The following is a 144,179-nucleotide window of genomic DNA, read 5'->3' on the forward strand; positions in this document are numbered from 1 at the left end:
AAAGAAAATGTAAATAAAATAAAATGCAGGGTTTCGCAAAATACTTTAAAGAGACGAATGAGCAAACCGGGATGACGCATGTTGTTTGAAGCAAAGCATGTAGAAACGGTTAATCGCCTAGGTGCATTGCATCCTCTATGTGTTATGATCAAATCTGTTAAGCTCTAACACTAACAAAGTTTGTTGTTGTCTGGTACAAGAAGTTAGTTGTTAAAGAATTCTGGCAACACATTCATACCAAACCAGATCCAAGGGACCGATAGCATCAAGCATGACTACTTCGGAGAATAGCAATGAAGAAGAAAGGCCGATGAGCCAGTTGTTAAAAGAAGCGATGGAAAAGATTGAAAGGATGGGACTAGAAATGAATGCAATGCAACTAGCCCTAGCCAAAACACAAAAGAGTCCTGAAACACTGGGACACATGCCGGAGTACCCTCACTCTGGCCCTTCCACAAGCCGCCCAAATCCCCTCTATCATCAAGAAAGAAGCCCTCATGATTCACAAGCTCCACCACCCCATCAACCTCTCCCAACACCCAATATTCCCATTTTTGTGGGACCAACCTCCGCCCCTTTGCAAGAGAACGACCAGTGAGCCGTTGTTTCAGGCTCACGATACCCAATACTATCCCCCTGAGCCTACATTCCATGCACCCGAACCACAGGCTTACAATCCCCATTTGGAAGTACCGGCAGAGGTTGAGAAGCCGGTTAAGGCCCCTGAACAGGATGAAGTGTTGAGAAAGTTCAAAAGCCTGGAGCAATCCTTCAGGAACTTGCACGGGCTGGGCAATCAAGTCAGCGTGGCATACAAAGATCTGTGCCCTTTCCCAGATGTCCAACTCCCGGCTGGGTTCAAGATGCCCAAGTTTGATTTATATGAAGGGCACGGTGATCCCATGGCACATTTGCGGGGATTCTGTAGCAAAATGAGAGGGGCAGGAGGCAAGGATGAGCTTTTGATAGCTTATTTCGGCCAAAGTCTGAGTGGATCTGCACTGGAATGGTATACCAGGCAAGATTTCAGCAGGTGGTACACGTGGGATGATCTGGCGCAGGCTTTTGCAGGTCATTTCCAGTACAATCTGGAGATAGTCCCTGACCGTCTCACGTTATTGAGAACTGGGAAGAAACCCGGGGAAAGTTTTCGCGAGTTCGGGTTCCGCTGGAGAGAACAAGCAGCTAGAGTCGATCCTCCCATGAGAGAGGGAGAGATGGTGGACTATTTTTTGCAGACATTGGATCCAACCTACTTTGGTCACTTGGTGACAACGGTTGGAAAATCTTTCAACGAGGTGGTCAAAATAGGGGTCATGATAGAAGAAGGTTTGAGGTCGGACAAGATCTTAAACTATTCGGCACTTAAGGCCACAACCCAGGCTATTCAAAGCGGCACGGGAGGTGCGCTAAGAAGAAAGAAAGAAGAGGTTGCCACGATCGAGGCAGGCAGTTGGTCCAGGGCTGGCAGGCCGCACTACAACCAACCCAGGCCTCACAGGTCAAACTACCCATACAACCCACCACAAAATTTCTATCCACCTCGAGAACCACATTGTTCCGTACACCAAGCCCAGGTATACACTCAGCCTCCGGTTCGCCCACAATGGCGCGCACCGGCTCCCCAGAACATATATGCACCACCACAAAACACCTACCCTCCACCAAGGGCATATAGAAACCCTTCAGGGGCAGGTTTCCGGGGAAATCCAGATGCTAGGAATGACAGGTTGCGGAAGCAAAGAACCTTCACCGAACTGGGAGAAACCTACACCGCTGTGTTCCACAAGCTGCGGCAATTGGGTTTGGTTAGTCCTGTCCATACTCGGGAACCAAATCCCCCGCCTCAGAATTTGGATCGTTCAATCAGTTGTGAATACTGTTCAGGGATGCTCGGGCACGATACCGAGAAGTGCTGGAAGTTAAGGCATGCCATACAGGATCTTATTGACACCAATAAGATCGAGGTCCAGACACCGGAGGCTCCTAACATCAACCAAAACCCACTGCCAGCGCACCACGAAACTCACATGATTGAGTTGGTGTGTGAGGGAGGAGAATTAAGAAAACCCTCACAAACAGTGATGATGATCCAAGCCGCCCCGAGAGAAGTCTTAACCAGTGGAGGAACGAGTATACAGCCGCAGGGTGAAGGCGTCAAGCCGGTAGTGATATTGGGGAAGAGCCCGTCCATCATAGCAAGCAAACCCGAGCCAAGCAAGTTGGTAATACCAGGGATCCTGCCCACACCGGCAGTCATGTTGAAAGGGGTATGTAGAGAACGGGTGACCATAAAGCCGGTGGTCCAACTGCCGATGATTGACAGCAGGGCTGTGCCCTGGAAATATGAAAAGGCAGTGGTGACGTACCAAGGAAAACAGGTGGAAGAAGTCAGTTGTGAAGCGCAAGGGCTGACTCGATCAGGTCGATGTTTTGCTCCGGTGGAGTTAAGAAAAACCAACCCAGTGGCAACCAAGAAGCCAGTGTCAGAAGAAGAGGCTGAAGAATTCCTGAGGAAGATGAAAGTACAAGACTATTCTGTGGTTGAGCAGCTGAGAAAAACACCTGCCCAGATCTCACTATTGTCATTACTCCTCCATTCCGAGGAACATCGTCGGGCCCTGTTAAAGATATTGAACGAGGCTCATGTACCCAGTGAGATTTCTGTAAACCACCTGGAAACCATTGCCAGCAAGATTTTCGAGGTGAACAGAGTGACATTCTCAGATGATGACCTGCCGGTGGAAGGAACGGAGCACAATAAAGCTCTATACCTAGCTGTCAAATGTGAAGACTCGGTGGTAACCCGAGTATTGGTGGATAACGGCTCAAGCGCCAATATTTGTCCATTATCCACCCTGGACCAGTTAAAGATTGACCGTGGAAGAATCCGGGAGAATAGCATCTGTGTCCGGGGGTTTGACGGAAACGGAACAGCCACTATGGGGGATGTTGTACTTGAACTGACCATTGGTCCGGTCCTGTTTACCATGGAATTCCAGGTGTTGGACGCCACGGTATCTTACAATTTGCTGTTAGGACGACCCTGGATTCATGCAGCTAAAGCGGTGCCTTCCACCCTACATCAGACAGTGAAGTTCGAGTGGGAAAGACAAGAGGTCGTGTTGCACGGCGAGGATACAACATGCACCATGGGCGGAACCATTGTGCCTTTCATAGAGACCACTGATGACAAAGGTCCTTGGGTCTACCAGATTCTCGATACAGGGTCGGCCAACAAAATTTCTGAAGGAGAAATCATCCCGCACCCTAGGGTAGCTGCCGCAACAGTCATGATGGTATCAGAAATGCTGGGTAATGGATTTGTGCCGGGAAAAGGCCTGGGAGTTGAACTTCAAGGGATAGTCCAACCTGTTTCCCTTCCTAAGAATCTGGAAACCTTCGGGTTGGGGTTCAAACCAACCGCAGCAGACAGGAAGGAGGCGCGAAGAATGAAGAAGAGGGTCTGGTTTCTGCCTAAACCAGTGCCACGCCTCTCAAGGTCTTTTGTTAAAGCAAGTGCCAAGGGGTCAGCGATCCCAAAGATTCGAGGACCTTTGATCGGTATAAATGAAGACCTGAATCAGAGTTTTGAGAGGCTATTCGCGGATGTCAGTATGGTGGAAGCTGGAGAAGGTTCCAGCAGAGCAGAGATACAATTTGTGGGGCCTGAGGCCAAGACCAACAATTGGACGGTTACTCCTCTTCCTGTCCGAGGGGAGTCTTGGTAGTAGGCTTTGATTAATGTTTTGTTTGTTTGTTTGTTTGATCGGATTATTCAAGGGTGTAATCCAAATTTTACTTTCGTTTTTGTAAAAGTGTGAACCCTTTTATCCCGCAAATTTAATAAAGTTCTCTTCTTTTGTCTCATTTTAATTTTTGTCTTGTTCTTTTTCTTTCTGAACAGTTCTCTTTTTACTGGTTCTAATGACATGGCATGCACAGCGGATCTTCGACCTAGTCTAATAAATCAATCTGAAACCGACTCAATGATGCAAAAGGTCGTTTGTGACGATGAATCTGAATGTGACGAAGGTGAAGCCTTCGAAGAAATAAACAGAGAACTGTGCCAATTTGAAGAGAAACCCAAGCCTAACCTAAATGACACCGAGGCTGTGAATCTAGGAGACGCTGATAACGTCCAAGAGACCAAAATTAGCATCCACATTGAGCCGAATGTCAGAGCAGAATTGATCAAAACTCTCAGGGAATTCAAAGATGTTTTTGCCTGGTCATATGATGATATGCCTGGATTAAGCACCAATTTAGTGGTTCACAAATTACCCACTGACCCGGCATACCCTCCGGTCAAGCAAAAACTAAGGAAATTTAAAACAGAAATGAGTGTAAAGATCAAAGAAGAAGTGATTAAGCAGTTGCAATCGAAGGTCATTCGGGTCACTCGATATCCCGAGTGGTTGGCCAATGTGGTACCAGTCCCAAAGAAGGATGGAAAAATCAGGGTGTGCGTTGACTACCGCAACCTCAACAAAGCAAGTCCCAAGGACAATTTTCCGCTGCCCAACATTCATATCTTAATCGACAATTGCGCAGGGCGCGAGATTAGATCCTTTGTGGATTGCTATGCAGGTTATCATCAGATCCTAATGGATGAGGAGGATGCTGAGAAAACAGCGTTTATTACGCCATGGGGAACCTAGTGCTATCGGGTAATGCCGTTCGGGTTAAAGAACGCCGGGGCAACGTACATGCGAGCAATGACTGCGGTGTTTCATGACATGATACACAAGGAAATTGAGGTGTACGTCGATGATGTGATCATCAAATCTTGGCGTCAGGAGGACCATGTAGCAGACCTAAGGAGATTTTTCCAAAGACTCCGGAGGTATGATATCAAGCTTAACCCGGCCAAATGCGCATTCGGGGTTCCATCAGGAAAGTTGCTAGGATTCATCGTCAGTCGACGGGGGATTGAGTTAGACCCATCCAAAATTGAATCCATCCGAGATTTGCCACCACCAAGGAACAAAACAGAGGTAATGAGTTTGCTGGGTAGACTCAATTATATCAGCAGGTTCATCGCTCAACTCACAGCAACTTGTGAGCCCATATTTCGGCTGCTGAGAAAGGATGCTGCGGTAGGTTGGACAGCAGAGTGTCAGGAGGCTTTCGACCAAATCAAAGGGTATCTGTCTAATCCACCCGTATTGGTCCCGCCTAAGCCCGGGAAACCCCTAATCCTTTACCTGACGGTCTTGGAAAATTCATTTGGTTGTGTACTGGGGCAACATGATGACACAGGGAGGAAGGAGCAGGCCATCTACTATCTTAGCAAGAAATTCACAGTGCATGAGGTCAAGTACACTCAACTCGAGAAAACATGCTGCGCCCTAACTTGGGTAGCTCAGAAGTTGAAACACTACCTGTCTTCATATACTACTTATCTCATATCCCGCTTGGACCCATTGAAGTATATCTTTCAGAAACCTATGCCCACGGGGAGGTTGGCAAAATGGCAAATTCTGCTCACAGAGTTTGATATCATCTACGTAACAAGGACGGCCATGAAAGCCCAGGCACTGGCAGACCATTTGGCAGAGAATCCCGTTGATGAAAAATACGAGCCCTTAAGAACGTATTTTCCTGACGAAGAGGTGATGCATACGAATGAGTTGGAATTACCTGAGGAACCGGGTTGGAAGCTTTTCTTCGATGGAGCTGCAAACGCAAAAGGGGTTGGAATAGGAGCAGTACTCATTTCTGAAACAGGACGGCATTATCCTGTTACGGCTCAACTACGCTTCTATTGCACCAACAATATGGCCGAATATGAGGCTTGCATTCTGGGTCTGCGCTTGGCTGCTGACATGGATGTCCAAGACGTCTTGGTCTTGGGAGACTCGGACCTCTTGGTACATCAAATTCAGGGTGAATGGGAAACACGAGATCTAAAGCTCATACCATACCGACAATGCTTGCATGATCTGAGCAAGCAATTTCGATCGGTGAAGTTCAAACACATCCCGAGAGTTCACAATGAGGTTGCGGATGCCTTGGCCACCTTAGCATCAATGCTGCACCACCCTGACAAAATGTATGTTGATCCTCTACACATCCAGGTCCGTGATCAGCACGCCTACTGCAATGCCATAGAAGAAGAAGCAGATGGCGAACCCTGGTTTCATGATATCAAGGAATACCTCAGGATGGGGATATATCCAGAACATGCCTCTGGAGACCAAAAAAGAGCCCTTCGGCGTTTGTCGAATGGTTTCTTCCTCAGTGGGGGAATATTGTACAAAAGAACCCCGGATCTGGGATTGTTGAGATGCATAGATGCCAGGCAGGCAACGACGGTTATGGCAGAAGTACATGCTGGAGTTTGTGGGCCACACATGAGCGGATATGTATTGGCAAGAAAAATCCTTCGAACAGGGTGTTATTGGCTCACCATGGAACACGACTGTATCACTTTCGTGAGGAAATGCCATCAGTGCCAGATACATGGAGACTTGATTCATTCTCCGCCAACAGAATTACATACAATGTCAGCACCCTGGCCGTTTGTGGCATGGGGCATGGATGTCATTGGGCCCATCGAGCCAGCAGCATCCAACGGTCATAGGTTCATTCTAGTGACCATTGATTACTTCACCAAATGGGTTGAGGCTAAAACCTTCAAATCAGTAACCAAGAAGGCAGTGGTGGACTTTGTTCACTCCCATATCATCTGCAGATTTGGGATCCCAAAAGTGATCATCACGGATAACGGTGCGAATCTTAATAGCAGCTTGATGAGAGAGGTATGCCAACAATTCAAGATTACACACCGCAATTCCACCCCATATCGTCCCAAGGCGAATGGAGCAGTCGAAGCAGCCAATAAGAATATCAAGAAGATACTGCGAAAAATGGTGGAAGGGTCCAGACAATGGCACGAGAGATTACCCTTTGCTTTGTTGGGTTACCGCACTACGGTCCGAACTTCCATAGGCACAACTCCTTATTTGTTGGTGTACGGAACTGAGGCCGTAATACCAGCGGAAGTCGAAATTCCGTCCCTCCGAATTGTCGCTGAAGCCGGGATTGATGATGATGAATGGGTCAAAGCTCGATTGGAACAGTTGAGCCTGATAGATGAGAAAAGATTGGCAGCAGTGTGCCATGGTCAGCTGTACCAGAAGAGAATGGCGAGAACATATAATAAGAAGGTGCGCCCCAGGAAGTTTGAGGTAGGGCAGCAGGTATTGAAGAAGATCCTCCCACATCAGGTCGAGGCAAAAGGCAAATTCGCCCCAAATTGGCAAGGGCCTTATATCGTGACCAGAGTATTGTCCAACGGTGCTTTGTGTTTGACAGATGTCGAGGGTAGATGTGTCGACATGGCTATCAATTCAGATGCAGTCAAGAGATATTAAGCGTAATTTCTTTATTTATGGCAATTTTTGGTTTATTTGTTTGTATTTGGCATTTGTTGAATAATGAGATGACGGAGGCAATTCTTTCTTCTATCCAAACACTTTTAACCCTTGCTTCCCCCTTTGAGCCTAAGTAATTCTTTCATACCCCTCTTTTGGAATCACTAATGGAAAAGACATGGAAAAAAAAGAGAAAAAGAAAAGAGAAAGAAAATGAAAAGAAGGAAAAGAAAAAAAAGAGAAGAAGATAAAATCATATGAAATACAAAACCGTGGGAACTACGTTTGACCTGATTCCTCGAAGAGGATACGTAGGCGCCTCACGGCTCGGTCATAGTGTGCATCATAGCGAATATAGGATGCATAATGTACATAGTGTGCATAATAGGACCATGTGCGTAACGCACATAGCGCAACATAAGTGTAAAAGATAAATTCCCCAAGTAAGAAAACTGGGGCAGAGGTTATGTTTTAAGTTCCAACAAAGGCTTGATTCCAAAGGTTGTAGCACATCACCCATCAAATTATTTTCATTTTTATAGCCCTTCTTTAACTCCACACCAAAACCAACATCAACGTCCAAAAGACCTCCCGATCAATGTTCAAGAGATGCCAAGTCCGGCAAATAAGGCCGAGAATAATACACTGATCCCCAGCAAAGGAGAGGATCGTAAGACTGGGAATGAATTGATGGTCAAGGGAATCTCCAGAAAAGAGGGTCGTATCTACAACACCCCGATTCCCCGAAAGAAATAAAATGAGAGAGTCTTATCGGTGAAAACCTTCTCACAGGCACCGAGAGGCGATGTAAGATGAGGGACATGAAATGAGAGAGTCTTATTGGTGAAAACCTTCACAGGCACCATAAGGCGCCGGGAGATGAGAGAAAAGAGAGAGTCTCATTAGTGAAAACCCCTCGAAGGGCACTATGAGGCGACAAGACAGATCAACAAAAGCTACAACATTCGAAATGGACACTCCTTTATCAGCCCCAGCAAATCAAACCATCGGGCAAATCGATTGATACAAATAGACTGGGTCAGGAATCGGTGGTGCACGTCATGATCACGGGGACCAGTCATGTCCTCCAGATAAGTTCTTTTGAGTTTCTTCTCCCACCAAAATATTGGTTCAGAAAGATTTTCTCCTTTTTCTATCTTTTATTTCTGTTCCTAAAATGTGTCTTGAAAGGATTTTTCAAAGCTTACTACCAGAAACCGGAGGGGAATTCATCCAATGCAGGATAATACAAACAGTCTTAAAGGCCGATCCCAGGCAATGCAGTGATCGTGCCCGGCAATTTTGGAGGAAGTAAGCTCATAAAGGGAGTGGTTTCGGGAATTAAAAGCAGACTCCCACAGCATGTGCTTAAAGAGAAAGCAGAAAAGGGGATTAATTGAAAGCCAATCCCCAGCAGGCTAGAGACCCCCAGCAGGCAACTCTGCCCACTAATCAATTATGGGGACATAAAGCAAGAAAAAGAGAAGAAAGGAAAAATCATCCGCCCGAAAGGCACCCTCTACCACCACGATGAAAACTAATTAAATCCTTTTGTCTGCTGCAGGAAAACAAAGGATTGATGATGGCGGCAAGATACAACGCCAGGGAAATCACCAAAACCGGGGCAGAAAATTTTAATGCGGGAATACATTTAAGTTCTAGGTCGCCCACCAGTATAATGCGGGAATACGTTTAAGTTCTAGGTCGCCCACCAGTATAATGCGGGAATACTTTTAAGTTCTAGGTCGCCCACCAGTATAATGCGGGAATACTTTTAAGTTCTAGGTCGCCCACCAGTATAATGCGGGAATACTTTTAAGTTCTAGGTCGCCCACTAGTATAATGCGGGAATACTTTTAAGTTCTAGGTCGCCCACCAGTATAATACGGGAATACTTTTAAGTTCTAGGTCGCCCACCAGTATAATGCGGGAATACGTTTAAGTTCTAGGTCGCCCACCAGTATAATGCGGGAATACTTTTAAGTTCTAGGTCGCCCACCAGTATAATGCGGGAATACTTTTAAGTTCTAGGTCGCCCACCAGTATAATGCGGGAATACGTTTAAGTTCTAGGTCGCCCACCAGTATAATGCGGGAATACTTTTAAGTTCTAGGTCGCCCACCAGTATAATGCGGGAATACTTTTAAGTTCTAGGTCGCCCACCAGTATAATGCGGGAATACTTTTAAGTTCTAGGTCGCCCACCAGTATAATGCGGGAATACATTTAAGTTCTAGGTCGCCCACCAGTATAATGCGGGAATACATTTAAGTTCTAGGTCGCCCACCAGTATAATGCGGGAATACATTTAAGTTCTAGGTCGCCCACCAGTATAATGCGGGAATACATTTAAGTTCTAGGTCGCCCACCAGTATAATGCGGGAATACATTTAAGTTCTAGGTCGCCCACTAGTATAATGCGGGAATACATTTAAGTTCTAGGTCGCCCACCAGTATAATGCGGGAATACATTTAAGTTCTAGGTTGCCCACCAGTATAATGCGGGAATACATTTCAGTTCTAGGTCGCCCACCAGTATAATGCGGGAATACTTTTAAGTTCTAGGTCACCCACCAGTATAATGCGGGAATACGTTTAAGTTCTAGGTCGCCCACCAGTATAATGCGGGAATACTTTTAAGTTCTAGGTCGCCCACCAGTATAATGCGGGAATACTTTTAAGTTCTAGGTCGCCCACCAGTATAATGCGGGAATACTTTTAAGTTCTAGGTCGCCCACCAGTATAATGCGGGAATACATTTAAGTTCTAGGTCGCCCACCAGTATAATGCGGGAATACATTTAAGTTCTAGGTCGCCCACCAGTATAATGCGGGAATACATTTAAGTTCTAGGTTGCCCACCAGTATAATGCGGGAATACATTTAAGTTCTAGGTCGCCCACCAGTATAATGCGGGAATACATTTAAGTTCTAGGTCGCCCACCAGTATAATGCGGGAATACATTTAAGTTCTAGGTCGCCCACCAGTATAATGCGGGAATACATTTAAGTTCTAGGTCGCCCACCAGTATAATGCGGGAATACATTTAAGTTCTAGGTTGCCCACCAGTATAATGCGGGAATACATTTCAGTTCTAGGTCGCCCACCAGTATAATGCGGGAATACATTTTGTCCGTTCATTCCATATTCTTGGTCGCCCACCAGTATAATGCGGGAATACATTTCAGTTCTAGGTCGCCCACCAGTATAATACGGGAATAAATTTTGTCCGTTCATTCCATATTCCAGGTCGCCCACCAGTATAATGCGGGAATACATTTCAGTTCTAGGTCGCCCACCAGTATAATGCGTGAATACATTTTGTCCGTTCATTCCATATTCTAGGTCGCCCACCAGTATAATGCGGGAATACATTTTGTCCGTTCATTCCATATTCCAGGTCGCCCACAAGTATAAATGCAGGCATGTCATCACCATAGGAGACGCACTTCCTCAGTTTAGTTTCACCATAGGAGATGCACTTCCTAAGTTTAATCTTACCAATAGGAGACCCGCCTGTAGAACGGAGTTTGTTGTAGGACAAAGAAAAATAGAAATCAGGCGTCCACCTGGAGAACAAGGACAAAAAAGGAAGAAATCAGACGTCCACCTGGAGAACAAGGACAAAGAAGAGAAGAAATCAGGCGTCCACCTGGAGAATAAGGACAAAGGAAGGAAGAAATCAGGCGTCCACCTGGAGAACAAGGACAAAGAAAATAGAAATCAGGCGTCCACCTGGAGAATAAGGACAAAGGAAGGAAGAAATCAGGCACCCACCTGGAGAATAAGGGAATACAATTGAAGCATTGAAGTCAAAAGCCCGCTCATATGAGAAAGGAGCACACTTAGAATCAATGAAGCAAAGGAATACAACAGGAACCTCCAGCAGGAAGCAATAAAATCCCCAGCATTCACAAAAGGCTGGTCAAGAAAGACAATAAGAAAACAAGAGGGGAAAAGAACCCAAGGTACGGAAGTAGAGAACAGATGTGGTCCGCTCAAAGAACTAGCACCTACAACTAGCTGTATCAAGGTTCAAACCTGAAGTCTGTATGAAGCACCATTCAAGACTCAAGACCAAGTTTCAGAAGACTTACAGATAGGAATCCTTGTAACTAGTAGCTGATAGGCTTAGTTAGTCTTTTTTCTTTCAGTTTTTGTTGTAACGACAGGACCGCGGACCGGAACCTCAACGGAACGGCACCTCGATCGGCTCTTCACCTCGGTACACTTCACTATCTCTCTCATTTCCGAACTACACGTGGCCTGATTCCTGTATAACCAAGGATATGTAGGCAGCTCAGATACCAGGGCTCGGTCACATTCCCTCCCTTTCCTTAAGTGTAGTCCGTCCAAGTAATGGTCGGGTCAAAAACACGTCTAGTCGTTCTTTGTCGGAAAACTCTTCGTGTTTCCAGTCAAAGAGGGGCAGCTGTAAGCACGTGATTTTTGACCCTCCCCGGGAATTTTTACGTTCTTAAGCTTAAATATCTAATTTAGGATTAGTATAGCTATTTTAACTATTTTTACTTTATTTCGTTGCAAAAAAAAGAAAATCACAAAAAATATATATATAATTTTAGTTTATGTATCTCTCATAAACTTGAAAAATACAAAAAAAATTGTACTTTATTTTGGTACTTTATATAAATTCGAAAATTATAAAAAATATATAGTTCTATTAATGTTTGCAGTCATTATAATTTTGAAAAGTACAAAAAATATTACTTCATATTTTTGTCTTTATTAAAAAACGAAAATTACAAAAAAAATAGTTTTATTAATATTCTATAGTCGTTTTAATTTTGGAAAAATACAAAAATATTACTTTATATTCTATCTTTATATAAAAAACGAAAATTACAAAAAATAGTTTTATTAATATTTTGTAGTTATTTTAAATCTTGAAAAAATATTAAGAAAATAATATAGTTTTGTTTTAAATAATTAGTCTTATTTTAGTAGCTATTTTGCTTACATAGGACTATTTAAGAAACGTGTTCCTATTTCTCGGGTCCGGGCAAAAAATAATATTCGGGTTCAAACTACCCGGTTTTTAGGCCTAATTTCGGACCTAACCCATAATAAACCGTGTCCAGGACACATGGGGGACCCCACCACGCGTGGGGGACATAAACCTTGAACCGCACAACGCGTGGGACTCATTTTTCTGGGCAAAACCCAGTACAAAACACGGACAAAGGCCAAAAGCAAAGGGGAACGAAAAAAGACTTTGGAAATTTTTGAAATAAGTATTGTACATCTTCCTCTCAAGGAAAAAGAAGCAAAAAACCCTACAGGGGACTACTGCTCATTTTCCGTCTTCTTCAGAAAACCCTACCAAAACCCACGAAAAAACCCTACTGTCCCCCCCAACGTCGAACTCCTCCTCCTCCTGTCCAAACAACTACCTCCTCGACCCGTCACCTTCCCCGGCAGCCCCACCGTCGTCCAACCACCCCCCGTCGGTAAACCACCATTAACGACCCCTACTGTCGCAGCGAGGACCAACTCCTCCATCGCCTGAAGCCTCACGTCGCCACTGTCCCTCAGCTCTAGCATCACCCAAACGAACGCCATAACCACCACCCCCCACGTCCAAACACCTACTGAAACCAGTCGCACCCCCACTCACCCGCCATTGCTCGTCGTCAACCTCCAGCTCCAGTCCGTCGACCTACCTCCAACCTGAATCACTGCCCAACACGACCTTCCCGATAGCCTGTCGCAACCCAACTCCCACCTTCGTCGACCACCGGCAGAATCGACAAAGCCCACGACCGCTCCTTCTCCTCCAATCTCCATCGACACCGTACAAACACCACTGCTTCAGCTGTACTGTCCAAACACGACAACCAATCAGCCATGTTATCGTCGTTCTTTCACTGTCGTCGTGCAGTCCGTTGAGGTCGTCTTTGGTTCGTCGAGGTCCGGTACGTCGAGGCGCTGTCCGAGGTTCCGTCGTTGTTCTTCGTTCAGAGAGGTCCGGCTTGAGTTTCGTCGGGGTCGTGTTTGTCGTCCTGAGTTTGCCGAGGTTCAAAGGTTAGTAAACTTCAAGCATTAGATAAGGAAATGTCACGTTGAACATTCGAAAAATGCAATATATAAATTGATACGATAATGTTCTGCTTATGTTTTCACCATATGCGTTTTTTTTATTTTTGGTGTTACATATTTTTGTTTATTTGATATCATTTAATTAAGTAGGGTTAGTTGTTCCATGACACAGTTTAACGTTAATTTGTTCGTCTTTTCTCTTGCTTAAGTTCATTCGGACAAAACTAGCATTACTTGTTGTTATTACTTCCAAAACACTCATTTTGCTAGATTCCTTTTATTAAAATTGTAACGGGTTATGAGATTTCAGTTGTAAATAGGCTATAAGGTTTAGTACTGTTAAAAGGCATAAAAATGGCATCCCTTTAAAAATAAAAATAAATAAAAATAAATAATAATTAAAAAAAATAATAAGTAAAATGAGACGAGCCTCGCCAAATAAAAGGGACAAATTGCGGGGCCCTCTAAGTGTATATATTAAATACTTAGATTCAGGGACGGGTCGTTTAGCAAATTTCACGGCCCTCCCCAAAAATAATAATGCGCTAGTTGCTTTAGGCGCGCCTTTAATAATTTAATTTTCTTAAACTCGGGTGCGCATTTCATGCGACCCAAATCCAAATTCTAAAACATCAAATAAAATATGTTTCGGATTGTGGGTGCATTTCATGTGACACAGTCCAAAGATATGTTTTAAGCGATGTTCACATTTCTTAATAATAATAATTAATAAAGCGGTTAAAAGATAAAATTTGCACATGGTTCATAATTGTATTAAAAATCAGATAATCAAGCCGAATATAACAGTTGAGCGACCGTGCTAGAACCACGGAACTCGGGAATGCCTAACACCTTCTCCCGGGTTAACAGAATTCCTTATCCGGATTTCTGGTACGCATACTATAATATAGAGTCATTATTTTCCTCGATTCGGGATTAAAATTGGTGACTTGGGACACCCTAAATCTCCCAAGTGGCGACTCTGAAATAATTAAACCAATCCCGTTTCGATTGTCCTTTAATTGTAAAAAACTCCCCTGCGCCCCTCGGGCGCGGAAAAAGGAGGTGTGACAAGTGTATTTTTACTTAAAAACCTCATCACCACTTATCTAGGGTTATTCAAGTAACTTACTGAGTACGCGGGTGAGTTGTACTCATACTATACTTCTGCCCTTTATGTGCAGATTTTGGAGCTGAGCTGCCGTGGATGACAAAGGTAGGCAATGATGTTGTAGCTGCATTCCAAATTCAAGCTAGCATTTATTTTTGGTAGTTTAGGACTTCATTTTTATTTATGTAAATTTCAAACAAATATTGTATTTTTTTGTTTATCAGACTTGTAGATCTAAATCAAAGTGGGCCATGACTTTTACTACCAGTCCTTGGGATAGTTGATTGTATTCATTTGCTCTTCTCTTCATTGTTGTTTTCTCAATATAGTAGTGACTTATGTTGTTTGTCTTACCTAGCGGGTTGGTTAAGGCAGCATCATAGTTTGGTGGAAGTTTGGATTTTGACAAGTTGGTATCGAAGCTCTACATTTGTAGGTTATATGAGTCATTAGCAAGTGTCTAGTAGAGTCTTGTAGATCATTATGATGACGTCCATACTTATCTTCGAGAGGCTACATTCCATCTAAGAAGTGGTGTACCCTATGTCGGTATAACATGCAACTAGGGAGTGGTGTACCGTATATTGGAAAATGAAATTGGGGGTGGTGTACACTGTATCAAAATGCAACTAGAGAGTTGTATACCCTATTTCAAAATAAATACAACTATGGAATGGTGTACCCTATGTTGGAAAAGAAAATCAGAGGGTGGTGTACCTTGTATCAAGATGAGACTAAGGAGTGGTATACCCTATGTCGAAATAATATACAACTAGGGAGGTGTACCCTATGTGGTAAACGAAATTTAGGGAGTAGTGTACCCTATAAAAATTACATATAGGAAGTGGCGTACCCTATGTAGGAAAAGATATAATAGGGGTAAGCATATCCTATATTAGAATGTGACTAGGGAGTAGTGCAACCTATGTCAAATGGAAACACATCTAGGAATTGGTGTACCTTATGTTAAGAAATGTTGTGTAATGACTCGATCGGTCGTTTTGAGTATTAGAGTCATGTTCCTCGATTTCATGCTTCCCATCGTTTCTTTAGGTATTTTGTGACTTGCAGGGATAGTTGGTTCTATTTTGGGAAGGCTTGGGAGTTGGAACACTTAGTTCCATTTTGGAAACTTTAGTTATAAGAGTTGATCAAGATATCACTTTTGAGTAAAGAACCTTGGGTTAGTATTTCGATTGTTCTTATAGGTTTGTATGTTAATTTTGGACTTGGGTGAGGTTAGAAAGCTTGGAAGTCAAGGAATGGATTTTGATCTTTGATTCTTAGTTTTTGTATTATTGTCTTAAATTTCAAACCTTCAAAATTTGCCGAACGTGTCCGCATCCTACCAAATCAATTCGGAATGAAACCAAACATTGCACATTAAGTTCATAATGATAAAACAGATATATTCCAAGTCTAGGAATAAAAATCCAAATAGGATAACCTCAAGGTCAACTCACGGTCAACTCACGGTCAAACTTATGAAATCTTTAAATCTTAAAATTTCCAACTTAGACAAATAGTACAAAATCCATCTACGCACATCCAAATGCAGTTTCGAACATACGCTCAAGTAAAAGATACCATGTGAATCTATTGGAACCAACAAAATATGAATCTGACGTCGTTTACTCTAAAGTAAAATATTGGTCAACTCTTCTAACTTAAAGCGTCCAAATTGAGAATAACGCTATCAAAGGAATCCAAAAAAACTTCAAAATCTAAACCAACCTTGCACGCAAGTCAAAATACATCAGATGAAGCTGCTCGAAATCTAAAATCACATAATGTGATGCTAGAACTCAAAACAATCGCTCAGGTCATTACATTCTCCCCCACATAAATATATGCTCGTCCTCGAATGTGCCAAGAATCCTTCCAAAGTCATCCACTATATAAGCTCGTCACACACATGCCCATGGGTGACCTGACATCACCACACTCTATATAAGCCTATTAGCACTATCACGAATGAATATTTTCTTCTTCAACACTAACCTATAAACTTTACAACCAAATTCCAACTTTTGAAATTCCTTATGAGATCCAATTCTCGCATATAAACACCATAAAAATATAAAAAATGCTGCATCAAGACATTACCATATTCTCAAGATTCAACCACATGATGTACCATATAACTCCTACAACCATATTGATATGTACAAACAGTAATGGCTGCTCATTAACAAATCTGGTACCGGCAACATACCTCGTATAAAATAAAATATTTTTCCAATACTTCACAACACCTCTACTAATATAAAGAACATGTGGAAACTCATAACCACTCACCAAATCTACAAGTCGTGGAGATACCTCTCCCAGCATGAACCATCGAAAAATTCTAAGTTGAATAATGAGATTATTCTTCCAAACATACCTTATCCAGATGCGATTACTATAACTCCAGGCCCAATAGCCTCATCTCACCCGGTACAAGCTATTCGATCAACATAACACACCAAAAAAGACACCTAGATCCAGATATGATGCAATCTATGCACCCAACAAGCGACAACTCGAATATAACCAAATATGGAAGGGGAACTTAATAAAAGAACTATCTAACAAATCCTACAAGTACAACCCCAACAACACTATGCTACGAATCCATTCCCCAAAGTAGAAGCAAAATGCATGAAATAACCAGAAAAATCATATCCTAACATGCCCCTACTGCGGCATGAGCCCGATCCAAACATACCGATCCACATAGAATACCCATCGAGCCATAACGCTCACAATCAACAACCACATATGTATCAAAAGAACACGTGATGTGCATAACTATGGCCGTGGAGAAACGGATATAACAATATAACATAGAAGGAAAAAATGTGGCTAAGGCGAAATAAGCAATTCAACACCCTATGAGCCATCGCGCTTGAATCTCGCCACAAGGCCCAATAGAACCACATCATGTATGTGAATCGTCAAATAGTATCACAACATATTGTAGCATGAGAGGTAACATATGGAACACATCAAGACATGAGTAAGGTCAACTCTAGTTGTTGACACTCCCCAACAATAGTCATGCTGAGTAAACCAACCTGATCCGAAGCAGAATACACATTCCCACTAGGCCTACCAACAGATCCCCAAATTAATTCCTATTATCCCATAATAAGCAAATAGAATTTCAAAGTTCAACAATAACGTACCCATAACATATACATTCAGCTGTCTAATCCATAGCATACCTTCATGGTCTGCAACTAAGGAATAATCCGCCGTTGAGAACATCTAGCCTTTAAATCTCAAGAATACAAGAATTTTCCTATTTGATCTCCAACTTTCCCGCTCAAATGACTGATACATAACTCATACACAATCACCTCATGATAAATACTCCCATAAGCCTTTTGCACCATGTAGCAAAACCTAAACATCAATAGTCACCAACCATGTGATTTCTAAAATACTAGCCAAACACCCACAAATCTATACACAATGTGTCTTTTACAACATATATCCTTCCCAAGCGATACAAGATAGTGGAAGCATCCTCTAAAACACTTGAAATCTACCATGCTAACTATAACTCATGACCTTTCATTCTTAGCTAAATCGCAAATTGCCCATGCAATCTCGATCCCACACAATGCAACGCATCCATCAAGATAACATATGAAAATAAAAAAAATCTCATAATCAACTCTAAATCTCAAGTTGGATAGACACTCCATAAACTAAGGACCTTCAACTTAACCTAATCCAAGAGAACATTACAATACGCAAAAACCTTTCTATACTCATAGAAGACATCAACCTCAAACCGTGGTCAAAACTATAATGGACTCTTCGAATCCTGTTAGCACATAGTCAAGACATAAGAGTTCGGTCTATTCAAGTCAATCATGTCACACAAAATGCCAAACCCAAAAGTAATACCAACTAATATGCTCGCTTAAAATAGAAATCATGTGAATCCAAAGTTGTTTCTTACCTCTCTCTAATACAACCAAGTAGAGTCAATAATAATATAGATGTACCGCAACACAATCCATACAGATCTCAAGTCCTAGACATACATAAATCAAAAATTCCTTAAATACCACAAATAAATCTTGAACTAATCAGAACCTTCTCGATAGCCATCCACTCTACTCCAGTATTTCATGCACAACCAATACGCACCAACAACTTATGCTCCACCAACACATGAACATCCAAAAGAAGCAACCCAGATATTCCTCTTCCCTGCACACTACATCCCCAACGAATATCAAACTTGAATCTTTCCAAGATTTTCATTTACCCACAAAGTATAATATATCATGCATCCAACAAATCCCTTGCTTAAATCATCCTCGAAGTCATCCTTGTCAAGTTGTAACTAATCCATAAGCGTCCCTTAGTCCAGAAATTGATATGACACATGACCGTGTGACTCGATTGTCGATAGTAGACTCCCATACTTGAATCGAACCATAGAATTCAACGTCTGTAGCTCACAATACCTTTTCTTTGTAGCTACCGTGATCTCTTACTCTTAGTCAGCTGAATACATCATAAACTCATGTAACACTAGTCATAAGCACTCAAAATCACTTGCCAAGTACACCCTCATACTCATGATAGTAAAGCCGACTTCCTTAAGCGATTTTAACTTCAGTAGTAGCACATATATCCCACTAGGTAGAAGGAAAAACTCTCCATAGAAACATCATAGGGGTCACACAACCAGACACCTTCTCGCAGGAGATAACCCATATGATCAACCTCTAACCGACATCTCTCTATCAACCCACCACGGTCACAACAAATATAAAATCAATTAATCCACCCTTAGTTCGTGCTCATCAACTAGATATAAGAATATGCTTCATCTCAAAAATGAATAGCTATAAGATCTATCAACATATCTGCATCATCACAAGCCATCAGTGTATATCTAGCTCTGAGTACTCAACATTGCACGACAAATCAAAGGGAAAGAGACTGGAGATTTAGGCTTCAAGTTGAGAAAAAGTCGAATAAGGAAAGAAAGAAAACAAAATCCTAGATGCCATGTAGCCTCTCGAATGTAAATATGGATGCCGTCATACTGATCCACAAGACTCTACTAGACACTTGCTCATGACTCGAGGAGCCTATGAACCTAGAGCTCTGATACCAACTTGTCACGACTAAAAACCCCACCAATTCGTGATGAACCTAACCACCCCACTAGGTAAGCCAAACTTTATATCTTACTACCATAGTGAGAAATCATCAATATAATTAATAAAACTACGAAAGAAATTAATAACCATTCCAAGGACTGATAGTAAAGTTATGAGCCATTAATAATAAATACAACATATGTTTGATGTTTACATAAATAGAAATGATGTGTTAAACTACCTTGGAGAAAAGGTATCGTGAATCTCGTACGCTGGTATGTCTCCAATGCAAGGCTTTGTCTTCCATAGCTACTCAACTCTAGAATCTGCACGCAAGGTGTAGAACTGTTGCATGAGTATAACCAATCTCATATACTCAGTAAGTATCGTTACTAATCTCATAGAAGTAGTGACAAGGTTTTTAACTCAAAAGCTACTTATTTTGAAGAACATGTGCTGGTATAGTAACAGCAATATAAGAGATATGAAATACAAAATACGAAATACGAAATAGATGGCTGGTATAGTAAAACTAGCAGGTAAAGCCCTGCATCAATAGACGACCAATGACATTCTTAGTCTAACTCCTAACTAGCTAGTCTCACTCTATTGTGCTGTAGAAATATTCACAACTTTCCCCTAACCTACAACCTTAATGCTCGACCTCCATAATTCCCTGTCAAGGGCCATGTCCTCAGTAATCCTAAGTCGCGCCATGTCCTGTCTGATCACCTCTCCCCAATACTTCTTAGGTCGCCCTCTACCTCTCCGCGTGCCCACTACAGCCAGTCGCTCACACCTCCTCACCGGTGCATCAGTGCTCCTCCTCTGAATGTGCCCGAACCATCTGAGTCTTACTTCCCGCATCTTGTCCTCCATGGGGGCCACACCCACCTTCTCTCGAATATCTTCATTCCTAATCTTATCCATCCTTGTATGCCCGCACATCCACCTCAACATCCTCATCTCTGCTACTTTCATCTTCTGGGTGTGTGAGTTCTTTACCGGCCAACATTCAGTTCCATACAACATTGACTTTTTAGGTTGACTTTATGCTTTTGGTTAAGACCTTAGCTTTGTTGTGTTTTATTATTTCCTATGGCTCTTATCGATGATATTATGTTGTTTTGGACTAGATTTGAGTCGCTTGAGGGCCGATTCGTGTGGGAAGGGCTTTTTGGAGTTTTGAGTTCCACATTTTGAGGTAAGTAACATATATATACTTTAAAGTGAGGGCAATTATCCCTATGATATGTTATATTAGTTGTTTTGTGGTGACTCACATGCTAGGTGACATGTGTGCACCAAAGTATTCATGATCTAAGTGGACTTTGGACTATTACCGGACTTGTATTGTTATCTGTATATGGCTAATATCGGAGAGTCCGATTTTATGGTAGTTATGACACTTTGTAAATCGCTCCCAGAAGGATCGAGGCTCAGCTCAAGGTTCGACCCCAAGGGTTCTCAATGATTGACCTCGAGGCAGTGCAAATCGATGGCTATGATGGATAAACGGGAAGTTCCCAAGGCATGAGGTTAAAGCTGACCAAGTCTATTAGTCTAGTTCAAGCCCATACTGTGGCATTAAATGGGTGCACTAGCTTCATATCCTTGTAATAAATGTGTCAGTACTATGTTGGGATTCCCCCTCATATATAAAGGGGGCCCATATTATTTTGTAACAGACACAACATTCAATACAAGAACATTATCTTCTCTCTAACTTAAATACATTCTCCCTTGATTCTATTACTTACATTTATTGCTTATATTTATTGTGTTTCATTAATTGTTCTTCATTTATTAGTCATTATTGATCATAAAGATCTCTTATCAAAGATCTTAGAATTGTTAGTCCTTCATCGGCCGTTCACAGCCTAACGCTTAGCTCGACCTCGAGGCCCCATATAGGCCAGCTCGAGGCTCAAACTCTGAGCCACTCGGTTTGCTTAACATACTACCTTAAAGCTCTTATCTTATTTTCTAGTCTCACACTTAGCATCTACTACCTAACAACTAGCATAAAAATAAATAACATATTTTTAGAACCACAAAATCAAATATAATTGTAATTACCATTTTTAAGGTAAACTGTTTGGCGCCCACCGCGGGGCTAAAAATAATAGTGATTGTTTTCTTGCTGGTTAACTACATAATGCAGGTTATCTTTCACACTTTTTCTTATCCAAAAATCTTTGATTTTAGGTCAAAATGTCTAATTCAGTAAATGCACATGAAAACAACAAACTTGAGGTTCATGGAGAGAATGGTGTAACTGTTCCAGGTATTAGTGTACCACCACGAAACCCTGAGGATGCACCAGAACCAATTCCCGTGGACGTGGTCTCGCACAACGCCCAACACATTGACATAAGCTCCCACACCAACAGGAGTATATGTCAAGAAGACCAACAAGAAGCCCAAATTATCTCCGCTCGGGAGGAACAAGAGGTTAGACTTCACGTCATCTTCGAGATTTTACAGGCATAGAAGCTGGCAATTGTTCAACTGTAAAGCCACCAAAAAACTCCAAGCACAGCGTTACCGGAAGTAGTTCCTCAAGCCGAACAGGTACCAGAAAGGTCAAGAAACAACGGGTCAACAGCCAACTCTGCCATCATAAAGATGCCCTAGGACCTCACAAAGAGGATCGAATCGGGTGAAAAGAAGATAAAAGCCAACGACAAAAAGGTGGAGACCTACAATTAAAGGGTCGATCAGATTCCGGGCGCACCCCCGTTCCTGAAGGGTGTACATTCAAAAAAGTTCGTGCAAAATCCATTCCCACAAAATGACGCTCCAAAGACCATTCCGAAGAAGTTCAAAATGCCCGATATTCCTAAGTACAACGGAACCTCAGACCCCAATGAGCACGTCACTGCTTACACTTGTGCGGTAAAGGGCAACGACGTGAAGGACAATAAGATCGAATTTGTCCTGCTAAAAAAGTTTGGAGAAACACTTTTGAAAGGGGCCATGATGTAGTATCACAACCTAGACCCGAATACGATAGACTCAGCGCCATGCTAGAAGATTCTTTCATAAAGGCACATGTTGGTGCCATCAAGGAGGCTACAAGGAAATCTGATATCTTAAAAATCAAACAAAGAGAAAATGAGATGCTGCGAGAATTCATATCTCACTTCCAAATGGAGCAAATCGAATTACCACCAGCCTCTGATAACTGGGTAGTGTAGGCCTTCACCCAGGGTTTGAACAAGCGAAGCTCAGTGGCTTCAAAGCAGCTAAAGCAGAATTTGGTTGAATATCCCGCCGTGACATGGTCGGATGTCTACAACCGATATCAGTCAAATATTAGGGTCGAGGACGACCAACTAGGAGCCCCCTCAGGCTTAGTATATCCTAGAAGGCTTCTAGCCAAGGAACCAAGGACAAAATAGGAAAGGTACCAGCCATACATCGAAGATAGAAGAAACGCCCCAAGGCGTAACATACCCTGAAATAACTAAAGGACAGATCGAGGTTAGAATCCTCGGGGACTCGTGAGCAGAGCCGAATTCGAAAAACACACAGGACCAATGGAGGAACATTGCTTGTCGGAATACAACTTCAACATCGACGTTTCAGACATCGTATCCGCCATCGGTAAAATAAGAGACACCAGGTGGCCAAGACCTGTACTATCGGATCTGTCGCAAAGGAACTCTAACTTGGTGTGAGAATTTCACGGCACACATGGTCATACGATCGAAGACTGTCGACAACTCTGAGAAGAAGTATCCCGAATACTCAACAAAGGACACCTACGAGAGTTCCTCAGCGACTGAGCCAAAACTCAGATTTGGGAAAGAGAGGCGAATAGGAAAAACAAAATGGATGAGCTACAACATGTCATCCACATGATCATTGGAAGAATTGACACCCCGCAGGAACCCATTATCAAAAGAACAAACATATCCATCACCAGGGAGAAACGGAATCGAGGTTACATACCTGAGGATGCCCACTCATTCAGCGACGAGGACATCGAGGCCCTGTCGTAGCCTCATAACGATGCATTGGAAATTTTTGTTCTTGTGAATACATTTTAAATTAAGCGTGTGCTTGTGGATCTAGGTAGCTCGGCCAACATTATCAGGTCGAGGGTGGTAGAGAAGCTCGGACTGCTTGACCAGGTCGTGCCCGCCTCTCGAGTCGTCAATGGATTCAACATGGCAAACGAGACAATGAAAGGCGAAATCACCCTCCCAGTCAACGTGGTCGGCCCGACCCAAAATGTCAAATTTCATGTCATCGAAGGAGACATGAGGTACGACGCCTTGCTCAGAAGGCCATGGATACACTGCATGAGCGCAGTACCATCAACCTTTCATCAAATGATGAAGTTTCCAATGAAGGACGAAATAAAACAAATTGTGTATGGGGAACAATGCAGCGAGGGAGATGTTCGCGGTGCACGATGTGGCACCGACATCGACGCCTTCAATATCAAAGGAGACAAAGGACAAGCAAATAGTGAAGTAGTAATCACGAGACACATTCTCGGCTACACCCGAATAAAACAAGCAAAGGATCGTGCCACATCCCCGGAGCAAATGTTTAAAGCATATAGAGGCTCAAAGCGCTATCACCACTAAGGTATAACAGTCTCCATTTTTTATTTTACCCTAACCTATGTGCGGGTGTCTGATCAGAATAGTCAAAGCGTTGCCCACCTTGAAGACCATAGGTTTCAAAGCATACGTTGCACTCTTTTCCTTCGATAGGATTTTATCCCAAGAAGGGTTTTACTGACAAGGTTTTTAATGAGGCAACATTTATATTCTACCTAAGGAGAACTTAACAATTATTCAAGCCGTCTCTTCAATCAACCTCAAACACTGAGGGGCATCCCCCTCCGGAAGATCACCTTCTCGAAGAAGTCAAGACGAGCCAAAAAGGGTCTCGATAGGAAAATGAAGTAGTGGTCCAAACGGTCGAATGAACCATGCCCGCATAGAATAATTGATCCCTTGACAACCAAAACATGTATACTTGTTCCAAGTTGTCAAAGAATATTTTTCCTCCATCAAAACGCTTTGCGCTTCAAAGAAGTCTGCTATTTTTGTAAGAAATGGCTCCAGAGACAAAAATTCCCCGGACACTCGGGGACTGACATCAAAAACTCGAAGCCATATAACCTTCGGGTTAGAAACTTTGAACTCGTAAGCCCTCAATGAGGCAACACCAAGTTTACAAAGAATGGCCCTAGAGCCAAAAAACTTTCGATATCTCGGGGACTGTTGCTAACTGTCATTCCATCGATTTATCGAAGGCTTGAGGCTATAAGACCCCATGCGGGCAACCTCGAGCTCATGAGACCTTCATATGGTAATAACAAATCTGTAAGACCTCAAGCAAGACATGAGTTTCACTTGTACCAAGTAACCAAATCTTTAAGACCTCGAGCAAGGCATGAGTTACACTTGTACAAAGTAAACAAATCTGTAAGACCTCAAGCAAGGCATGAGTTATACTTGTACCAAGTAACCAAATATGTAAGACCTCAAGCAAGGCATGAGTTATACTTGTACCAAATAACCAAAATTGTAAGACCTTGCAAAAGGTGTAATCTCGATCTTAAAGTTAAGGCTATATATTCGAACTTATAAGACCCCTAAAAAGGCACACACTTGATATAAGCACTGAAACTACTTCACTCAAGGACTGAAAGGCTACGGCCAAAACACAATGACCATGGTCACAAGGCTCCGACCAAACTTACGCGACTTGGGGACACCCGACCGTCGCTATAAAATCACAGGCCTTCAAATTATGTCGAAAGTACTTTGAAAAGAACCGATTAATTAGGATACCCTCGGCATAAGCAAAAGAGCTTTGATCATGTTAGCTCCAAACAACAGGCTTTAAAACAATTCAGCCATTGAGTGAAACCTCTCGAGGTTCTCATTTATTGCTTTATAATGGCTCACAATCGAGGTTCTTATCGAAACGTCGAAGAGTCAGGCGAATAAAACAATTTGAAAAAGTCTTTAGCGAGGGAAAAATAAAGCCTACATAAGAGGTCGTACCGACCCAATACGTAAGAGTCGAGATGCCAGCCTATATTAAGGGGTCATACCAACCCAATGCGCAAGAGCCAATATGCCAGCCTATATTAAGAAGTCGTACTGAACCACGCATAAGAGCCTAAGCGCCAGCCTATATTAAGAGGTCATACCGACCCAACATGTAAGAGCCTAAGCGCCAGCCTATATTAGAGGTCGCACCGATCCAACGCGTAAGAGCCTAAACGCCAGCCTATATTAAGAGGTCGTACCGCCCCAACACATAAGATCCTAAGTGTCAGCCTATATTAGAGGTCATACCGACCCAACGTGTAAGAGCCTAAGAGCCAGCTTAAAATTAAAAAACTTAAGGGTCAATGAGCTCGAGTCGAAATCCAACTCGAAGACTAAGCCCGAAACAGCTGACTAAAAACACCTAATGGAAAATGCGTAAGACCCTAAGAGCTAGCCCAACAAGCCTCAGGGTCGATTTGCAAACCTAAGGGTTTTACCTCAAAGTCCAGTTCACCTGGCCAACCATTGACGAATGTATAAATTCAAAAAAAACATACGCAAGCATAGAGAAATTCATGAAAGGGTAAAACAAAAAGACCTCGTTTCATATGTATATGTGAAAAAATACAAAGCTTTATTTATAAATGTTCTCTAAGAGCATTATACGCAAAATCAAAAAACAAAGGCCTAGTCTACATTCCCCTCGGGGACTGTGGCCTGTAGGCCTTTTCCTCTTTATCTTCGGCATCGGACAAGAGGAACTTGGCATCATATTCATTCACCTTTGACCGCTTTATCTCTTATGAGAGATCGAAACCCCTAGTGTGGATCTCCTCGAGGGTTACCCTCTAAGATTTGCACCAGGCATATTTATTTCTTCTTCTCTTTCAATCGGAAGCCCCTCTCAGCTTAGCTCGAGCGTCAGCAGTGTCTTTTAAATAAATGGACACTTTTTTATCCACCTTAGCTCGAATCTCTTCAGCTTCAGCACGGGCGTTCACAACCTCAGCCTTCATCTTCAAATGCTCAGGCTCGAGCCTTGCAATCATGCTCGTTTGGACCGAACTATTTTCACAGGCATTCTGGAGTTGCACCTCGAGGGAAGAAGCCTTGTCCAAAGCATTTTTCATGGCCACAACTTGGGAATCAACCTGAGCCTTTAGCTCATTGCACTCACACTTGGCATGACCAGCTTCTCCCCAAAGGCGTTCCAGGTCCTCCGTCTTTCTCTGTAACTGAAGTGTCAAAATATTAATCTCAGAAGATAGAAGAAGAAACATGCACCCCCTCGAAATAAGAGGACCACCTGTCCCTCGAGGTAGCTTTCGTAGTTCCGGCTCCGACTCGCCTCGTAACACAGGTATACCAACTCCTTTCCCTTTTTGTCACAAAGAAGCCTAAGATATTTCTCCCCATCCACGGCTCTTTGCAACCTAGCTTCACGGCGAAGCAGCTCGGACTTTAGCTTGTCAAAGGCCTACAAAAAGGGAGCTCAATAAGAAAATGAATGTGCAAAACTAAAAAACCAACACAATCGGCCAAAACTCACCACAGAACAGAGTCGTTGAGCCTCCTCAAAAGTCGAGCGCACACCTACCGGCCTGGTCTCATGGGCCCTAGTAGAACCACTCCCAATAGGATTGTGATCATTACAGACCTTGATTGAGTCAGGTGCCTCTGGCCTAAAAAATCCCTCGAAGTACCTTTGACCGAAAAAGAAGACGACGGCATAAAATCCTTGTCCCTCGAAGTATCTTCAATGGGAAAAGAAGATGGCGGCAAAGTAGGAACCAATTTTCTAAGGCTAGAAGCCTCGGGTGCCATAGGTTCAGCCGAATCATCTTCTCTTGGACTCCGGGCAAGACTTGTCTCGCTATGAGCACCTTCGCCTTGTGAGGGTTCCTTCCGTTTATTATTATTCCTCGGTCCCGAAGCCGACGATCCTTCCTCCTCTTCGAGGGGGCACAGTCTCATCTCAGAAAATTCTCCAATGCCTGCGATGATGGAGTTAGTACACATAAAAGAAAGTAACTTTCAAAGAAAGCAAACCACACAGCATGTACCGTGGTGTTTTGCCTCCCATATACCCTTGGACAGATCTTGCCACTTACACTCATCATAGGTCGAGTGGGCTGCCAGCTTCCAAGCCCAGTCCGTCAGGTAGGGGACCTCATATGGCATCCACAGGACTACTGCAAAAAAGAAAAGGAAAGCATCTTTACAGAATCCGCCTCCACCGTGAGCAAAAACGATAAAAACACAAGTGTACCACTTACATGTGACATCCACCCTCAGTCCCCGTCTTCTTCATCAGACAACAAAGGGCCTGATGGATCAACATCACAAAGTTATCAGTCCTCGGTGGTGAAAAGGCTGATACAGCCTAATGATATGGCTAAGGGTGAACTCAAGCCCAGCTTCCTCTGCAAAAAACTTCATCATCAATACTAGCCTCCAAAATGACGGGTCAACCTGTGCCAGGGTAGCCTGATTTCTTCGACAAAAGTTGAGCACAATTCTATCGAGAGGGCCCAACGTAAAAGGGTACGTGTATACGTTCAGAAACCCCTCTACCTGAGCCATGATGCTTTCTTCCAGGAAAGGTACCTGCAATACCAACTTTTCTCCCCATCTGCATCTCTCCTTACTGCCTTGAGGTGTCCCTCTCCTATTGATGAAATGAACCTCGATGCATATTCCCAATGGCCCTGAACATTGGGAGGTTTCTCTAACGTAAAGTCACTCCTCAAGACAAAATCTCTTGGGGTTAGCTCACCAGATGTCGGTGGCGTACCACCAACCGAGTGGGAAGCGAAGGCAGAACTCTCCTCTTCTGGGTGAATAGGTTTGGGCATGGCAGCCATAACTGCGGTGGAACAAGAGAAGGGAAATGAGAACTTAGGCGAATCCTTCGAATTAAAGTGGTGAAAGAGCTGAAACAAGGAAGAAGAACTCTATGAAAAAGGATAGCTACTCTAAGTTGTGGTATCCTCAAATAAAAAGGAAACAAACTCATAGATAGAGCAAGCGGCGACTGTCCGCCTATTATAAAGGCCAATTAATTCCCACTAGGACATTATACCTTTCAGGGATGTGTACTTGCGGGATCACCTCGATCATTTCATGGATATTCCATACGATCGATGTTGTCGTACAACATTCAAGGGATCAAACCCCCGTATCAACCTAGCCTCGAGATGGTACCCGATCTCGAGGATATCTGTTTCTATAACAATGGGCTCTACGAAGCTACCCGTATAAACATAGCCTCGAGATGGTGCCCAATCTCGAAGATCTTTGTTAGTCTGAGTCAGTTCCCACTCGAGGGTTATTAAGAAATCCTTAGGGCTATTTTGGCCTTCAGATCAATTTAAACGCTCTCTCGGTTACTTTAGCCCAGGGACCATCCGAGTTTGAGTGTATACTTATTCAGGGTCTATCTATGACACCTTAGGGCTATCTTCATTTTTCAAAGCATGTTTTCGAGGCCGCCCGAGTTCGGTAAACTCTCACTCGGGGACTATTTGAAAAGTCCTACTTTCAGGTGACTAAGAAAATCCATCTCTCTAGGACTCTCAACGGGGCCTAAAAGAGAAACGTTTTGTTCTAAAATTTGAGGCCCCACTCATACTCAATTCGAAGTCAGAAGTTCCAGCAGCCTAAGTTTTTGTCAAGTCAATCTTGACTTAGTCTGAGGAATGGAAAAGGGTTTCAGGGAATATCATATTAACCAATCAAGAACCTAGGGAATACCTAGATTCTTGACAAACATCGACAAAGGGAAACCAAGCACAAATCAAAGACAAATGGAAGAAATACTTTTTAATTAATAAACGCTGGTTACAAAATCCCATAAGGGGTCCTTACACAGAAACAAAGAGGCAAAAAATAACAGCTTAAAGTCTAATCTACACTCGGAGGTACATCCTCCGGAGCGATATCTGCAAGAACCATTTCATCGAGGATCCCATTTCGATCTTCGGAATAATGTCTTCGAGAATCTCCCCCAAAGCAGCAATAGTTGAGGAAGAGACTATAGCCTATCAAAGTGCAAAAGCTTTTAAAGCTAGGAAATTTGTGGCTTGGTGAAAAATTTGGCTAGTATAGTTCTCGTTAGTACTACTATTATGAAGCCACTTCTTGAGATGTTGCACTGGTGTAGGATGCAACGGTTAGTAGATAACTCCACCTCACTCCTGGGAAAGCAAAGGGAGTGAAGTGCCACACCAGGTTGAAGTTAAGAGAGATGAGCAGCAGTTCACGGTCCACATATCCTCTGATACGGGAACAATTTGAAGCCTCTATCACATTATTTTGGGCCAACAACAACAACAATAGCAACAAACCAGTACAATCCCGCTCAGTAGGGAAAATCTCTAAAAAAGAGCCATCGCATAACTGGCAAAATCGCTGCCTTGTGATCTTACGGTCACGGGCTTGAAACATAGAAAATAAAGTTTCGATGAGGATGAAGAGAAGAAACGGGTTAAAGGCTGTTGAAGAATGACTAGATGAAGTTTTGGTTCAAGAAAAATCCTATTCATAGAAAGGCGGTATCGTAACCGATGGCAATCAGTGCCTTTGGGAAACGTATCGACAGGCGCAATCAATGTTTTTTGTGAAATTGATCAGCGGTGATATCACCACCTTTGGGAGAATAAACCGACAGTGTATTGAATGCTTCTGGGAAGATGGGCTGATGGGACGTTTTCAGTCGCTTGGAGCACTGACGTCACGAGCATTACGTCATCGCAAGATGTTCAAGAAAGTTAAGGTCATGACCGTTTCTTATCATTTCCACTTTAAGAAACGCAAGAAGTATCTGTATACAGATAAAATTGGAGAGTCCGATTTTATGGTCTTTATGGCACTTCATAAGATCGCCCCTAGAAGGCTCGAGGCTTAGCTCGAGGTTCTACCTCGAGGATCCTCAATGATCGACCTCGAGGCAGTGCAAATCGATGGCTATGATGGATAAACGGGAAGTTCCCAAGGCATGTGGTTAAAGCTGACTAAATCTATTAGGCTAGTTAAAGCCCGTACCGTGGCATTAAATGGTTGCACCAGCCTCATATCCTTGTAATAAATGCATCTGTAATATGTTGGTATTCTCCCTCATATATAAAGGGGACCCATATCATTTTGTAACAGATCAAACATTCAATACAAGAACATTCTCTGCTCTCTAACTTAAACAGATTCTCCCTTGATTATATTACTTACATTTATTGCTTACATTTATTGTGTTTCATTAATGGTTCTTCATTTATTACTCATTATTGATCATAAAGAGATCTTATCAAAGCTCTTAGAATTGTTAGTCCTTCATCGGTCGTTCACAACCTAATGCTTAGCTCGACCTTGAGGCCCCGTATAGACCAGCTTGAGGCCCTGACTCTTAGCCACTCGGTTTTCTTAACATACTGCCTTCAAGCTCTTATATTATTTTCTAGTCCGACACTTAGCATCTACTACCTAACAACTAGCATAGAAATAAATCACGTATTTTTAGAACCACAAAATCAAATCTAATTGTAATTACCATTTTCAAGGTAAACATTATCATTCCTTGTTATATTTGTGTTTTCTCTACTCGTTTGATTATTTGAGCTATCATTCATGTTAAAAATAATGTCTAGGTTATATGCTTATTTAATTTAGACATAATGAGGCTATTCATGTCGTTTCGAGATGTTTGTCTTAACTATAGTTGTATACTAAGACATGATTCTTCATACGGATGTCATATATGAATCTTTGTAAATTATTTGTTTATTTCATCACATGCTATTAGTGTTTTCCATATGTAATATTGTTTTGAATGATTTCTATGACTTTGAGCCCTTGAGATTTGAGAGTTTGATGACTGATGCACGCCATAGGGCCATGTTGTGAATTCTATTTGGATCAGGTTGCACGCTGTAATGGAGTGATATTGGATCGAGTTGCACGCCGTAACATAGTGATATTTGAATCAGGTTGCATGTTGCAATAGATTTTTATTTGGATCGGGTTGCACACCACAACATGTCATATTGACAATTGATTAGCGCTTGGGCCAAGTGTTGATACCAATTTCTCTCTATATATTTTCAATATACAAAATAACTTCAAAATAGTATATAAATATATATATATACATATATAAGCATGTCCAAGTGTTTTATTATTTTTCCCATAATTTTAAAGGTTTAAATTGATTTATTTTCTCCCTTTTTATCCATAAAATCCTCAATAATTATTTCCAAAACTATTGTTTTGATAGTATATCTATGGTATTTCTATCTTTATGTCAAAATATGGATAAATTAATTTTTACATATTGTTACAATTATATTTAGTATTTTAAAGCTAAATTGCACATAATTGCAATATAAGCCATTTTAAGGTTTAATTGTGTTTTATACGCATAAAATAGGATCCTACATTTTAGGTATTATAAATCACATTAGTACTTTTAATTTATTTTTCAGAAACTATTTACTATTTTTTATAAATTAAAAAGAAAAAACTGACTATTTAAATAACAGCACATTTGTATTTCAATTATAGCCTAAATCAAACCCCAATTCCCAATCCAATTAAACCAACTGGACCAAGCCCAAACCCAATTTTATAACCCGACCCACCTACCCCATACAATCTGGACCATTGATCATTTAGATTAACGATCCCCATTTCGCCTTCCTGAAATAAACCCAAACGACGCCCTAACCCAATTCATTTCCTACTAACCCGCCGCCCTTGAATCCCATTTCCTCTCGAATTCTCTCTGAAACCTAACTTAAACCCTAGCCGCCGCCACCCAAATTAACCCTAATCCACTCAATCCATGGACTCCCATGGCAGTTTAAGACGTATACCTATCTCCTTCGTCTTCTTGTTGCCTGTTTTCATAATTTCATGGAAATATCTCGAAGAGATCTAGTCCATACCTTGCTCAACTTCTATCCATGGTCTTCTTCCGGCCATCCATGGTCGTTCGAGTCAGATCTATGGTTTTTCCGGCTAAAATCGGTAATGATCTAATGTTCTCTCATCCGTCTTTGGGTTCTCTGAAACCATAGCTCTTGAGACTTGTTACTTTAGATATATCTTCGATCTAGGTGTATCCATGGGATTTAACGGACTTTTTTCTTCGTCTCTGCTATTTTCTGAAAAAACATAGTTATAAATCTTCCGATCTTCTTTAGATCAGTGATGGATCTATGGGTTTCTTAAGGTTTTCACTTGTTTTCCTCAAATGTTTCTCTGATTTCAGACAGTTTCTTTATTTTTCAAACTAGGGTTTCAAAACGCTTTTGCAAAAAACAATTTCTTTTCTGATTACTGTGATTTTTAGCATGTTTAAACATTACCTGAGTCATTCCTTTTGGCTCGATTCATTTTTACCAAGAAACCCTAATACTTCTGGGTTCGATTAGAAGTTTAAATTTGTTTGCGGTGTGTTTGCATGAATATTATTAACTTTCTGGACTCTATGTGTGTTTTATATGCTCTTGTGCTACCTGTTTTGATTTGTCCTTAAGATTTCTTTGATTTTGTCCAAACCTGTGTCATTTATGGGTCCGACCACTTGTTTTACTGATTGTTCACACAATTTATGGTGATTCTGTGTAATCTCCTTAAACTTACAGCTTTGATTTTGTGTATTTTCCTTGTAACTCTGTACTGGTTTTTAGAAATTGCTTCCTTGCTTTTGTAATACTTTCCTTGGTTAGTACTTATTCCCTGTGATTTTCATTCTCATCCGTGATACGTTGAACAATTTTTTTTAGAATCAAATCATACTCTACCTTGTTTATGTGTTGTTAATTAATGTGTACTTTCCTTATGTTGAAACTATTTTGTACCTAGTCCTTATTGCATGCTACATGCTTTACTATTCCTATTATAGTAAAATCAGTCTCACAAGCAATTATTTTCATTATTTGATACAACTTGTACCCGTTTGAACTATGACACCCTAATTGAAGGGAGTCCAGGTCTTTAATTGATTCTAATTTGCATTATTTCTATAATTATGATAAGTCAGTACTTGTTACCTTATTTTCTTGCTTGTTTTCAAAGCTATAAATACTCTACCCTCTCTTCTTTAAACACACGACCAATTAGTTCATAACACACACATATACACGTAAACTCTCTCCTCTTTCTCTAATACTCGTGCTACTGCTTTGTCTAGCTGGCTAAAAGCCAAGCTAGATTGTGGAACTCAGATTGCTTTAGTTTTTCTGCACTTTGCTTCTTTAACTAGTAAGTTCCTAGTTTAAATTATGAAACTCAACTCTATGTGTTCCCTTGTTTGTCAATCCCTGTCTCTTTCTGTACTGACTTAATGGCTCATGCTGTTAAATCGCACTTCTTGTTTATTGTTGTACTCATCATGCATAAAATTTTGCCCTCATTTGTTCAAATGTAATCAGCATGTGTTACTTGCTCCTGTTCATGTCCCTCAATTAGCATGTCTATAATGCACTTGATAAACATTAATTCATAACTAATTATGTGTTTCTGATTTGGGTCATCTATGTCCCCAACCCCTACTTCCCTGTTTGTAACTATTGAAGTTGTACTGCTCTTTGAACTTGTTCTGTATGTGTTGTTGTTGCTCCCATCCCCTTTCCCATTCAAAAACCTTTCCACTAAGCAACTCTTCTATTGTTTTACAAACTTATTTCAAACATCCTATTTTCAAAACTGTTTTCCAAATCAACTCTTTTAAGTCCATGTCAAGCACTCTCACACATACTCTTATACTACTAGGTTCTGCCCCTTTTGTGAGCCTTGCCTTAGTAACCTAGAGTTACCCCTGAACTTGGACACATAAGAGTTGGCCCTTTCACACCGCACTCACTCTATTTGGTTATGCAATCTGGGTATGAGCACTGCCCGAGATCCCTTAAGGTCCTTAGGGAACTCTAACACACCCAGATATGAGAAAGGCTATGGAACAATATTGACATTTGAGGTGGTTTATTACATAACATAGAGAGGAAGTCAAAATCAGGCTTTCTATAGTTGTAACTTCTTATTTTGCATTTCTCATGTAGTTCAATCACATGGTCTGTAATAATTTGTAAACAAGTATTGGGGTGGCTAGTGTAAAGGGATAGGGTAAATATGCATGTCATAATTTGTTAAGGGTAGAAAACATGTTATTAGGTTTATATTCCTAATTACGTAATAGAAACTATGCTTAGGATTCATACAATGCATTAGAAATCATGTTCTTAGGACCTATGTTTCTTGCTTCAGCACCTTATTCATTGATCCATGCTGTATGTCTATGCACTTAGAAATCCTGCTCTAAGGAAAATTTTGCAATCCTGCCATGTGCATTTAGAAATTCTGCTCTTAAGAAATTCTGCAATCCTACCTTATGCATTTATAAATCCTGCTCTTAGGAATTCTGCGTCATGAGTTTTATATATAAACCTTAGACACCATGTTCTAGGATCTTATTTTCACTTGCATTCACACTTCGTGTAAATTATTGATTATAAAAGAAGTAAAAACAGCTTCACACTTGATTCTCCCTTTTAAAATAACTGGTAATAATCTCTGCATTCGTACTAACTAGAAAAACATGTTTTAGGTAACAAAAATAAGCTCCAAACCGCCTTTTCATAATTCTAAATAACCACTGCATCTTGCTTTATGCCTAGGCAATCCTTAGGTAATAACTTAAATAAAACTGGAACTGCCTTTGTTTAATTATCAACTATTAAAATAACTAGGCAAACCTAATTCGGGCTTCTTTTCTGAGTCATGTAATAAATCCGGTTCTGATGTTATCACTTAAACACCCTACTTTAGGATTATGAATTCAGACCTTAATTGTGTATGAGTCATGCTGTCTACGTTCATTATTTGTGGAGGCATATCTAAGCCTTCTGCTTGTTTTCTATGTTTTCCCCTTTTTAAATGCAGTCCTACTTGTTTTGTATGTCGCCTTAGTATTTTGCCTTTGAACCTGAGGGTCTGCCTAGAACCTCCTTATAGGATAGGAGTCCTAAATTCCTCCGGGACTAATAGGAAGGGATGGGCAACAACATGCAATAAGAGTCGAGACCAACCTTTGCTTAATTACCTTTATGGGGCGGGAAAGGGTAGGTAAGGATATGATGACCGGTGCGCTAATGACGAGTGTAGACCCTCTTTTAAGAAGTGTCATATCAGGTATTGCATTGATGTGATCCATATTACAAACAAACCTAGGACACTCCTTTATATTCATAAGCATGCTTTATTAACTCTTTTCAAAATTTCGCCTTTCAATAATTGTTTTCAAACGCTTGTGCATTTAAACTTAAATCCCCTATTATTTGAGCCTTACTTGTTTATTTGCTAATTTTACAAATTCACAAAAACTGTCGAGCCGAGAACCACACTAGTTGATCCTGAGGGGCGCCTAACACCTTCCCCTTGGAATAATTTCAAGCCCTTACCCTGTCTCTGGTTATCAAACATGGTTAGAAATGAACCCTGTAGGTGCCCTAGTGCACCTTAAAATCGTTAGGTGGTGACTCTTCAAAATTGCAAAACCCCTTCCCAAAAGTAAAGAGTTGTCGCATACCAAAATGCCAAAAAGCCGATTTCCGCGGAAGGAAAAGGGGGCGCGATAGCATGCCGACTCTGCTAGGGATTTTTAGGCTTTTACCATTTTAGATTGTTCTTGTGAATTTGTACCTCCTTATGTGCAATTACTTGTTTAAATTCTTTAAGCATTTAATTTCTTCTTCAAAAGCAAAACTGACATATCTTTTCTTGTTTGCTTCCTTTATAACTGATTTAAATTTATGAAATTGCTGTATTTATCGCTTTCTTAACATGCAAATACATGTCAACATGCTTTTAATTATTGCATAATCATGCTCAACATCATACTCCACTCGTGCCAAATAAATACTATAGCAACAGTTGATGAGTGGTTGCGCTCTTCCTATATCATTACCCCCTAAATTCGGAAAGGCATATTTGCGGTAAAACTAGTTGATCAGCGGTGCAGTTGATAGTTCCGTGCCTTCCCCCTTGAGTTGCCCGCTCAATGGTACTAGTGTAAAACCCCATAGAAACCCTTACTCTGTTTAAATTGCACATGCATCATGGTCAAACCTAGCCGGGTCAGTTATGTTGTCCACATAATGATCCTTTAAGATAGCCTTGTCCTGAAGTCCGCGGGATTTCCCTAATCCCAAACGGACGTCATCACGTTCTGTGCATTTATTTGGAGAACTAAATGCTTCATGCTAATTGTTGATATTAATAGTCGAGTCTGGTGGGGGTAAGGGCCTAACCTTATTTGTCTTGTAGAAACATGAGTCACAAAGTCCCCAGATTCGGCATAGTCACCAACATCCACCCAAGATTGCTAAGCTGGTGGAGAGATTTACACTCTAGTGACCAAACCCTCGCAAGAAAATATCTGGGCAATCTACCATCCCTCCTGGAGGTCCAACCTAAGAACATGATAATAGAAGACGCTACTTTATTTTGGGATTATGAAAGGGCCGTGTTCCGCTTCGGGGACGTTGAAATTACACCTTTGTTAGAAGAGATAGGAGGATTGGCCGGTCTAGTGTGACAAACTCCGGGTTTGGTGATGCCTGAGAACCGAAAAGGCAAGGATTTCCTTAAACTGATGGGTTTGAAGAAGAATGCATAATTGGTATGCCTGAAGGAATCATACATCCCTTTTGACTACTTGTATGAAAGGTACGGTCACAGCAAATCATATCGTACCTACCCTGAGGAGTTTTCCATCACGTCCTTGGGACACATCCATCATAGGGTTTTTGTCTTCATGTTTTTGCTTCCTAAGTCTGATCGTGTTTCTGATGAAGAAAGGGAGGATCCGTACTAGGCTGGCTATGGTAACCAAGACCCTAATGGAGGGGATTGGTGGGCAGGCATTCAGCATTATGCCCATGATCATCGCAAATATATACCGAGCCTTAGAGAAGTATCAACGAGGAGCAAAACACTTCAAAGGCTGCAATCTACTACTTCAGCTTTGGCTCATGGAACATCTCCAAAAGGCGAATATTGACAAGAGATTTAGCGGAGGGACTGGGATGATCAAATCGCTTTCCACCACCCAAAGCGAATGAATTACATCCCCGACATGTTTGCTCTGCTTGAGACTGCCAAAGGATGGGTTGAGCTCTTTGATAATTTGACTGAAGAACAGGTTCAATGGATGTTTGAGTGCTTTCCGACAAAGGAATTCATAACCTTATCCAGAGATGCACCTTTCCTGATACTGATTGATCTAAGAGGAACATACCTTACGTCCCTCTTCGAGTTATAAGGCAAGCAGGTAGGAAGCAAGTCATACCTAGGGTCGACAAGGTGAGCCATTTCTAAGCTGACTTCGAAAATGACGACAGTCCTTACAAGTTCCAAGCCCAACACATGTGGCATTGCAAGATCGTAATGGGGAGAGACACTATCGAGCCAGACCGATATCACGCTGGTTGCACTCCTTTCTATTCAGGTTGGTTGGAAGACAATCATGATGGTCTGGGCGGGGTTCATTCGAGGTCACAGAATTATAGATGAAAAGTCAGAGGCACAAGTCAAGTACAACAAGCTGCGCAAAATGATTCGTGATTGCGAGAGCGAATGCCACGAGATACAATTTTCCAATCAGAAACTGATTGAGAAATGGAAGGATATGGCTATCAGTGCCAACAAAAGGCTAGGATACTTGGAGTGAGGCATAGTAGAACTGGAGAGAAAATTTCTCAAAAGGGTTGAAGATTGTCAAAAGGCTGAAGGGACCGAAGGCGGACATCTAGCCAGATCATACCTGTTGCTGGGACTTCACGAATTGGGGAAGCTGTTCGATGGAGGAAGGGATGCCGAGTCTGGGAAAGGTCCTTCTCGGATCAAATAGATAGGAGTTTATCTTTTTCGCTTTATGAATGTAATAAGGCCAATGGCCATTATTGACTTTTATTTCTTGCTTATTTAGTGTCGTTTTGGGATTCGTCTATATCTATCAATAAAATGAGGCATTTAGCATTCTAAGTTCTCCAAATCAATCTCTCGCTAGGCCTACCTCGGGCACAAAGAGGTTCCCAAATTAGGACACACTTTACATTCCCGGACTATGTGTTCCAATATTGCAATACATTTTATAATACTCACTGACTTGATTACCTTTTGTTTTTATTTTGTTTTCTTTTATTATTCCCCTCCCCAAAGGTTAGTTCGTGCACTCTGGCATCATCGTCTTATTTCATAAGATCTAGGGGCCCTCCACCCACTCATCCTCTTAGTCCCTATAAAGACAAGAACAAAGGAAAGAATAAAATGGAAGATTTAAACAACATCAGGAAGGAGCAGACCTTCCAATAGGCCGACATTATTTATGGGTCAGATAAAGAAGAAGCACTTGCAGCAGTGAAGAATTTTTTTCTAGAGGACAGTGATATGGACTGTTGCGTTATTCTCGAGGAGGAGGGGGAGGAAGGACCTTCCATACAGGCTGTGAGCAGACGGGCATATCTCAATAATTGGACCATCAGGATAACCAAAGCCCGACGTGCCTTAGGGTAGCAAGGGTAAAACAAGCACTATTCATTGTTTTATTTTCGATGTTCAAAACAGTTATATAATTTGTCAAAAGTATTTTTGATTTTTCTTATGAATTAATATTTATTGCTATTGTTTTCTCTCCTTACTTTACCAATACAACATTACTATTACTTATCTTGATGAACCAATGACTGTGACATGCAACGAGACAACGCAACAAACAGACATTGATTCAGAGGAAAATGACATACCTGGCGAGATTGTCAAAGAAGTTGAGAACATTGAGAACAAACCTAAGTCCAACCTGGACGAGACCGAGATTGTCAACCTGGGAGATGCAGAAAACGTCAAGGAAACACGAATTGGCATCCACCTATCATCATCAGAAAAGAAGAAATATGCAAAATTACTAAAGGAGTATGAGGACATATTCGCCTGGTCATATGATGACATGACTGGTCTGAGTACGTCTATTGTGGCTCACAAACTGCCAACCAACCCAACGTGTCCACCAGTAAAGCAAAAGCTCAGAAAGTTCAAGCCTAATATGAGTCTGAAAATCAAGGAAGAAGTCAACAAAAAGATCAAAGTTAAGGTTCTCAAGGTAGTAGAATACCCAACATGGTTAGCCAACAGTGTGCTAGTGCCAAAGAAGTACGGGAAGGTCGGAGTCTGTGTCGACTATCGGGATCTCAATCGGGACAACCCGAAAGACAACTTGTCGTTGCAAAATATACACATTCTGATTGACAATTGCGCCAAGCATGAGCTACAGTCATTTGTAGATTGCTTCGCTGGCTATCATCAGATCTGGATGGATGAGGAAGATGCTGTGAAAACGGCTTTCATCACGCCGTAGGGAATATACTATTACAAGATGATGCCATTCGGCCTGAAGAATGCAGAAGCCACCTACATGAGGGTCATGACTACCATTTTCCATGATATGATACACAAGGAGATAGAGGTATATGTGGATGATGTTATCATCAAATCCAAGAAGGCCATTGACCATATGGAAGATCTGAGGAAGTTCTTCAATAGACTACGGTGGTAGAACCTGAAACTAAACCCTTCAAAGTGCGTATTTGGGGTTCCTATTGGGAAATTGCTTGGGTTTATTGTGCGCCGCCGAGGAATAGAACGGGATCCATCGAAAGTCAAAGCCATGCAAGAGCTACCACCACCAAAGAACAAGAAGGATGTGATGAGTTTCTTCGGAAGGCTTAACTATATCAGTTGATTCATAGCACATTCTACAATTATCTGTGAGCCAATCTTTAAGATGTTAAAAAAGGACACCGCTACAAAATGGACCAATGACTGCCAAAAGGCCTTCAACAAAATCAAGGAGTACCTATCAACACCACAAGTCTTAGTCCCGCCCGAGCCAGGTAGACCCTTATTACTCTACCTTGCAGTGTTGGATGGAGTTTTCGGCTGCGTTCTAGGGCAGCATGATGAAACGGGGAGGAATGAACAAGCCATTTATTATCTCAGTAAGAAGTTCACCCCATACGAGGCCCAATATTCTCTATTGGAATGCACCTGTTATGCTCTAACTTGGGTAGCTCAGAAGCTGAGATATTACTTTTGTGCCTATACTACATATCTCATATCGAGAATAGATCCCTTGAAGGACATCTTTTAGAAGCCCATGCTCACCGGCAAGCTAGCCAAGTGGCAAATCCTATTGAGTGAGTTTGACATTGTTTACGTGACTCAGAAAGCGGTCAAGGGACAGGCACTGGCTGACCACCTTGCTGAAAACCCCGTGGATGGAGAATACGAAACCCTGAAAACGTATTTTCCTGATGAAGAGGTATCATTCATAAGAGAAGACATTGTAGAATCCTATGACGGTTGGAGAATGTTCTTAGACGGAGCAGCAAACTTCAAAGGAGTTGGCATAGGAGTAGTCCTAGTACCAGAAATCGGTTAGCATTATCCGGTGTCTGCCAAACTAAGGTTCCCCTACACCAACAATATGGCCGAGTATGAAGCCTTCATCTTAGGACTTAAAATGGCCATTGACATGAACGTTCAAGAACTGCTAGTGATTGGAGATTCAAACTTACTTATACATCAGGTATGAGAAGAATGGGCAACCAAGAACTCCAAGATACTTTAGTATCTGTATCACGTAAAGGAATTGAGAAAGAGTTTCACGAATACGGAATTCTAGCATGTTCCCAGAGTCCAAAATGAGTTCGCCGATGCATTGGCTACCCTATCATCTATAATACAGCATCTAGACAAGAATTTCATTGATACTATTCCGGTGAAAATCCATAATCAGCCGGCTTACTATGCCCATATTAAAGAGAAAGCAGACGCAAATCCTTGGTTTCATTATATCAAGGAATATTTGGCAAAAGGAGAATACCCGGAGCTTGCTAATCCTATTCTAAAATGCCCACTTCGGAGATTGTCCAGCAATTTCTTTCACAACGGAGGAATCCTGTATAGGAGGAATCCTGATTTGGGATTATTAAGATGTGTTGATGCAAAGAAATCATCAAAGCTACTAGAGGAAATTCATGCTGGGACCTGCGGTCCACATATGAACGGTTTTGTCTTAGCAAAGAATATACTCCGGGATGGTTACTTTTGGATGACTATGGAAATGAACTGCATCCAATATGTCCAAAAATGCCACCGCTGTCAGATACATGCAGACATGATAAAGGTACCTCTAAATGAGATTAATGCAATACGCTCATCGTGGTCGTTCGCCGCTTGGGGAATGGATGTTATTGGACCAATCGAGCCTGCTACTTCCAACGGACACAGGTTTATCCTAGTACCCATCAACTATTTCACCAAATGGGTCGAAGCAGCATCTTACAAAGTAGTGACTAAGAAAGTCGTGGCAAACTTTGTCCGCGTCCGCATTATTTGTCGATTTGGGATTCCAGAGTCTTTCATTACCGAAAATGGCTCCAACCTCAATTGTGACTTGATGAAAGCTATATGTGAAACTTTCAAGACCAGACACAAGAATTCTACAACCTATAGGCCTCAAATGAATGGAGCTGTAGAAGCCGCCAACAAAAATATCAAGAAGATATTGAGGAAAATGATAGAAAAGCATAAACAGTGGCATTAGAAGTTATCATTTGCTCTACTGGGGTATCGCACCACAATCCGCACATCAACCGGGGCAACCCACTATATGCTGGTGTACGGTACAGACGTTGTCATTCCCGCTGAGGTAAAAATTCATTCCTTAAGGATCATACAAGAAGCTGAGCTCGACGACGCAGAGTGGGTAAAAAGTCATTATGAGCAACTAGCCCTTATAGATGGAAAGATAATGAATTCAGTTTGCCATGGTCAACTCTATCGGAACAGAATGTCTAGAGCCTTCAATAAAAGAGTCAAGCAAAGACAGTTCACACCGGGGTAGCTGGTGTAAAAGAAAATCTTTCCGCTTCAATATGAAGCCAAAGGGAATTTCTCTCCCAACTGGCAGGGTCCATACATGGTTCACCGGGTTTTGATAGGAGGAGCCCTCATACTTGTAGAAATGGACGAAGAAGTCTGGCCAAAGCCAATTAATTCAGATGCAGTGAAGCGTTACTATGTGTAATCTTTATGCTTTCCTTATATAATGTAAATTGAACTATGCCTAACCTGATTCCCATTTAAGAGGGGATACGTAGGCAGCCCTATGGGTTCGGTCACATATTCAATAAAATTTCATTTCTCCCCGCAATTGGAAACTGGGGCAGAATTTTGAGGAGGACCCTCAAAATTCCATTAGCAGAAGAGGTTGCAATGTCTTGAACTACGTCACGGTCATCGGTTCATCTAAAAGCTATTTTTAATTATACACTTATACTTTTACAAAATCTTGCATGTTCATTATTGAAGCTGCTTTGTTTAGCAACGGTACCCTAATGATACAGAAAATATTACCAGATCAAAGCCGAACAAGTCAAGCAAAGGCATTGGGGATACGAACTAATCTTTCCCCTTACAAAACTCACGGTTTTTCTTTGGATGCAGGCAATAGGACTGCAAAATCAGTAAACACACTGTACACCATGGAACAAACATTATTCAAGAATACGACTCTCCGAACCATTGCACTTACCAACATTTGCTATCGGCACACACCAAGTGATGTTCCGTATGTCACAATTCTCCCAGTGATCACAACGCCAAAATCTGCTATCAACTAAGAAAACTCTACTGTCATTCGTTATCTTATTTCTTGCATAAGGCTACTATTCTTCCTTCTGAGACTAAACGTTGTCTCCATCTGCATCTGCATTGCATAAGGCTACCATTCTGCCTTACAACTTGCATAAGGCTACCATTCTGCCTTACAACTTGCATAAGGCTACTATTGTTCCTTCCGAGACTAAACGCTATCTCCATCTCCATCTGCAGTCTTGCATAAGGCTACCATTCTGCCTTCCGAGACTAAACGATGTCTCCATCTGCATTCTAGCATAAGGCTACCATTTTGCCTTCCAATCTACATAAGGATACTATTTTGCCTTCCGAGACTAAACGCTGTCTCCATCTACATCTGCATTAAGCCTACCATTCTGCCTTCCAATCTGCATAAGGCTACTATTTTGCCTTCCGAGACTAAAAACTGTCTCCATCTGCATTCTTGCATAAGGCTACCATTCTGCCTTCCAATCTGCATAAGGCTACTATTCTGCCTTCCGAGACTAAACGATGCCTCCAACTGCATTTCTACATAAGGCTACCATTTTGCCTTCCGAGGTTAATCTCTACCTTCACCTGCATTCACATATTTGCATAAGGCTACTTTTCTACCTTTCGAGGCTAAGCTCGGCCTCCAATTTTCTTCAAAACTAAGCACTATCCCAAGCACTATTTATCTCACTTCTCTTACGGGCTAAGCTCTGCCCTTCAATTCGCAAGACTAAGCTCTGTCGTGTTCGTATGATACTACTGCATCCTTCATAGGCTGAAATATTGCCAACTCATCCAAAGGCATCATCTTTCGGCGACATCATCTTCATAGCCCGAGAACACCATGTCATGGCCTGAGGATCTCATTCAATTTTTTGCATATCATTATTCAAAGGTGTTATGGTTCGAAGGAACATCATTTCATGGCCTGCAAATCCTGCATCAAAGAACCCATGGCCTAGGACATCATGGTCTGAGGACACCATTCCTAACAATCCAAAGACAACATTCATTGTCCGACACGAATTTGCATCATGTTTAAATTTATGCACAGTATATGCTTGTATTGCTTCTATTTGCAGGTAAGCAAGCGAGCAACAACCATCCCGTTAGGAGAGATCCCACTCTAGTTCCCGTAGCCATATCGAACCTAACCATTCTCGTAAATCATCCACTCACCCAGCCCTAGACATTGCTTTTGTTCTTGGAAGGTCTTCATCGATATACTCCGCTGATGGATCCTAAACTACATACAGCCTGATTCATGTAAAACCAGGGATATGTAGGCAACTCAAAACGCAGGGTGCAGCCTAAACCTCTTCAAACCGTTTCGCTCGGTCAAAATTGGTCATCATATCTTTACCCGACAACTCTTTCATTCTTCCCGTGTAAAGAGGGGAAGTTGTTGATACCCAATTTTTCCCTATATATTTTCAATATGCAATATAACTTCAAAATAGAATATATATGCATATATAAGCATGTCCAAGTATTTTATTATTTTTCCCATAATTTTAAAGGTTTAAATTGATTTATTTTCTCCTTTTTTATCCATAAAATCCACAATAATTATTTCCAAAATTATTGTTTTGATAAATAATCTATGGTATTACTATATTTATGCCAAAATATGGCTAAAGTAATTTTTACATATTGTTACAATTATATTTAGTATTTTTAAAGCTAAATTGCACATAATTGCAATATTAGCCATTTTAAGGTTTAATTGTGTTTTATAAGCATAAAGTTGGATCCTGTATTTTTAATTTGTTAATTAGGTATTATAAATCACATTAGTACTTTCAATTTATTTCTCAGAAATTATTTACTATTTTTTATAAATTAAAAAGGGAAAACTGGCTATCTAAATAATAATCCATTTTTATTTCAATTATAGCCTAAATCAAACCCCAATTCCTAACCCAATTAAACCCATCAGACCAAGCCCAAACCTAATTTTATAACCCAACCCACCTACCCCATTCAGTCTGGACCGTTGATCATTCAAATCAACGGTCCCCATTTCCCCTTCCTAAAATAAACCCAAATGACCCCTAACCTAATTCATTTTCTACCAACCCGCCACCCTTGAATCCCTTTTCCTCTCCAATTATCTCTGAAATCTAACTTAAACCCTAGCCGTCTCCACCCAAATTAACACTAATCCCCTTCGAACCCTACTCAATCCATGGACTCCCATGGTTGTTTGAGACATATACATGTCTCCTAAGGTCTCCTAGTTGCCTATTTTTGTGATTTCGTGGAAATATCTCGAAGAGATCTAGTCCAGACCTTGCTCAACTTCTATCAATAGTCTTTATCCGACCATCCATGGCCGTTCAAGTCAGATCCATGGTTTTTTGCGGCTAAAACCGGTAACGATCTAATGTTCTCTCATCCTTCTTTGGGTTCTCTGAAACCCTAACTCTTAAGACTTGTTACTTCACTTTAGATCTGTCTTCGATCTAGGTGTATCCATGGGTTTTAACCGACTTTTTTCTTCGTCTCTGCTATTTTCTGAAAAAACCTAGTTTTAAATCTTCTAATCTTCTTTAGATCTGTGATGGATCTATGGGTTTCTTAAGGTTTTCACTTGTTTTCCTCAAATGTTTCTCCGATTTCAGACAGTTTCTTTATTTTTCAAACTAGGGTTTTAAAACCCTTTTGCAAAAAACGATTTCTTTCTGATTATTGTGATTTTTAGCATGTTTAAACGTTACCTGTGTCTTTCCTTTTGGCTCGATTCATTTTTTCCAAGAAACCCTAATACTTCTGGGTTCGATTCCAAGTTTAAATTTGTTTGCAGTGTGTTTGCATGACTATTATGAACCTTCTGGGCTCTTTATGTGTTCTATATGCTCTTGTCAATCCTGTTTTGATTTGTTCTTAAGGTTTCTTTGCTTTTGTCCAAACCCGTGTCATTTATGGGCCCGACCATTTGTTTTACTAATTGTTCACATAGTTTTACGGTGATTCTGTGTAATTTCCTTAAACCTACAGCTTTGATTTTGTGTATTTTCCTTGTAACTCTGTACTGGTTTTTCAAAATTTCTTCCTTTATTTTGTGATACTTTCCTTGGTTAGTACTGATTCCCTTTGATTTTCAATCTCATCCGTGATTCATTGAACTAATTTTTTTAGAATTAAATCATACTCTGCCTTGTTTATGTGCTGTTAATTAACGTGTACTTTCCTTATGTTGAAACTATTCTGTACCTAGTCCTTATTATATGTTGCATGCTTTACTATTCCTATTATAGTAAAATCAGTCTCACAAGCAATTTATTTCCTTATTTGATACAACTTGTACCCATTTGAACTATGACTCCCTAATTGAAGGGAGTCCGGGTCTTTAATTGATTCTAATTTGTATTATTTCTATAATTATGATAAGTAAGTACTTGGTACCTTATTTTCTTGCCTGTTTTCAAAACTATAAATACTCTACCCTCTCTTGTTTAAACACACAAACAATTAGTTCAAAATACACACCTATACCCTCAAATTCTCTCCTCTTTCTCTACTACTTGTGCTACTGCTTTGTCTAGCCAACGGATAGCCAAGGCTAGACTGTGGAACTCTGATTGCTTTACTTTTTCTATACTTTGCTTCTTCAACTGGTATGTTCCTAGTTTAAATTTTGAAAATCAACTGTATGTGTTCCCTTGTTTGTCAATCCCTGTCTCTTTCTATACTGACTTAATGGCTCATCCTGTTAAATCGCACTTCTTGTTTATTGCTTTACTCAGCATGCTTAAAATTCGGTCGTCCTTTGTTCAAATGTAATCAGCATGTTTACTTGTTCCTGTTTATGTCCCTCAATTAGCATGTCTCCTAATGCACTTGATTAACACTAATTCATAACTAATTATGTGTTTCTGATTTGAGTCCTCTATGTCCCCAACCCCTACTTCCCTGTTTGTAACTACTGAAGCTGTACTGCTCTTTGAACTTGTTCTGTATGTGTTGTTGTTGCCCCCATCCCCTTTCCCTTTCAAAAATTGTTTCCACTAAGCAACATTTCTGCTATTTTACAAACTTATTTCAAACATGTTGTTTTCAAAACTGTTTTCCAACTCAACTCCTTTAAGTCCAGGTCAAGCACTCTCACACATACTCTTAGACTACTAGGTTTTGCCCCTTTTGTGTGAGCCTTGCCTTGGAAACTTATAGTTCCCTCTGAACTTGGACATATAAGATTTGGCCCTTCCACACTGCACTCACTCTGTTTCGTTATGCAATCTGGGTGTGAGCACTGACCGAGATCCTTTGAGGTCCTTAGGGAACTCTGACACACCTAGATATGAGAAAGGATATGGAACAATATTAGCATTTGAGGTGGTTTATTACATAACTCACAGTGGAAGTCAGAATTAGGTTTCTTATAGTTGTAACTTCTTATTTTGAATTTCTTTTGTAGTTCAATCACATGGTCTGTAATAATTTGTAAACAAGTATTGGGGTGGTTAGAGAAATGGGATAGGGTAAATATGCATGCCATAATTTGTTAAGGGTAGAAAACATGTTATTAGGTTTATATTCCTAATTGCGCAATAGAAACCATGCTTAGGATTCATACAATGTATTAGAAATCATGTTCTTAGGACCTATATTTCTTGCTTAAACACCTCATTCATTGATCCATGCTCTATGTCTATGCACTAAGAAATCCTGCTCTTAGGAAAATTCTGCAATCCTGCCATGTGCATTTAGAAATCCTGCTCTTAGGAAATTCTGCAATCCTGCCATATGCATTTAGAAATCCTGCTCTTAGGAATTCTGCGTCTTGAGTTTTATACATGCACCTTAGACACCATGTTCTAGGATCTTATTTGCACTTGCATTCACACTTAGTGTAAATTGCTAATTATAAAAAAGGTAAAAACAGCTTCACACTTGATTCTCCCTTTTAAAATAACTCGTAATAATCGCCGCATTCGTACCAACTAGAACAACATGTTTTAGGTAACAAAAATAAGCTCCAAACCGCCTTTTAATAATTCTGAATAACCACTACATCTTGCTTTACACCTAGGAAAGCCTAAGGTAATAACTTAAATAAAACTGGAACTGCTTTTGTTTAATTATCAACTGTTAAAATCAGTAGGCAAACCTGATTCAAACTTTTTTTCTGAGTCAAGTAATAAATCTGGTTCTGGTAAGGATTATGAATTCAGACCTTAATTGTGTATGAGTCATATTGTCTACGTGCATTATTTGTGGAGGCAAATCTGAGCCTTCTACTTGTTTTCTGTGTTTTCCCCCTTTTAAATACAGTCCTACTTATTTTGTATGTCGCCTTAGTATTTTGCCTTTGAACCTGAGGGTCTGCCTAGAACCTCCTTATAGGATAGAAGTCCTAAATTCCTCTGATACTGGTAGGAAGGGACAAGTAACAACATGCAATAAGAGCCGAGACCAACCTTCCCTTAATTACCTTTACGGGGCGAGAAAGGATAGATATGGATATGATGACCGGTGCCCTAATACCATATGTAGCCCCTCTTTTGAGGAGTGTCATACCGTGTATTGCATTGATATGATCCATATTACAAACAAACCTAGGACACTCCTTTACATTCATAAGCATGCTTTAGATTGTAACTCTTTTCAAAATTCCGCCTTTCAATAATTATTTTCAAACGCTTGTAAATTTAAACTTAAATCCCCTATTATTTGAGCTCTACTTGGTTATTTGCTAATTGTACGAATTCAAAAAAAAACTATCTGGCCGGGAACCACATTAGTGGATCCTGAGGGGTGCCTAACACCTTCCCGTTGGGATAATTTCAAGCCATTACCCTGTCTCTAGTTATCAAACATAGTTAGAAATTAACCATGTAGGTGCCCTAACACACCTTAAAATCGTTAGGTGGCGACTCTTAAAAATTGCAAAACCCCTTCCCAAAAGGAAAGAGTTATCTCATACCAAAATGTCATAAACCCGATTTTCGCGGAGGGTAAAGGGAGCGCGACAGCAAGTTCCTCTCCTCTAGAGTCTGATAGTACAGTAAGCACATGCACAAAGATATATGTTCTTTGTTAAGCGGTATTTATGCCAGACAACCGTACAATGATGAGTGTTGTTGTGTATGATGGTGATGGGCATTGTGCCAGGCTCCGTGAGCATTCTGGATGTGGTTATTCTTGAAGGTGTCACCATGATGATAATGACTTGACATGTATATTTGACGTGTAGGCATAAAGATGTACTTTCATCATTTTATCTGGTAAATGAAATGTTTTATCTATGTTGGGCTTTAATTGTTATACTCGGAAAGCAAGTATCAATTTCTAAAATTTGTGAATGTGCTGGACATGATATCATCAAGTTATTTATTTATTCTGTTTCATTGATATTCTGAGTTGTTATTGATTATTAGTGTTTGTCACGACTTTCTCTTTCGAGCTCATCACTACTCTTAGCCCAAGGTTAGGTTTGTTACTAATTGAGTCCATGTGTTCGGTTATTATTATTCTATTGTTCAGATAGTTATGTTGAGTATCTGTTTTTGTATTTTTCACATTCAGTAGTCTCATGTACTCATTGAAACCAGATCATTGGGATTGTTGTAGTAGTATTATTGTTATTTCATATTTATTTCATGATATTTCCACTATTGAGTTTATTAAATTTTATTTTATTGAACTCGATGTAAAAGTGTTGCCATACATAGCACGTAGTGTTAGGCATCATCACGTCTAAGGTGGGAGTTTGGTCATGATGAGAAAATTTAGTAGAGTATTGTGAATTGGTATAGAGACATTTTTACTTATCGTTGAGAGGCTACCAAACTATTACGAAACTTCACTTTCTCGCATTCTTGTCGTACGGATTTATTAATTCCAAAGTATGAACCTCTATTATACTAATGTCCCACAGATGGAAAGGGCACATTTAGCTGGTCAGGCACCAGTACTACCTGTTAGGGCTGCGAGAGGTCGGGGCAGACGTGGAGGCCGAATTGGGGCTCACACTTTAACTAGATCAGCACATGTGGAGCCACAAATTGCTCCAGTGGAGGAGTAGGTACCAGATACTATTGAGCAGTGGGACCAGCTTAGATACCGGAGGTTCCTATTGCTATGCTGGTTTTTGAGTGACTTTATCTCAGATCTTGAGTGTGTACATGATTTTGGCTTAGGCGGGTACAATAATAGTTTCACCAGCCACCTTACAGGATGGAAAGGAGCCCACACTCCCGCCGCTCGTACATTGATGCAGTTAGATCATGGTTATCAGACACACCGGGTGTTACCAGTTGAGCTAGTTATTGCTGCTCAGGCTGAGGTTGGTCCACCTATGCTCCATGAGGAGCAGATGAGACTGCAGCGGTACAAGAGGCTTAACCCTCCCAAGTTCAGTGAAGCAGAATCAGAGGATGCTCATGGTTATCAAACACTAGTGAAGTTGCATTTATTACTTTTCTACTGACTAGGGTAAACTACAGAGAGTGAAAAACTATCACATCTCGCATTTTCGTAAGTTAAAAGTTTTGTCTTCAGTTAATCGACGTAGTGTCGGGGATGAGATTATCTTGAGGTTAGTGTAGTTACGCTAATTATAACAAGCGACATAATAAGTGTCATGAAGGATAAAAGGATACACGAATTAAAGAAAATAAGTTTCGTTGTAAATGGCCAATTTGGGATAAAGTACAAGTTGAGCAATACTACCCGATAATTATGAACTAGTACCATATAAGATACCATATGGCCGTGATAAAGTATATAAAGTATATAAAGTATATATATATATATATATATATATATATATATATATATATATATATATATATAAAGTATGTGTATAAGTATATGTAAAGTATATTAAAAATGAGTAGTATTTTTAGGTAATTTGAGATAATTCTTAATTATACGAGTAATTTGTTAATTACCAGATAGCGGGACATTACCCAATTAAGTAATAAGTGGATAAAGATTTTTTATAAATTATCACCAAAACGTGGCAAGAAACCACAAATATGGGAAGTGACTAAGAATTTATATTAACCTATGTGGCTAGCAATTAAGAGGACTTGTCCATGCGTTTGGACAAAAATAAGACCCAAAACATCCAAAAATCAAAAGTAAGGATATTATATTCCATTTCTTTAGTCTTCAAAGTATAAGAAATGTTATCCATTTCAGAGAGTGATTTAGTTCAAAAAATTTCATGGTTTGATGTCTAAGACCTTCAAGGAACTAGAAGCTAAATACTCACTTTGATATATATGATTCTCTTCAAAAACATTAGCAACAGAAACAATTTTTCAATGAGGATTTGTTAGAATAGTAGCAACGTGAAATTTTGCGGTTCTAGAAGAGTACGGTGCAAGCTTCGCCAAGAATATTATACGGAGTTTTCCTACTCCAGGTATTTAGGTCATTCCTTCTTTCTTTTGGCATGGTCCAAAATATGCTGAAGAAACGAGCAAATGCACAGTTTCCATAAATTACTCTATTCATAGAGATATTAGGGGTGTCTATATTCTTGATTCCCCGTGAGAATTTTTATATTAGGGGTGTCTATATTAGGGGTTTCAGAATAATATGCAGTTGAAAAAAGTTTATCCGGAAGGAATATTGGGATTATTACATATTTTTCATGCATTTCACCCATTTATACATATGCATTGACCCTTTACCAAATGACATTTATACGCGTATATATGCAAATATATGTATATAGGATATGGGAAAAGGTTATAACATTATATACGCACCACCACCTGATAAGTTGGTATATGTTGATGATGTTGCCCACAATGGCTGAGACGATATGATGGGATGCCCTCAGTGGCTTGATGATGTTATGTGCACCCATACCTATGCATGGCATGACATTTATACGCACGTGCATGATATTATAAACGTTTTAGAATTTACAAAGTTATTCAGATTTAAAGACGTGTTTCTTTATTCCATGTTTTATCTATGTCTTATACATACTAATTTTCATGCCTTACATACTCAATACATTTTTTGTACTGACACGCTATTTCCCGCGTCCTGTGCTTCATACCCGCAGGTACAGGTAGGCAAGCTAACGGTCCCCTTTCTTAGGATCCTTGATCAGCGATAGTTTGTGTGCTCCACTTGATCTGTAGCTGCTTTTGATTTTGGTACGATACGTTAATATATATATAAACGTCATACCAATATATATATATATATATATATATAGGTTTGATGTGTCTCAGTTCCATCTTTGTATAGTGATGTTTCTACTAGAGGTTTGTAGACAGTATGTCTAGTTGGATAGTATGTAGCTTTGCCGCCTTCCAGTTTTGAGATGTATAGTTGTCTCTAGCAGCCTTGTTAGCTCGCCCTACGTATGTTGTATGTATATGTATGTATGCCTTTTGGGGTAGATTTCCTTTATGTACATTATTTTTGTAATTCAGTAGATGTTATTCAGGTTTATATCTTAGACGAATGCTTAGGGATGTTTGACAGGTAGGACTCGGGCACCCATCGCGACCCATCGATTTGGGTCGTGACAAAAGTGTTATCAGAGCAGTTCTGTCCTAGGGTTGTCTACAGACCGTATCTAGTAGAGACTTGTTTATGGGTATGTTATGCACCACACTTATAGACAGGAGGCTACAAGACATATAGGATGTTATTCCCTCATTTTATCTTAGATCATGCAATACAAGAATTCATGTTCCTAACTATATGTTATATTTTCAGTAATGCCTCCAAAGAGTATGGCCACCCAGAAGGGAAAATCCATGGCTGGTGAGACTACTAGTCAAGCGCCACGAGTTACTAGGGCTCGGGGAGAGTCTTATGGTGAGGTTCTATCTTAAACTTCACATACCCTACCTTTTCCAGAAGAGCTTTGAGGGGCACCTGCTCCAGAAACCGCCCCTGTACATTCATCACCTCAGCCGAATGCATCGGGTTAGGAGATGAGAGATTTTATTCAGCTATAAACCTGATTAGTAGCCGTGCAGACTCAGCATCAAGAAATAGGTATTAGTTATACAGATAGGTCTGTCAGTGCGAGGGTTCGCGACTTCATTAATTTAGACCCCCCGGTATTCACTGGACAGATCCGAACGAGGACCTTCAGGTATTTGTTGATAGAGTGCAGAGGACGTTATAGGTAATGAAGGCCACTGCGACTGAATCGGTTAAGCTAGCTTCCTATGGACTCTAAGATGTTGTAGTTAATTGGTACGAGTCTTCCCGAGGTGAGGATGCCCCTCCAGCAGTATGGTAGGAGTTTACAGAAGCTTTTCTTCATCATTATCTGCCCCCAGAGCTTAGACGGGCCAGAGTTGATAGGTTCTTGACCCTTCGATAGGGTAACATGAGCGGTCGGGAGTACAATCTTCAGTTTGATTCATTGGTTAGGTATGCACCCACTATTGTATCTAAGATGGGGGATCGGATCATCGGTCCGTGATGGGATTAGAGCCTTACTTGCTTAACGATTGTATGTTGGTCTCACTTCAGCCAGACATGGATATTTCTCATATTCAAGCATATGCTCATGGTGCATAGGAGTGTAAACAGAAACAGAGGACCGATTGTGAGCAGGGTAGGGCCCAAAATAAAAGAGCAAGGTCTTCGGGTCTTTCTGGTGAGTTTCGAGGTGGTTAGAGGCAGCAGTAGCCGAGGTATCTAGCCCAGCCATCAGCTAGAGCACCCCATTAGTTTGGAGGTAAGAGACTTGATCGTTTTACATATTCAGGGTCTGGTCAGATTTCAAGGCCTCAAGTTCTCAATATAGGGGTGAGTCAAATCAAATGAGATCACCCTTGCCACGATGTGCTCAATGTGGTAAGCAACATATCGGGCAATGTCGTATGGGATTAGGTGTTTGTTATACTTGTGGTTATCTGGGCCACATTATATGGGATTGTCCGGCCAGAGGTGATGCAAGCATAGCTCAGCCAGCAGGATCTGCAGCCTGTTCATCATCATTAGTACACCCCCCTAGGCAAGGTCCATAAGCACCAATGAGTCGTGGTAGAGGCAGAGGCGGAGCATCTAGCTTGAGCAATCCTTAGAACCATATTTATACATTGGCAGGATGAAAGGACCAGGTGTCAAATCATATGAGGTCGCCCTTGCCACGATGTGCTCAATGTGGTAAGCAGCATATCGGGCAATGCCATATGGGATTAGGTGTTAGTTATACTTGTGGTTATCTAGGCCACGTTATGAGGGATTGTTGGAGGAGAAGTGATGCAAGTATAGCTCAGCCAGTGGGATCTGCGGCTGGTTCATCATCATCAGTACGTCCCCTGGGCAAGGTCCACAAGCACCAATGAGTCGTGGTATAGGCAGAGGTGGAGCATCTTGCTTGAGCAATCCTCAAAACCCCATTTATGCGTTGGCAGGATGATAGGACCAGGAGTCATCGCCTGCTGTTGTTACAGGTATATTATCAGTCTCCTTATAAGATGTATATGCACTGATTGACCCAGGTTCCACCTTATCATACGTTACTCCGTTGGTTACTAGTAAGTTTGAAATAAAACCTGAATTGCTTAAACCTTTTGAGGTGTCTAGTCCTGTTGGGGACTCAATAACAGCTAAGCAAGTATATAGGGGTTGTATAATAGTAGTTCATGTTCGATCTACCGTAGCAGACTTAATCGAGTTATATATGGAAGAATTTGATATTATAATGGGTATGGATTGGTTGGCTTCTTATCATACCAACATTGATTGAAGATCAAAGATAGTCCAATTTCAATTTCCAGGGGAGCCAATTTTGGAGTGGAAAGGTAATACGGCATCGCCGAGAGGAAGATTCATTTCCTATCTCAAGTCAAGGAAGATGATCAGAAAGGGATGTATTTATCACTTAGTTCGGGTTTAGGATGTGGAAGTGGAGTCACCAACCATTCAGTCCATCCGAGTGGTTAATGAGTTTCCCGGTGAACTTCTGGGTCTTCCGCCAGATCGAGAAATAGAGTTTACCATTGACCTACTACCAGATACTCAACCAATAACTATTTCTCCCTATAGAATGGCCCCCGCAGAGCTGGAAGAGTTAAACGAACAACTAAGGGACTTGCTTAAAAAAGGTTTTATCAAACCTAGTACGTCACCGTGGGGAGTGGCTGTGTTGTTTGTGAGAAAGAAAGATGGTTCCTTATGAATGTGTATTGATTATAGGCAACTGAATAAGGTGATGATCAATAATAAGTACCTGCTCTCAAGAATTGATGATTTATTTGATCAGTTACAAGGTGACAAGTGTTTTTCAAAGATAGGCTTAAGGTCCGGGTACCATCAAGTAAGGGTTAAGGATGAAGATATTCCGAAGACAGCATTCAAGACTAGATATGGGCACTTTCAGTTTCGGGTTATGTCATTTGGTTTGACCAATGCCCCAACAGTATTCATGGATTTGATGAACCGTGTGTTCAGGCCCTTTTTAGATATGTTCGTAATTGTATTTATCGATGATATATTGGTGTATTCTCGTTCAGAGGCTGAACATGTAGATTATTTGCGTATTGTGCTCAGAGATCTACAAAAAAGGAAGTTGTATGCAAAATTCTCTAAATGTGAATTTTGGTTAAACTTTGTAGCTTTCCTTGGGCATATAATTTCCAGTGAAGGCATTCGGGTGGATACACGAAAGATTGAGGTAGTAAAGACTTGGCCTTGACCCACAACACCGATGGAGATTCGTAGCTTCCACGGTTAGGCAGGTTATTACAGGAGATTTGTAGAGAGATTTTCTTCCCTTTAAACACCTTTGAAAAAGTTGACTAAGAATGGAGCAAAGTTTCAATGGACTGATGCTTGCGAACGGAGTTTCCAGGCATTAAAGGACAGATTAACGTCAGCACTGATTTTAACACTTCCAGAACGGACCGATGGTTACGTTATCTATTGTGATACTTCAGGCATTGGGTTGGCTTGTGTGTTGATGCAACATAGTAAGGTTGTGGCTTATGCTTCTAGACAACTAAGAAAGCACGAGAAGAACTACCCGACCCACGATTTAGAGTTAGTCGCGGTGATTCATGCACTAATGATGTGGAGGCACTACTTGTATGCCATTCATATTGATATCTATTACAATCATAAGAGCCTCCAGTACATCTTTAAGCAAAAGGAATTGAATCTACGTCAAAGGATATGGTTGGAGCTACTTAAAGACTATGACGTTGATATTTTGTACTATCCGGGGAAGGCAAACGTAGTAGCCGATGCCATTAGCTGTAAATCTATGGGTAGCCTATCATATTTACAACCAGAAAAGAGGGGAATAGCCCATAAGGTTCATCATCTAGCTGGTCTTGGAGTTCGGTTACTGGACTCAGTTGATATTGGAATTACTATTCAGGATACGACAACATCCTCTTTAGTAACTGAAGTAAAGGAATACCAGTACGATGATCCTGTGTTAGTTCATTACAGGGATACCACCCTTCAGAAGGAGAAGACACTGTTTAAAATTACAGAAGATAGGATACTCAGATATGAAGGGCGATTATGTGTACCTAATATTGCAGGGCTGCATCGGCATGTTATGGGAGAAACTCACTATTCCTGTTATTCTATCCATCCAGGAGCGACAAAGATGTATCATGATATCTAGGAAGTATATTGGTGGGACGGAATGAAAAAGGATATAGAAGAATTTGTTGCTCAATGTCCTAACTGTCAGCAGGTTAAGATTGAGCATCAAAAACTGGGTGGATTATTGCAGGCAATAGATATTCCGACTTGGGAATGGGAAATAGTCAATATGGATTTCATCGTAGGCTTACCTAGTACCCAACATAAGTGTGATTCGATATGGGTGATTGTTGATAGGCTTACAAAGTCAGCCCATTCTCTGCCCGTTAGAACTAAATAGTCCTCAGAGGATTATGCAAGGCTTTATATTAAGGAGATAGTACGACAACATGGTGTCCCTGTATCCATTATCTCGGGTAGAGGAGATCAATTTACAGCTAACTTTTGGAGGTCCTTCCAAAAAGGATTGGGGACTCAAGTAAGTCTTAGTACAACATTTCATCCCCAAACTGACGGACAGGCTGAGCGTACTATTCAGACATTGGAGGATATGTTACGAGCTTGTGTAATGGACTTCAAAGGTAGCTGGGATGATCATCTGCCGCTTATTGAATTCGCATATAATAATAGCTACAATTCCAGTATTCAGATGGATCCATACGAAACTCTTTACGGGCGGAAGTGTAGGTCGCCTATAGGGTGGTTTGATGTTGGAGAATCAGGATTACATAGGCCAGACCTTGTTCAGTAGGCCATAGAAAAAGTAAAGCTTATTCGGGATCGACTATTGACAACTCAGAGTTGTCAGAAATCATATCCTGACATGGCGCCGAGATTTAGAATTCGGGGTTGATGATTGGGTATTCTTAAAGGTGTCAGCTATGAAGTGTGTGATGAGGTTTAGCAAGAAAGGTAAACTTATCCCACGGTATGTTAGTCCTTATAGGATCATTCGGAGAGTGATCCAAGTAGCGTATGAGTTAGAATTACCCTCGGAATTAGAGTCTACCATTCGGTTTTTTAGGTATCTATGTTACGGAAGAGCATTAACGATCCTACCCGAGTGGTGTCCACAGATGATGTATAGATTACAAAGGACTTGTTATACGAGGAAATGTCGGTTGACATCCTAGACCAACAAATCCGCAAGCTACGGAATAAAGAGGTAGCCTCCATAAAAGTACTTTGGAGAAATAACAATGTGGAGGAGATGACTTGGGAGGCTGACGAAGGCATAAAGTCTAGATATTCCTACTTATTTCCTCCTCCAGAGAAGGGTCCGACGGAGACGTCATAATTATAAGGTACATGTATAAATTCTTGTGTTGGTTATTGTCGTTGGTCGTGTGAGGCCATTGTCGTTATTCATAATTGTGGCCCTGTGTGGCGTTGGGTTATTATGCTTCTACAGGGAGAATTGATAGTAGTGTTGTTACAAATATGACTCTTCGAAAGTTATATAGATCATTGGGATTTGAGCATCCGAGGACGAATGTTTCTAAGGGGGGAAGGATGTTACATCTCGCGTTTTCGTACGTTAAAAGTTTCTTCTTCAGTTAATCGATGTAGTCTCGGGGATGAGAATATCTTGAGGTTAGTGTAGTTAAGCTTATTATAACAAGCGAGAAATAAGTGTCATGAAGGATAAAAGGGTACACGAATTAAAGAAAATGAGTTTCGTTGAAAATGGCCAACTTGGGATAAAGTATGGGTCGAGCGATACTACCCGATAATTATGGACTAGTACCATACAAGGTACCATATGGCCATGATAATATGATATATATATATATATATATATATATATATATATATAAAGTATATTAAAAATGAGTAGTATTTTTTGGTAATTTGAGATATTCTTAATTATACGAGTAATTGGATAATTACCGAATAACGGAACATTACCCAATTAATTAATAAGTGGATAATTATTTTTTATAAATTATCACCCAAAATGTGGCAAGAAGCCACAAATATGGGAAGTGACTAAGCATTTATATTAACCTATGTGGCTTGCAATTAAGAGGTCTTATCCATGCATTTGGACAAAAATAAGACCCAAACATCCAAATATCCAAAGTAAAGATATTATATTCCATTTTGCCTAGTCTTCAAAGTATAAGAAACGTTATCCATTTCAGAGAGTGATTTCGTTCAAAAATTTTCATGGTTTGATGTCTAAGAGCTTCAAGGAACCATAAGCTAAATACTCACTTTGATATATATGATCCTCTTAAAAAACGTTAGCAACATAAATAAATTTTCCAACAAGGATTTTTTGGAATAGTAGCAACGTGAAATTTTGTTGTTCTAGAAGAGTACGGTGCAAGCTTCGCCAAGAATATTATACGGAGTTTTCCTATTCCGGGTATGTTAAGGCCATCCCTTCTTTATTTTGGCATGGTCCAAAATATACTGAAGAAATGAGCAAACGCACATTTTCCATAAATTACACTATTCATAGAGATATTAGGGGTATCTATATTCTTGATTCCCCATAATAATTTTTATTATCTTCTGTTCATGGGTCTCAGAATAATACGCAGTTGAAAAAAGTTTATCCGGAAGGAATATTGGGATTATTACATATTTTTCATGCATTTAACCCATTTATACATATGCATTTATCCATGACCAAATGGTGTTGTATACGCGTATATATGTAAATATATGTATATGGGATATGGGAAAAGGTTACGGTGTTATATACGCACCACCACCTGATAAGTTGATATATGTTGATGACGTTGCCCACAGTGGCCGAGACGATATGATGGGATGCCCCCGGTGGCTTGATGATGTTATGTACACCCATACCTATACATGGCACGACATTTATATGTACGTGCATGACATTATAAATGTTTCAGAATTTACAAAGTTATTCAGATTTAAAGACGTGCTTCTTTATTCCATGTTTCATCTATGTCTTTTACGTACTAATTTTCATGCCTTACATACTCAGTATATTTTTCATACCGATGCCCTATTTCACGGGGCATGTGTTTCATGCCCGCAGGTGCAGGTAGGCAAGCTGATGGTCCCCCTTCTTAGGATCCCTGATCAGCGAGAGTTGACGTGATCCACTTGATTCGGAGCTACTTTTGATTTTGGTACGATATGTTTATATATATATATATAGGTATGACCTCGCTCAATTTCGTCTTTTTACAGTGATGTTTCTATTAGATATTTGTAGACAGTATGTCTAGGTAGATAGTATGTGGCCTTGCCGGCTTCTAGTTTTGAGATGTATAGTTGTCTATGGCAGCCCTGTCGGCTCGCCCTACGTATGTTGTACGTATATATATGTATGCCTTTTGGGCAGATTTCCTTGATGTACATTATTCTCGTAATTCAGCAGATGTTAATAAGGTTTATATCTTAGACGCATGCTTAGGGGTGTTTGACAGGTAGACTCGGGCACCCATCACGGCCAATCGATTTGGGTCGTGACACAAACCTATGAGTCAAGTAGGCCAGTTGGAGCCATACCATTCACGTGGAATGAGTTCTCATTTCTCTTCTTAGAGAAGTTTGATCTATAGACTCATAAGGAGGAGCTTTGTATGGAGTTTGAGAAGCTACGCTAGGGAGATACGACTATGACTCGGTATGAGATGAGATTCACGAATTTGGCTTGTCATGTAGTATGGTTGGTTCTCAGTAAGAGACAGAGGATCACGAGGTTCGTTGATGGCCTCAACTATGGTTTACATTACAGGGTGGATCGAGAGGCCGAGATGGATGCCAGGGTTAACCCGATAGTTGAGATACATAGGCCCTTGGTGCAGGTAAAAAGGCTCAAGTGAGAGGAGTGAAAGATCAAGAGACCTAGTGGTTCATGTGGTTTTAGTAATGCCTCATTTGAAGTCCATTCATATCATAGCAGACGTTGACCTTTTAGGCCCCCTCAGATGGCTTGTCAGGTCCCTCGTGGTTCATCAACTAGACACAATCCATGCAACACTCATCCAGTTCAGTCATCCTTCAGTGCACCCCCAGCTCAGAGCTCATACCACACTCCATCAATTTAGAGCTCATTAGTACAAAGTTCCTCCAATGGTTATTCTAGTTTACAAGGTCCAGTTCAGGTACCACATTCATCCTTGGGTCGAGGATTCTGCGAGTGTTGGGAGTTGGAGCATGTAACCAGGTATTGCCCCATTTTATTAAAGGTCTTGTGTAGCCGGGAGGTCGGATTATGACTCCAGCACCAGTTGCTACACTACCTGCTCAGCCAGCTCGGGGTGGAGGTCGTACGAGTCGAGGTTGCCATAGATGGGAGGTTAGTTAGGAGGTGGTTAGGCTTGTTGCTATGCATTTCTTGCTAGGCCATAGACAAGTGCTTTTAACACCGTAATCACAGGTATTGTTTCTGTATGCCACTGAGATTGTTTAGTGTTATTTGACCCTGGTTCCACTTATTCATATGTTTCATGATACTTTGCTCGTTATTTGTTCACCTCATAATTCTTTAGATATAACTATTAATGTATCTATACTAGTGAATGATTCTATTATGGTGGATTGTGTACATCAGTTGTGTGTGGTGACCATTGGGGTTTATGAGATCAGAGTTGATCTTTTACTACTTAGCATGGTAGATATTGATATGATTTTGGGCATGGATTGGTAGTCACCATATCACACTATTCTTGATTGTCATATTGAAACTGTGATGTTAGAGATGCTGGGGTGCTGAGGTTAGAGTGGAGAGGCTCCCTGGATCATGTTCTTAGTAGACTGATTTCATATTTGAAGGTTCAAAAGATAGTTTAGAAGGGATGTATGGCGTATTTGGCCTTTGTGAGGGATGTTAGTGCTGATACTCCTACCATGGATTCAGTTTCGGAATTGTTAGAGTTTCAAGATGGGTTTTAAGCAGACTTGTCTGGCGTGCCACCTGATATTGATATTGGTATGGACCTAGTTCTAGACACTCAGCCCATCTCCATTCCACCATATCGCATGGCACCAATGGAACTGAATGAATTAAAGGAACAAATTCAAGATTTGCTTGATAAGGGTTTCACCAGACCGAGTGTCTCATCTTGAGGTCATTTAGTTCTATTTGAGAAGAAGAAAGACGTCTCCATGAGGATGTGCATTGACAACATGCAGTTGAACAAGGTTACTACATAAAATAAGTACCACTACTGCGCATTGATGGCTTATTTGATCAGCTTCATGGTGCTAGCTATATAGGATGTTCTCAAAGATTGATTTGAGATCGGGATATCATCTATTGATAATTCGGACGTCAGATATTTTGAAGATAGCTTTCACGACCCGCTATGGTCACTATGAGTTTTGGTATGTCTTTTAGGCCGACAAATGCCTCAACAGCTTTTGTGCACTTGACGAATAATGTATTTCAGCCTACCTTGAATCCTTCATCATAGTTTTCATTTATGATATGTTGGTCCATTTATGCATCTAGGAGGATCATAAGCAACATTTGAGGATCGTTCTCCAGACGTTAAGGAAGAAGAAGTTATATACTAAATTATCCAAGTGCAAGCTTTCACTTGGTTCAGCAACATTCTTGGGCCACGTGATGCCCAGTGAGAGGATTAAGGTAGATCCGAAAAGATTGAGGCAATTCAGAGTCGGCCTAGACCATCTTCTACTATTAGGATCTAGAGTTTTCTTGTTTTGGCCAGGTATTATCAACGGTTTGTGGAGCAGTTCTCATCCATAGTAGCCTTATTGATTAGATTGACCCAGAAAGGTGCCCTATTCAAGTGGTTTAATGAGCATTACGAGAGCTTTCAAAAGCTGAAGACATCCTTGACTATCACTTCGATTCTGGTTTTGCGTTCAACATTGGGTTCTTATATAGTTTATTGTGATGCTTCACCAATTGGCATTGTATGTGTGTGGATGTAAGAGTGTAGAGATATTGCTTATACTTTGCGTCAGTTGAAGCCCCACGAGAAGAACTACCTTGTGCATGATTTGGAGTTGGCAGCCATTGTTCACACATTGAAGATTTGGAGGCACTATCTCTACGATGTTTCTTGTGAGGTGTTCAGCTATCATAGGAGCCTACAAAACTTACTCAAGAAAAAGGATCTAAATTTGAGGCAGCGAAGGTGGTTGGAGCTACTAAAGGATCATGATATCACCATTCTATATCACTCGTTGAATGCCAATGTGGTAGCCGATGCTTTGAGTAGGAAGGCTAAGAATATGGGGAATCTGGATTATATACCTGTTAGGGAGACATTGTTAGCATTGGATGTTCAGGATTTAGCCAATCGGTTTGTGAGGTTGTATATTTTAGAGCCTAGTCAAGTTCTTGCTTGCGTAGCTTCACGATCTTCTTTGTTTGAGCGTATCAAGGCATGTCAGTATGATGATCCCTACTTTCTTATATTGAAGGACATGGTGCAATATGGTAATGCTAAGGAGGATACTATTGGTGATGATGGGGTATTAAGGATGTAGGGCCATATTGGTGATCCAACTATGGATGGGTTGCGAGAGTTGATACTTGAGAAGGTCCATAGTTCGCGGTATTCCATTCATCCGGGTGTGGCAAAGATGTATCAGGATTTGAGGCAGCTCCATTTGTGTTGAAGGATGAAGAAGGATATTATTGAGTATGTTACTCGGTGTTTGAATTGTCAGCAGGTGAAGTACGGGCATCAGTGACCCGGTGGGTTTGCTTCAGAGGCTTGATATTCCGGAGTAGAAGTAGGAGCGTATCACTATGGATTTTGTAGTTAGACTTCCATGAAGCTTGAGGATATTTGATGTAGTGTGGGTTATTGTAGACAGATTGACCAAGTCTGCACATTTCATTGTAGTCATGACTACCTACTCTTCAAAGCAGTTGTCTTGAATTTAAATTTGTGAGATTGTTTTCCTTAACGGTGTGCCCGTGTTTTATTATCTTAGATCAAGACACTCAGTTCACAACACACTTTTGGAGGACAGTGTAGGGAGAGTTTAGCCCACAGGTAGAGCTAAGTATAGCATTTCATCCACAGATGGAAAGGCAGTCCAAGTGCACTATTCAGATCTTGAGTACATGTTACATTCCTCTATTATTGATTTTGTGGGTTCATGGGATCAATTTCTATCGTTATCAAAATTTGCCTATAACAACAACTATCATTCGAGTATCCAGATGGTTCCTTATAAGGCTATATATGTGATCATTATCGTTTTTTAGTTGGCTGGTTTTAGCCTGGGGAGGTTCTCCGGTTGATTATGGCGAGCCACTAATATTCTAGTGGATATGTAACGAGCCAACCGATGATTTTGAGTTTTGGCATTTCGGTTTGGTTGTTTTAGGTCTCGAGTAACTTCATATTAGGTAATATGACTTGCGTATTTTTCTCGGTTTCACTTTTCGAACGATTCCAGAGCTATTTAGAAGAATGATTCCCATTTTAGAAGCTTTGGATTGGAAGAGTTAACCAAGTTTGACTTTTGTGTATTTGATCTCGGATCAGAGTTTTATGGTCCCGTTAGGTTCGGATGGTGATTTTGGACTTAGTTGTATGTCCGTAATTGTATTCGGGGTTCCTAGGTTGGCTTGTCACTTTTTGGCCAAAGTTGGCAATTTAAAGGTTTGAATTTTTTTATAAGTTTGACTATGGTGTGACTACATGGCCATCGGGTTCGAATTTTGGTTTCAGGACTTAGAATAGGTCCCTTTTTCATTTTTTAATTTTGTTCAAATTTGGGGCCATTCCGAGTTGATTTGATAGGAATTGGAGGCTGTCGCGCCCCTTTTTCTCGTAAAATTGGGTTTGGACATTTGACAACTCCTTTTGAGAGAGTAGAGAAAAGGAATTGGTTGTTAGAGTTGCCACCTAACGGATTAAGGTGTGTTTGGGAACCTATAGCAAATGACTCAGATTATACCAACTTGCATCACCAGAGATCGGGTAAGGGCTCAAATTACCTTGATAGGAAGGTGTTAGGCACCCCTCGGGTCCCAACGGTAGGTCCCAGCCGAACTTAAATTATGTCAATTAGTCTAAAGAAGCGAATAAACCATTTGATAAGGATGGAGGTCCTAAATTTTTTAGCCTATAAGATCACCTCGTGCAACATAAATAATACTTCGTAGCTTCCCCAAGACGGAGGTGTTACTCATATTATCCAGCGGGCACAGACTATCATCTCCTGCTACCCAATTACTATCTTTGAGTTTTTACCTAAAGTGATCTTGTTGATTCTAACTCGTGTCCTATGTGTGCACTACCCGTCCCATACCTAAGGTCATGGAGGTATTGGGACCTCTATTTAGGAAGGTCCTATACTAGTCCTAAGGTTCTCAATATTGTAAAATACTAGGCAACAAGCAAAACAGTTAGGACTTTTCAGATAAAGACATATATGGGCTCACATTAACCTCCGTATGTAAACAACAAATGCATGCAACTGATTTAGCAGGCTTTATTAATCTTGGAGTCCTATGGGCAAGATATCTATGTGATGAACATGAGAGCATTAGTATGTTGAGTCAGTTCTTAATGCAAGTGTTAGGTCCTACATATATCTGCCTACTGATTTTAATTCAGTACATTATCTGGGCATTTCATAACAGTAAATCACAATCATAAGTCCAGAATTATTGTTCAACCCTATAGGCATGTTATCTAAGTGATTGGCACTGATAATCGAATTTCAAATCAGTTAATAGAATCCTATAGGCATGACTTCTACGAGTGTGATGATTATTATCTTATAGGCATGATTTCTAGGTTTGAACTGGTTTTGATCCCATAGACATGATTTTCGACTTTAATCTTACATGCATGATTTCTAGCATTGAACCGATTTTAATCCTATAGGCGTGATTTCTAGCACTGAGCTAATTTTAATCATATAGGCATGATTTCTAGCGTTGAGCTAATTTTAATCCTATAGGTATGATTTCTAGAATTGAGAAGTATATGAGCAGGTTTTTATACACATTGAGCTAGAAACAATTAAGCCAAATATTGATCCTATAGGCATGATTGCTAACACACATTTATTGGACAGATTCATACACCTAAAGGCAGGATTTCTAACAAATCATAACATCAATCTTATAGGCAGGATCTCTAGCATGTAAACATAACATAGAACTTATAAGCATGATATGAAACAACACCAATGAGATCCTACAAACAAGATTTCTACCCAATTTAGCAAATGAAAATAAGAAACCCTTCCCGATTTTACTAAATAGCCCAGAGTTGTTTGTTATAAAATTATTACAGACCAGATTAATGAATTATATAATAATGAAATAAGCTATAGAGAGCCTACAACAGGCCCAAATATACCTAGGTAACCCAGACCTTCAAACCACAACAGCTCCAAGGCTAACTTTCACAGGTACAGAATAATCACACATAGTATCCAGATCTTTAGTTTGTCAAAGTTCCCAAGGGCTTCAAGGACCTGGGTCAATGCTCACTCTAGAGGACCAAATGCTCAAAAATAGTTCAAAGGATGTTAGGAACAAAACCTCAGTGTGTCAGAGTTCACAAGAGTCTCACATGGACTCCGAGTAGTGCTCACATTGAGGAGGTGAAGGATAAAACCTAAAGGACCTAATAATAAGAGTTTAAAAGTAGCAGCATATAAAAAATAAGACAATGGTAAAGGAAAGATTTTAAAATAGGTTTGATTTTAGGAAAAAGCCATCATAACAGAGTTTAAAAATACAGAATATATAGGAAGAATTGCATTAAATAGACAAATTAGCAAGACTTGCAAAGTTGTTTATGCCAACTCGGATGAGTTAAAGTTTGAAATTCCTAATTAGGCTAAGTGTACATGCTAATATTTTAGGACAACTTTTTTCAATCACAAAAACCATTTAGACAATGTATTAAGGCAAACAGTCAGATAATCACATGAACCCAAGTAAATGAAAAAACACATTAGAAGGCAAGTTATCAGAGCACATGAATGACAAAGAAAGGTTTAATAACAATATAAATTTGTAAAGACTCAGTATTGATTAGCTTATGAATATAATAGCATTATCCTAAAGATGCTAAGCTTAGGACAATTTCAGTACTAGCAAAATAGCATACATGAAACAAGTTATAGGGTATTAAGCTAATCACCTAGGAGGATTCATATTATTCAAAAAAAAAACAAGTATCAGAACTAACAGTATTAACTAGAGGACTAAGGAGACTCATATAAACATCAAATTAGCATAATCATGCTCCAAAGGTAAACTTTAAACCTTATGGATCATAAACATAGATCATGGATACATGGGAATGAAATTACAAAAGGATAGTCACTCGCTAGTTAGGTAAGAAAACAAGAAATAATACCACAATAGTCGAGGGCCCGGAATATTTGTCCTTGGCTTTCAGCCGGCCAAAACTACAAGTAAAATGAGATAGCAAAGAGAATACAGAGCCAGAACCCTAAGTTTTCAGTGAGAGTATATTAATTTTCTAGTCTGTCTTAAAGGGGAAAGGAGAGGGGTTTATATAGCATTAGACTAGGGTACATAAACATGAAAATAATAAGTCAACACATTTAAGGAAAAAACTCAACACATTACTAAGGCAAGTCAGATAATAGTGCATAGATGAGTATAACAACAATCAAAGAAGTTTGGGAATCGAAGAATCTCATGTAATAATTAAGGCAAGAATAGATACATAGAATCAATAAGAAAGATGAAATAAGAATCGGAACCCTAATTTTAGGGTAAGTGAAATCAGTTAGAATACTCAAATGAAGATAACATGCATATAGACAGGTATAGGAAAATATTGAGCAAAAATAAGAATCATAACAGATATGAGCCTTAATTTTAGGGACAATAAATTAGGCAAAACTCTTAATGGAAAAACACAAAGATATAGACATCCAAGAACATAAAGAAGTTTTTAAACAAAAATGATAAAAAATATAAATAGATTTGTAAAAGATCTAAACACTAATAATTAAGGTAAATGAGAAAAGAGAAAATATCAGAGATTCGTACATAGATAGCGGGAAAATGAACACAGATGAGAGAAGGGGAAGGTTCGAACCAGATTTGGTCCGAAAATAGAGAGATTTGCTTGCCATGTTAGGCAAGCTACTAAACAATACCATAATCAAGTAGCCAATAATCGGAGATTGCCAATAAAGTATGGAAATCCCCGATTGATTCCATATCTGGTTGGAATCGAAAGAGATTCGGAGTGACCGTGCTAGGGTTTCAGAAGAGGAGGAGAGGAGAGAGTTTGAGGACGATGGTTTGGAGGGAATGGGTAGTTAGGGTTAGGGTAGGTAAATTAAAAGGGGTGTGATGAATATGGGTCGTTGATCTCTTAATTGAAGGAAGAAGTTTGGGTTAGGTATAGAATAGGTATTGGGTTAGGGGGTTTATTTTGTTTGGGCTAGGATGGACTGGGCTAGGATTTTAATTGCTTGGGCTGGGGCAATTGGGTTAGGTCCAAAAAATAGAAATTTTAGGGCTATTATTTAAATATCCATTTTAATTAATAAAATAATTCGTAGAAATGGTAAATAAAATAATAAAAATGGTTAACAAGGCTTGTTTGATATTATAAAAACATAAAAAGTTATTTTTTTGCAAAATAGAGTGATTTTAAGTATATACGGGCTATTATTGCATAATGTATAATTTTAGCCTAAAGATGGAAATATAATTATAATAAATGCATCAAAAATATTTAAGTCTTAATATAGATATAAATGATAAATTTAGATGATAAGATTATCATAAAAATTATTTGTGATGCAATTAATTATTATTTACACAAATATGGGAATAAATTGATTAAAAATCTTTAAAAATTATGGAAAAATTAGGAAGAATACCTGATGATGCTCATGCACTATTTTGAAAGTATATATTCATATTTGAAGTTCATTGTGATTTTCATATGTTTTAGTGTCCAATTCATGATTTTGGATGTTATCCTAGTGTTTTGATCCCGCGATCGAGTTCATATGATGTTTATGTACCCCTTTGGATGTTTAGTGTGGAGCCATGGGGGCTCGAGTGAGTTTCGGATGTGTTTCGGGGCGTTTTGATCATTTTTTCAGGTTGCTGGTGTTGTAGACCTCGTATTTGCGAAGGTCTACATGCAGTTGCAAGATTCTTCTTGCTTTTACAAAGGATGATGGGGATTAAGGAGTTTGCATTTGTGAGCTGAATGATCGCATTTGCGTTGGCACCTACGCAGGGGGATTTTCGCTTTTGCGACAAAGTTGTCGCTTTTGCGAACGTGCCTGTTTTCGCATTTATGATTTTTATGTTGATTTCGCCACATCTTCAGAGTTTTTCAGGAGTCGCTTTTGCAAAGGCTGTTTCTACTTTTGTGAAGGGTTCGTAAATTCGATATCTACACCTAGTTATAAGTTTTGTAATTTTGGGACATAGTCTCATTTTATCACTTTTTGAGCCCTACATTTGGTAGGAGGCATTTTTAAGGAGGGTTTTGCACATACAACTATTGAGTAAGTGATTTTGATCCATTTTTGATTTAATAACATGATTTCTTATAAGATTCAACAATGTAAATCGTGGGATTTAAAGAGAAATTTTGGGAATTTTTTACTATGTTTTGAAAAATAAATATTTGAGACTTGAGAGTCGAATTGGACTCAGTTTTAAAAACCAAAAACATATTTGGACTCGTGGGGCATGAATAGTCAGTATTTACCCGTCGATTCACGTTTTGACCAGGCGAACCCGGGGTTGACTTTTGTTGACTTTTGGAAAATCGTGTAAAGATTCTACTTTGTTTATTCGAGTTCGTTTCTCTTGCATTATTTCATGTTGTTAAGTCAATTTTGGTTAGATTTGAGGACCGGAGGTGAATTTTAGAGAAAGGCATTTTTAGAGTATTGACTGAGTTCTTTTGAGGTTAGTATCTTGACTAACTTTATCTGGGGGAAACTACCCCGTAGGATTGGGTCTAATTGCATTATTTTAATCATGCAAAAGACGTGTACCTGGCTTGGAGAGTGTATACACGATATTATATGTGGGAATTGACTAGTTTAGTCTCTTAGGTTACTTACATGAATTTAATTGAAGTTGTTATTATATATTGTATCTTTCATTGTTGAGTTTATTCGTATATGCATTTAACTAAAGTTGTTAATACATGGATTATCTTTCATTATTGAGTTTCTTTTTATACATTTATCTGAAGTTGTTATTACATGGAATATCTTTCATTGTTGAGTTTACTCTTCCGTTTCATTGTGTTGTCATTGAGACTCTTGTATACATTGTTGTTGAGTCGTGGGCTATGCATTATTGTGATATTGGTATTGCTATTTGGCAATGTAGTGGCATATTGGCACGTGTTGTGCAAGTTGATTATTGTCTAAATAACTTTTGGCATATGTGGACTTGTGGAGTAGATTGTCGGGGTGTTTGCACGAGGTTCAGTCGTGCTATTGTTATTGTTGATATTGCACATGCGACGAGACAAGACAGTCTATATATATATATATTGGGTTTGCGCATGTGGCAAGACAAGATGAGATAATCATTGATGTGCGTGTGGAGAGATATGGCGGGCATTTACTTTATTCTTGTGCACACGGTGAGACAAAGGGGCTTTGTGGGGATTATATGTGGTCGCCAGGAGGAATATTATCGAAGATATTCGTATGGTAGTGTGACATCCTTGTGTTTTAATGCATATTACATGATTTTGTGTTGTTTTCAATGTGCTACTCGGTGTCTCTAATATTTCTTGTTAGTATACTTGAACATGCATAGGTGAGGTGACAAGTTGGTATCAGAGCTCTCGGTTCATAGATGCTACAAGTCATAAGTATATTTCGTAGAGTCTTCCGGATCGGTACGGAGACATTTTAACTTATCTTTGAGAGTCCACAGAACTATTAGGAATATTCATTTCTTTCATTCCTATCGTGAACATTTATTGATATCGGAGTTTGAGCCTTTGTGATTGTATTCTATCACAAATGGCGAGGACACGAGCTGCAACTACTGATGATGCTTGCCCCAGAGCAAGTGTTACTCGGGGTTGGGGAAGAGGCCGAGGAGGAGAATGTGCTACAACTAGAGCACCTACTAGAGCAGCAATTGAGGAGCCACCACTAGCTCTGGTTGGGGGAAAGGCACTAGAGGTGCATGTTGCTACCTCTAGACTTAAGGAGACTTTGGCATACTTCCTGAGCATGTTTGGTATATTGGTTTAGGATTCCGATTGCACCAGCTACCTCCAAGGCTTGGGGAGGGTTCCAGACTCTAACTACACATACTCCAGAGTAGCGGGCTCATGTTGGTCAATTTTCAGGTGTAATGCCGATACAACCAGTGGTTGTGGTTTAGCCTGAGGTCAGGCTAGCAGCATTAGAGGCGGAGCACAGGAGATTATGCAGGTTCAAGAAGTATGTTTCTCATACTTTTACTGGCACAACTTCTCAGGATGAACATGGTAATCTTGAGTGTTGTCGGCGTATTATGCGCACTATAGGTATAGTTGAGATGAGCAGGGTTGACCTTACAACTTTCCAGTTGACAGGGTCGGCATATAGGTGGTAGCAGTCTTATTATGAGGGTATGCCGACTAATGCAGCGCCACTTACTTGTGCTCGGTTTTCTGAAAGTTTTTGAGGGAGTTCATCCCATAGATCCTCCTGGATTCGTGATGCGTAGAGTTTGAGCAGATGCAGCGCCACTTACTTGTACTCGATTTTCTGAAAGTTTTTGAGGGAGTTCATCTCATAGATCCTCCTGGATACGTGGTGCGCACAGTTTGAACAGTTGCGTCAATGGACTATGACGGTGTCGGAGTATGCCATGACGTTTAGTGATTTGTCTCTCTATGTATATGCTTTCGTTTCTACTGTTAGCGAGAGAGACTCTGAAGATTTATCAAAGGGCTCCGTTATGACCTTAGACTAGGGATGGCACTGGAGTTAGAGATTGATAATTCATTACACAATTGCCAAAAGGATGAATCAGATCTGCGGTCTAGAGAAAGAGGATATAAAGGCTAAGAAGTCTCGTGGTCCGGGAGGATCTACTAATCCATATTTAAAGGCAGAGCACATTATGGTACAGGATGTTTTGTTCAGCCAGTTCAGTCTGTACTTCAGGCTTCACGTGGTGCTTCAGTTATCAATGGGTCCCAAAGCACTCGTTTCGGTTAGATCCTAGAACCACGTGAAGAAAGAGGTTACTTTGAGTGCGACGAGAAGGTGAGAGATTATCCTAGACTCCGTGCGAGTTTACCTTAGTGGGGTGCTCAATCTATAGGTTCCGCTCCAATTGCTATTAAACCTACACAACTAACTAGAGATGGGGGATGTTGCGCCCCCTTTGTCCTCACGGAGTCCGGATTTCGACATTCATTGGGAACAACTCATTTCCTTTTAGGAATTGGGTATGAGATTTGAAAGTCTCCACCTAACGGATTTAAGGTGCGTTAGAGAACCTAAAGCAAGTAACTCACAAAAATCGATTTTCATTAATAGAGATTGGGTAAGGGCTCAAAATAACTTTGAGGGGAAGGTGTTAGGCACCCTCGTGGTCCACAACGGTGGGTCCTAGCCGAACTCAAATTATGTGAATTAGTGTTATAAACAGATAAAGCAAAATTAGACAACTTGATATTATATTTAAAACAGGGAGTAAAGGGGGGGGGGGTCCTATGTTTTTTAGCATACAGGATCACTTTTATACAATGCTTGGTAATCGTCCCCAAGTTGGGGTGCTACACATAGCATTAGCGCACATGTCATTATATCCTTTACTATCCAATTATCCTCCCCTTAGTGGTTATATAAGAGATTCTAATTAAACGTACACTATCTGTGCATTACCCGTCCCTTTCTTATGGCCTTGGAGGTGTTTAGAACCTCTAATTAAGGCAGTTCTAGACTCTCCAAAGGTGTTTAAAAGGAGAAAATCTAAGTAACAAGCAAAAAGAAATAGGACATTCACATAAAGGGGCAATTGAAGACTCACTTTTACCTCCTCACACAAACAGACAATAGCACGTCTCAAACAACAAGATTTCAGATATTTCAAAGGATCCTAAAGCATGATATCTAGGTGAGCACAAGCAGAACATATGCAATGTTTATTAAAGCGGGGCAGCAAGTACCTAATCAGTTTGCCTACTGATTTTATTACTTCTTAAATCTGGGCAGTTTCAGGCAGCAAGTAATAATAATTTTGAACCTACCAAATTTGCCTAAATGATGAACGGACGAGATTTTATAGACTAGATGTCTAAACTGTGAACTGGATGCTGACTTTAGAGGCTGATTTTATCTTAAACCATGTAGGCATGATTTCTAAGTGATGAAATATGCTAAAATCCTATTAGCATGAATTCTAAGTGCAAAAATTGATTTAAACCTCATAGGTATGGTATCTAAAAATGCAGGATTAATTTTAGCGCCGACAAGCATGGCACCAAAATGCAGGACTAGTTTTAGAACCTTATATGCATGGTATCTAAATGCACATAATCAGACAAACGTCACAATAACTTAAAGGCATGGTTTATGTCTGCGGAAAAATTAGAAGGTCCAATTTCTTGCTATTTAAGTCACTTCAGAAGAACACCCCAAGGCCTCGAGGACGTGAAGATATGACCGAGTTCCCTCCCTCGAAACTCGTTGAGGCCCAATCTAAAGAGAATATTGATCGAGGCTAGAGTAATATGGGGAATTCCCAAGGCACACGACTAAGTCTGATAAAGCCAGCCTGTCCAGAACCTACATCAAGATGTCACGTCTAGCCGTCACATCTCCATACCTTTAAATTAATGCATTTTGTACTATGTTGGATTTCCCCTCCTATATAAAGGGGATCCCCACCACTTTGTAAGGGGCTTCTGTTGCTCCAACTATTCTACACAAGATCAATAACAACTCTCTCTCTCTTTTCTCCCTAACTTACTCGTTCGAGATTATCATTTTCATTTACTGCTTTCATACGTGTTCTTCATTTTATTGCTTGTTATTGGATATAAAAAGACTCTTTTAATTACATCCTAACTGTTAACCCCTTCCCGATTATCCCCGATAGCTCGAGCCCGAGCCCAGGCATCGACCTCGAGGCTCCTCATCGGTTAGTCCGAGGCCTGGACAGGTTACCCCTCAGTTTGATTGTAACTCAATTTTAGCTTGCATTTAATCTTTTATCTTCACATATCTAGCATCAACTGCGTAAACAACTAGCATAAAAATAGATCACGTATTTTTAGAGTCCCATCAACAAATTTAATTGTTATTACCATTTTCACGGTAAACAGTTTGGCGCCCACCGTGGGGCTAAAAATAATAATGATTATTTTCTTGTTGGTTTCGTTACAGAATGCAAGTTATATTTCACACTTTTTCTTGTCTAAGATCTTCGATTTCAGGTCAAAATATCTGGCTTAGTAAACAGAGTTGAGAACGACAACCTTGAAAACCACGAAGAAAATGGTGTGGTTGTTCCAGTTGTTGGCGCGCCACCGCAAAACCCCTATAATGCACCTGGACCGATTCCAGCGGACGCGGATTTGCAAGATGCGCAGTAGGTCGACGAAACCTCACACACCGATAGAGCATACAACATGGCGACCAATAGGAAGCCCAAAAAACCCCAGCTCGGGAAGAACAGGAAGCTAATCTTCATGTTATTTTTGAAATGTTGCGGGCACAACAGTTGGCCATCGTTCCGCTGTAAAGCCACCCGAAGAGTCCCAGCACAGTAGCACCAGAAACTACTCCCTCGGCCGAACAGGTACCGGAGAGATCGACCAACAACGGATCGGTAGTCGATCCTGCCATCGTAAAAATGCTTGAGGACCTCACCAAAAGGATCGAGTCGGGCGAGAAAATGATAGCAGCCAATGACAACGAGGCCGAAACCTATAACTTTAGAGTCGACCAATTCCCGGGCGCACCCCCGGTCCTGAAGGGAGTAGATTCGAAGAAGTTCGTACAACGGCCTTTCCTAGAGGAAGCGGCTCCAAGACCTATCCCAAAGAAGTTCAGAATGCTAGAACTCCCAAAATACAACGAGACCTCAGATCTCAATGAACATGTCACTGCCTATACGAGGGCAATAAAAGGCAATGCCATAAAGGATGACGAGATCGAGTCCGTCTTACTAAAGAAGCTCGAAGAAATGTTCTCGAAGGGAGCCATGATGTGGTATCAAAACTGGGCTCCTAACCCCATAAATTCATTTGCCACGCTAGCAGACTCTTTCATAAAGGCACATGTTGGTGCCATCAAAGTAGCAACAAGAATGTCCAACATACTCAAGGTTAAGTAGAGGGAGAATGAAATGCTGCGAGAATTTGTATGTCGCTTCCAAACGGAACGATTGCAGCTACCCGATCTCCGACGACTGGCTAGTGCACGCCTTCACTCAAGGCCTGAACTAACGAAGCTCTGTCGCCTCAAGGCAGCTGAAAGAGAATCTGATCGAGTATCCTACTGTAACCTAGTCTGACGACCACAACCAGTACCAGTCAAAGATCAGGGTCAAGGATGACCAGCTGGGAGCACCCTCGGGCTCAGTATATCCAAGTAGACTCCTGGCGAAGGAGTCAAAACCGAACAAAGAGAGGTATCATCCATACCCCGATGATAGGAGGAATGCCCCGAGATGCAATCCACCTCACAATAATTGGTTGGTAAACCAAGGACAGAACTCTCGGGGACTCATCAACAAATGTGGATTTGACAGGGACACGGGTCCAACGAGGTCACCTCGCCTATCAGAATACTACTTCAACATTGATGTACCGGACATCGTGTTCACCACCAGCAAAACCAAGGACACCGAATGGCCCAGGACTATTCAATCAGATCCTTCCTAGAGGAATCACAACTTAGTATGTGCACTTCATAATACGCACGGCCATAAGACCAAAGATTGCCACCAGCTGCGAAAGGAGATATCCAGGCTACTCGATAAAAGTCACCGCTGAGAATTTTTTGGCGATCGGGCTAAAATCTAGTTCCGAGGAAGAGAGGCGGCCAAGAAGAATGAAGCGAATGAGCCACGACACGTTATCCACATGATATTGGAGGGGCGTCGACACCCCCCAAGAACCCATGATGAGGAGGACAAAAATATCAATCACCATAGAAAATGAACTTGGGGATAGGTACCCAAAGATGCCCTCGCATTCGGCTAGGAAGACTCTAAAACCTCACCCTAACCTCATAACAATTCAATGGTAACCTTTTTTCTCATTCGCTCATTTCAAATAAAACATGTGCTCGTGAATCTAGGTGGCTCGAAAAACATTATCGGGTCGAGAGTAATAGAGCAGCTCGGACTACTAGGCCAAATTGTGACTGCCTCTCGAGTCCTTAAGAGATCCAACACGGCGATCAAAACAACGAAATGGGAGACTACTTTCCCAGTCAGCATGGCCGGCGCAGCCCAAAACGTCAAAATTCCATGTCATCAAAAGAGACGTGAAATACTACGCCTTATCCGGGTGACCAAGGATACACTGCATGAGAACGACACCATCCACACTCCACTAAATGATGAAATTTCTGATAAAGGATGGGGTTAAACCCGTCTATGGGAACAACATGCGGCAAGAAAAATGTTCACAGTGAACGGCGTGGCACCAGTGCTCGCACCTCCGCCCTCGAAAGAGCCAAAGGATAATCAAACTACGTCTTTAGCTAAGCCGAAATAAACACGGTGGAGGACCATACCGAGTCCTCGGTCCAAACAATAGGGACACATCAGACCTTGGAACATTGCCGGTGCATCCCACGATAAGGTAAGACCACCTCCCACTTTCATTATTTTACATTAACCCGCAAGCAGGTGCCCGGTCAGGGTGGTCAAAAGTGCTGACCCAACCCGAAGATCTCAAGGCCTTAACGGCATCCATTGCACTCTTTTCCTTCTCCCGGGATTTTGTCCCGAAGAGGGTTTCATCGGCAAGATTTTTAACAAGGGAACGTCCACGCGCTACCTAAGGAGGATCCAACTAGCTCACAAGGCTTCCTTTGCTATATATCTCGAACACTGGAGGGCACCCCATTGAGAGGTCATCCACTCGGAAGAACCAGGGAACAACAAACAAGGTTCTAATAGAAAAAGATGTACTGGGCCAAACGGTCAAACGAACCATGTCCACATAAGTCGGGCTTACTGTAACAAAACAACTTGTATTTACGCCAAATAATCAAAGAATATCTTTCGCCAAAAGCATCTCGTACTCCAAAGAAAATTCAGCATTTTCACCGCAAGGATCCCTCCATCAAGAGCGTCCCGAGATACTTGGAGACTATCGTTAATAAATCGGCACGCGCATGGCCTCAGGGTCAGAACTCCATACTCATAAGCCCTCAACAAAGCAGCACGAAAATCACGAAACATCTCCAAAAGGGAAAAATGTCCCGAACACTCAGAGACTTGCATCGCAAACTCAGAAAACACATGACCCCAGGGTTGGAATCTCCAAAATCATAAGCCCTCAATAAGGCAACTCCGAGCGCACGAGTAACGGCCCCCGAGCCTAGGCAAACTCGATGACCCAGAGACTGTCGCCAATCACTATTCACTTAAAAACCTGAGGCCAAAAGACCACGAGCGGGCAGACTCGATCTAGTAAGACCTCAAGCAAGGCATGAATCATACTTGTACCAAGTATCAACAAAACTATAAGACCTCAAGCAAAGCATGAATCATACTTGTACCAAGTAACAACAAAACTGTAAGACCTCAAGCAAGGCATGAATCGTACTTGTACCAAGTATCAACAAAACTGTAAGACCTCAAAAGGCATGAACATTTTGTAAGACCTTACTACAGGCATAAACTCAATCCTGAAGATTAAGCTATATGTCGCATTTGTTAGACTCCCGAAAGGGCATACCCTCAATATAGATGCCTAAACTACTACACTAAGGGATAAAAAATGGCTCCGGCCAAACACAAATGACCACGGTCATATGGATGTACCAGCCAAATTAACGCGACTTGGGAACGCCCGACCGTCACTACAAAATCATAGGCCATTACTTGGAATCTACTTTGAAAAGAACCAGTTAAACAGGCTACCCTCGACAGGGAAAGGATCTTCGACCATGTCAGCTCTAAATCACAAGGCTTCGAGCTACTCAGCCTACGAGTTAAACCTTCTGAGTTGCTCGAACATCACCGCAAACGAATTGAAATCGAGGTTCTTCCCGAACCGACAATGAGTCAGGCAAAATCATTTAAAAAGTCCTTAACGAGAGGAAAACAAAGCCTACATATGCCCAAGGGCAAAGCGTAAGAGCCATTGTCACCAGCCTAATAAGCCTCAGGGCCACACACTAAAAGGTCGCAATGACCAAAAGCGGAAGAGCCATTGTCGCCAACTTAAAATTTGAAAGCTTGAGGGTCAAATAAGCTTGAGTCGTAACCTGATTCGGAGACCAGATCTAAAATAGTTAACTAATACATGCCTAAGGGCAAAGTGTAAGAGCCATCGTCGCCAGCTTCATGAGCCTCAGGGCCACGCACATAAAAGGTCGCTTCGACCCAAGGCATAAGAGTTGTTGTCGCCAGCCCACACAAATACAGAACTTGAGGGTCAATTGTGCTTTAGTTGAAACCCGACTCAGAGACTGAATCCAAAATAGTTAAAATACAAATGCCCAAGGGCAAGGCGTAAGAGTCATTGTTGCCCGCCCATGCAGACACAAAACCTTGAGGGTCGAACGAGATCGAGTCAAAGCCCGACTCGGAGACTAAACCTAATACAGTTGAGCAAAACCATAAGAGCTATAACGCTAGCTTACACTAAAGGCCGCATCGACCGAACGTGTAAGAGCCCCCGGGCATACCTAATGAGCCCCAGAGCCATATCACGGATCCAAAGATTCTCACCAACTCCGTAACCAATCCACCTGGTCAGAAGCGAATCAGAAAGGGGTACATAATAAATAAATCTTCAAAGTTTTCTTTTATTTACATACATGAAAAAGTGCATTCTCCACCAACAAACACGCTATGAAAAATATCACATACAAGATGGCAAAGTCTATGCCCCTCCCCTGAGGGCTATGGCCTACCAGCCTCATCTTCACTCTCCTCAACATCGGACAGAAGTGACCGAGCATCATGCTCATCCTCCCTCGCTCGCGCCAACTCTTCTGGGAGAACAAAACCCCTGATGTTGTTCTCCTCGAGAACCTTTCTTCGGGATTTGCAACGAGCATATTCTTTGATCCTCTCTTCACGATCGAGGACCCACTTTAACTCAGCTTGGGCATCGGTAGTATCCTTAAAATAAATCACCATCTCTTGATCAGCCTTAGCCCGGCTTAGTGTAGCTTCGGTCCGAGCATCAACAATCTCAGCCCTGACCCGAAAGTTCGAATTCTATCTTCGTGATGATATCCGCTTGAACTGAACCGTTATAACGAGCTAAGCGGAGTTCGACCTCGAAGGCATGAACTTTAGCCAAGGAACCCTTCTCCTCTGAAGCTTGAACCTGCGCCTGAGCTCTTAGCTCGACGCAATTATTTCTGATTCGGTCGGCTTCACCCCCGAGGCATTCCATGGACTCTGCCTTTTTTTGCAGCTGGGATAGGTGAAGAGTTTACCTGAGGGGTTAAAAAGCGAAATGCATACCCGCCCGGGACAGGAAGTTACCTGCTCCATCAAATAGCTCTCGTAATTCAAGCTTCGGTCGCCACATATCGCTAGTGTATCAACTCAACTTCCTTCTCCTCGTAAAGAAGCCCAAGGGACCTACCCTCATCCAGAGCTTTCCGGAGACTATCCCTATGGTGAAGCAGCTCGGACCTAAGCCTATCAAAGTCCCGCAAAAGAAAAACTCGATAAGGAAGGAAAGACGCTAGATTAGGAAGGCCTGTGCAAAAGCTCACCTCAAAGTGAAGTCGGTGGACTTCCTCGAAGGCCGAGCACAACTCTGTCAATCTAGTACCCACGACTCTGGAACAATCAACCCCGTCAAAGCACGGTCACTCAAAGGAACCACCTCTTTAGAGCAAAAAACTTTGGGTGTAGCAGACTCGGGCAATGTTTCCTCCTCAATGACTCGGCCCCATTTCTCCCTCCTATGAGCGCCATCACAGTGCAAATGCATATTCCATTTGTTATTGTTGTCCTTTAGCTCGGAAAATGGCAACCCCTCCCCTCACCGGAGGAGCACAGCCTCACCCTTAGATACCTTCTGATACCTACGATGGCAAGATTAATACATAAAAAGGGGAAAATGTCTTCCCAAATGTACGGGGGATAGGGAAAAAACAATGCACACACATACTATGATGTTTTGCTTCCCATATGCCCCGGGATACAGATCGTCACCTGCGCTCATCAAAAGTAGAATGGGTCTCCAGCTTTCGGACTGAACCAGGCTAATTAGGAACTTCACCCGGCGCCCACAGAATTGCTGCAGAGAAGGGAGAAACGCGATTAATAAACTAGTTTCCACCACGAGCAAATCTGAGGAAGCACGAGACGCTCCACTCACGCATATAAATCCATTCCTCGGGAATGTCATAAGTTCCACAGGGATAACGTCAGCCGTCCAAACTCGGACAAACTGACAAACCCACTCTAGATCTCCATCTTTCTCATCATCAACAACAAAGGGCGTGGACGAATGGCACTACAAGGTTAACAGAGCTCGATGATGAAAGGGCCGGTACAGCCTAACAAGATAAGTGAGCACGAATTCAAGACATGCCTTCTCTGCAAAGAACCTCATCATCAGTACTATTCGCCAAAACGACGGATGTATTTGTGCCAAAGTGACCCGATACTTTAAACAAAAATTGAGCACGACCCTATCAAAAGGGCCTAGTGTGAAAGGGTACAAGTATACCTTCAGGAATCAATTGGCAAAGTCCGTGATACCCTCATATGGGGGAAGCACCTGCAGCGCTACCCCGTTGCCCCATCCGTAGTCTCTCCTCACTAGCTCAAGGTGCTCCTCTCTTATAGAAGACACAGTCATCAAAGTGAACTCCCGTGGATCCTAAGCACTGGGAGTGCAACTATCCCTTCTCTGTCGGGCAAACTTGGAAGTAGCAGTCATGACTATGGCAGAACTAGAAAATTAAAGCGGGAACCTACACGAACGCTTTGGTGCTAAGGTAATGAAGGACTCGATGCCAAACCGGAGGGATAGCTATCTAAAATAATGGGATCCCTCAAGAAGCAGGAGCAACCCCATATATATGTGGGGAAACAACAATGGTCCGCCTACCCAAGTTAGTCTCCAAAAGGCCAACAATATTATCTCCAGTCCCGAGGTGGTACTCGACCCTGAGGACCTCCGTCAAAAGGAAGCTAGGCTTCAAAATGTTAGCGACATCGTCTTTAGTCCCGAGAAGGTATCCGACCTCGAAGGTTCCTCCCAAGAAGAAAAGTAAACACTTCGAGCTCCGTCCATGAGGATTCGACCTCAGGAGATCGCCTAAATATGAGTAACCTCTCCTCATGGACCTACCTACAATGCCTTAAAAGGTTATCTACATCAAGTTCAAATTAAATCTCCAGGTGCCTAAAGATAACCTTCACTTAGAGACCACTCTCAAAAATTTCAAAGTTCGATGGCTGTCTTCATGTGACTCAAGGGTCCCGTTGACCCGAGTCTATCAGACCATTTCAAGCTTGGTACGAGGAGCAATGGTGGGCTCGGAAAGGATCCATATAGGCATACATTCAAAATCTCCGCAAATGCATAAGGATATACAAGAATATGGAAAATATCAAAAGTAGAAATAAACAAGATATCTTTCTATTCATAAGCACTATCTTACAATGGCCCTCGAGGGGTCCTTACATATGGTTACAAAAGCCAACAAAGGTCCCTTACACAGAAACAAAAAAGCAAAGGGGTGCACACCCATAGTGAAAGCCTAAGGGCTTGGTCTACCCTCGAAGGCTTATCTCCGGGTAGTAGCATCTTTGAGCGCACCTCGAGCTCGCATCCTCGAAGGCAATTCCTTCGATCGCCACCCCCTCTAGGTTCCCAGCTCGATCCCACGGGATAGCTTCATCGAGGAAAAAGATGAAAAAGAGGAAGGGGGAGGATGCAGAAGGGGAAGAAAAAAGAGACATAACCCGCCGAAGCCAAAGGTCGAAGATTTGGCTGGGCCCAACCTAAACGGCTGGTTGTGCCATCTTATCCTTTGGGAGAAAAAACCCAAGGGATGAAGTGCCACTCCAGGCTAGGGTAGGAGAGTGAGTAGTGGTATATAGTTCGAATACTCTCTCGAGAAACAGTGTAGAGTCTGAATGCCCTTATAGATCGGAGGACGCAAGTCCCCCCCGTATAATCATCTCTAGCCAATAAGGACAATAGTAGCGGGCGTAACAACAACAACAGCAACGACAATATAGTATGATCTCGCTCATCAAGCGGAAAATTAGGTGGGAGGCCATCGCACAGCCGACGGGAATGCTGCCAAACAGCCTTAAAGCCGTGAACTCCAAACATGGTGATTAGCAATAAAGAAAGAAGGCGAGAAGAAAGGTATGAATGAATGAAGGAAGGCACTTTGAATAGAGAGATAACACCAGAATACCCCCATTAGGGGCGAAAATGACATGGCCATCAATGCCTTTGGAAGACTTACCGGCAGGTACAATGAATGCGTTCTTGAAGAACCAAACCGATGGTGGTACTGTTACTTAGAAGAATGTGAATCCATAGTGCATTGAATAGCGTCGAAAAGACAAGTTCATGGGATGTCCCGATTATCATAAAGACTCACGACATAGGTTGCGTCATCGGCATGACGTCGTCACAGGAAGACCAGGTAGTCGGGTATAAGAATTGTTTTCCATCGCTTGTTCTAGGAAATGCAGATACTATCTATGTGCAACAAAACTAGAAGTCCAATTTCTTGCTATTTAAGTCATTTCAGAAGAACACCTCAAGGCCTCAAGGATGCAAAGTTATGACTGAGTTCCGTCCCTCGGAGCTCGTCGAGGCCCGACCTAAAGAGAATATTGATTGAGGCTAGAGAAAAATGGGGAATTTCCAAGGCACGCAGCTAAGTCTGATAAAGCTGGCCTATCTAGAACCTGCATCAAGGCGTCACGTCTAGCCGTCCCATCTCTATACCTTTACAATTAATGCATTTTGTACTATGTTGGATTTCCCCTCCTATATAAAGGGGGTCCCCACCACTTTGTAAGGGGCTACTATTGCTCCAACTATTCTACACAAGATCAATAACAACTCTCTCTCTTTACTCTCTAACTTACTCGTTCGAGATTATCAATTTCATTTACTGCTTTCATATTTGTTCTTCATTTATTGCTTGTTATTGGCTATAAAAAGCCTCCTTTAATTACATTCTAACTATTAGCCCTTCCCGATTATCCCTGATAGCTCGAGCCCGAGCCTAGGCATCAACCTCGAGGCCCCTCATCGGTTAGTCCGAGGCCCGAACAGCTAACCCTTCAGTTTGATTGTAACTCAATTTTAGCTCGCATTTCATCTTTTATCTTCACATATCTAGCATCAACTTCCTAAACAACTAGCATAAAAATAGATCACATATTTTTAGAGTCTCATCAAAAATTTAATTATTATTACCATTTTTACGGTAAACAATTTCTAAGTGTAGGAACTGATTAAACCCTATAGTCATTGTATTTAAAAATGCAGGATTGATTTTAGCACCTATATGTATGTCATCTAAATGTAGGACTATTTTTTATAACCTTATAGGAATGGTATCTAAATGCACATAATCATACAAACGTCATAATAACTTATAGACATGGTTTCTAAGTGTAGGAACTGATTAAACCCTATAGGCATGGTATCTACCTATTCCCAACAAAATATATATAAGAATCCCTCTCAGTTTTACAAATATCCCAATATATATATAAGAATCCCTCCCAGTTCTACTAATATCCCTCCCAGATTAAACCCAATAGATATGTTGTAAGCAGGACAACACAAAGTCTAGTGAATAGAAATCGGCAGGTTGACATGTTGAAAATAGGACCCTCTAGGTTTAAACATATGTGAGTAAGCATGTTGATTAAGGCATTAGCATATAGCATATAAGTCTTAGAAATAGGCATACTAATACCAAGGAAACATACTGATTCAAACAACATGAAAGTAGATATGCTAGGAACAGGAAAACACAGAAGTCTTGGAAAGTAGTTAAGGGAAGGCATGCTAACATCAGGGTAATATATTGATTCAATGACATGAAAGTAGGCTTGTTGAGAACAAGAAGCATACTGATTTAGTGACATGCAAGTGATCATGTTGAGCAGGAAGTACATAAACTAAATCACATAGATTTTTGAATAATAATAAAGTGAGGCATACCAGTTAGTAATTTGCAGTAGGAGAGTGAAGTAAATAGGATCCAAGATCTAGCCTTGGCTTTCAGCCGGCTAGACAGCACAATAGATTAATAGTAGTAGAGAGCAAGAGTTTTTATAGGTGTTTCTCCTTAGGTCTCTATGTGTGTGTGTTTGGACAGAGTCATGTATTAATAGGAGTCGAGTAGTGTAATGTAAATAAGCCAAGGTGGTTCAGCATTGCAAATAAGGCAAGGAAAATAATCAAACAATCAATCAAGCTTGACAAGGCAGAAAATCAGGGAGTTATGCCCAAAATAACTCGGATTGAGTTTCAAATAAGGCAAGAAGTGAGTCTGATAGTCAATTAGGGTCAAAACACCTTAAATTAAGCAATTAACCACACAAATAAGGTAATATAAGTAAATAGAGATCAATTTAGGGTCAAGCACCCCTTAATTTAAGCTTAATAGGCAAGAAACGTCAATTAAGAATCTCAAAATTAAGGAAAGCAAGCAAAATACAGTAAGTCATCTCAGCAAAACATGAAACCTTAGACGGTTGATTCAGTCAATCAACTATTCAAAAAGTAACGGGCAAAATATTGAAGTGAACAACGAACAAGCAAATAACTAAGACTGGAACACAGTCATTAAAGAAAGATTAATCAAACACATAAGGAATTTCAGAAAAGCCCTTTGCAAAAAACATACGAAGTGGAACCATAATTTGGAAAATATTTAGAGTCAATTAACAGTAAAGAAACAAGAGATCTTTAAAGAAAAATCACTGACAAACTTAGAATCACTCCAGATCTACAAAGATTTGGACAGATTCATGTCTAAAAGATTAGAGTTTTGAGGAAATGGGGTGGGGTAAAGAGAATCTGGTATTGAACTGAGGTGACCATGGGCAGACTCTTAAGCAGTCTCGAACAAGATCTAGTCTAGATCTCTTTGAGATCTCTTTCATGAGATAGCAAAATCGAACAATAAGAATAAGTAGGAGACCAGTAGAGGTCTGAAACAACCATGGAATCCCACAGAATAGGTAAAAATCGAAGGGATTAAGGGTAGGTTTAGGTGGCGACGATTAGAGTTAGGGTTGGTCTCAGATAGAACCAGAAAAGAGGGGATTCAAGGGCGGCTGGTGTGTGAAGAATGATTAGGGTTAAGGGTCATTTGGAATAAAAATGAAAGAATGAAGGTTGTCGATGGCCATGATTAGAGGGGTTTGGGGCCGGGTGGAAGTCTTTTGGGTTTGGGATGGGTAGATTTTGGCCTAGTTTTTAATTGAATTGGATTGGGGGGTCCGATTTTGGGTATAATTAGGGGCTATCTGTTAAATACCCAATTTACTAAATAAAATAATTTTAAAAATAGTTAATTAAATGATAAAAAATATTTTTCATGCATTAAGGTGATTTAAAATAATTATTTAATATTATAAAAATATGAAAAGTCATTTTCTGTGTAGATAAGGTAGTTATGCATATATAGGGGCTATTTTTGGAAAATATGCAATTATAGTCTTTAAAAACACAAATATAATTATAAAAATGCAATTAAAATATTTGAACACTCATATGAAGATAAACAATGAATTTAGATGATTAAATCATCATAAAATAACATGAGAGATAGTTTTGAACATTTATGTAATTAAAAAATAAAGAAATAAATGAATTTAGGGCCTTTAAAAATTGTAGAAAAAGTGTAAAAACACTTGTGCATATTTTTAGATGCATGTACAATATTTTAAAAGTGTATATGTACTTATCAAAATATATGAGGGAAAATTTGGGTATCAACAGCTGCCCCTCTTTACCCGGAAAGGATGGAAGAATTTTCGTGTAAAGAAATGATGACCAATTTTGACCGAATGGGTGTTTTAAAAAAATAGAGGCTGAACCCTGGTCTATGAGTTGCCTACATATCCCCAATTTTATAGGAATCAAGCCATGTGTAGTTCTTGACCCAACAGTGAATGAAGCCGATGGAAAAGGTTCTTTTGTAAAGTGTAATGTAAGATAGGGTTATGATTGTGAGTTTGGAGTGTAGCAGATGCATTATAGGGCAGATATCTGAATGGTCACAGAGTAAGGTGGGCAATTTATGGGAATCGGTTATAATGACAAAGTGAAAATGGTATGAACGGAATCCGGTGCGAAGGTTGCTCCTGTTTGAAGAACGATTACCTCCTGGATTACCTGCAAAACTTAAAATACGATGCATGCAAGTGTATATGTGACTGCAAGAAATTTAACGTGATGCAAATTCCCTTTGAACCATAAAAGATTGTCTTCGGACAGTTGAGATGACGTCCTTAGTCTATGATGTCCCGGGCCATGAATTACCAGATAGGAGATTTGCAGGCCATGGAATGATGTTCTCGGGCTATGAGGATGGTGCCTCTGAACCATGACGCCTTTGAAAAATGATGTGCAAGTATTGAGAGATCCTCAGGCCATGACATGGTGTCTCCGGGCTATGAGGATGATGCCTTCGGACTATCACGCCTTTGGACAGGTTGTCTATCTGTCAGCCCAAGACAAAGCTTATTCTTGTACGGAGTATGAGGGTAGAGATTAGCCCGAGGGAAGAAGATAGTGCCAAGAATAGTGCCACATTTATGCAGGGAGGGACAATGTTTAGTCCTATGAGAAGGCAATGCTTAGCCATATGCAAATATGGAGGAGGCATGGCTTAGCTTAATGCAAGATTTCAAACATAGCTTAGTCACATGCAAAGAGAAGGCAATGCTTAGCCTTATGCAAATATGGAGGCAAGGCATAGCCTCATGCAAGAATTGAGACAGAGCTTAGTCTCATACAAGGAGAAGGCAATGTTGAGCCTTATGCAAATATGGAGGCAGAGCTTAGACTCATGTAAGATTTGAGATAGAGCTTAGTCTCATGCAATGCGAAGGCAATTCTTAGCCTTATGCAAATATAGAGGCAGGGCACAGCCTCATGCAAGATTTCAGATAGAGCTTGGTCTCATGCAAAGAAAAGGCAATGCTTGGCCTTATGCAGATATGGAGGCAGTGCTTAGCTTCATGCAAGATTTGAGACAGAGCTTAGTCTTATGCAAAGAGAAGGCAATGCTTAGCCTTATGCAAATGTGGAGGAAGGTCTTAGCCTCATGCAAGATTTGAGACAGAGCTTAGTCTCATATAAGGAGAAGGCAATGCTTAGCCTTATGCATATATGAAGGCATAGCTTAGCCTCATGCAAGATTAGAGATAGAGATTTGTCTTATGCAAAGCAAAGGCAATGCTTAGCCTTATGCAAATATGGAGGCAGGGTTAAGCCTCATGCAAGATTTAACACAAAGCTTAGTCTCATGCAAAAAAAAGGCAATGCTTAGCCTTATGCAGATAGAGAGGCAGGGCTTAGCCGCATGCAAGATTTGAGACAGTGCTTAATCTCATGCAAAGCGAAGGCAATGCTTTGCCGTATGCATTTATGGAGGCAGGGATTAGCCTCATGCAAGATTTGAGAAAGAGCTTAGTCTCTTGCAAAGAGAAGGAAATTCTTAGCCTCACGCATGATTTGAGATAGGGCTTAGTCTCATGCAAGGAGAAGGCAATGCTTAGCCTTGTGCAGATACGGATGCAGGGCTTAGCCTCATGCAAGATTTGAGAAAGAGCTTAGTCTCATGCAAAGAGAAGACAATGCATAGCCTTATGCAGGTATGGAGGCAGGGCTTAGCCTTATGCAAGATTTGTTATAGAGCTTAGTCTCATGCAAAGAGAAGGAAATTCTTAGCCTTATGCAAATAAGGAGGTTCGGCTTAGCTTCATGCAAGATTTGAGACAGAGCTTAGTCTCATACAAGGAGAAGGCAATGTTTAGCATTATACAGATATGGAGGTAGAGTTTAGCCTCATGTAAGATTTGAGATAGAGCTTTGTCCCATGCAAAGCGAAGGCAATGCTTAGCCTTATGCAAATATGAAGGCAAGGCTTAGACTCATTTAAGATTTGAGACAGAGCTTAGTCTCATACAAGGAGAAGGCAATGCTTAGCATTATACAGATATAGAGGTAGAGCTTAGCCTCATGCAAGATTTGAGATAGAGCTTAGTATAATACAAGGAGAAGGCAATGCTTAGCATTATACAGATATGGAGGTAGAGCTTAGCCTCATGCAAGATTTGAGATATAGCTTTGTCCCATGCAAAGCGAAGGCAATGCTTAGCCTTATGCTAATCTGGTGGCAGGGATTAGCCTCATGGAAGATTTGAGAAAGAGCTTAGTGTCTTGCAAAGAGAAGGAAATGCTTAGCCTCACGCATGATTTGAGACATGGCTTAGTCTCATGCAAGGAGAAGGCAATGCTTAGCCTTGTGCAGATACGGATGCAGGGCTTAGCCTCATGCAAGATTTGAGAAAGAGCTTAGTCTCATGCAAAGAGAAGGCAATGCATAGCCTTATGCAGATATGGAGGCAGGGCTTAACCTCATGCAAGATTTGTTACAGAGCTTAGTCTCATGCAAAGAGAAGGCAATGCTTAGCCTTATGAAAATATGGAGGCTGGGCTTAGCTTCATGCAAGATTTGAGACAGCGCTTAGTCTCATGCAAAGAGAAGGCAATGCTTAGCCTTATAAAAATATGGAGGCAGGGCTTAGCCTCATGCAAGATTTGAGATAGGGCTAAGTCTCATGCAAAGAGAAGGCAATTCTTACACTTATGCAGATACGGATGCAGGGCTTAGCCTCATGCATGATTTGAGACAAAGCTTAGTCTCATGCAAAGAGAAGGCAATGCTTAGCCTTATGCAGATATGGAGGCAGGGCTTAGCCTCATCCAAGATTTATTACAGAGCTTATACTCATGCAAAGAGAAGGAAATGCTTAGCCTTATGCAAATATGGAGGTTGGTCTTAGCTTCATGCAAGATTTGAGACAGAGCTTAGTATCATACAAGGAGAAGGCAATGCTTAGCATTATACAGATATGGAGGTAGAGCTTAGTCTCTTGCAAGATTTGAGATAGAGCTTTGTCCCATGCAAAGCGAAGGCAATGCTTAGCCTTATGCAAATATGAAGTCAAGGCCTAGACTCATTTAAGATTTGAGACAGAGCTTAGTCTCATACAAAGAGAAGGCAATGCTTAGCATTATACAGATATGGATGTAGAGCTTAGCCTCATGCAAGATTTGAGACAGAGCTTAGTCTCATACAAGGAGAAGGCAATGTTTATCTTTATACAGATATGGAGGTAAAGCTTAGCCTCATGCAAGATTTGAGATAGATCTTTGTCCCATGCAAAGCAAAGGCAATGCTTAGCCTTATGGAAATATGGAGGCAAGGCTTAGACTCATTCAAGATTTACGACAGAGCTCGGTCTCATATAAACAGAAGGCAATGCTTAGCCTTATGCATTGAACAAGTAGCAAATAAGAGTAGAATATTTCTTAGATTTAGATATTTTTGTGTCTGGTGGCCTGATTGTTAGGAATTCTATATGTGTATGCTTGCGAATACTTCTGTTATTTTCACCATGCCTGCATCCAAAGAAAAATTGTAAGTTTTGTAATGGGAGGTTGGTTCGTGCCTTTGTCTACTGGCTTTGCTGGAGGCCTTGTTTGAGTTGCCTTGGATAACACCTAGTTGTCACAGAAATAGGGTTTTTGTAAATACGTACTTACTGATCAAAATAGAGTTATTTAAGAAAACATAGTGAACTATTAAGTAATTTTAGATGAACTAATGACTGTAACACATTTCAGGGACATTGTAGCTTTCTTGTATTAGAATCTTGAGGGTCCTCTTCAAAATTCTACCCCAGTTTGGTAAATGATCATTCGGCCATTTTGCGCGTGAAGAAACTTGTTGAACCTTCTCCGGAATTTTGAGAATCCTTATCAAAAGTTTGCCCCAATTTCTTAACCAATTTTGACTGTCTGGCGTCGGCTGGAGCTGCTCCAGAATTGTGAGGGTCCTCCTCAAAATTCTACCCCTGTTTTTGGTGCTGGGGGACATGAAAGTTTTATTAAGATACGACCGAACCCACAGGGCTACCTATGTATCCCATCTTAAACGGGAATCAGGTCAAGCATAGTTCAATTAAATCATATGAAGGAATGTAAATGATCTAAACATAGTATCTCTTGACTGCGTCTGAATTGATTGGTTTTGGCCAAACTTCTCCGTACATTTCTGCAAGTATGAGTGCTCCTCCTGTTAGCACTCGGTGAACCATGTAAGGACGTTTCCAGTTGGGAGAGAATTTCCCTTTGGCTTTATCTTGATGCAGGAAGATCTTTTTCAGCACCAGTTGTCCCGATGCAAACTGTATTGGTTTGACCCTTTTGTTGAAAGCTCTAGACATTCTGTTCTGATAAAGCTGACTGTGACATATTGCGTTCATTCTTTTCCTATCTATAAGGTCCAGTTGCTCATAGCGGCTCATTATCCATTCTGCATCACTGAGTTCGGCTTCTTGTATGATCCTTAAAGAAGGAATTTCTATCTCTAATGAAATGATAGCTTCGGTACCATAAACCAATAAATAGGGGGTTTCCCCAGCCGATGTGCTACTATACTATGGTACCCCAATAGTGCAAAGGGTAACTTCTCGTGCCATTGTTTGTGGTTTTCTACCATCTTCCTTAGTATCTTCTTGATGTTCTTGTTGGCATCTTCCACAGCTCCATCCATTTGAGGTCTGTATGTTGTAGAGTTTTTGTGCTTGATTTTGAAGGTTTCACACCTGGATTTCATCAGGTCATTGTTGAGATTGGCGGCATTATCGGTTATAATGGATTTAGGAACTCTGAATCAACAAACAATACGATCTTTGACAAAGTCTGCGACAACTTTCTTGGTTACAGCTTTGTAAGATGCGACCTCTACCCATTTTGTGAAATAGTTGATGGCCACCAAAATGAACCGGTGCCCTTTTGAAGAAGTGGGCTCGAACGGACCGATGACATCCATTCCACAGGCAACAAAAGGCCAAGTTGCACTTGTTGCATTGAGCTCGTTTGGTGGTACCCTTATCATGTATGCATGTAACTGGCACTGGTGGCATTTTTTCACGTACCAGATGCAATCCGTTTCCATGTTCAATCAAAAGTATCCAGCCCTGAGTATTTTCTTGGCTAAGACAAAGACATTCAAATGTGGTCCACAATTTCCGGCATGTACCTCTTCAAGCAGTCTAAAAGACTCATTTGTATCAACATACATTAACAACCCCAGATCGGGAGTTCTTCTATACAGGGTCCCTCCGCTTTGGAAGAAGTGATAGACTCCGCAGAGTGCATTTCTGAGTATGGTTTGCCTGCTCTGGATATTCTCCTTTCGCCAAATATTCTTTGATGTCGTGGAACCAGGGTTTTCCATCTGTTTCTTCTTCAACATTAGCACAGTAAGCTGGCTGGTTATCGATTTTCACCGTGATGGGATCGATGAAATTTTTGCCTGGGTGTTGTATCATTGATGATAAAGTGGCCAGTGCGTCTGCGAACTCATTTTGAATTCTGGGTACATGTTTGAATTCTACTATCATGAATCTTCTCATTAATTCTTGCACATGATGCAAGTATGGTAGTATTTTGGTGTTCTTCGTAGCACATTCTCCTTGAACCTGATCTACTAGAAAATTCGAATAGCCAATTATGAGCAGCTCTTGTATATTCATATTGATTGCCAAATTAAGCCCCACGATGCAAGCCCCGTATTCTGCCATGTTGTTTATTGCTTGGAAACCTAAGCTTTGTGGATACCGGGTAATGTTGGCCTGTTTTTGATACCAAAACTGCTCCAATGCCCACTCCTTTGTCGCTTGCAGCTCCATCGAAGAATATTCTCCAACCGTCGTAGGATTCAGAAATGTCTTCTCATACGAACGATACTTCTTCATTAGGAAAATACATCTTTAAGGGTTCATATTCTGCTCCCACAGGATTTCCAGCAAGGTGGTTTGCATATGTTTGTCCTTTGACCGCCTTCTGAGTTACATAGACGATATCGAACTCACTTAACAATATCTACCAGTTGTCTAACTTCCCGGTTGGCATGGGCTTCTAAAAGATATACTTCAAAGGGTCCATCCTGGATATGAGGTATTTGCCATAGGCACAGAAGTAATGCCTCAATTTTTGAGTTGTCCAGGTCAAAGCACAGCAAGTGCGTTCCAGCATAGAGTATCGTGCTTGGTAAGGTGTGAACTTCTTACTCAAGTAGTATATGGCTTGCTCCTTTTTTCCTGTCTCATCATGTTGTCCCAAAACACATCCGAAAGCCCCATTTAATACAGATAGATAGAGTAGCAAAGCTCTCCCAGGTTCTGGAGGGACTAGGAGTAGCGGTGTAGACAGGTATTCCTTGATTTTGTCGAAAGCCTTCTGACAATTTTCAGTCCAACGTGTTTCAGCATCTTTCCTCAACATTTTGAAGATGGGTTCACATATAACGGTGAACTGTGCTATGAAGCGGCTGATGCAGTTGAGACATCCTAGGAAGCTCATCATGTCCTTTTTGCTCTTGGGTGGTGGTAACTCCTAGATAGCCTTTACTTTGAATGGGTCCAACTCGATTCCTCGGTGGTTGATAATAAATCCCATCAGCTTTCTTGCGGTAACCCCGAATGCACATTTTGTGGGGTTCAATTTTAGATTGTACCTCCTTAGCCTGTCAAAGAACTTTCTCAAGTCTGCTATGTGATCTGCGACCCTCTTGGACTTGATGATGACGTCGTCGACATACACCTCTATTTCCGTGTGTATCATGTCATGGAAGATGGTTTTTATGGCTCTCATGTAAGTAGCCCCAGCATTCCTTAGACCAAATGACATCATCTTGTAGCAGTATACTCCCCACAGGGTAATGAAAGTTGTTTTCTCTGCGTCTTCTTCATCCATCAAGATTTGTTGATAACCCGTGAAGCATTCTACAAAGGATTGGAGTTCATGCTTGGCACAATTGTCGATCAAGATGTATATATTTGGTAGTGGAAAATCATCCTTGTGACTTGCTCTGTTTAAATCCCGATAGTCGACACATACCTTGACCTTCTCGTCTTTCTTTGGAACTAGTACAATGTTGGCTAACCTGGTTGGGTACTAAACTACCCTAAGGACTTTGGCCTTGATTTGCTTAGTGACTTCCTCCTTATTTTTTAGGCCCATGTCTGGTTTGAATTTTTTGAGTTTCTGCTTTACTGGCGGACACATTGGATTAGTGAGCAATTTGTGAGCCACTATGGACGTGCTTAGACCGGTCATGTCATCATATGACCATGCAAACATATCCTCGCTCATATTCCTTCAAGAAACGAATGTACTCCTCCTTCTCTGTTAGTGATAAGTGAATGCTTACGCGAGTTTCCTTGACGTTCTCGGTGTCTCCCAAATTTACTACTTCGGGTTCGTGCAGGTTAGACTTAGGTTTATTCTTAAAGTCCTCAACCTCTCTAACAATTTCCTCAGTTATTTCATCTTCTTCCTCTGAGTCACTATCCTTATGTTGCGTTGTCTCATTACATGTCACAGTCATTGGTTCATCAGGAAAAGTAATAATAACGTTATAGAAAAAAAATGTGAAAGATAATAATGAATAATAGATAGCAATGCATTGATTAAATTTTGAAAGTATCCAAAACAAATATCGCTCGATGAATCGAGCAATTATTTTGAAATAAAATGTGTCTTTAAAACAAAATTACTGAAAACATCTGAAATGCCTAGCATGGTCATAGAAATAGATTAGGCTAAATGCCAAGCTACCCAAGGACTCGGCGGGCCCGGGATGGTGTGGCAGTCCAATTCCTAAGAACGGCTCCTTCCTCCACAGTCTGAATGGTGAGGCCTTCTTCATCCTCCTCCTCAAATATCGCACTACAATCCATATCCTCGTCCTCTAGGAACAAATTCCTCAGCCCAACTAAAGCTTAATTCTCTACAGTTCCCCGTATTATATCAGCATGGTGAAAAGTTTGACCCAGATGTGGCACTGGTTACTCGAGAGGGTAATAAGGACCACGCTATGGATGCGACCAATTATCATATTCTTTCCATGTATACTGATATCCGAGCCCGAAAGTTGTGCTATGGCATTTCAGCTAGATCGGTTTAGTAATGCCCTGAAGATCCTTTCCAAGCCCTTTGCCGGTTTCGTACCCAGACCATGCTAGTATGCTTTCTATCTTATTACTCCACCATTTATCCTTCTCAACTGCATTGACAAGTTCAATATGGTGATAAGTTTTCCTTCCTAGCCTTCTTATATTCTCAATAACCGGGATGGTTTGACTGGTGTAAATAGGGTTGCTTCCATCTCTGTGAATGATCACCTCCTGATGATTCCATTCGAACTTCACGGCCTGGTGGAGTGTGGAAGCCACAAACCCAGTGGCAGGTATCCAAGGTCGACCCAACAGAAGATTGTACGTAGTTGATATGTCAAGCACTTGGAATTAAACATCGAACCAAGTTAGCCCCATCTGCAGGCAAAGATTAATCACCTCAATTATGGCCCTTTGAGACCCATCAAAGGCTTTCACGTTCATACTTCCTGCCTGTATCTCCTTTGCCCAATATTTTTAGAGTAGTCAATGGACAAATGTTGAGGCTTGAACCTGCATCTATCAAGACCCTGCAAATGAATTTGTTTTAAAATTGTACCGTGATATAAAGTGCCCGGTTATGACATAACCCTTCGGGTGGTAATTCATGCTCGTGGAAAGTGATCTTATGACTCTCCAGCACTTGCCCTACCATATTGGCCATTTCGCCGCAAGTGATATTGTTGGGAACATAAGCTTCGTTTAACACCTTCATCAATGCATTCTTATGTGCCTCTGAATTTTGCAATAGTGATAAGATGGATATCTGGGCAGGGGTTTTGTTCAAATGATCGACAACGGAGTATTCCCTTGCATGTACTTTCCTCCAGAGATCATCCGGTCTAGTTTCAATGACATGTTGCTTAGTAGCAGCCTCCTTGCTCAATATTCCCAAATGTTCAGGTGTATAGATCATTCCCGTTCTGGTCATTCCTTGTGCAGCATCAGATTCTTCCATTTTTTCCTTTCCCTTTCACCTAGCTTCGGTAACGTAATCCAAAGGTATGGCCTTGGAATTGAAAGGAGGTGTAATTGATACTGTCACTGTAAAAGGTGTGGCCACTTTTACCTCAAATGGAGCAGGTGTGGTTGTAGGCGTAGCTACCTCTACCTCAAATGGAACCGACGCGGTTACCTCCACCTCGACTGACAATTGCATCTGGACCATAATAGGAGTGAGTGAGACTACCAGTTTAATGTCATCGCCTTCCCGAATAAGCCCTATTGACCCCTCAGGATCCCATTCTTCATCCGTCTCTATCACATGTACCCTCATCACCCCTATGATCTCGGAGAGGATTGTTTCGGATGTTGGGTGTAGTTTCCTTTGCCTGTAAAATCTTGCTATCAATCAATGTTTGGATCTTATCTTTCAATGTTCAACACTCGTCAATGGTGTGCCTTTCATATCGTAATGATATGCACAGGTTTTGTTTGGGTCGACATATTGAGATGAGTTCTCCACTACCACAACAGGAGTAAGAGTGACATAACTAGCGGCCTTAAACCTTTCGTATAGCTGGTCGATGGGTTCAGCAATAGTGGTGTATTGTCTGGTTGGTTTACGATCAAAGTTAGGTCGCGGTTTCTGGTAATTTGGATGAGTTGGAGGTGAATGATAGTAGGTTGGCTGGGTGTTATAAGTATGATAGGCGGTGGCGGGTTGAGAATATCTGGGAGATGAGGGTTGGTATGTGGGTGGAGGTGTTTGGTATGTGAGCAGTGTTGATACCCAATTTTTTCTTATATATTCTTTTATACATAAATACTCTTGAAATAGCATATATATGTATATATAAGCATACACAAGGTTTTTATAATTTTTCCCATAATTTTAAGGATTTAAATTGATTTATTTCTTCACCTTTTATTCATAAAATCCCCAATAATTATTTTTCAAATTATTGTTATGATGATTTATTCATTTAATTTCTATACTTATGCCAAAATATGGTTAATAAATTTTTTATGCATTTTTATAACTACATTTGGTATTTTTAAGCTAAATTGCATATAATTGCAATATTATCCTCATTTAATGTATAATTACATTTTATATGTGTAAATTGGTCCCTGTATTTTTAAAATGATACATATATATATTTTAAATCATTTTGGTACATAAAATTATTTTCTAGAAATTGTGTATTATTTATTATAAATTGAATAGTGGAAAATTGGCTATTTAAATTATAGCCAGATTTGGCTTTCAATTGTAGCCTAAATTGAACACAACCCCAGCCCAATTTCCTACTAAATTACCTAACCCAGACCGTATATACACTTACCCAAACGCAAAACCCATCTACCCGATCCAACCTAAATCAAATCCTGGCCATTGATCTCCTAGATCAACGGCCTATATGATTCTTTTTCCTTTTTTAATCCCTAAGACCCCCTAACCCTACCTCATTTCCAAAAGACCGCCACCCTCAGATTCTCTCATCTCCTCTATTCTCTCAACCTAACCCTAAACCCCTTTAAACCGCCTCCTTTCTCCGGTATTCTCTGGTGACCACCTTTCAAACCCAAGCATCTAATGGCTCCTCCTTTGCCATGCTCAACTTCTCTGAGGCCTTCAAGGACCCTGGGTCACACCGAATTTCATCTAGGGTTTTCCATCTGGTATGTTATTGGCTATTTCAGTATGATTCCAAGTGAAATCCTACTATACTTGTTACGATCTTTGAGGTTTTGACAAGTTCTTTCATTTATACTTGGGTTTCTTCTGAAACCCTATTTTTTTGCTTACATCTCTTAGATCTATACGAGTTAAAAATGGTTTGAGTCTTTTCCTTTGATGTTTTATACTGTTATTGAATCTCTTTTACAAAAATCATCGATTTTAAGTCATTTTCATCTTCTTCTAAAGCTAGGGTTTTCAGAACCTGTTCTACACTTTGTTTAAAATGATTCTTTATGTTTGAAACTTCTATCTCATGCATATTTTGACTAATTCTATGATTTTACTCCTTTTTCAACTCGGCTATGTTGAAAACCCTAATTTCTTAGTTCCAATCTTGGGTTTCTGGGTTCTGTTTGATAACGTGTTCATTAAATCTTTATGTTTCTATGATTCTGTGATTTTTGCTCTATGTTTTCTTGTTATGGTTCCTAATTGTGGTTGTCCCTGCCTATTGTGTGATTTTGCCCTATTTTTTTGTCTGCCAATGTTTCTGATTCTTCACTTCTCCTACTTGTATCATGCTTAGCTTACTATTTCATACTATGCTCTACATGAATCCCTAATTTTATATGTGATTCTTGTCCCACTCGACCTCTTAGAGTTCTGATTTTTGCTTACCATGTGCTTGTTCTTATAGAGTGGTGCTAAATCAATACTATCTTCTATTTTTGAATCCTTGCATCTTTGAGATTGATTTTTCACTAATTCCGCATGATATCTCTACTGATTTTTACCTTGTAGAATATTTTCTGACCTTATTCTATGGTCAATTATGCTATTAATTGATTTATTAAGACTTTCCTTGATTAAATATGCTGAATCTAGCCTGTATTACCTATTGTGTACTTGTACTATGCAAAAAATACTTCCTTATTTACCATGTTCAGCCTTATACGATTTTCTTTCTTACTTGTCATATGTCTATGACCGTTTGAAGTTAACTCCTCAATTAAAGGGAGTACTTACCTTGATTTCCTGACTGATTGATCCTGAGTTCCTTAATTACTAATGGACTTTGATTCTTACCTTATTTACTACCTGCTTTCAAACTATAAATACCCTAGCCTTTCATTAGCACAACACACGAACTCTTGGTTCAAAAACTATCTCTCACACTCAAACTTTCTGCTCTCTCTTTTGTACTACTTGCTACTACTCTAAGTTAGCCTGCTGTAAGCCAAGGCTAACCATTGTGTTCTCTTGTTCTTTCACTCTGCTTACTATCCTCTTTACTGGTATGTTCTAGTTTTAATTCAAAGTCCTAACAACAATATGGTTTTCTTATTGCTTCAGTTCATTTTGTTTCTAGTTTGCTTCTATTTGTGGTTTTTGTTGTGAAACTTGTAGTTGATGGTTACATTATTCGCATGTTATTATGTCTTCCCCTTCCTAAATATTAGTATGTTACCCCTCTACTTGTTTCTAAGCATACAAATTACTTGATGTGTGCTTATCATCATGTGATCTATGAATCCACATATCTCTATCACCCCTGTAAGTGATCTTGTTCTTTGTGTCTGGTTTTATGACTATGCCTGGTCAGCTGTTTCTGAGCATGTCTATACCAATTCCTAGACCTTTGTTTGATTATGTGCTTGCAATCAAGTGTTCTATGTATCCCAAACCCCTTGACCCCTGTTTGTGACTACTGAATTTACTTTGGTTCTGTGACTACTAGCTGTGTATAAACTTGTCCTAATGTGGTTGGACTTCTGTTCATTTCTTCAATCTCTTTCCAAGCAGTCTCTGTTATTTTACTATTTTACTTTAAAACAGACTTCTTCTTTTAATGCAGGTTTTTACTAAAACCTCTCAACTTGTGTCAATCACTTTCACTTTACTCTTAGTCGATAAGTTCTTCCCCCTCCAGTATGTGCACTGCCTTGGGATCCTCTTGAGAACCCTCTGAACTCTGGCATACTGAGGCTAGCCTTTCCACACTGCACTTGTTCAAATTTGGTTACTAAGTGTAGGTGTAAGCACTACCTGAGATCCTTAGGGAAATTTGATGCACCTAGACTCTGACATTGTCTATGAAATTGAGGCATTTGAGGCCATTAGAGGCTTTGGAAATCTGGGCCTAAATGAAAGCTCCCTATAGAATAGCTTCTTATTTTTCTTACTTATGTAATTCATTCATTGGTCTGTAATAACTTGTAAATAAATATTGGGGTATTTAGTGAAAAGGATGGGTAGATGCAGGTTTGTGGGGGTAATGCGGGTAGAAATCATGCTCCGAGGGACTTATGTTTAAATCTGATTGTTTTCCAGTAGAAATCATGCTCCTAGGACTTTATATTTAAATTCGATTGCCTTACCAAGTAGAAAGCATGTTTATAAGGCTTTATATTTTGGTCATGTTTTAGAAACCATGCCTATAGGTTCCAAATAATCATGCCTTCGATGTCCTAAAATCGGATTAACTAATAGATACCATGCCTATAGGACTCAATCCAGATTATGTTATTATAAGTGTTCATGTATGTTTCATTGTCTTAAAATCGGATTAACTAATAGATGCCATGCCTATAGGACTTAATTCAGATTCTATTACAACGAGTGTTATATATGTTTCCATGCCTGCAAGTCTTTAAAATCAGTATCAAACGTAGATATCATGCCTATAGGAAATCATACTCGAATACCTGCTTGTTAATCTAAGTTAGTCTAAATAATTTAACTTAGTTCATGCTTAGCTTACTTCTGAATTGGTTTAACTAAGTATTCCATATTTCCTGAAACGAGTCTTTTAAAACTGTCTCAATCTCATTAGGTATCGTGCCTATAAGTATTATAGGAAATCTGTTTCAACACCTGCTTTGTTTTGTTATACAAATGTGCTAATCAATGCTCCGCGTATAGGCAATTCCTTAGGACGTTTTGAAAACTGCACTTATGAAAACTATTTCTATTGCTTAACGTTTTCCTGATCCTAACAGGCTTTGAAAAATCCATAGGCAACTGTTAGGATCACTACTCCTGAGTGTCTTAAAATAAGTTGCTTGTTTCTGCATATTCACCTAGATATCCTTCCTTAGGACACTATATGATAAAAGACCTTAATTGTGCTTGAGTCATGCTATTATGTGCTTATTTGAGGAGGAAACTTTGAGCCTCTAATTTCTTCTTTCTATGTGCTGAAAGTCCTAAGTGTTTTGCTTGTCGTATTAGAATTTTTACCTTTTAAAACCTTAGGGGTCCGTCTAGAACCACCTATAGGTAGAGGTCCTAACTCCTTCCAAGACCATTAAGATGGGATGGGTAGCAACACGCAATAGAGATTGCTAACCAAACACTCGCTTTGCATGACCAATAAGAGGATGGGAATGGTAGATATGGGATATGATGACTACGCGTTAATGTCACGTGTAGCCCCTTATTGAGGAGTGTTTACCAGACATTGTGTGGGGTGATCCTATAGGATAACCAACATAGGACACCTCATTTACCAAAATTCCCTTTTTATTTAAAACTTTTGCTTTACAACTTGTCAAATCTTTATCTTAATACTTGAGTTATCCAAAGTGCTTTACTTGCAACCAATTTGATTTAATTGTTTACTTGTAATGGACTAATTTGTGAATATAAGATCAATTGGGACCCACAGTTGTGGACCAAGAGGGGTGCCTAACACCTTCCCCTCGAGGTTACTTCGAGCCCTTACCCTAATCTTTGGTAATGCAAACCAATCCAAGAGTTAATCACTCTTGGTGCCCTAAAGCACCGTAATCCGTTAGGTGGCGACTCTTCAAGTACCCAATTCCCAAAAGGAAATGAGTCATTACACCTCATGGAATGTTGGAACCCGGACTTCCCCGAAGAAGGGAAAAAAGGGGGTGCGACAAGTGGAGATTTTGGGCCTTGAGCCACCATTACTGCCCCCACTTCTCTTTTCTTTGATATGCCGCCTGATTGTAATGCTTTGTTCGTGGCCTGTAGTGCCTCAAAATTTGTCACCATCCCGCTTTTGATACCTTCTTCAGTCCTTTCTCCATGTTTGATGATATCGGAGAACTTGTGATTCTCAATAACCATTAGCCTTTCATAATATTGTGGGTCATATGCCCTGATAAAGAACTTGTTCATTTGTTCTTCTTCTAGTGCTGGTCTAACCTTGGCTGCTTCTGACCTCCTCGAGTAGCATACTCGCGGAAGGTCTCAGTTGGCTTCTTCTTTAAATTCTTAATGTAGAAGACATCCAGGGCATTCTTTGTATTAAACCTTATCCGGTCCGTAAATTCTGATTCCATTCTCACCCAATTGGCCCACTTCTGAGGGTTCTGGCTTATGTTCCAATATAGGTCATCTCCGGTAAGACTTCTCATGAAGAGCTTCATTTGGATCCTTTCATCTTTCCCGACCCCCACAAGCTTGTTGCAGTAAGTTCTCAAATGAACCTTGAGATCACCTATTCCGTCAAACATTCTGAACTTGGGAGGTTTGTAACCCTCCGATAGTTCCACATCTAGTTGTACGCACAGATCCTCATAATTCAGACCTTTTACCCCGTTGCCTCCTTCGACGCCCTGAACTCGACTTGTTAATTTCTTGAATTCATCATCCAAGTTCTTGATGAGTAGGTCCTTCTCAGCAGATTATGGTGTATAAGAGATTGGTTGATTAGAGTGAAGTACGGTTTCCAAATATATAGGGTTGTTTTGGTGAGCGCCAGGGACTTGGGTGTGGGGGTGGTCGTTGGTTGAGTTTTGTGCGTCGGGAATGGGTTGTGGTGTGTTCTGAGGTGTGTGATAGGTAGTGGCTTGTGGGTACTGGAATGGTTGATGCTGGTGTTGTGGTGGAGTTGGTATTGGTAAAGGATTGGGATTTTGAGGTAGAGTTGCATATTGATGGGGTGCGGAAGGATTTTGTGGATGCTGGTTTGTCATATTTTGGGGAAGTGCTGGGTTTTTGGTATTTTGTTGGTTGATGTCGAGGACGTTCAGGGCAAGGGAGAGGTTTGCTAAGTTGCATACCTGCTCAAGTTCACCCTGTAACTCTAGTATCTTTTGTTCCAACCACAAAACCAAGTCATTTGGTGTCGGAGTGCTCCGATCGTCTGAAGTTTCCGCATTCTCAGCATTCCCCTTTTGAATACCACTTAAGTTGTCCATCTTAGATTTTTCTCTGCTTTTCGGATTACTTGGAGGAGGAGAAGGTGGAGGGCCTCTAGATCTGGTATGATATGCTGATAATGCCAGTATGTGCAAACCAACCTTAGGGGATGGGAATAATAAAGAAATAAAGAAAAACAAAAGTTAGACAAGTCAGTAAGGGTTCTGAAAAGTTTGCAGTACTTAAACACATATTGTTGGAATGTAAACTCGCGTCCTAATTTGGGAGCCCCGTTGTGCCCGAGGTAGGCCTAGTGAAAAATAAATTTGGAGAAATTTAGTGCCAATAGTTGCCTCATTTCATTAATGTAAAAATAGATGACCCAAAATGACACTAAATAAGATAAGTCACTAATGGCGCCTGGCCTTGTTACATTCGAAAAGCAAGTAAACCTAATCTACTTGGTCCCAGAAGGACCTTCTTCCGGTTAGATGCTCTTGTCGATCAGATCCCCCAGTTCGCGCAAGTTCAGCAGTAAGAATGCCCTTACCAAATGTCCTCATTCGTTTCCCTCAACGTTTTGGCAATCGGTGACTCTCTTCCTCATTCTTCCTTCCAATTACATCAAACTATACTCCAGATTTTCCACCCTTTCGCTGGATTTAACAGCCGTCTCTTTCCATTCATTGATCATTTCCATGTTAGCCTTATGTTGCTCCATATGCTCAGCTTCAAACTCGCGAACTCTTTTGCGCAATTTGTTATACTTCACCTGTGCTTGGGCAACTTCGTCTATGAACCTGTTTCCTAGACCAACCCTAGGCTCGAATATCCCTAATATGTCATCATCCAACGATGAGGGGTAGAAGTACGCATGACCAGCATGATATTGATCCGGCTCAATGGTATCCTTTTTCCACAATAATCTTCAAGTTCCACATGTGCTGTGCTTCATTTTTGTATGGAATGGCGTCACCTTGGAAATCGGCTATAAAGTGACTCATATTAGCAACTCACGGTATGACCTGTCTCCTGCCTGCCTGTCTCATAACCCTGAGGGGAGCACAAGGGTATATTCCCCTTAACCCAATAAGTAAAAAGTTTGGAACATCCCTGGATCTGATGATGAACTCATCAATAGGGAACCACTTGAACATCCATTGAACCTGGTCCTCGGTTAAATTGTTGAAAAACTGCACCCATCCTACAGAATCCTTTGGTTGAGAAAACATGCCTAGGATATAGGTCATTTTCTTGGTATGATGGAAGGCTATGTGATTATTCCACGGCCTTCGTGGAAATTCCTAACGGTATTGACCTTTTTGGAGATGTTCTAACATTCAAACATGTAGCAACAAATTGAAACCCTCAAAGTATATGTACCCCTTCTGACAGCGCTCCAAGGCCCGGTACATATCTGTAATGATCATAGGGACAATGGTATATGTTTGCCCTTCGATCCCATCCATTAAAGTTTTGGCCACCATGGCCAGCCTGGTGTGACTTTTGTCCCCTTGGATCGGGAACACTAGCATTCCCAAGAAACACATGATAAACATAAAGACCCTATGGTGAATCCACCCCAAGGAGGTGATGGAGAATTTATCATCGAAAATACGGTAAGACTTGTTGTGACTGTATCATTCATAGAGGAACTCGAAGGGTATATAGGAGTTTTTCAGGCACTCCAAGTCATCATTATTCTTCAACCCCATCATCTTGAGAAATCCCCTAGTGGTGCGATTTTCAAGTGCCAATAAACCAGGGCTATCCCAAGGTAGCCCAGTAAATCCCCCTATTTCTTCCAAGAGGAGGCCATTTCTATGTCTCCAAAGCGGAACACAACCCTTTCTTTGTCCTAGAATATGGTGGCAACCTCGATCAACATTTTGTTTGGCTGAAGATCCAATAAGTAGGCAAATTTCCTAAGATCCGTTTCACATGATTTTGGTCACTTGAGGGAAGATCTCTCCACCAATCTAGCAATAGTGAGGTTATGTTACCAACCATGCCAAACCTAGTGATTTCATGCCTCATTTTTTTTACAAAACAAAATATGATTAGGCCCTTTCCCGCTCCAAGTTCGTTTATTTATACAACAATGATTATCACATTGGCACTTATTTCTCCAAAATTAATGCACACAATCGTGGTTGCATCCGTTGGGATTATGGAAAACTCGATGGACCTTTGGACAAGGCTTGTCTTAAAGGGTTATTATGTGGACAACATATTAACCCGTCTAAGTTTGACCATGATGCATGTACAATTATTTAGAGTAAGGTTTCTATATAGGTCTAGACTGGTACTCTCAAGCAGACAACTTGAGGGAGAAAGGCACAGAACCATCGACTGCACTGCAGATCGACTAGTTTTAACACAAATACGCCTTTCCGAATTTAAAGGTGTGATATATAGGAAGAGCGCAAATACTCATCAAGCGTTGTTATAGGATTGATTACGCACGAGTGGAATATGATGTTGAACATGATTTATGCAACAATAAATGGCATGTTGTCAAGTATTTGCATGTTTAAAAATGATAAATGCATTATTTAAATAATTGAAAGATAGTTACAAAAAACAAAACAAGGAGACAAGCCAGTTTCATGAAATAAAGGAAATCGTAATTGCTTGAGAAATAAGCGATTAAATCCAAGTAAAGGGGAAAGGGAAAGGGTGCATACGTATTAACAGAATAAAACATGATTAAGACTAATTCACAAAAACAAGTTCGTTATGGTAAGAGCCTAAAATATATCCCCAAAAGAGTCGCCATGCTATCGCGTCCCCTTTTTCCTCGCGGAGTCCGGCTTCCGACATTTATTGGGAACAAATCATTTCATTTTGGGAATTGGGTATGAGATTTTAAGAGTCGCCAACTAATGAATTTTTTAGTGTGTGTAGGCCACCTAAAGCAAGTAACTCATAAAAATCGGTTTGCATTACCAGAGATTGGGTAAGGATTCGAAATAGCCTTGAGGCGAAGGTGTTAGTCACCCCTCGCGGTCCACAATGGTTGGTCCCATCTGAACTCAAATTATGTGAATTAGTCTTATAAATAGATAAAGCAAATTAGACAACTTGATATTATAATTAAAACATGGAGTAAAAGGGGGCTCCTAGGTTTTTTAGCCTACAAGATCACTTCTGTACAATGCTTGGTAATCGTCCCCAAGTTGGGATGCTACACATAACATTAGCGCACAAGTCATTATATTCTTTACTACCCAATTACCCTCCCCTTAGTGGTTATATAAGCGATTCTAATTAAATGTACTCTATGCGTGCATTACCCGTCCCTTTCTTATGGCCCTGGAGGTGTTTAGGACCTCTAATTAAGGTATTTCTAGACTCTCCTAAGGTGTTTAAAAGGAGAAAATCTAAGTGACAAGCAAAAACAAATAGGACATTCACATAAAGGGGAAATTAAAGGCTCACTTTTACCTCCTCACACAAGCAGACAATAGGACCTCTCAAACAGAAAGATTTCAGATATTTCAAAGGATCCTAAAGCAGGATATCTAGGTGAGCACAAGCAGAATATATGCAATGTTTATTAAAGCGGGACAGCAAATACCTAATCAGTTTACCTACTGATTTTTATTACTTCTTGAATCTTGGCAGTTTCAGGAAGTAAGAAATAACCATTTTGAGCCTACCAGATTTGCCTAAATGATGAATAGACGAGATTTTATAGATTAGATGTCTAAAATGTGAACTGACTGTTGATTTCAGATGTTGATTTCATCTTAAACCATGTAGGCATGATTTCTAAGTGCTGATATATGTTAAAATCCTTTTAGCATGAATTCTAAGTGTAAAAATTAATTTAAAACTTTTAGACATGGTATCTAAAAATGTGGGATTCATTTTAGCACCTATACGCATGGCATCTAAATGCAGGACTGATTTTTAGAACCTTATAGGCATGGTATCTAAATGCACATATGACAAACACCACAATTACTTATAGGCATGGTTTCTAAGTGTAGGAAGTGATTAAACCCTATAGGCATGGTATCTAAAAATGCGGTATTGATTTTAGAACCTATAGGCATGGCATCTAAATGCAAGACTGATTTTTAGAACCTCATAGGTATGGTATCTAAATTCACATAATCAGACAAACATCACAATAAATTATAGGCATGGTTTCTAAGTGTAGGAACTAATTAAACCCTATAGGCATGGTATCTACCCATTCCAAACAAAATATATATAAGTATCCCTCCCAGTTTTACTAATATCCCACTATCTGTTTACATGGAAATTACTATTACAAACCAATCATAAATGAATTACAAAAATAAATGATACTATACAATAGGGAGTCTGGATAGGCCCAAAGTAAACCTGGGAAAAACCAAGCCTTCAAACAGTCCAAAGTACCATATCCCAGAGTGTTGGAGAGAGGGTATCCTAATGTGTCAAAGTTCCTATAGGCCTCAGGGACACCGGGTAATGCTCACACCAAGATCCTCCTTAAAGAGCAATAGATTTGTGCAGTGTGGAATGGTCAACCCAGTGTGTTAGAGTTCAGAGGAGTCTCATGGACTCCTAAGCAGTGCTCACACTAGAGGGGCAGGACCCTAGATATTCTAAGAATAGGGGTGAGATTGCTTTAAAAGAGCAGTGACAGTTTAAGGAAAATAATTTAGGAGTAAAATAGTTCAGAGGTTCCAGAGGGAAAACAACTCAGAAGTGGAAACACTTAAGGAGTAAAACAATTCATGACTGAAAACAACAATCAAAAGCATTATGAGAACCGCAACATAGTCACAATGAAAGAATTCACATTGCCCAGTGTCATCAGAAGGAGTTTCAGCCTTGAACTAAATCAGCAACAAACAAGATCCATTGGTTCAACAAAGGTTTCTTATGGTCTTGGTCCATTAACTAATACTAGTTGAACATACAGTCTTGTACCAATCATAGGGTAGTATGTTGGATCAAATAGTCACACACAAAGGCAAGCAAGTTGAAGGCATAGATACCATGATTTAATCAGGGGTTTATTAGGGATGAATATCCATAACAGGACAACAATCGTAGGTCTAATGATAGAGGGGCAGACACATAGATATGTTGTAAGCAAGACATCACATAAGTCTAGTGAATAGAAATAGGCGGTTGACATGCTGAAAATAGGACACTCTAGGTTTAAACATATGTGTGTAAGCATGCTGATTAAGGCTTTAACATATAGCGGATAAGTCTTAGAAATAGGCATACTAATACCAAGGAAACATACTGATTCAAACAACATGAAAGTAGACATGCTAGGAACAGGAAAACACACAAGTCTTGGAAAGTAGTTAAGAGAAGGCATGCTAACATCAGGGTAACATACTGATTCAATGACATGAAAGTAGGAATGTTGAGAACAAGAAACATACTGACTTAGTAACATACAAGTGATGATGTTCAGTAGGAAGTACATAAACTAAATCACATAGATGTCTAAGTAATAATAAAGTGAGGCATACTAGTTAGGAATCTGTAGTAAGAGAGTGAAGTAAATAGGATCCAAGATCTAGCCTTGACTTTCAGCCGACTAGACAGTGCAATAGACAAATAGTATAGAGCGCAAGAGTTTTTAGAGGTGTTTATCCTTAGGTCCTTATGTGTGTGTTTGGACAGAGTCATGTATTTATAGGAGTCGAGTAGTGTAAAATAAATAAGGCAAGGTGGTTCAACATTGCAAATAAGGCAAGGAAAACAATCAAACAATTAATCAAGCTTGACATGGCAAAAAATCAGGGAGTTATACCCAAAATAACTCGTATTGAGTTTCAAATAAGACAAGAACTGAGTCTGACAGCCAATTAGGGTCAGAACACCATAAATCAAGCAATTAACCACACAAATAAGGTAACATTAAGTAATTAAAGACCAATCTAGGGTCAAACACCCCCATAATTTAAGCTTAATAGTCAAGGAACATCAATTAAGAATCTCAGAATTAAGGAAAGCAGGCAAAATACAGTAAATCTTCATAGCAAAACATGAAACCTTAGACGGTTGAGTCAGTCAATAAACTATTCAAAAATTAACGGGCAAATGTTGAAGTGAACAACGAACAATCAAACAACTAAGACTGGAACACAGTCATTGAAGAAATATTAATAAAACACATAAGGAATTTCAGAAAATCCCTTTGCAAAAAACAGACAAAGAGGAATCCTAATTTTGAAAAACATTTAGAGTCGATTAACAATAAAAAACAAGAGATCTTTAAAGAAAAATCACTGACAAACTCAGAATCACTCCAGATCTACAAAGATTTGGACAGATTCATATCTAAAAGATTAGAGTTTTGAGGAAAAGGGGTGGGGGTAAAGAGAATCTGGTTTTAAACCAAAGATTCGAACCATAAAACTGAAGATAATAGCACTCACAAATGGAGGTGACCATAGGCAGACTCTTAGAGAGTCTCGGACAAGATTTGGGATAGTTCTCTTTGAGATATCTTTCATGAGATAGCAAAATCGAACAACCAGAAGAAGTAGGAGACCAGTAGACGTATGAAACAACCATGAAATCCCATGGAACATATAAGAATCGAAGGGATTAGGGGTAGGTTTAGGTGGCGGCGATTAGGGTTAGGGTTGGTTTCAGACAGAACCGGAGAAAATGGGATTCAAGGGAGGCTAGTGTGTGAAAAATGATTAGGGTTAGGGGTCATTTGGAATAAAAAAAAAAGGAAATAATGAATGGTGGCCATTGATCTCTGTGATCCACGTCCAAGATTAGAGGAGTTTGGGGCTGGGTAGAAGTCTTTAGGTTTTGGGCTGGGTAGATTAGGGCCTAGTTTTTAATTGAATTAGATTGGGGGGGGGGTCCGATTTTGGGTATAATTAGGGGCTATTTGTTAAATACCCAATTTACTAAATAAAATAATTTTACAAATAACAAACTAAATGATAAAAAATAATTTTCATGCATGTAGGTGATTTAAAATTATTACTTAATATTATAAAAATATAATTAAAATATTTGAATACTCGTAATTAAAATATTTGAATACTCGTATGAACATAAACGATGAATTTAGATGATTAAAACATCATAAAATAATATAAGGGATAGTTATGAAAATTTATGTAATTTAAAAAAATATAGAAATAATTGGATTTAGGGCCTTTCAAAATTATAGAAAAATTGTAAAAATACTTGTGCATGTTTGTAAATGCATGTAAAATATTTTGAAAGTGTGTATGAACAATTTAAAATATATGAGGAAAAAATGGGGTATCAACAGGGGATAGGCATGTGGAAGCCATCCTAGTGGGGAATGCCTCGCCCGTTGTTATGCTTTCCCTGGTAGGTTTGTCGTGCCCCCTTTTTCCCCTCCGCGGAGAGAGAAGTCCAGGTTTCGACATTTCATGGGGGGTAATAACTCATTTCCTTTTGGGAATTTGCGTTTTTTTGAAGAGTCGCCACCTAACGGGTTATGGTGCGTTAGGGCACCTAGAGCGATTAACTCTTGGATTAGTTTGTATTACCAAAGATTAGGGTAAGGGCTCGAATGACCTCGAGGGGAAGGTGTTAGAAAGCACTCTTGGTCCACAACTGTGGGTCCCGAGCGAACTTTTATTTACGAATTAGTGCATTAACAAATAAATACTTGAAATAAATAATTACAAGTAAAGCACGTTTACATAACTCGAATAATAAGACAAAGGTTTCGGACAAGTTGTATAATAAACAAAGTTTAAACAAAAGGAATTTTGAAAAAAGGAAAGTCCTAGATTAGTTAGCCTATAGGATCACCCCACATAATGTCCGGTAAACACTCCTTAATGAGAGGCTACACGTGACATTAGCGCGTAGTCATCATATCACATATCTACCCTTCCCACCCCTTAGTGGTCATTAAAGCGTGTGTTGGTCAGCGATCTCTATTGCGTGCTGTTACCCGTCCCTGCTTAATGGTCCTGGAGGGATTTAGGACCTCTACCTATGGGTGGTTCTAGACAGACCCCTAAGGTTTAAATGTGAAAATACTAAGGCGACAGATAAGAACAATTAGGACTTTAGCATATAAGATAAAAGGGAGCAATTAGAGACTCAGGTTTACCTCCTCAAACAATACACATAAGCAGAACGTCTCAAGCACAAATAAGGGTCTTTTGTTAAATAGTATCCTAAGGCATGATGTCTAAGTGAATATACAGAAGACAGGCAGTTTATTTTATAAACTTAGATGTAATGACCCTACCACTTGCCTACTGATTTATTAAAGCATGTTAAACTAGAACAACATTAAGTCCGAGAAACAGTTTCAGAGTTGCAAGATTTGAAAACGCCCTATAGACTTGCCTATACGCGGAATACTGAGGACTACATTTTATATAGTGAAATAAGGCAGGTTTTTAAAATAGACTCTTTAATCCCTATAGGCATGTTGTCTACTAATAGATTAAGGCAGTTTTTGAAAGAACTTGTTTTAGGGAAAATAAACCATTAATTAAACTAGTTTCGAAGTGAACTGGTTTAGATCGATAGGCAGAATTTCTGTAGTTGTTTAAAACAGATTTTAGAAACATGCAGGCATACTGACAAATGAAAAACACATGTAACACTTGTTATAACAGAAGTTGGATTGGATTATATCCTATAGGCATGGCATCTACTTGTGAAGCTGACTTTAAGACCTATAAATATGATTTCTATTATGGAATCACTTGAAACCTATAGGCATGATTTCTAACATGGTAAGACAAACATAACATGATACAAAAGTCCTATAGGCATGGTTTCTACTTATAAAGGCAAACATAGCAAAATATAAAGTCCTATAGGCATTGTTTCTACCCGTATTACCCCCACAAATATGTAACTACCCGCCCTTTTTCACTAGTTACCCCAATATTCGTTTACAAATTATTACAGACCATATGAATGAATTACATAAGTAGATAAGAAAAATAAGAAGTTATTCTATAGGGAGCTTACAAATAGGCCCATATTTCCAAAGCCTCCAAAAGCATCAAATGCCCAAATTACATAGACAGTATCATTGTCTAGGTGCATCAAAGTTCCCTAAGGATCTCAAGGATCCTGGGCAGTGCTTACACCTAGACTTGGTAACCAAATTGTGTAAGTGCAGTGTGGAATGGCCAGACTTAGTATGCTAGAGTTCAGAGGGTTCTCAAGAGGATCCCAAGGCAATACACATACTGGAGGGGGCAGAACCTAGTGACTTAGGAGTAGAGTGAGAGTGCTTGACACAATTTGAAAGGTTCAGTAGGAAAACAATATTAAAAAGAAGCTTGTTTGAAATAGTTTAGTAAAACAACAGAGACAGTTTGAAAATAGAGTAGAGTAGTGAACAACGGTCCAAACACAACACCCTTAAGACATGTTCATACACAACCAGCGATCATAGAACCAAAGCAGGTTTAATAGTCACAAACAGGGGGGCCAAGGGATTTGGGGACATATAGGTAAACACATAGTTATAGGAGCACTTAATTACAGAATCAGCAGGATGCCAAAGGGCTAAAGAACCCCAGACTTAATGCAGAATCAGGCCACTTAAAGATAGCCAACTACTTTGCATAGAACATTAGTAAGGGAGAGTCATATTGGGGTATACTAAAGGGTTTAACATTTCATAAACATGCTGAGTCTAAGGGATAGTATATAATTAACATAAAGAGATTAATTACATGTCGAATAATAGAAATAGAGGTAGAAACAAATCAGGAACATGATGAACTGGAGGAGAAAAAGAAACATATTATTTTTGAGACTTAAATTGAAATCAGGACATACCAGTAAAGTGACAGCACACAAAAAAGGTGAAGGAGCAGGACAACACAATAGTTAGCCTTGGCTTGCGACCAGCTAACTTAGAATAATAGTAAGTAGGACAAAAGAGAGAGAAGAAAGTTTAAGTGTGAGAGAGAGCTTTTGAACCAAAGTGTTCGTGTGTTTGTGTTAATGAGAGAGTGTGTATATATAGTAGTTCGAAATTAGGTAAAATAAGGCAAGAATCATAGTAGCATAGTAATTATGGAATCAAATACTAATCAGAATCAAATCAATGCAAGTACTCCTTTAATTAAGGGGTAATCAACCAACGGTAATAGGCATAAAATATTTGAGGAAAGAAATCAAGTAGAGCATCAGGTATAGAATAAAAAATTAGGGGTAAGTACATAGGGGTTCAATTAAGGAAACAACTAATGAAGATTCAGTAAAGTACTCGGTTAATCAAATAAGGTAATAAAACAAAATAATGTTGCAGAATATGGAAATAATTGAAAATCAGCACATAGTAAGTCAGGGAATCAGGGATTCAAAATCACTGATTTAAGGAGAGTAACAAGTAAACAAATTAAACAGGAAAATTGAAACTCTCCAGGGAAGTTTTCAAATCAAGCCAAGAAACAAGGAGTTCAGAGTCAATCAAAGAGAGAGTTTTAGCATATAAAAAGAGTGAAATAGGAATAACCAAACACATCAACCAAAGAGGCAAGTAGTGACCAGTCAAGATAAATGCAAACATATAGAGGTGATATAAGTTAGGCATAAGAAACTCAGTTGAAACACATTCGAAGCGAGATAGTCACACAAACTCAAACAAGAACAGGCTAATCACAAAATCAAACAAAGAAACCTAGAAAAAATTAGGGCTTTCAACATAGGCAAGTTGAAGAGGTAGTAAACTCACAGAATCAGTCGAAGTAAGCAAGAAAATAGAAGTTTAAACATAAAAATCAGTTTAAATAAAGTTTTAGAAGAAGTTCTGAAAACCCTAATTTTAGAAGAGACGAAAACACTTGAAATCACATGGTTCTTGTAAAGAGTTCTAAGGATAGTGTAAAACATCAAAGAAACAAACTCAAATTATTTTAAAAGCGTACAGATCTAGGAGATGTAGGCAGAAATTATGGTTCAGAAGAAATCCAAATAGATATGAAAGAATATGTCTAGAATCCTAAGGATTGTAAAAAGTACAACATGATTTTGCTCGAAATCACACTGAAGTAGCCAAGAACAGACAAATGAAAAACCCTAGATGCATGTCGGCGTGGCCCTAGGCCCTTGAAGACCTTAGAGAAGGCAAGCATGACATTAGAAGAGCCATTGAAGGCTTAGGAGTTGATGGGAAATCACCGAAGAAGACCGGAGAAGAGAGGTCGGCGATTAAAGGGGCTAGGGTTAGGTTGAGCTATTGAGAGAGGTGAGGAGATGAGAGAATACAGAGGCAGCTGATTTGGAAAATGATTTAGGGTTGGGGGTCGTTTGGAATAAAAAGGAAGGGGTTAATAAGGGTCGTTGATCTCTCAGATCAACGACCATGATTAAATTAGTTCTGGGTCAGGTAGGTGGGTATAGGGTTTGGGTCGGGTAATTTAATACGAAATTGGGCTGGGGCTGGGTTTAAGTTAAGGCTAAAATTGAAATGTAATCTGGCTATATTTTAAATAGCCAATTTTCCCCCATATAATTTATAATAAATAGTAAATAATTTCTAAAAACTAATTTTGTGCACTAAAATGATTTAAAATAGATATTTAATATTTTAAAAAATATAGAAGGTCGATTTTATGCATGTAAATGTAACTATACATTATTAGGGCTAATATTGCAATTATATGCAATTTAACTTTAAAAATACAAAATACAATTATAAAAATGCATAAAAAATATTTTAACCATATGTTAGCATACATATAGAAATTAAAGACTAAATCACCACAACAATAATTTGAGGGATAATGATTGGGGATTTTATGAGTAAAAGGGAAGGAAATAAATTAATTTAAATCTTTAAAATTATGGAAATATTATAAAAACCTTGTGTATGCTTATATATGAATATATATGCTATTTTGAAGGTATTTATGCATATGAAAAATATAGGGAAAAATTGGGTATCAACAGCTGCCCCTCTATACCAGGGAAGGATGAAAAAGTTTTCGGGTAAAGAAATGGTGGCCACTTTTGACCGGGCGGGATGCTTTTAAGGATAGAGGCCGGACTCTGGTCTTCGAGTTGCCTACATATCTCCGGTCTTATAGGAATCAAGCCATGTGTAGTTCTGGATTCATTGGTGGAATATACCGATGGAGTCATTGCAAAAATGGACATGAGATGCTAAGCGGTAGTGGTGAGCGGTTAAAGTTCGGGATGGTTGGAGGGAACTGGAGCGAGATTGCTCCTGATAGGATAGTGATTGCTTAGTGGTTATCTGCAGATAAAAGATGCAACAAATGCATATTTGCAAAAAATTAAACATGATGCAAATTCCCTTTGGACCATGAAGGTTGTCTTCAGACGGTTAAAGATGACATCCTCAGACCATGATGTCCTGGGACATGAATTGTTTGTTTAGGGATTTGCAGGCCCATAAAATGATGTTCTTGGGCCATGAAGATGGTACCTCCGAACCATGACGCTTTTGAATAATGATATTCAAGTCTGAGAGATCCTCAGGCCATGGCATGGTATCTTCTGTCTATGAGGATGATGCCTTTAGAATATGACGCCTTTGGATAGGTTAGTGATATTACAGCCCATGATATGCAATAATATGATGTTAACAAGATATGTCTTAGTCTTGTAAAATGAAGGGAAGAGCTTAGCCCGATTGAAAAGCAAATAAATAGTATTAGAAATAAAGCAATATCTGTATAAAGAGGGACAATGCTTATTCCTATACAGATCGGGAGGCAAGGACTAGCCTCATGCAAATAGGGGGGCAGAGATTAGCCTCATGTAGATATGGAGGTAGGGATTATCCTCATGCAAGTACGGAGGTAGGGATTAACCTCATGGAGTCAAGGATTAGACACATGCAAATAGGGTGGCAAGGATTAGCCTCATGCAAGTATGAAGGTAGGGATTAGCCTCATGCAAGTAGGGAGGCAGAGATTAGCCTCTTGGAGTCAAGGATTAGACTCATTCAAATGGAGAAGAAAGTATTGGGCTCGTGGAGTCACGGATTAGACTCATGCAAATGGGGAGGCAAGGATTAGCCTCATGCAAATGTGGAGGCGAGGATTAGTCTCATGCAAGTATGGAGGTAGGGATTAGCCTCATGGAGTCAAGTATTAGACTCATGCAAATGGAGAGGCAAGGATTAGCCTCGTGGTGTCAAGGATTAGACTCATGCAAATGGGGAGGCAAGGATTAGCCTCATGCAAATGTGGTGGCTGTGATTAGCCTCATGCAAGTATGGAGGCAGGGATTAGCCTCATGGAGTCAAGGATTAGACTCATGCAAATTGAGAGGCAAGGATTAGCCTCATGCAAATGTGGAGGCGAGGATTAGCCTCATGCAAGTATGGAGGCAGGGATTAGCCTCACGGAGTTAAGGATTAGAAACATGCAAATGGAGAGGAAAGGATTAGCCTCATACAAACGTGGAGGCGATGATTAGCCTCATGCAAGTATGGAGGTTAGGATTCACCTCATGGAGTCAAGGATTAGACTCATGCAAATGGAGAGGCAAGGATTAGCCTCATGCAAATATGGAGGCGAGGATTAGCCTCATGCAAGTATGGAGGTAGGGATTAACCTCATGGAGATATGGAGGCAGGGATTAGCCTCATGCAAGTACGGAGTCAGGGATTAGCCTCATGGAGTCAATGATTAAACTCATGCAAATAAGGAGGCAAGGATTAGCCTTGTCCAAGTATAGAGGTAGAGATTAGCCTCATGCAAATGGGGAGGAAAGGATTAGCCTCATGCAAGTATAGGAGACAAGGACTTAGTCTCATGCAAAGAGCGAATGGCAAATAAGAGTAGTATATGTGTTAGTTGGAGATGTATTCGATGTCCAATGGCCCGTTAGATAGTGAATTTGGTTTGTGTATATATGTTTGCGAGTGATATCGTTATGTCAAACGTACCTGCGTTCAAGGAAAAATTGTAAGTTTTGTGGGGGGGGGGGAGGTTGGTTCGTGCTTCATCTGTCGGCCTTGCTTTGCTTCACTCTGAAAGCCTTTCGAGTTCCCCTGGGTGACATCTAAGTGTTATGGACGTAGAGTTTTCGAAAATATGCAATTATTGATAAAAAAATAGAGTTGTTTTGGAAATGTATTGATATATCTAATAATTTTGATGAACTAGTGACTGTAACACATCTTGAAGGCATTGCAGCTCTCTCATATCGGAATTTTGAGGGTCCTCCTCAAAATTTTGCCCCAGTTTTGTAGATGATCTTTGACCGTTTGCGGATAATGGATCTTGCCAAACCTTTTCAGGAATTTTGAGAATCCTTCTCAAAATTCTGCCCCAGTTTCTTAACTGGTTACTGACCATCTGACACATGTTGTCGCTAGTTGGACTTGCTCCAGAATTTTGAGGACCCTCCTCAAAATTCTGCTCCAGTTTATGATCTTGGGGGAAATGAGAATTTTATTATGATATGATCGAACCCATAAGGCTGCCTACGTATCCCCTCTTAAATGGGATTCAGGTCAAGCATAGTTCAATTACATCAGAAAAGAAATGTGAAATAATCTAGGCACAGTATCTCTTGAGTGCGTCTGAATTGATTGGTTTTGTCCAAACTTCTCCGTCCATTTATGAAAGTATGAGTACTCCTCCTATTAGTACCCTGTGAACCATGTACGAACCTTGCCATTTGGGAGAGAATTTCCATTTGGCTTCATCTTGATACAGGAAGATTTTCTTCAATACCAGCTGCCCCGGTGCGAACTATCTGGGTTTAACTCTTTTATTGAAGGCTCTAGACATTCTATTCTGACAAAGTTAGCCGTGACATACTGCGTGCATCCTCTTCCCATCTATAAGGGCCAACTATGCATAGCGGCTCCTTATCCACTCTGCGTTGTTGAGTTCAGCTGCTTGTATGATTCTTAAAGAAGGAATTTCTACCTCGGTTGGGATGAAAGCCTCGGTACCATAAACCAACATGTAGGGCGTTTCCCAAGTTGATGTGCGAACTGTGGTGCGGTACCCTAACAGAGCAAAGGGTAACTTATCATGCCACTATTTGTGGTTCTCTACCATTTTCCTTAGTATCTTCTTGATGTTTTTGTTGGCGGCCTCTACGGCTCCATTCATCTGAGGTCTATAGGTGGTGGAGTTCTTGTGCTTGATTTTGAAAGTCTCACACATGGCTTTCATTAGATCACTATTGAGATTGGTGGCGATGTCGGTAATAATGGACTCGGGAACTCCAAATCTGCAGATAATACGATCCTTGACAAAATCTGCGACGACTTTCTTTGTTACAACTTTGTACGATGCAGCTTCTGTCCATTTTGTGAAGTAATCAATGGCTACCAGAATAAACCTGTGTCCATTTGAAGTAGTTCTCTCAATCGGACCAATAACATCCATTCCCCAGGCGGCAAATGGCCAAGGTGAGCTTGTTGCATTGAGCTCGTTCGGTGGCACTTTTATCATATCGGCATGCACTTGACATTGAAAGCATTTGTGTACATACTGAATGCAATCCGTCTCCATGGTCATCCAAAAGTAACCAGCCCTAAGTATTTTCTTAGCCAAGACAAAACCATTCATGTGCGGGCCATAGGTCTCATCATGCACATCCTCAAGTAGCTTAGAAGCTGCCTTTGCATCAACACATCTTAGTAAACCCAAATCAGGAGTTCTTCTGTACAAGTTTCCTCTGTTGTGGAAGAAGTGATTTTACAATCTCCGTAGCGTGCATTTCTGAGTGGGATTTGCATGCTCCGGGTATTCTCCTTTTGATAAGTATTCTTTGATGTCATGGAACCAAGGCTTTCCATCTTCTTCTTCCTCGACATGAGCACAATATGCCGGCTGATTATGGATCCTCACCGGAATGGGATCAATATAGTTCTTATCTGGATGTTATATCATGGATGACAAAGTGGCCAATGCATCGACAAACTCATTCTGAATTCTGGGCACCTGACGGAATTCTATCTTTGTAAACCTCTTTCTCAATTCATGCACATGGTGAAGATATGGCAATATCTTGGAATTCTTGGTGGCCCACTCTCCTTGTACCTGGTGTACAAGCAAATCTGAATCACCGATTGTTGATACCCAATTTTTCCCTATATATTTTTAATATGCAAAATACTTTCAAAAAAGCATATGTATGTATATATAAGTATTTCCAAAAGTTTTATTATTTTTCTTTAATTTTTTAAAAGATTTTTTTAAAATCAATTTATTGCCATATTTTTATCCAGAAAAGTCAAATAATTATTCCCAAAATTATCATTTTTAGTGACTCATTTATCGGATTCTCACATTTATACTAAAATATAGCTAAGACAATTTTTGTATACTTTTACAAATTTAATTAGTATTTTTAAGGCTAAATTGCATATAATTGCAATACTAGCCTCTCTTAGATTTAATTATGTTTATGTCTATAAAAACATTACTCTAGTATTTTTAATTTGATACTTATGTATTATTAATCATTTTAGTACCTTTAATTTATTTCCAGAAATTATTTTACTATTTTTATAAAATGAATAAGGGAAAGATGGGTATTTAAATGCTAACCCCGTTTATTTCAATTTTAGCCTTATTTGGACCTCCAATTTGAACCCAATCTAAGACCCAATTACCCTGACCCAAACCCCGTTCAAACTGACCCAGACTCGTTTCCCACCTACCCCCTCTAATATCAACAGTTGATCTCCCAGATCAACGGTCCCTATTTCCCTTACTATTTTTACACCCCAAACTACCCCAAACCCTAATCATTTTTCATCTGTAGCCGCCTTTGAATTCCCCCCTTTCTCCCAATTCTCTCTCAAGCTCCTCTAAAACCCTAGTTGCCTCCCTCAGCTTCCACCCTTAAACCACCTAAATCAATGGCTTCCAATGCCATTGAAGGCCTGTATCTACCTCATTTGGCTTCCACATGACCGATTATCATGTTTTCAAGGCTAGATCCTGGAAAGATTTGGTCCAAAACTTGGTCGATCCCAGTTCTTATGGCTGTCTCCGGTCATCTTTGACCTTGCTCCGGCCAGCCATGGCTATTTGAGCCTAACTCTCGACTTCTCCAGCTTAGATCGATGGTTTCCAAGGCTTTCTCACAATCTGGGTTTCTTCTGAAACCCTAACCTTCGAGGTTCCTCCGATTGCTGTTAGATCCGTTTTTGATCTATGTTTACTCTAAACTCCTAAATGTTTTCTCAAGGTTTCTTTCCAAAACATTACCTTCGAAACACCTTTTATCTTTTCCAATTTAGGGGTTTGTTAAGTCCTGCTACCTGCTTGTAGGATACTCTCATAATAAACACCAATTATGGAAAAGATAAAACCCTTTGCATGCTATTGGATACTCTCTATTTTCTCTATTAATGGGTTACTAAGATTGACCTATATGACCACCATGTTTCGATAGTCCACTACTTACTGACTTTGTGATTGCATGACGCTTCTCTTTATCCTAAATGCAGCCTTGTGTGCCTAATACTTATGCACTCTTTTATATGCTGAATTTCCCTCTGAAATGACCTTTAATTTTGGACTGATTTCAAACCTCCTTGTGAAATTTTGATTGCATTCATGTGTTAAGTGATTGACTCTTTCCTTGTTTCGCTTTACTGATTTCCCCGTTTCTTGGGTTTATTTGAGAACTTTCCTTAGACTTTCAATTCTCCTATTTCTGACTTGGTTTATTCGTTTAGTCATGGGAACCCCTATTATTCTCCCAAATCAGTAATTTCAAATCTCTGACTCCTTGATTTACTATGTGCTGATTGTCTCCATATTCTGCAACTTTACTTTGTTTTCTTACCTTATTTGGTTAACCGAGTATTTCAAAGATTCTTCCCTTAATTAAACCCCTATGTATTTACCCCCAATTGTCTACTCTGCATAATATGCCTACTTGATTTCCTTTCTTAAATGTTTTCAGTCCATTACCGTTTAAGTTTAACTCCTTAATTAAAGGAAATCTTTGATACTGATTTGATTTTTAATTGGTACATAGTTCCATAATTACTGTTAAACTAGTATTCTTGCCTTATTTTCTACCTATTTTCAAACTATAAATACCTTGCTCTTTCATTAACACGAACACTCTTAGCTTCTGAACTCACACTCATACTCAAAATATTCTCTCTTGCTACTTGTACAATGACTTGTTTTCAAGTCCTGCTACCTGCTTTTACTATATTCTGCTTCTTTGAATTGGTATGTTCTGATTAAGATTCCAGCATCACAACAATGTGTTTACTTAATACTTTTACCTTCTTGTCTGTCTATTACTGGTGTTTAGTTCTGTACTTTTTTAGTATACTATAATTTCCTTCTGCCTCTTCTGAATTTATTATGAATCCTAAACCCCCACCCCAATGTGTTCGACGCAATGTTTGTTTGATGCATGACAGTACTGAATATTACTGCCCATGACTTAAGCTTGATCCCTGGGATCCTAACCTCTATGTCTCTCTGCTATTGTGTGTTCTGGTAGGCTTATAAGCATGCCAACATCTTCTATTGTTGTGCATGCCCAAAGCTCACCCTTGCCTAAGCATAGGCTCTTTGCAACTTCCCAACCCCCCCTGAACCCCTTTTGTATGAATTATCAACTTGTTTGTGGTTGTTTACCTCTCCTTTATTCCCTCAAAACATTATTTCTTCACTTGCACTCTCTCTTAGACTTATGTTCTGCCCCCTCTTTTGAGCCTTGCCTTGGGACCCATTGAGCTCTCTCTGAACTTGGACACTTGAGTGCTGGACCTTTCACACTGCACTTGTCCCCATTCTGGTGATACAATTTGGGTGTGAGCACTGCCCGGAGTCCCATTGAGGCTCTTAGGGAACTCTGACACACTCAAATTGGAGAAAGGCTCTGGATCAATGGTCTTTAAGTTGGTCTATCTCATAACTCAAAGAGGAAGTCATGAATCAGGCCTTCTTTGGTTGTACTTTTTTCTGATGTAATTTTATTCATTCTAATTTATAATAAATTGTAATAAACACTTGGGGCTGGCTAGTGAAAAGGGTGGGATATTTATGCATGTCAAGGGTAGAAATCATGACTATAGGTTGTTCTAATTCTGCATATTCAACTACATATAGAAATCATGTCTATAGGTTGTTCTAATTCTTCATATTCAACTACATATAGAAATCATACCTATAGGACTGTTCTAAATTTTGCATATTCGACTACATATAGAAATTATGCTATAAGGTTTAAAACAAAGTTTCTGCATTTGGATACCATGTCTCTAAAACTTCCTCATATAGATACCCTATTTACAAGGTTTTCTGCATTTCCACACCATGTCTATAAGAGTTTAAAATCAGCAATGCATAGAAATCATCCCTATAGGAGCTTCTAAATGAATCTTGATTCGCTTCACTCAATGTTATCTGTAAAATCTGTAATATTAGGTGCTATCACCTACAGAACCTGTGACCCATTTATTTGACTTTGTACGCTCTGCATTTTTTTTAATTTGAGTCCCTCGCTGAATAAGTATGCATACATAATAATTCATTTCGAGTTTTACTGTCTTATCACCTTCTAAATTCAGTAGATACCATGGCTATAATATCCTCATCTAAACACTTAGGCAAGCCTTAGAGTAATAATTGAGAGTTGAATCCGCTTCTGTTAATTATTCAACCAGTAGGCAGGCCTGATTCGGACTTCTTATCTGAGTTATGAAATAAACTAAAACTGTCCCAACAATCTCCTCCCCCTCGTCTTTAATACTTTAAAATCAGACCTAAATAGTATGTGCAAGTCATGCTAATTATATGCTTTTCTTTGTTTAAGGAGGTATGTCTGAGCCTTTGTTTGTTTAATGCTTTTCCCCCAAAAATGTTCAATATGTGTTTTTGTATGTCGCCTTATAGTTTTACCTTTGAAACCCCAAATAAGCCCAACATCCATCCCTTTAGGATTAGTAGTCCTAAATGCCTCTACGACTGATAGAAACGGGACAGGTAATAGCATGCAATAAGTAATCGAGACCAATCTGCACTTTAAACACCTTAACGGGGTGGAAGGGTAGATATGGATATGATGACCACGCGATAATGTCAAGGGTAGCCCCTCATTGAGGAGTGATTACCGGACATTGTGTGGGGTGATCCATATTTTTTATAAACCTAGGACCCCCCCCCCCTCCCTTTATTCTTTATTTCTTTTCTTTTAGCATTTCAACTCCTTATTTTTTCAGCTTTGGTAATTGTTCTTTCAAACTTTGTTCGCTTTCAAACCATTATGTGAAATCCCCTCTTATTTGAGCCTTATTTTGCCTATATGTTAGTTGCACCTCAATTCATAATAATTGTCTGGCCGGGAACCACACTAGTGGAGTTTGAGGGGTGCCTAACACCTTCCCCTTGGAATAATTTCAAGCCCTTACCCTAACTCTGGTTGTTCAAATCAAACCCGTTGGTATCCTAATGAACCCTAATCATTAGGTGGCGACTCTTCAAATTCAAACCCAATTTCCAAAAGGAATGAGTTGTCCTTCCAAATGTCATAAACTCGGACTCCGCGAGGAAAAAAGGGGTGCGATAGCATGGCGACTCTGCTGGGGATTTTTAGGCTTTTGCCATTTTAGACTATTATTGTGAATTTATGTGCAATTACTTTATTAATTCCTTTAAGCATTAAATTCTCCTTTTCAATTGCAAAACTGACTTGTCTTTTTGTTTCTTTCCTTTACTACGTTCCTTTACTACTACTTTAAATTATGAAACGATTGTATTTACTTCTTTCTTAAACGTGCAAATACGTGACAACATATTTTTAATTATTGCATAATCATGCTCAACATCATATTCCACTCGTGCCAAACAAATCCCATAGCAACGAGTATAATGAGTGGTTGCGCTCTTCCGATATTATCACCCCCATAAATCCGGAAAAAGCGTATTGTGGTAAAACTAGTCGATCAATGGTGTAGTCGACGATTCCGTGCCTTTCCCCATTGAGTTGTCCGCTCAAAGGTACCAGTCTAAAAACCCATAGAAACCTTACTCTGTTTTAACTGTGCATGCATCATGGTCAAACCTAGCTGAGTCAGTTATGTTGTTCGCATAATGACTCTTTAAGATAGCTTTGTCTAAAGTCCACTGGGTTTCCCTAAACCCAAATGGACACTACCACATTCTCTACATTATTTGGAGAACTAAATGCTTCATGCAAATTGTTGGTATTGAATAGTCGAGTTTGGTGGGGGTAAGGGCCTAACCTTATTTGTTTTGCATAAAATGAGGCACGAGGTCCCCAGTTTTGGTATGATTAGCACGCCCCCACTCTTGCTAGACTGGTGGAGGAGTCTTCCATCAAATGACCAAATCAACAAGTGGAAAGAGAGGGCCGCCAAAGCTAGCAAAAAGTTGGAATATCTGGAGTACAGTCTACTAGAATAGGAAGGTAAAGTTAGGAAGAGAGTCACCGACTGCCAGAACGCCAAGGGAAACAAAGGAGAACACCTGACAAAGGCATTTTTACTGGTGAACCTACGCGAACTAGAGGATTTGATCAACAAGACCATTCAACCTGTGGAAGGTCCTTCTGGGACCAAATAGATAGGAGTTTTTCTTTTCGTTTTATAAAATGTAATAAGGCCAATGACCATTAGTGATTTTTCATTTCCTGTTTATTTAGTGTCATTTGGGATTCGTCTACTTTTTATCAATAAAATGAGGTATTTTGCATCCTATGTTCTCTAAATTAATTTGTCGCTAGGCCTACCTCGGGCACAAAAAGGTCCCCAAATTAGGACACAATTTAAATTCCCGCATTATGTGTTTAAATACTGCAATACTTTTTATGATCCTCACTAACTTGTTACCTTTTGTTTTTACTTTTTGTTTAATTATTCCCCTCCCCAAAGGTTAGTTCGTGCACTCTGGCAACATCATTTTATTCCACGAGATCTAGGGGCCCTCCACCCACTCTTATTCTTAGTCCTGTCAGAAACAAGAACAAAGGGAAAATGGAAGATTTGAACAACGCTAGAAAAGAGAACTCAACCGAACGGGTAGAGGTCACTCATGGTCACGGTACTCAGATTTCCAAAGAAAATGCATCCCAACACGAACAAAAGCTACTGAAATTCCAAGAAGAACTTGATCAGGTTTGGAATCTGGCAAATCTATCATTTCCCCTCACCACTCCAGATATCAATTTCCCAAATGCTCAGAACCCTACACCTCCACAAAATATCCCAAAGCGACAAAACCATCCCGCTCCTCACCACCACTGCAACACCTGCCATACCTCAAACAACACCCCGCTGCTCATCCCAGAACTCCAAAACTCCACAAATGACCACTTCCACACCCACCATAACACCCCCATCTATGTGGAGACTATGCCACACTCCACCCAACCCATCTCAAGCACACCCGAGTCCGATGACAAGGATTTGCTCACCAGGAACCTAGGTGAAGAACTCAAGAAAATGACTAGTCGAATTCAAGGCGTTGAAGGAAGTAAAGGAATTGAAGGGCTGAACTATAAAAATCTTTGCATATAGCCCGATGTCGAACTACCCGAGAGGTACAAACCTCTGAAGTTCGAATGTTTGATGGTACAAGGGATCCAAGGGTCCATTTGAGAACTTAATGTGACAAACTGGTTGGAGTAGGGAAAGATGAAATAATCCACATAAAGTTGTTCATGAGGAGTTTGAAGGGAGATGCTTTGTCTTGGTACATTAGCTAAGATCCGAAGAAGTGGTAAAATTGGGTAGGCATGACGTCCGACTTTATGGACAGGTTCAGGTTCAACAAAAAGAATGCGCTGGATGTGTTCTACATTCTGAATCTAAAGAAGAAACCTATAGAAACATTCTGCGAGTATGCTACTCGCTGGAGGTCCGATGTTGCTAAAGTCAGTCCTGCCTCAAAAGAAAACAGATGAACAAATTTTCGCCCGGGCTCAGGACCCGCAATATTATGAAAGGCTGATTGTGAGCACGTGATTTTTGCCTATCATGAATTACTCCTACAGAATCCCCAAATTAGGATTTTTCTTTTATTATTTGGTATTTAAGAATTAATTGCTCAATTTTCGTGTTTGTTTACATTTTGTGTGCATATTTATTTTTTTTTTAAATCATGAAAAATAGCAAAAATATCACGCATTGCATTTATGATTTAATTAATTAGTAAATTAGTTGTTTTACAAAAATGGAAAAATCACCAAAAAATAACTCATTGTTTGCATTTTTAATTTTTTTAGTTTCAAATTTTGGTAGTTTTCTTTCAATTTGGTATTTAATTATTATTTAGAGTTAATTAATTTAATTTGGTAGGATAATTTGATTTAGGGATTAATTTTGGTTTTTCTAATTTAATTTGGAAAAAGAAAGGAAAATTAGAAATTGAAAAAAAAAATAAAGGGGAAAGAAATGAAAGCAGCCCGGATTTTGGGCCTTTTTAATTGAAATTCCCCAAGCCCAATTAACTCAACCCCCCTGAAACCCGTTTGCCAAAGCACAAAACCCGTCTCACCCGGTCCAGCCCCCATCTCACCAAACGACATCGTTTGTCTCCCCCGGATCCCAGCCGTTAATCTCTATTAAGTCGACGGTTGGGAAGTAGCCTCCCCAGGCTATTTGAGTGTCCGAATAAACCCCACCCCCTCGGAACCCCCACACCTCATCTCTCTCTCACCTTCGTCCTTTTGAGTCTAAACCTAAACCCTAACCTGCCGCCCCTAATTCCCGCCGCCTTAACCCGGTAGCGCCACCTCCGTTCACCCCCATTTTTACACCCTAAGACCTGTTTCATCTCCTCTTCCCAAGTCCCTAACCTATATCTTTCAAATCCCCTTGGTTCATCTCGAATCTTAAATCGAAGACTAGACCAAAGACCTAACCTTTCCCCAAACCACCCTAAATTAACACTAGATAACCCCCATGGCTCAGTCTTCCCTAATCCACAACGAGTTTCTCTCAAATCCTCGCAGAGTTGCTCGAATCTCAAATCAAATGAGAGACCCTAAAACCCCGAATCTCTTCACCTTCAGTTCTAAGAATGCAGTGGCCCAGGCGTCTTGGTTGTCACGATTCGAAGTCTGGGTTCGACGCAAAATCGATGAAGTTCACTTGTTCTTAACAAAGAACAAATGAATAACATCAATTTCGTTAAACCAAGAAATTCGGTTGGGTTTCGAGTTTGCTTGGTGAGTTCTTCTGTATGTCCATTTTATCTCTTGATCTTCTTTTTTTTCTTTTCTGTTTGCCTGACTAATTTTGTCTTCTATGAATAGACTTAGGTTTAGTTTTCCCTCATTCAGATTAATTTGGGTTTGGTATCTGATTCTGGTCGTTTTTAATTTTCTTTTCAACTCCTAAAACTTGTTCACTAACCTTGTTTGCCCGTCTATTTAGTTTTAGAGTTAAGTCTCTGATTTCCTTCTTGTTAGTTCTTTATCTTAGGTTAATTTGTTTATGTTGATTTAGTAATTTAGTTAATCCCTCGCCTAGATGTGAATTGATCAGTGATTAAATTAGCATTGTTGTTGAAATCATTTCATGATATCCGGGTCTGTAGTGTATTCTTTTCAATTGGATAAGTGCTCACTTGGGCTTTGGGCTGTCGCTGATCCATTTGGCAAGGAGCAGCCCACCTGATTTGATTTAGTATTGGGCCAAATTTTGACCCATCATGGTCTAGTTCTCAAAGTAAAATTCAGGGGTTATTAAGGGTAAACTGGGGAAGTTACTGAGAGAATCTCTCAAGTAACCACCCATGAAGCTTCCTAGAAGATTCATAATACACTTACTTGGTTAGCAAGTCAAAAGTCAGGACTAAAAAGCAAAGAAAAGAAGCTGAAAATGGTCTAATTGCAAATCAGATATTCTTTAAGCTGCCCTAATAGCTTGCCTATAAAGGCATCCTAACTTGAGACTCAAGTGAGAGATTTTTGATAAAAATTGCAGAAAAACAAAAATGGCTGAAAAATTGGAATGAAGTTACTGTTTCATTGAAAATCATCCTATGATTTCTCAAGTTTTCAATTTCTGAAAAGGCTTTCTAATTTTTCTAGTGTTAAAATGGATTGAAGTGGGTGTTTAATGTTTAGTTTGTGAAGTTGTTGTGGTTACTATTAGAGGGGGACTGTTTTTACTGCTTTCATACTCATTTTGGTTTGAGTTGATTCTGTTGGTGTTGATTCTGTTGTACTGCTGCTGCTTGACTGCAAATTCTTCACATCGTTTGTTTGCTTTGCTCATATCCAGGTATTCCTCGATCATATGGATGCCCTTTGATGTAGCTCGAAGTATGGATTTGAAAAATAAGATAAATTTTGATGTTGTGAATCTTAATCATCTTCTCTTCTTTCAATTTAGTAATTAACTTGTAATACTTGGTTTGAGAAAGATTCTAGTGGATGTATTTATTTAAGAGTGAGCTGTAATTGGAGTTTAGATCATGTTAATTGGTAAATGTTGTCCTCTTATGATTTGGTCAACATATTCTGTTATTAGTATTAAATCTTGGCTTTGTGTGATCATCTTTGCTTGAGTATGGTTCTGTATATTTGGGAAATCAGGAGTTTAGTTTTGTTGAGTTTGTATAAATTGGATAATCTTGCATTGCTGAGGGTTCGAAATTGGTTAGTGGACCATTAGTTGGGTCATGCTTTGAGTCTATTAGCGTAAGAATGAGTTGTATTTAACCTCTGATTGTTTTGTTAGGTAGTTGTTGATGTCAAGTCTTTTTTAATGGGTATCTAAGATAAGGGGAATGAGGTACATGAGAACATATTGCAACATATGTACATTGAGTATGGAAATTGTGTTAATATGCAGGGTATTAATTTGATGGTGTATAAGGCATGGTAAATACATCCTAGACAGTTCATTTTACTTAATGTGGGTTTTTGTTTGTTTAAGCAGCCATTGATATTTCGTTGTGTAAAAGATGTTAAAGATCAGTAACTTAATTTAGACTATATAGTGGCCATCTGGAGCCCAATTTCTAATGGAATTAATTTAGGCTCAAAGGGATTCGATCCTGAGTTCCCGTCCTTCAGCTGCAATGTTTTCGAATTGGGCCTGTTACTGAGGTTTGGCCCAAGTCGTTTTAAAGTCGATGGTTCCCTAGTCACAGTACATTATTGGGCTTAGTTTTAAAAAGGAAATGGACCTTTGTTTACTTATTCCATTTTCGAGTTTAAACTTTAACATAAAACACCTCTTGAGTTCCTTTGGGCTTTTTCTTTAATTAAGTTAGACTATCTCAAAAGTAGATTGGAGGTGTGCTATATTAGACAATAAAAATAGTTTATGGCCCTCCTAAATCTAACTTGAATACCATTTAAAATTGAAATTGAGGTTCGCCATGCCAAACAAAATGACAATTGCATGTCCCTCATTTAATTAATCTTGTTTTGATCCTTAGAATTCGAGGCGTGCCGTTTAGTTGAAATTCCATGGCCCTCGCAAAGTTGCAAACGTGTAGTCACTTTAGGCGCGTTATTTTAATAATTAACTTCCTTAAACTTGGGTGTGCATTTCATGTGACCCAAATCCGAATCTTAATAACGTTGAATAAAATGTGTTTCGGATTGTGGGTACATTTCATGTGGCGCGATCCAAAGACATATTTTAGACTATGTTAAACTTCTTTAAAAATTAATTAAAAGCGGTTAAAGTTAAAATTTGCACATAGGTTCATAATTGTTTAAAATCAGATAATTAAGCTGAATATAATAGTTGAGTGACCGTGCTAGAACCACGAAACTTGGGAATGCCTAACACCTTCTCCCTAGTTAACAGAATTCCTTACCCGGGTTTCTGTGTTCGCGGACTGTGAAATAGAGTCAGTCTTTCCTCGATTCAGAATTTGAACCGGTGACTTGGGACACTATAAATATCCCAAGTGGCGACTCTGAAGTTAATAATTAATAAATTCCGTTTCGATTGTCCTTTAATTGGAAAAACTCCCTTATACACTCCTTTACGAGGGTGTAGGTGAAAAAGGAGGTGTGACAGCTCTGGCGACTCTGCTGTGGAACGAACCCAGAATCTCTTGTTCAAGGTTCAAGAATTTGAGCTTAGAATAATTGTTATAGTTGGCTTTATCCATTATCTGAATTTGTTACATGATTTGGGCCTAATGTGCTAATTGATTGCTTTTACTGCTTTGATATTCCGTGAACTGTATATAAATTGTTGTGAAATCCCTCTTCTCTCTGAGTATTCTAAATCATGAAGAAGTGTTCACTTTCTGTGACTTTTTTTCTGTTAGAGTCATATCCCAAATTTAGAACGAGATTCTGACAAGTTGCAAAGCCGGTGAAGCTTCTGTATTCCCGGTAAGCTACCCCCCCTCCCCGGCTCGAGTTGTCTGCCCGGGTAAGCCAGGTCTAGAACAATAAACCCAGGTTTTGAACCTAGTACAACAAGACCTCATGCTGGATCCCTAGTAGGAACGTTTGCTTGCATCATGTGCATGTAACTTTGGAGACTCAACACAGGGGTTGGGTCTGTCTAGGACAGGTATACCAAAAATGAAAATGACCATCCTGATGCATCTTACTTGCTACTTGTGCATTTATTTGTTTCGGACTTGCATGCTGACCGGCTTATGAATATTGGGAAAAGTCGAGGAAAGAGAAATAGCAGTGTAGAGGGTTAAGAGAGTTAAACACTTGTTTTGAGAAAACCAATATCCAAATAGCGCTGAAACTCTGCCGAATTTTTCAGAAAAAAATGAAGTGAAAAATGAAAAAAAGAGTTTTATTTTCAAAAATAGTTTGTTTTATTTGCCCAAACTACGCCAGTTTGATTCTCACAGGGTGTGAGATACGTAGGCAACCCCCATCGGGTCCAACTTCTCTTTTGTAAAAGCAACCCAAATAGAATAAAATTTTTATTTTCATTGCAAATAAAGTAAGATGATGTCATTCTTCTCAAAATAGCCGAATATCCCTCAAAAGGGCGCTGAAACGCTGTTTTTGCAAGAATAACCACTTTTAGTTACTTTTAAATGTTTTGGCTAGTTAGCCGACATTGCCTTAAAATCTTCGTTTTTGAAATGCTGAAAGGCCGTATTGGCAAGGCCGGATATTTTTGTGAAAATTTTGAAAAAAAATGGTCATTTTTCTTGAGTCAAGATGAGTCATTGTTTTCTTTTAATTAAATCACCTTAATAAATGTGCAGGATGAGCACAATTCAAAATGAACCTTTCTCAGTCCGTGAAGAGATCCCTTTGGAGTTACATATGTGGTGGCATGATTTGGAGAAAGATAGCAGGAAAGTTGTGACAAAAGCGTTGGGCGGTCTTATCGGGCTCTTGAAGGTTAAGCCAAGAAAAGACGTGATTGAGGCCTTGATATCATTTTGGGACCCATAACATAATGTATTCCACTTTGCCGATTTCGAGTGAACTCCTACCCTCGAAGAGATAGCAGGCTATGCTGGATCGAGGGGAATCTTAGAAATCAATACCCGGTAGCACCGAGAACAGTAACCCCTCACAAATTTTTGGACTTGTTAAGCATCAGTCAGGACAGCCGAGACGGAAATTTGGCCAAAGGACTCTGTACCTTCTACTTTTTGTATCGACGTTACAGCAATCCCCGTGGCTTAGAAATGCCAGATACCGGTCTTACTCACGCGGGAAACTAAGACAAGTGGGAAGCTCGGAGAGGATTAGCTTTTATAATGGCGTTCCTGGGTATTTTGGTTTGCCCCAGAAAAAGACGGGAACATATTGTTGGGGCTTGTAGGAATAGCTGACTTCTTGATGAAAAAGGCAAATGGAACTATAGTGTCGCTGATCTTGGCAGAAATTTACCGAGCTCTAACCTTTTATCGAGAAGGAGGGAAGTTCTTTGAAGGGTGCAATATGTTGTTACAATTATAGATGGAGGACCACCTTTGCCACAGTCCCGGATACTTGAATTGTGGTATGACTCGCCTTGAATGCATCGAAAAACATGAAAAGCGGGTAGAGGGTTATGAGTTCCCGGATGGTACGGAAGCGTGGCATGCTCATTTGAGATCTTTGACTGCAAACAAGATCGAATGGACGATCGGGTGGCTCTCGGTCAATAAAGTAATCTATATGTCGGCTGAGGTGTGTTTTTTGCTAATGATGGGTCTTCGGAGTATCCAGCCTTATGCTCCGCACAGAGTCCTACGTTAGTTAGGCCGATACCAGACCATCCCACACGATGAAGATTTGAGTCGGCAGGTTATTGCGTTAGAACCAAAAACTGCCTTCCCAGAAGAAAAAGTGCGTCGAATTTGGCATCAGTGCAGATTCTTAGGGCCTAATACTCAAGTATGAGATCTATCCAAAGGCGAGGTGGAGCATAGTTACACTGCTTGGTATGGTAAAAGATCCCGAGTTCATCATGAGCCCGAAATGCCCGCAAAGAGACCCCATGTCCAACAGTTCACCGATGGAGCACAAGTGCAATGGGATTGATTGACCAAAGAAAACGAGTACAGGGTTACCATAAGCAAATTGGAAAAACAAGTCAGAGAACTTCAATTCGAGAATAGTTTACAAGCCGCTGCGGACAAAGAAGAAAAGAAAAAGCTAGCCAAAGAAAATGAGGCCTTTCGAGCCCAAATTCCGAAAATGAAAATAGCGGCAGAAAACCCCACCCGAAGTGCCAAAGATGAAAAACTCATAGATAACCTGAGGCCGAAAGTAAGTAACTATAGTTTTGATTTGAACAAAGCATAAAGTGAACTAGCCAGGGCTCGAAAGCAATTGTCTAAAAACACAGATGAACGAGCACGCCTGGTTATGCAGTTGAAAGAAAAGTATGACAATGAGGTCGCGGGATTAAAGAAAAGGGTCATTGCCACGGAAAACAAAATAATCAAACAGGCGAAAGACTTCAAGGTTGAAAGAGAACATTGTTATACAGCCTTGGCACGATTACAATTAGATTTGCAACAACTTTAGGGGCAGAATCAAGTGGTCGAGCAAACTTTGGAAGCCAAGGCCTAGCAGATCGGGCGTTTGTTACAAGAAAAATGTGTCATAAGAGAGAGAATTAGAAACATCATCGATTACATTATTGTGAAGTGTCAAGCCTGTGAGGATATGACTCGCACCAATTTCTTCGCGACAGTGATGACATTTGTTAAACTGATAATGAGTGACTTGGATCGACTTCAAAAGGATCTTGGATATAGTCCCGCGGCGAGACCGAATGATGTACCGCGGGCACCAGGAGTATTAATGGATTCATGATTTTTCATTTGAGTCTGTATTTTCTTTTCTGTTAAAGTCTGTCAGTTGTTTTGAGTCTGTATTTTCTTTCTGCTGGAGTCTGTCAGTTGTTTTCGAGTCTGTATTTTCTTTTGTCGGAGTATGATAGTTTGTATTCGGAGTCTATATTTCATATTTGCATCAGAGTATGTTAGTTTCTTTTGGAGTCTGTTGGTTTTGAGTCTTTGTAATCAGAGCATTTGCTTTTTATGAAAATTGAAAATCCCAAAATGTTTTATTATTTACTTTCACACTTATCTCCCAGAACTACGCTCGGTCTGATTCATGCGGGGTCATGATACGTAGGAAATCTTCATAGGATTCGACCATAACCAAAAGGAAAAAGAGAGAAGAAAAGAAAAAGAGAGAGGAAAAACAAGAGAGAAAAAGAAAAGAAAAGAGAGAAAAATAAGAAAACCAAGAGAAAGAAACAATGGCAAAACAAGAGGGAAATGAGAGGATAAAAACAAGGAAAAAGCAAAGGCGAGAATGAAAAGAGAGAAAAAGGGAAAAGAGAAATTGTAAATGGAAATAAGGAAAAGTTAGGATGACGCGAGTAGCCGATCAAATGTTCAGGACCTGCCTGGATAATGGGATTTAGTTTTATATTTTCAAGAACCGCCTGGATAATGGAATTTAATTTTAAATTTTCAGGACCCTCCTGGATAATGGAATTTAATTTTAAAATTTCAGGGCCCTCCTGGATAATGGGGTTTAATCTTAAAAATTCTCAGGACCCTCCTGGACAATGGGACTTAGTTAAAATTCAAAAAGTTCATGAGTAACAAGATCTAGCTAGGCTCTACCTTGAGGAAATATAAGTTTGGCTTTGAAGTTTTCATGCTTAGGATAACATTCAATTTGAAATTTTAAGGACCCTCCTGAATAATGGGACTTAATTTAATACCTCCCTTAGATGCTAAGATTTTGCATACGTTTCACCATTAGGAAGTTGAATTGAGCGCTGAAATTTTCACCCTTAAGATGAGATTTGATTTTAAATTTTAGGACCCTCCTGGATAATGAGATTTAGTTTTAGGTGTTCAGGACCCTCCTGGATAATGGGATTTAGTTTTAGGTGTTCAGGACCCGCCTGGATAATGGGATTTAGTTTTATGTTTTCATGACCCTCCTGGATAATAGGATTTAATTTTTTGTTGTCAGGACCCTCCTGGATAATGGGATGTAGTTCAAGACTTTCTTAGATAACAATATGTAGCAGGAGTAACACCTTTAGTAGATATAATTCAGAGTTCAAAACCGTCATTTAACTAGGAGTTTTCAGGACCCTCGTGGATAGTGGGATTTAGCTTTCAAATTTATAGAGATATTTGGTAACATGATTCAATTAACACTCACAGATGCGCCCAGCACCATACTGGGGCAGAAGTTTTCTTTGCTTGTCTTTGCCTATTTTGTGGAAATTAGACACCCACCTATAGAACAAGGGAATACAATTCGAGTTTTGGCAATCAGGCGCCCACCTGGAGAGCAAGGGAAATGCAGTTGAAGTTTTGGCAATCAGGCGCCCGCCTTGAGAACAAGGGAATACAGTTCGAGTTTTGGAAATCAGGTGCCCACCCGAAGAACAAGGGAATACACTTTCAAGTTCAGCAATCAGGCGCCCACCTATAGAACAAGAGAATACATTTCAAGGTTCAGCAATCAGGCACCCACTTGGAGAACAAGGGAATACATTTCAAGTTCAGCAATCAGGAGCCCACCTGAAGAAAAAGGGAATACATTCAAGTTTCAGCAATTAGGCATTCACCTGGAGAAAGGGAAAACATCTCAGATTACAATTCAAGTCGACAACAAAAGAATTCCACCGGGAAAATACAAGTCAACATGGCAACAAGAGCTGCAAGATCAAGTTTGAGGATATAGATAGGATTTTGTAATGCATAGATTATAGTCCAGTCTAGCTTCTTTTTGTTTTATCATGGTGTAATAAGGAGGTTCAGTAAGCAGTAGCAGCAGCAGCAACAACAGTGAAATCAAAGCTTCATGGTAGTACCAACTACCCAAACTTCCCGAACTACACCGACCTGATTCCTTTATAGCCAAGGATATGTAGGCAACCTCGAAAGCAGGGTGCAGTCAAATCTTTCAAAAATGTTTTCCACGGAGTATTCAAACGAGCAAAAATCGCTCGTATCCGCTCACTTTATCTTTGCACGAAAACTATTCGTGTTTCCGGGCAAAGAGGGGCAGCTGTGAGAACGTGATTTTTGCCTCGCATGAATTACTCCTACAGAATCCCCAAATTAGGATTTTTCTTTTATTATTTGGTTTTTAGGAATTAATTGCTCAATTTTCGTTTTTGTTTACATTTTGTGTGCATATTTAATTTTATTTAAATCATGAAAGATAGCAAAATATCACGCATTGCATTTAGGATTTAATTAATTAGTAAATTAGTTTGTTTTACGAAAATGAAAAAATTACCAAAAAATAACTCATTGTTTGCATTTTTAATTTTTTTTAGTTTCGAATTTTGGTAGTTTTCTTTCAATTTGGTATTTAATTATTATTTAGAGTTAATTAATTTAATTTGGTAGGATAATTTGATTTAGGGATTAATTTAGGTATTTCTAATTTAATTTGGAAAAAGAAAGGAAAATTAGAAATTGAAAAAAATATAAAAAAATAAATAAAAAAGGGGAAAGAAATGAAAGCAGCCCGGATTTTGGGCCTTTTTAATTGAAATTCCCCAAGCCCAATTAACTCAACCCCCCTGAAACCCGTTTACCCAAGCCCAAAACCCATCTTACTTGGTCCAACCCCCCTCTCACCAAACGACGTCGTTTGTCTACCCCGGATCCAAGCCTTTAATGTCCATTGAGCCGACGGTTGGGAAGTAGCCTCCCCAGGCTATTTAAGTGTCCGAATAAACCCTACCCCCTCAGACCCCCCCCCCCAATCTCATATCTCTCTCACGTTCGTCCTTCAAAGTCCAAACCTAAACCCTAACCCGCCGCCCCTAATTCCCATCGGCTTAACCCAGCGGTGCCACCTCCGTTCACCCCCATTTTTACACCCCAAGACCTCTTTCATCTCCTCTTCCCAAGTCCCTAACCCATATCTTTCAAATCCCCCTGGTTCGTCTCGAATTTTAAACCGAAGACTAGACCAAAGACCTAACCTTTCCCCAAACCACCATAAATTAACACTAGATAACTCCCATGGCTCAGTCTTCCCTAATCCACAACGAGTTTCTCTCAAATCCTCGCAGAGTTGCTCAAATCTCAAATCAAATGAGAGACCCTAAAACCCCGAATCTCATCACCTCCAGTTCTGAGCATGCACTGGCCCAGGCATCTTGGTTGTCACGATTCGAAGTCTGGGTTCGACGCAAAATCGATGCAGTTCACTTGTTATTAACAAAGAACAAGTGAATAGCATCAATTTCGTTAAACCAAGAAATTTAGTTTGGTTTCGAGTTTGCTTGGTGAGTTCTTCTGTGTGTCAGTTTTATCTCTTGATATTCTTCTTTTCTTTTCCGTTTGCCTGACTAATTTTGTCTTCTGTGAATAGACTTAGGTTTAGTTTTCCTCTCCTTCAGATTAATTTGGGTTTGGTATCTGATTCTGTTCATTTTTAATTTTTTTCTCAACTCTTAAAATTTGTTCACTAACCCTGTTTGCCCGTCTGTTTAGTTTTAGAGTTAAGTCTCTGATTTCCTTCTTGTTAGTTCTTTAGCTTAGGTTAATTAGTTTATGTTGATTTAGTAATTTAGTTAATCCCTCACCTAGCTGTGAATTGATCAGTGATTTAATTAGGATTGTTATTGAAATCCTTTCATGATATATGGGTCTGTAGTGTATTCTTTTCAATTGGATAAGTGCTCACTTGGGCTTTGAGCTGTCGCTGATCCATTTGGCAAGGAGCAGCCCACCTGATTTGGTTTAGTATTGGGCCAAATTTTGACCCTTCTTGGTATGGTTCTCAAAGTAAAATTCAGGGGGTATTAAGGGTAAACTAGGGAAGTTACTGAGAGAATCTCTCATGTAACCACCCATGAAGCTTCCTAGAAGATGCATAGTACACTTACTTGGTTAACAAGTCAAAAGTCAGGATTAAAAAGCAAAGAAAAGAAGCTGAAAAGGGTCTAATTGCAAATCTGATCTTCTTTAAGCTACCCTAATAGCTTTCCTATAAAGGAATTCTAACTTGAGACTCAAGTGAGAGATTTTTTATAAATATTGCAGAAAAACAAAAACGACTGAAAAAATGGAATGAAGTTACTGTTTCATTAACAATCATCCTGTGATTTCTAAAGTTTTCAATTTTTGCAAAGGTTTTCTAATTTTTCTAGTGTTAAAATGGATTGAAGTGTGTGTTTAAGGTTTAGTTTGTGAAGTTGTTGTGGTTACTATTAGAGGGGGACTGTTTTTACTGCTTTCATACTCATTTTGGTTTGAGTTGATTTTGTTGGTGTTGATTCTATTGTACTGCTGCTGCTTGACTGCAAATTCTTCACATCGTTTGTTTGCTTTGCTCATTTCCAGGTATTCCTCGATCATATGGATGCCCTTTGATGTAGCTCGAAGTATGGATTTGAAAAATAAGATAAATTTTGATGTTGTGAATCTTAATCATCTTCTCTTCTTTCAATTTGGTAATTAACTTGTAATACTTGGTTTGAGAAAGATTCTAGTGGATGTATTTATTTAAGAGAGAGCTGTAATTGGAGTTTAGATTATGTTAATTGGTAAATGTTGTCCTCTTATGATTTGGTCAACATATTCTGTTATTAGTATTAAATCTTGGCTTTGTGTGATCATCTTTGCTTGAGTATGGTTCTGTATATTTGGGAAATCAGGAGTTTAGTTTTGTTGAGTTTGTATAATTGGATAATCTTGCATTGCTGAGGGTTCAAAATTGGTTAGTGGACCATTAGTTGGGTCATGCTTTGAGTCTATTAGCGTAAGAATGAGTTGTATTTAACCTCTGATTGTTTTGTTAGGTAGTTGTTGATGTCAAATCTTTATTAATGGGTATCTAAGATAAGGGGAATGAGGTACATGAGAACATATGCCAACATATGTACATTGAGTATGAAAATTATGTTAGTATGCGGGGTATTAATTTGATGGTGTATAAGGCATGGTAAATACATCCTAGACAATTCATTTTACTTAATGTGGGTATTTGTTTGTTTAAGCAGCCATTGATATTTCGTTGTGTAAAAGATGTTAAAGATCAGTAGCTTAATTTGGACTACATAGTGGCCATCTAAAGCCCAATTTCTAATGGAATTAATTTAGTCTCAAAGGGATTCGATCCTGATTTCCTGTCCTTCAACTGCGATGTTTTCGAATTGGGCCAGTTAATGAGGTTTGACCCAAGTTGTTTTAAAGTCGATGGTTCCCTAGTCACAATACATTATTGGGCTCAGTTTTGAAAAGGAAATGGACCTTTGTTTACTTATTCCGTTTTTGAGTTTAAACTTTAACATAAAACACCTCTTAAGTTCCTTTGGGCTTTTTCTTTAATTAAGCTAGACTATATCAAAAGTAGATTGGAGGTGTGCCTTATTAGACAATAAAAATAGTTTATGGCCCTACTAAATCTAGCTTGAATACCCTTTAAAATTTAAATTGGGGTGCGCCATGCCAAACAAAAATGACAATTGCATGGCCCTCATTTAATTAATCTTGTTTTGATCCTTAGAATTCGAGGCATGCCGTTTAGTTGAAATTTCATGGCCCTCGCAAAGTTGCAAAAGGGTGTAGTCACTTTAGGCGCATTATTTTAATAATTAACTTCCTTAAACATGGGTGTGCATTTCATGTGACCCAAATCCAAATCTTAATAACGTTGAATAAAATGTGTTTCGGATTGCGGGTGCATTTCATGTGGCGCGATCCAAAGACATGTTTTAGACGACGTTAAATCTTCTTTAAAAATTAATTAAAAGCGGTTAAAGTTAAAATTCACACATAGGTTCATAATTGTTTAAAATCAGATAATTAAGCTGAATATATCAGTTGAGCGACCGTGCTAGAACCACGGAACTTGGGAATGCCTAACACCTTCTCCCGGGTAAACAGAATTCCTTACCTGGGTTTCTGTGTTCGCGGACTGTGAAATAGAGTCAATCTTTCTTCGATTCGGGATTTTAACCGGTGACTTGGGACACCATAAATATCCCAAGTGGCGACTCTGAAGTTAATAATTAATAAATCCCGTTTTGATTATCCTTTAATTGGAAAAACTCCCTTATACACTCATTTACGGGGGTGTTGGTGAAAAAGGAGGTGTGACACTGATGTTGATTGAAAGCCGTAAATTTTCTGACATCATCAAGCCGGGTGAAAGAATCGAAGAGGTCATCAAAAGAGGTATGGTTATGAACTTTGAGGCCTTGCAAGCTACAAATAAGACCTTACAGTCCGGTGGTTCATCTAAGAAAATGGACGTAGGGGCCGTAATGGTTGCACAGAGAACCAAATCTCCTATCAAATACCAAACCTATCCAATGCCTCCACTTAAATATCAGCCTTCTCCAAACTACCAAGCACCCTCACCCTCTTACCAAAATCCACCACCCACTTATCAATCACCTCCACCTCTCACATATCAGCCTACATCACCAAAATATTCCCAACCTACACATGTTTACCAAGCCTACAATGCTCAACCATCCCACTATCAATCACCTCATACACGCCAAAACTTCCCTAGACCTCGACCAAATTTTGACCACAGACCTCCTAAACAGTATACAACCATTGCTGAACCCATTGATCAATTGTATGAGAGACTCAAAGCTGCTGGTTATGTCACCCCTATCCCTGCTACAACTCCTGAGAACCCTTCTCAGGAACCCGCTCCGAATGTCCGCAATAACCCTCTTCCAGACCACAAGGGTGGAGGCATTCACATGATTGAAATAGAGGAAGATTGGGATCCCGAGGGATCGATCGGTTTGATCGCAGAAGGTGATGACCAAAAGAAGCTAATAGTTACTCTTAATCCGATAATGGTCCAGATTCAGCCCTTTGGGGACGTGAGGTAAATATGTCTGTGACACTTGAGTTTGAAACAACGTCATCTGCAAAGACACCAGTGCCAATTGAGGACGAATTCGTGTCTCCAGCGAATGCACTTACGCCATTCGAAGTTGCAGTTTTTCCACCCAAGGCCCATGCTCCATTCGGAGTAAAGATAGCCACGCCAATCCCAGTGGCAATGTCGACCATGACGCCATTCCACACAAAGGCTATACCATGGGACTATACAGCTGAGGCAAGGAGGAAAGGCAACGTTAGGTTCGAGGAAACTGTTGCCGCACAGGGTATGACAAGAACAGGTAGGATATATACCCTGGAACACCTAGCTGAGTCAAGCAAGCAGGCCTCCAATCGATCTCCCATCATTTAGACGGGTCCAAACGATCTTTGGAGAAAAATACAGGCCAAGAAATACTCAGTCATCGACCAATTAAACAAAACACCGGCGTAGATCTCCATACTTGCTTTGCTACAAAATTTTGAGGTGCACAAAAATGCTTTGTTGAAGGTGCTAAGTGAAGCATACGTGCCAAGCAACATCACTGGCGGGGAAATGGCCAACATGGTCAGACAGGTATTGGAAAGTCAAAAAATTACTTTTCATGAAGATGAGCTACCGCCTGAAGGGTTGGGACACAACAAAGCACTGCACATCACTGTGCAATGCAAGAGCTACTTCATCACCAGGATGCAGATCAACGGGGGCTCCAATATCAACATTTGTCCACTGGCAACACTCAAGAAGTTGGGCAAGGGACTACACGAGATAAAGGATGAAGCCATCAATGTGAAAGCTTTCAACGGTTCCCTAAGGTCCACCATTAGGGAGATTAGTCTGTGTTTGCAAATAGGGCCAACATGGTTTAATGTTGATTTCCACGCAATAGACGTGCCGACATCTTACAATCTACTATTGGGACGGCCATGGATTCACGTTGTTGGAGCCATAGCATCATTCATGGAACCGTTCCAAGAAGTGATCATTCATGATGACGGTAGCAATCCTATATATAGTCGCCAGACCATTCCATAAATCGAGGGGAGAAAGAAGCTGGGAGGAGAGACTTACCACCACATCGAACGGGTAAATGCTGTTGACAAAGACAAATGGTGAGATAACAAGATCGAGAGTATACTGAATTGGAGTGGGTACGAACCTGGCAAAGTGCTCGGCAAGAACCTCCAAGGAATCACTAAGCCCATAAAACTCAAGAAACATGGCACCACTTTCGGTCTGGGATATGAGTACACCCGAGAGGAATTCAACAACTAGTCGCCACCATGGCACAGTACTTACTGTCCGCTGGAGCATCCAATACCACATTTGGAGTAGACTTTCTAACCGGCCGATGTCATCTATGGGTTAGAAGAAGAGGAAGCATTGGCGGCTGTGAAAAACTTGTTCTTAGAGGACAATGACATGGATTGTTGTGTTGTTCTCGAGGGGGAGGGGAGGAAGGCCCTTCCATACAGGCTATGAGCAGAGGAGCATGCCTCAGTAACTGGTCCATCAGAACAACTAGGGCCCGACGAGCCTCGGGGTAGCAAGGCTAAAATAAGCACTGTTTCGATTTACTAAAAGATTTTTATTTTTCGCATGTTTTCAATTCCTGCAATAAGATCTCCAATGTTCAAAACAATTATTATACAATTAATCAAAGCATTTTGACTTTTCTTATGAATCAACACTTATTACTATCGTTTTCTTTCATTACTTTACTTATACAACATTACTATTACTTAGCTTGATGAACTAATGACTGTGACATGCAACAAGGCAACGCAACAAACGGACATAGATTCAGAGTAAGATGACATACCGGAATAGATTGTTAAAGATGTAGAGAATTTTGAAAACAAACCCAAGTCCAACCTGGACGAAACAGAGGTTGTTAACCTGGAAGATGCAGAAAACATCAAAGAAACACGAATCAGCGTCCACTTATCACTGTCAGAAAAGAAGGAATACACGGAATTTCTAAGGGAATATGAGGGAATATTTGCCTGGTCATATGATGGCATGACTGGTCTGAGTATGTCTATTGTGGCTCATAACTGCCAACTGATCTGACATGTCCATCGGTAAAGCAAAAGCTCAGGAAATTCAACCCTGATATGAGTCTGAAAATCAATGAAGAGGTCACTAAGCAGGTCTAAGCTAAGGTTCTCAGGGTAGTAGAATACCCGACATGATTAGCCAACATCGTGCCAGTACCAAAGAAGGACGGGAAGGTCAGAGTATGTGTCGACTACCGGGATCTCAACCGGGCCAGTTCGAAAGTCGACTTCCCCTTGCCAAATCCTAATTAACAATTACGCCAAGCATGAGTTGTAATCATTTGTAGATTATTTCGCTGGATATTATCAGGTCTGGATGGATGAAGAAGATGCTGAGAAAACAACTTTCATTATGCCGTGGAGAATGTACTATTACAAGATGATGTTGTTTGGGTTAAAGAATGTAGGGGCCACATACATGAGGGCCATATCTACCATTTTCCATGATATGATACACAAGGAGATAGAGGTGTACGTAGATGATGTTATTATCAAATCCAAGAAAACCGCTGATCACATGGAAGATTTGAGGAAGTTTTTCAATAGATTACGAAGGTACAACCTGAAATTGAACCCCGCAAAATGCGCATTTGGAGTTCCCGCTGGGAAATTGCTTGGGTTTATTGTGAGTCTCCGAGGAATAGAACTGAATCCGTCAAAAGTCAAAGCTATTCAAGAATTGCCACTGCCAAAGAGCAAGAAGGATGTGATGAGTTTCTTGGGAAGGCTTAATTACATTAGCCAGTTCATAACACAGTCTATAGTTATGTGTGAGTCGATTATTAAGATGTTGAAGAAGGACGCCGCTACCGAATGGACCAATGACTGCCAGAAGGCCTTCGATAGAATCAAGGAGTACTTGTCAACACCACCAGTCCTGGTCCCGCCTGAGTTAGGTAGACCCTTAGTACTCTACCTTGCAGTATTAGATAGAACTTTCAATTGCATTATGGGGCAGCATGATGAAACGGGGAGAAAGGAGCTGGCCATCTATTACCTCAGTAAGAAGTTCACCCCATACGAGGCCCGGAATTCTCTGTTAGAGCACACCTTCTATGCTTTGACTTGGGTAGCTCAGAAGCTGAGGCATTACTTTTGTGCCTATACCACGTCTCATATCAAGGATAGATCTTTTAAAGTACATCTTTCAGAAGGCCATGCCCACTGGCAAGCTAGCCAAGTGGTGAATCCTGTTGAGTGAATTTAACATTGTCTACGTAACTTAGAAAGGCAATCAAGAGACAGGCACTAGCAGATCACCTTGCTGAAAACCCCGTGGATGGAGAATACGAACCCCTGAAAACGTATTTTCCTAACGAGGAGGTATCATTCATAGGAGAAAACATTGTAGATTCCTATGATGGTTGGAGAATGTTTTTGGACGGAGCGGTAAATTTCAAGGGAGTTGGCATAGGAGCAGTCCTAGTATCGTGAACCGGTCAAAATTATCCGGTGTCTGCCAAACTCAGGTTCTCGTGCACCAACAACATGGTCGAATATAAAGCTTGCATTATAGGGCTCAAGATGACCATTGACATGAACATTCAAGAGTTGTTATTGATCGGAGATTCATATCTACTCATACATCAGGTCCGAGAAGAATGGGCGGCCAAGAACTCCAAGATACTCCCGTACCTGCATCATACATAGGAATTGAGGAAGAGGTTCACAAAAATGGAGTTCCAACATGTTCCTAGAGTCCAGAATGAGTTCGCTAATGCATTGGCTACCCTATCATCCATGATACAACATCAAGACAAAAACTTCATTGATCCCATTCCAGTGAAAATCCATTATTAGCTGGCTTATTGTGCCCATGTTGAAGAAGAAGCAAACAGAAAGCCTTGGTTTCATGATATCAAGGAATATTTGGCAAAAAGAGAGTACCCAGAGCTTAAAAATCCTACTTAGAAACGCACACTTCGGAAGTTGTGCAATAATTTCTTTAATGGCGGAGGAATCCTGTATAGGAGGACTCCTAATTTGGGATTACTAAGGTGTGTCGACGCAAAAGAAGAACCCAGGTTACTAGAGGAAATTCACGCCGGGACCTGCGGTTCACATATGAACGATTTTGTCTTAGCAAAAAAGATACTCCGAGCTGGTTACTTTTGGATAACTATGGAAACGGACTGCATCCAGTATGTCCAGAATTGCCACCGCTGCCAGATACATGCAGACATGATAAAAGTACCTCCAAGTGTGCTTATGTCACGCCCCATCTTCGGGAGGCGCGACCGGCGCTCAATCGAGTGAACCCAACTGAGCAAGCCTTATCAACCGCTATCTACCCAACTCGATAGGAATAAATAAGCCATGCTTACCTTTATTTAAACTAGAAAATATAGTACATTAAACATCTTAGTTCATTTTATATCTCAACATTTAAAACGTGGTTAAACTTCCAAGGTTCCATATAAGTTATAGTGTAGAAGAAAACAAGAGTACAAGGTTACAACATGGTCCATTGACCTATCCAATACCCATACATAACCCACACAAACATCTACGGAGCCTCTCAGGATACAAAAGACGTGATAACAATGCCGGCAACAAGGCCCCGGCTATACCTCAAAAAGTGAAAGTCCAAAATAAGAAGATGTACAATATAACCCGTTGAAGGAGAAAGGGGATCACCAAGACTTTGAGAAGAAGGTACTCCTCTATGCGCGATCGGCACTATCTGCAATGGAACCACCTACATTCATAAAAAAAATGTAGCGCCCCCAGTAAAAGGGACATTAGTGCCATCGAATAGCACTAGTATGTTAAACTAAACACCATTTTACTAGAAAGAACTATCAAGCAAATACAACTAAATCACATGAGTAAATCAAATATGGAATTCATTCAATCCTTCATATAATTTCCAAAACTTAGTTTGGGGCATTTCTTTCATATCTTCATCACTTTTCTCAATACCACTGCTATCTTG

Source organism: Nicotiana sylvestris, chromosome 8 (assembly GCF_000393655.2).
Source record: "Nicotiana sylvestris chromosome 8, ASM39365v2, whole genome shotgun sequence".
In the NCBI taxonomy this organism is placed as follows: Eukaryota; Viridiplantae; Streptophyta; class Magnoliopsida; order Solanales; family Solanaceae; genus Nicotiana; species Nicotiana sylvestris.